At 37.0% G+C, this 144,179-nt stretch overlaps 1 protein-coding gene across 23 annotated transcripts; it reads right to left on the bottom strand.

The window, feature by feature from the left end:
* Positions 1 to 36,313: 36,313 nt before the first annotated feature.
* Positions 36,314 to 132,949, bottom strand: PLCXD2 (phosphatidylinositol specific phospholipase C X domain containing 2). 23 transcript variants are annotated; one of them, XM_074214463.1, is made up of 9 exons: positions 126,617 to 131,935; positions 125,729 to 125,799; positions 116,428 to 116,493; positions 112,025 to 112,093; positions 96,795 to 111,348; positions 84,952 to 85,106; positions 66,560 to 67,020; positions 55,152 to 55,393; positions 40,646 to 49,870 (listed from the first exon to the last, which is right to left on the bottom strand). In XM_074214463.1, the coding sequence occupies exons 6-9, from the start codon at positions 85,046 to 85,048 to the stop codon at positions 49,708 to 49,710; spliced, it is 963 nt and encodes a 320-aa protein (XP_074070564.1). In that variant the 5' UTR covers positions 85,049 to 85,106; positions 96,795 to 111,348; positions 112,025 to 112,093; positions 116,428 to 116,493; positions 125,729 to 125,799; positions 126,617 to 131,935; the 3' UTR covers positions 40,646 to 49,707. The 23 variants fall into 23 exon arrangements, 22 of the variants coding, with proteins under 22 accessions (XP_074070564.1, XP_074070555.1, XP_074070562.1 ...); XM_074214454.1 differs by having other exon boundaries at positions 125,729 to 131,935; XM_074214461.1 differs by lacking the exon at positions 125,729 to 125,799.
* Positions 132,950 to 144,179: the final 11,230 nt, after the last annotated feature.

Genomic DNA, 144,179 nt, shown 5'->3' with positions numbered 1-144,179 from the left:
CTATTGTGCCAGAAGTCTTCATCATTATTTGACTTGAATATTTGTTTTTATTTTTTGTCAAGGCAATAGGGGTTAGGTGACTTGCCCAAAGTCACAGTGCAGTAAGAGCCTTAGGTCATATTTGAACTCAAGTCTTCCTGACTACTGTGCTACCTAGCTGCCCACTCTTCTCCCCCCTTGACTTTAATTTAAAAAATTATTTCTATTTATTTTGTTAAATATTTTCCAATTACATGTAAAATAGTAATCATTTTTGGAAATTTTGAGTTCCAAGTTCTCTTTCTCCCTCCCACCACTCTTTATATCCTTACTCATCCCATAACCCTGGGAAAATCACTGAAAACTTAGATTTAACCTTCATCAAGAATCTCCCCCCCCAAAAATCAGAAAGGAGGCAATGTGAATCAGGTATAGAACAGCTATTTATTTCCCCCCCAAAAAATCATATGCTTAAATTGACAAAAATCTTAAAAGCATGATATAGTAAACTAGAATTCCTGTAATATTCTCCCAGGGGGTAGATACTTAAAACATTAAATATGGGGGCAGCTAGATGGCAAAGTGGATAGAGCACTGGAGTCAGGAGGACCTGAGTTCAAATTCTACCCCAGACATTTAATAATTGCTTAGCTGTGTGACTTTGGGCAAGTCACTTAACCCCATTGCCTTAAATAAAATTTTAAAAAACCCCATTAAATATGAGACATTTAGTGGGGTTGCTGAACAACCTTTTCACCTTTACTTCTACTTTACACTGTCTGAACAAATGCTTCAAAGGCTATATCTTTTGGCATGTCTTGGGCTAGTCATTATCTTTGAGAAGGATGTATTACATAAACTTCTTTTTGCTGCCAGTCATCTCTAGAATTCTTAAGGCTGCCACTAAGAAGAGGTACTTCTATAAGAAGGTTCCCTGTGTTCAGGGAAAGAAGCACAAAGCAAAAGAGGCAGTTAGGTCTTGAATCCAGTCCTGGGCTCACCTAGTGAACATGTATGTGTGCATGAATAGGTAGATGGAATAAAGATTTATTAAACAATGCCAGGCAATAAATACATTACATATGTGAGTTCATTTGACCTTCACAACAACCCTAAGAAGTAGGTGTTATTATTATCATCATCCCCTTTTATAATTGAAGAAACTGAGGTACGTGGGGATTAAGTTATTTGAACAGGGTCAGATAGCTAGTAAATATTTGAAGTGGGAATCAAATTCAGATCTATGCTACCTAATTTCCTCTTTGGCACAACTCCCTTCCCCTGTTGCCATCAAAATTACTGAAAAATTGTATCATCACAAGTCCTTCGGTCTTGAGCACATGTATCCCCAGAAGAATCTAGGGGAAGCTCAGCTCAGCTCCATGCATGCTATTTGGAATGGAACCCTGTAGTCCCATTTCCAAATGTGTTCCATAGGGTATGTTGGATTCAACCTCTGCTATACATGAATATGAACTAGGGAATTAACAGAAATGAAGAGGAAGTTAATTGTCAACTCCTCCATGCAGCTAATGTAAAATTATATCCTATATGGTAATTTATTTTCTGGTGAATCACCTAGACTAGCTTTAAGTAGTTTTCTTTGAGGTTCCCTTAACCAGTCTTAAATTACTGGTGAATTATTCATTCTATCACATGCTTTTATAAGCTATTCTTCAATTTAATAAGCATCTGGATTCATCCTTGAAGACTCAGCCTACAGACTCTTTTTCTTAAATTTCAACTTTCTCTACCACTGCAATACACATGAATGATTCCCTTACCTCTTTGCAGTTTAAATCCCTTTCAGACACAGACTGTTATTGTTTAGTCTTGCTTCATAACTCACATATACCTAGGATAATCCACCCATAAAATCAATGGTCCATAAAACAAGCTCCACTGAATGTAATTGATTTATGTATAGGTCACTCAAATTAAGAAAAAATATGAGGGAATAGAAAAATCTTGGAAAGACCTTTTGTAAAACAAAATAAAGCAAAAGCCAAAGAAAACAAAAAAAGTAGAAAGAAAAATGGAAAGCACATTAGCTATAATTATTTAGGAGAAAAAGTGAATGAAAATGAATGGACAAAATAAAAGAATACTGATGGGAATTTAGGAAAGAAGGAAAAGCTGTTACCATATTTTATGTACTGCTTTTTTTGGGGGAGGGTGTAGGGGACAGGAGGTACTATCCAGACCTGGCTGAAATTTCATTAGTGTAGGTAATTCTTCACCAACATAAATCACTAACTCATCAATAACTGTCTGGGGCATTGAAAGGTCCAATAACTTTTTCATATATACAGTATGGTTTGAGGAAAGACTCAGGTCATCCTTACTCTAATAGTGGCCCTCTATTCATTATACTACCCTACCTTTGCAATGAAATGTATCAATATAAATGTAAATAATGACTAAGGAGATTTATTCATTTAGTTTTTGATTTTTAATAAATGAATCTATTAACAAATGGACAATAGGGTTCTCATTCCTTCTCATTTACATGGAAAAATCATAGTTGGCCATCTCTTTCCCACACATCTTTTTCTCTTCTTCATCTCTCTGTCTTGAGTCTGTCTCTCTTTTTGCTTAACACAGTAGATGCTTAGAAAATGCTTATTGAATTAATTGCTTTTCAGTCATTTCAGTCATGTCCCATTCTTCATGACCACATTTGGAATCTTCTTGGCAGAGATCTCCAGTTCATTTGGGTCACAGAGCTGGTATCACAGATTTGAACTCAGGTCAGACTCCAAACCCAGTGCTTTATCCACTGTACCCCCTAAAAGTCATTAGGAAGTAATTTCAATGTTTCAATAAGATTATCAAAAATTTTTAATAATAAAAAAGAGAAATCTTATAACCCTACTTATTCAATTTTCTTTCCCACTATTCTCCCATTTCTCCCATATGAGTTAACTTCGCATGTAGTCAATATCCCTGTCCTAAAAAAAACTATCCTGTTACATAATCACTATACAATCCAATACACTAGGACAGCATAACTCTCACATCAGATTCATTCTCACCTCCTTGCCTTTACTAATGCTATTCATCTCATCTGGAATGCCAGCCTGTGTCTCTTCTCTTTATTCATGGGCTATCCTTTGAGTTCCCCCTTAAGCCATGACTATTCCATGAAATTTCCCCTAACTATTCCCTCATAGAATTCATGCAGGGCTGATTTGGACACCAAACAGATAAGCAACAAATTAACTTTACTGTATTATATTGTGCTAACCTGTTTTACTTCATTAAACGGTGACATTCTTAAAGGCAGAACCCATTCTTCTAACTCTTCCTAAACTACATGATAGAAGCTCAAAAGTTAATGTCACCCTGACAGCATGGAAATAAAGTTAAGCAGAATAAATCAACATTTGATCATGTCCAACAATTATTCCCCATTTCCTATTTTTAGTTCACTTCCTCTTTAGTCAAAAGAAGAAGGGAAATTTAATCAATAGTACATTGAAATTTCTCTTAGTCTTTATACTGGAATAGAGTTGAGAATTTTAAAGGAAACTTTGAGATTGTTCATCCCAACTCCCTCATTTTATGGATGAAGACTCTAAAGCCCACAGAAGAGAATTAACTTATTCAAAATCACACAGAGAATTAGTGGCAAAATTTGGACCTGTGAATGTGTCTTTGATTCTTTTTGATCCTCTTTCTAGGCTGGTGTACAGCCATTTTAATTAGATAGGACAGGGTAATGATGCCATGAAAGTTATACTTTAGAAGAACAAGAGAGAAAATGCCCTGAGCTGGATGAGATTTTTGAGATTACTTGATATTGGTATGCAAAAAGGAATGGAGAGAGTGTGAAACTGCCTGTCTCGTATATAGGATGTCTGTTTTAGATGGTAAATTCTCAGAGGTCAAAGAGGAGGTTAATGTTACTTTTCTGTATAGTGTTACACACAGTCAATTTGTAAAATGTCTTTTGGTGATGACAACAGCAGTCATGACTTGGGGATTAAGTTTTAATTTCCAGGAAAACTTTTTTTGAGTGACAATTTGGTTTATTTATTTTATATTATTACAATAATCTTGTTGTGAGAGTAAACATAAACCCCCTCCCCCCCAAAAGATAGAGAAACCTCAAGAATAGTGAGAGAGAAAATAAGTAGACTTGTCTGTTCAGATTCTTTTGGCTCTGTCTGTGGGATCAGTTACCTTCTTTATCATAACTCCACCAGAGAAGTTGCTTCAATATTTTTCCCACAGTTACTATTACTAGCTGTATTGCCCTCCACTCTATTCCTCCCTACTCTCATTTATTCTATTCTCTCTCTCCTTTCACTCTGTCCCTGCTCAGAAGTGTGTTGTGTCTGACTGCCCTCTCCTATGATCTTCTCTCTCCTCTATCATCTACTCCCCCTCCCCTCCCCCATTCCTCCTTATCCCATCCATTTCCTCTCATTTTCCTCTAGGGTAACATATATTTCTATACTCTATTTAGTGTGTATGTTATTTCCTTTCTGAGCCATTTCTGATGAGAATGAAGGCTCATTCATTCCCCCTCATCTTTCCCCATTCCACTCCATTTTTTCTTGACTCTTTTATGAGAAATATCTTAGCCCCTTCTTCCTTGCTTTTCTCTTCCTCCTGGTACTTTCCTTTATCACCCTTTATAACATCTTTATATGATATTATATCATTATATTCAACTTCCTCCTGTGCCTTATCTATATATCCTCCTTCTAACAGCTCTTATAAACAAGAAAGTTCATATGAGTTATCAATATCTTCTTCCCATGCAAGAATTCAAACAGTTCAACATTATTAAATTCCTCATAGTTAGTCCTTCTGGTCCACTCTCTCTATGCTTCACCTGAGTCCTGTACTTGGAGATCAAACTTTCTGTTCAGCTGCAGTTGTTTCAATAGGAAAGTTTTCATTGAAGGTACATCTTTTCCCCTGAAAGAGGATGCTCAGTTTGACTGAGTAGTTGATTTTGGTTGTAATTCAAGCTCTTTTGCCTTCCAGAATATCATAATCCAAGCCCTAGGAGCCCTTAATTTGACACTGCCTAATCCTGTGTAATCCTGACTGTAGAGCCATGGTAGTTGAATTGTTTGTTTCTTGCAGCTCTTAGTATTATCTATTTAACTTGGGAATTTTGAAATTTGACTCCAATATTCCTGGGAGATGGTCAGTGAATTCCCGCAATTTCTATTTTAGCCTCTGTTTGTAGGATCTCAGGGCAATTTTGTTGTACTATTTCATGAAAAATGAAGTCTAGGCTCTTTTCCTGGTCATGACTTTCAGGTATCCAAGTGATTTTTAAATTATCTCTCCTGGATCTGTTTTTGAGGTCAGTTTTTTCCCAATGAGATATTTCACATCTTCTATTTTTTGGTTCTTTTGGTATTGTTTTATTGTTTCTTGATTTCTCTCAAAGTCATCAGCTTTCTTTAGTTCCATTCTACATTTGAAGGAGTTATTTTCTTCAGAGAGTTTTTTTTATTTCCTTTTTCAGTTGGTCAGTTCTGCTTTTTTAAAGCATTCTTCTCCTCATTTGCCTTTTGGATTGCTTTTTCCATTTTGCCTATCCTGGTTTTTAATATGTTATCTTCTTCAAATTTTTTGTATTTCTTTCACCAAGGGGCTCACTTGGTTTTCATGATTTATCTGCATTGCTCTCATTTCTCCTCCCAATTTTCCTCTACCTTAATTGTTTTTCAAAGTCATTTTTTGAGTACTTCTATTGCCTGAGCCCATTTTCTATTTCTCCTGGGGGCTTTGGATATAGAAACTTCTACTTTGTTATCTTCTGATTGTGTATTTTGATCCTCCATGGGTCCATTTTCTATGGTCAGATTCTTCTTTTTCTGTTGTTCACTCATTTCCTCAGCCTATGGCTGATTTACCACACTTCTAAGGTTTTGTGGGGGGGGAGGGGATTGGGACACCCCATAGGAATTTTAATTCCTCTAAAGTCTTATGAGAAGCTCTGACTGGTCTCTTGCCTGTTCTCTGGTATGTGGATGACCACAGAGACCCTCCTCTCTGCCCTGGAACTGTGAGGAAGGCCCCTGATCAGCTATGGCAGTATGGGACCCAAGGCTGCAATCTGTATCTGAGTATGGGCAAACAGAAGAGTCCTGCCCCAGGGAGAACAGGGAGACCTCTTCAGTCTCCCCTGACCCCCTCATCCTCTGTTGTTGGGAGCTCTGGAAGTGCTGGGTGGTTCTGCAGTTTCCTGCTACAAGTTCTCAACACAGGGCTGCTCTGAGGCTGATGCTCCACTCCACTCTTACTCTAGTGTGGCAGAGTTCTTTCACAACCCCTTCAAGCTGTCCCTGGTGAACCCTGGGCCAAGAGGTCTGGAAACTACCCCTCTGCCATGGACCCAGGTGTCCCCAGGGACCTAGGCACCCAATGGGCTGTTCCTGGGAGGCTGGAGCTGGTTTTCTACAGCCAGCTGCACTGCACTGTAGCTGTGCTGTGGCTCTTTCCATCCCCCAGTCCTGATGAAACAGACCTTTCCTGCAAAATTTCTAAATTGTCTTGGACTGGGAAATTGTATCACTCAGTGTTTCTGTGGGTTCTGCCTCTCTAAATTTTGGATAGAGATAATTTGATGGTTTTTGGAGTTTTGGGGGAAATGCATTTCTGGGAATTCCTGTTTTCATGCCTCATCTTGGTTCTGTCCCCTGAATTTCCAGAACCACTTTAAAAAAATAGAAAAACTAAATCTGTACCAGGATAATTGAACATGAATGGTCACAGTGGCTATAGGTAAATTCAAAGCCAGTAGTTATAGGAGGAATGATTCCAGTAAGTATAAAAGAGGAGAGAAAGGTTTTGAAAGTAATACAAAAGTCAATATAGTAAGTTAAATATGAAGGAACTAAGGTTAGCACTAGAAATTAGCTTAAACTTTTCTCTCAATTAAATTTTTCTCTCATTAATATTAAGTAGGAAAGAGCAAAAATTGGAGAAGATTTAATTTACAATTTTAAAGGATAAGAAATTGTTCAGGGAGAGTTATATGATTGTTTATGAAAGCAGTTTTCTAGTTAAGCCTATCCCATGGAGTAGGAGGTAGAAACTTGCAAGGAAGTACATGGAAAGCCCACTTCTAGCAGAGTCCTCCAACTTACTTTTCTTTGTTTGCCCTTCTTTCTCTTCTTAGTGTCTCTCTATCCCAATCTGTAACTTTACACTGGTCCTTTGACTCTCTAGGTCCCCACATTGACAACCCCCCCACCTCTGTTCCTAAATCACTGAACCTTTCTTTTCAAATCAAAAAGACTCAGAAATAATTGATTTAATTAATTCATAGTAAGGTGTAAATCAGTACTAGATTTAGTTCATTAAGTTATTTCTGGATATCTGTAAGAATAGAAGTTCAATGACAAGGAATACTCTAATCATAGACTCCTTGCAGTACTTCCCAACCTCCTTTTGAGGAAACAGCTGGTTTAGCAATGCTTACTTCATATTCCTCCCAGCCTGTGTCTCCCCTGCCAATCTTTCTACCTCCACCCCTAGGGTCCTTCTCATGATGCTGGTGCCTCTTTCTCCACTGACAAGTTCCTTCTCAAATTCTCATTGAAGAAATATCCATACCAGCCATGTGCTCCCTTTCAAATCTTTATCAGACTTTGAGTTCTTAAGCTGTTTCTTCACCTTGCCCCACCCTGAATACATTTCCTCTTCTTCCTCTGCCTCCTTTTTTAAAATTATTGTCTTCCTTAGGACAGGGAATGTCTTTCCTTTTGTTTATTTTTGTGTTCATAGGAGTTAGCATGCATTGTAAGCTCACTCACTCATGTATCTATGTATGTATGTATCTCTCTCTATCTGTCTTTGTCTGTCTGTCTATCCATCCATCCATCCATTCATGTACTTGAAATAATCTCACATACCTCCATCAAGCTTCTTTGTCATCAAAGTAAACTTTTCTTGGTTAATTGAGTAGGTTTATTTTACTCAGAAGGGAATATGCTGACTAAATAAATAAACCTGATCTCCCTGGAAACTGGTCTTCTTAATAGGACTTTGATAGGAAGATCATATACCAACCAAAGCTTTAAAATCTCCTACACAAAGTCTATCCAGAGACAATTAGGTGTTAGTGCCTGCAGAGGAAAGATGGACTTTTCATATTCTTTATACTTAAAAAAAAAATTCCTGAGAATATAAAGTAATTCCCATAGCTCATTATTGGTTGGTCCTCTACAGTTGAACATACATGTATTATAAACCTGATGATTTTGATCAATTTCTTTCCCCTAGGATCCTAACATAATACTATTATATCTATTTTGCTTTCTGAATTTCTGAACCTGAAGTTCTCTGTCTCTGTCTCTATCTTTGTCTCTGTCTGTCTCTGTCTCTCTTTCTCTCCTTCTAAGAGGAGAGATAATAGGCAACAGAACATGTACTGTCTTATGTTGTGTCTTCTATTATTGATTTGCATTTATAAAATTTTATCAATATTAGATTATTTAACAAGATTAGATTATTAGTATATATAAGTTATTTCCTCTCCATGCTGTACTTATGACTCTCCTGGACTTTCTTCATAATGCTTCTGAAATCTAAGCTTAATCCATCCCTGAACTTTTACTCTTGGACTTCACTCATTGGAAATATCCCCAGTTCTTGCAGCTCTTCCTGTGATTGGTTGGTTCATCCTAGAACCTTGATTTCATAACTTTGACTTCTTTCTCTCCAGGGTGCACACTTGACCAAATGGCTCCTGAGATCCCTTCTAACTAAATATTTCTCTGATACAGTGAAATGACCTGCTAGTCAGGGACATGTCCTATATCTCCACCTGATCCCTATACCTTAGAGCAGTTGATACAAAGGAATGGCTTAAAGCTCAATAAGCAGCAGGCATGAAAAACTGTGGAAACGATTTGTTTCCAATTTGCTCTTCTTTGAGTTCAAATTACGATGACTATGTAGAGTTGCACAGGTTCCCTGCATGTGGTGACTGCCTAGAAAGAAGCACGTGGATTTGGAAATCTTAGTTTTACACTAGCTGGCACAGCTATAATTCAGCTAACCCCTAATCTTCTGTAAAAATTGAATAGGTTGGCTGCCTTGATAACACACTGTCTCAGAGATAGGCGCTATGGAGCAAAATATTCATCTATTGCCGTCAGTTCTGTAGGTTAATAGTATTCTATCACAAGGAAAAATCTAAGAGGCAGGAGTTTCTGCTACAAAGAATCAAACAGCTAACTGTTCACATACCCCCTGATAAAATCAACTTTGATTTCTGCCACAGTATGTGTTCTTTAGACTTATCAGCTGGGGTCCTGTTGACCAGCTTAATTAGACTGTTCCAGTATAGAGCTAAATATTTCATGAAAAGATTTAACAAAGTTGCTATTGGTGAGTTGAGCCCATTAAATTTAAGAAAAAAGGAAAAAAGAGATTTCTTTTGACATCTTATTTTTTTCCTTCTTCTACAGTGGGTTCTTTGGACTATTCAATGAAAGACCTCATGTAGGCTTCTGTTATTTATTCAGTAGCTTGACCTTAATTCCTTGTAATATTAAACTTGGGTTGGCAGATTTCATTTAAGCATCCCCTTCTTTCCTTTTACCTCCAGTGTAAGAGTAAGAGGGAGGAAAACAAACCCAGGAAATGTGAGAACAATATGTCTCTTTATTGTTTTCTGAAGGGAGATGTTGATGAGTGTTCATAAATCCAAGAGTCAGATTTGCACATGACAAGATTTTGCTTCTAATCAGATCTCAGAGGACTAGAATTCAGCCGAGATTTAATTAACAATTAATACTCTAATCAATAAAATTTTCAATAAAGATTAAATGCCTTTTCTTATCATAGTGCAGTGAAATGAGGGCTATATCTGGAGTCAGACTATATGGGTTTGAATTCTGGTTTTATTTTGCTTCTTACTACCTATCTGTGTAACTTTGAGAATGGGCTTTGTGACCCTGGTGGTCCATTCCATTTTATTCCTATGATCCTATGATTCCTTAACTATCAATATGTATTGTCATATTAATTACAATAAAAACTTTACTGATAATAATTTATCACAAGATCCATTTATTCTCCAACTTTTCCATTTCAGCTTTCACTATTTCTGTGTTTTCACTATCTCCGTGTTAAGCACAGTTGTTAAAGTACAATTATCCCTTCTACATTGTGGTGTTTGGGGTTGTGATGCCCTCCTGAGATCTGGAAAATCCATATAAAAAATTTTGGGTCCTTTTTTACCAGAGAAGTCCTTTTTTTTTTCTTTTTCTCTTATGGGTTGTTTATAATATCTGATTATACAATTTGGATTGATATTATACATTACTATACCTATATTTTATGTATTTCTGAGTTTCTAAACTTTTTTTCTGGCCTTTGCATGTCATCTGCAACAAAACTTTCCCCAGAATTCCCATTTAAATTTTTATTCTGACCCTTGATCTATCAAAACCATGATGGGGAAAGTTGCTTTGTGGCAGGAATAATTGTACCTTTATTTTTTTTTTTAATTTATTTAAGGCATTTGGGGCTAAGTGGCTTGCCCAAGGTCACATAGGTAATTATTAAGTGTCTGGGGTCACATATGAACTCAGGTCCTCCTGACTCCAGAGCCAGTGCTCTATCTACTGCACCACCTAGCTGCCCCATAATAATTGTACCTCTAAATAAACTATGAATGTCTCTAGTGAGGATATTGATGAACAGAGCAACATATCCTGAAAACATGGATTTTTTTCAGAAGTATTTTTAAAAAACCCTATAATGCTAGACTAGAAACTACCATATTTAAAAAGTTGACTTTTAATAAAAATGGAAAATAAAGTTTTGAAAAAGTTTAGTTAATAGGATGCAATTACATTTTCAACATTTGTCAACTTTCATTGGCAAAGAGGATTTGTGGAAACTAATCTAATTTCACATGATAAGGATCCATCTAACTAGGTAGAAGACATAGGATCATAGATTCAAGGGGCCTGAGAGGAGAACTAATCCTATCCTTTTTATTTTATATATGAGGAAATCTAGACTTAGAGATTGAAGGCATTGGATGAGGTCTTTAAGGTTGTAAATTACAAAGCTGAAATTTGAACTTAGTGCTCTTTCCATGACACCAGGCAACACTGTGTGATTTTAAAAGTTTCAGGCATTCTCTAAAGCCCCTATATAATTTCTCCTTCCAGATGACACTGGACCTAACATGTTTTTAGGATGAAGCATTGCTTTCCTGAGAGGGCTTTTCATTTGTTTATTTTGTTTTCCTTTGAATATTCAAATGTTTCTGTTGAGTTGCCTTTTCATTATAGATGCAAGCAGGCAGCACCATGTTGTCAATGGCAACTTATATGTGAGAAGTGGTGTCAAAGATATTATCAAGGACATATAAGCCTGGGAAAGGAGTGCACTTGGGATATATTAGAGAATTAGAGATATCAAATGGACAGTCCAGAGTGATGAAAGGAGAAACAGATAAGTCATTAGCACATAGAGTAAATCTTTAATATTAGCATATTAACTAGAGGGAAACTAGTGGAGATACAGAGAAAAAGGGAACATATGAAACTTTTGTAAGCAACTGTATTAAGATTTTCAAGTTGTAGAGATAGGATATTTAAAGAGATTACAAGGCATTTAATGTCTTTGATCTACATAGACTGACTACAACACCCATTTATGAGAAATTTGATAGTTTCTCATAATTAAGGGCTTCCCTGAGTTGATTTTTACTAGAGGTGAGAGAGGAACAAACTCACATAAGCCTATAGTAAATAGGAGAGGGATCATCTTTAGCTGGGAGCATGACCCAGTCAGTGCTTTCCTTTTAATATGCTTCAAACGTAATCCACTGGTGTATATATATATTGACCCCTGCACATGACTACATGGAGAGGCAGCTTAGTTCAATTATTAAGTCGTAGCTATTTCTCTTTCTATTCACTTCCCCATCCTACCATTATATACTAAGGTTGTGTACTTGCTATCTTCCCCAGTGTTGAGAGGTCATCTCATTGGAAGGGCTAGTCAGTGTCAGCCTTGGCTGTCTATCCAAACAAGCATATTGAGACACCACCAAATTCCTCGAGACCTTAAGCATCTTAAATATATATATATATATATATATATATATATATATATATATATATATATATATATATATACACATTTTTGTAGGGGTATAACTAGATTCCCTAATGTTACATTCAGAGAAATGTGGACAAGAGTCACATAGTATGACATCTGTGTTTTGAGAAAGAATAATCACACCAAGAAAAAAAAGAAATTCACTAAAAGAATCAAAATGTTTTGGTAGAAATTTATTTAGGAAGTCAAGAGTTTTGGATAGTCTTTTTTTTCCCCCTTTCCCTACAGAAGGCAAGAATTTAAAGGATTAGGAAATTGGGGGGGGGGGTGAGAATAGAGAGGACCCTGGTAAAGTCAAATTGACTTAGCAGCACTCAAAAGTCAGGAAGTAATGAAGACTAATGCTAATCTTTACTTTGTCTTCAATGCCTTTCTCTTCCTTCTGTGACCAGAGAATGCACTCCAACATGATGGTGTCAGAGAGTCAAAGTGGCCTGATGATCAGAAGAATTTAGTTCAAATGGCGGTTCTGTCACTTCTTAGACATGTGAATGTGGGCAAGTCACTTGATTCAAAGCCTCAGTTTTGTTTTGTTTTTTTAATCTGAAATGTGGTTTAATGGAAGAGATGCTGGTTCTGGAATCTGATGACCTTTGCTTGAATCACAGCCAGGGGCTATGAATCAGAATCAATAATTATTAAGCACCTACTTTGTTACAGGTAAAATATTAAGTAAAAAGGATATAAAGGGAGGCAAAGACAATTCCAGCCCTCCAGTAGTTTGCAATCTAATAAAAGAAAACAATACAGTTATCCCCACTCCCACCATATCTTGGGGCTAAGGGCCCCACATCCCTGCTACCTGTATTTGCTGGAAAATACTCATAAAATGCTGTGTCATCTGTTGTCCTTCACAGGTTTTCTGTGGCTTCCCCCAAACCCCCCAAATTCCCATTTGATTTCTTATTGGCAATATATGAATTCTTGTTAGGTATGAGAAAGGAATAATTGTATATAGAAAGAAACTGGAGAGTCAGGATCTGGGATTAGGTGGGAGAGATGTTATGAGTACAGGGGGCATGATGAAATATTGCAAATGAGGAGGGGGATGAGGTGAGTTTCAGAGCTGATTTCATCTTGTAAACACTGAGTTTCTGGAGATTATGAAGATCAGGATGGGAAATGATGAAGTGAATTTTCAGAGCATTTGGAGGATTCCAGTGTCAACCCTCTGCTTTCTATAGGAGGTGATGAGGAGGTGAGAGTTTCTGAATTGATTTCATCTTATAGAATGATAAATTTTTGGAGATAAGGAAGTCCAGGAAACAGTTGAGTAGGAAATATTGGTCACAACTATGATCTCTCTGGACCTCAACTTCCTCAACTGTTTAAAAAAAGCAGAGAGAGGGATGACTAAGTGGCCAATTCTTATTTTATGATTGGATGATAGTATTTACACAATCCATCTCACATACTTGGTAAAACTTGACAGTTCTCTAAAAGCATGAACTATAATTATCGTTTATCATCAGTCAGTGTTGTATGTTGCAGATATAATTCATGCAATAGATATTATTCTCTTGCTCTATGGAAGCCACCATATTACATCCTCATAATGATAAATGTGGTGTCGTGGTGGTCAAGGGAGATTCATGATGTCTAAAAGAGAGTCTTGGGTCCAATAATCACTTTCGAAAATCTGATAAACTTTTCCTAAAAGCTTTGGCTTTCTGGAGTATTCAGGCTTTGGAAGTGGAAAAGCAGCCTGGACATTTGCCATTTTCTATTTGGTAGTTTAATTCTTGGCTTATTATGAAAGGCAAAGTGTTACAGGGGATAAAAGTACTGAATTTGGAGTTAGAAAGAACTGGATTCAAATTCCATTCTAGACATCCTTGTCCAGATATCTTGGGAAGTTCACTTAACTTTATAGAGCCTCAGAATTGACTTCTAAAATGAAGAGATTGAACCCAATGGTCTCTCATGTCCCTTCCAACTATAAATCTATTTCCCAACAAGTCAGCAATCAAGAGTAAAAACTCTGTATTCTTGAAAATTTTGACTTTTTAAAATGTGGTCTTTAAGAAAATCTGAGGAAATCCAATGATGGCTAGCCCCCTAGCTAAACATTTTTGTCTAATTTGCTTTTAAGAGTGAAATTTTCATTTGTATAATTGAGTAACCTGCTTGGAAAGCCTTTTTTTTCTTTTCTCAGGCAAGCCAAATATGGAACTAGTAGCTAGAGGTTTTGTTTCTTTTCCTTCTTTAAGAGGACTACATAAGTAGGAAGACTGAGACTTGGAAGGAACCTCAACTATCATCTGGTCCAAATTCCTCATTTTATAGATGAGGAAATTTAGTCCAAGAGAGATCATGTGACTTACCTAAATTTATTCCCAAATTTCTGTTATAAACTTCTCTCCTTAAAGAATTTACATGAATCAAGTCAAACAGTGCTCTGTGCAAAAAATAAAAGTTCAATCATAATTGTAGAAGAGAATTAAGGACTAACCACACCCTAGTTGTTTAAAAAATATCCAGCAAAAAAAAATCTTCAAGTTGTTAGGGAAGCTTCCTATTCTATAGTGCCCTTAACTTATGGGCTCAGTTTCCTGCTTCTGTCTTCCTGATTTTGGAATTCTAAGGATCTATGAGAGTCAGGCAGGCCTTGACTCTTTCCTGACCAGACCTTTCCAACTTCTTCTTGGGATTAGTGCAGGGGACAGCAAAACAGCCTGGTCACTGTCACCACAATGGTCTCCTCTGTCAGCTACCAGAGGACTCTTCTCTCTCTGGGAGATTGCCCAGATTTCCAAAAGAAAATCTGTATATCTTTCAGTTCTGAATTAATCTAAATTAATCAACAAGAGACTTTAAAGGGAATGGAGTCATGGGAGCAGGGGAAACAAATCCCTGTCTTATGCCATTTGATCCCCTTTCCCACTCTGAAGTTTCTAAAAACCCACTTCATTCTGTGCTTCAGTTTCTCATTCTAGTTATACTCGTCCCCTTATACCCATGATGAGATTATGGTACCAGGCAGAGTGACTGGTCACATAGATTTTTGGAGGCATCCTTTCTGAGTCTCAAGTGTTTGTATCTGCATTTAGAAGAGGGAGTGATGGATATAATGTAATATAATGCATATACATACTTATGTATTTAAACTGACAAGATTGAAAGCACAACATACTTTTAACAAATATGCCTAATGAAGAAAAAACAAATTTTCACGTTTTTAAATCCAAAATTATACATCTTTTCTGATCTTGTGTCCATCACCTCCACATCAGGAGGTGGGATAACATTGTTTATCATCAGTTCTCTGAAATCATGGTTAAATTATGAGTCTTAAAACCACTCTTTCTCAAACATCTCCTGTTCTATTTGCCTCCACCATCTCTTTACTTCCATGAATCTTGTTCCCATACTTCTGCCTGTTCTTTACCACCTCTTGGTAATTTTTCTTTCTGTCAACCTTGCCTCTAACTACCCTTTATCTATTTTTCCTCCTCAGTTCCACAAGGGTTCTAGTTCCTGTTATGGTCCCTAGAACCTCAAGGGAAATTGTGATCTGAAGTGTAGTAGATCCTAGTCCCAAGACTCTGAAAAAATAGAATATGAATCTTTTCTATGGGGGCAAAAATCTGATTTGGTTTTTGCTCTGTGCTTTATAAGGGTAATGGAATTGTGAGTTTTCCTGAAAAATGTGTTTATGAAAAATAGAAAAAAAAGCCACCTCACTTTTCTTCAAGATGTCTTACTTTATGTCCAATAGGAAAGGAATTGATGGTGCTCTTTTAAACCCAAGGAGCAGTCACATAAGCAAACACAATGGGAAAGCATATTTGAACAAAGGTGGGGAAAATATGCACCAGAGCAGAGCACATCTTAACCTCAGTAATCTCAAATAACTGGAATCAATGATCACTTTATCACAGTTTAATTTATTAATTCTCTTTTTCATCCCATTTCAAAGGGGACTACCCTTAACTGCACAACATAGAATGGAAAATGCAGACTTCCTGGAATTGCTTAGAGACTTTTGAAATATAGCAATGGTCAGTATTCCCTGAGATTCAACAAGCCATTTCAAAAGCATTTTTTACATACCAAAGGTTGTTATCTTATGCTATTCCTCAGAATGATAAAAATATTCATTCTGTGGCTGCCTGGGAGTAACAGAGCTGCTATTTGGTTACAATTTAGTCAGTGTTTTATAAGAGGAAATTGGGAATGGTGGATAGAGCATAAGATGTATAGTCAGGAGGAGCTGGTTTCAAATCAGAACCCAGATAGCTGTGTGACCCTGGGCAAGTCTTTAAACTTTCTCAGCATTGCTCTACTCATCTATAAAGTTCAGATCATATGAGCAGCTACTTTCACAGCATTGTAGTGAAGTTCAAATGAGACAATGGAAAAGTGCTTTGTAAAACTCAGAGGCTATCTAAATGTGAGTTATTAATAACATTAATATCATTGGCTCTGGAGTTAAAGAATCTGTGTCTGAATCCCCCCTCTGAGTTATATTTATTATCTATCTGACCTTGGGCAAATCACTTAATCTCCTTGTCACAATTTTCTCATCTAACAAAATGAAGCCTTTGTGGTTCTTTAGAACTCCAAAACAAGACAGTTCTATAACCCAGTTATTAATTTAATTATCTACTTACTCTAGAAATCAAATGCATATATTTGGATTCTGGGTAGCTTCACTCTCAGTGTTCAAGAAACAGAAGATTTTCTTATTGGGAAAAAAAGGATGAATGATACAACTTTTCACACTAAAACTCACACTTGTATTACTTTCCAAGCATAGAGAAATATAAGCATTTTTCTTATGAATTAGAGTACCTGACAATGGGATATTTCTGTGCCAATTAAGTCACAGCACGACACTTGGCAAGCCCCCAAGTCCCCATCCCTAGATATCTGTGGTATCAAAGGCTACTCTGTTTGTGATGTTACCTCCCTTCCAGCACAGAAGGCCAGATGGGGGAACTACGGGGATGGAAGGCAACAGCCCCCTGGGTCTTCTGGAAGCCTCCATCTGCCAAACCTGACCACACCCAGAATAGCCCAGCTGATCCCAGGGCAAAGAACTGGGAGCCTCAGGGCTGCTGCTGCTGCTATTGGTCTTGGGTAAGGTTGGCATAGGCAAGGTTGGGTCACTGTCTGATGTCTTCTTTTTGCAGTTAAATTGGAAGGGAGTAAAGGAGTTCAGGGTCCTACCCTACTTCCCTTCTTTAACACTAAAAGAATTAGGAATTGAATCTTTTCCACTATTATGTTTGGTCTGCTTACTGTGGCAACAAATGGAAGGTGACTACATTTAGATTCCAAACCCAAAAAGACAGAATACTATATACTCTAAATGCATGGTATTCTTAATGTCATAGAAATTAGAACTGCATAAGGCTTTTGGGATATGCTCTATTTAAAACAGGACTTTTCCAAGCTGCAAAACACAAAACAAAACAAATACAAAAAATAGAAGCCAATCCATTGGGGAGTGACTGAACAAACTGTGATATAAAAATATAAAGGAATATTATTATGATATGAGAAATGGTGGATAGGAAGACTATATGAGAAGATTTTTATCAACTGATGCAAAATGAAGTAAAGTAGAACCAGAAAGCAGTATGCTTAACAACTATAAGAATATAAATGGAAAGAAAAGCAACAACATGAAATTGAATATTGTTAATTATAATAAAATCTTGTGCCCGAAGTAGATAGGAGAAAATGCCCTTCTCTTCCTTTTTTGTAGAACTGGAGGATGTGGAGTAGGACCATTACTTAGATTTGGTTGTATTGGTTAATTTTGCCAAATACATTTTCCCATCTTTCAGTTTCATTCTTTCTTAGAAGGATGTCTCTTGGGGGGGGGGGGGGGGAAGCAAGATAAGGGGGAAAATTGTAAAACTCAAATAATAGCTTTAATAAAAATTAATTTAAAAAATAAAATAAAATAATACGGGAATTCCAGCAAAAAAAAAAAAGGAGGATGTCTCTCTGGAAAAAAGAGGGGTTTTTTTTTGGAAATAAAGGCATTGTAAAAACAGGAGATATCAGTTAAAAACAAAGATGGGGCACACCATGGAACACCGGAAGGAGCAATGGCTTAGTCAGAGGACTTTTGAGTTTGAACTCCAACATGTTTACTTCTTTTCTGTAGGCCATGTATCAGTTTCCTTAATTGCAGAAAGAGGGGCTTGGACTAGATGACCTTTAAGAGTTTTTCCTGGTTCTAGATTTGTGAAGCCTTGAATAGATTCATTTTTTTTTTTTTGGTTTTTGCAAAACAAACGGAGTTAAAGTGACTTACCCAAAGTCACACAGCTAGATAATTATTAAGTATCTGAGGTTAGTTTTGAACTCAGGTCCTCCTGACTCCAGGACCGGTGCTCTGTTCACTGCACCACCTAGCTGCCCCTAGATCCATTCTTGTTGGCAGGAAAGAGAGGGTTTTAATCAGAGGCAGTAGAAGGGAGGAGGGAAAAATGCTAAATATAGTAAATGTGCTAAATTTACTGCCTGTTCCCCCCTTAACATATACACATACAGACTATGGGAAAGTCAACTCAGTATCAGCAATATTGCTACAAAGACAGAAAAATAGCTCTATTCAAAGGCAAAAAGAGGTCAAAGTATCTCTCTCTAGAAATTAGGTATATCCAGACAATAACATTACTTTTTGAATTTTATTTATTATCAGAATTATAATTCATTTAATTTATTTATAATGACTATTATTTATTTACTATGTTGCATTTATGGTTGTTGTTTTGGTTTTTGTCATTTTAAATCAAATCATCTGCTTCCTCAAGCATTCACAGTTGATTTGGTCCAGGTGATCACTTCCTTTTCTCCTCTATTTCAAAACTACCACATGCTTTAGAAAAATAGTTAATGAGTTGTAAGAGGTCATTGTTAGCAAACGTTGAGGGAATCTGACTTGGCTTCATGGAGAAGTTGTTACCTGAGATGGGCCTTGAAGGAAGATTTCAATAACCCGAGATAAAATGGGAATGAGCTCTCAAAGCTAGGAGTAGGTGCAAGTTTTTGTGTTGTGGGGGGAGAGGGGAGGGGAGGCATGTTGCAGGTCAAAAGTGTTCCTTAGGGGGCAGCTAGGTGGCGAAATAGATTAAGCACCTGTCCTGAAGTCAGGAGTACCTGAGTTCAAATCCGGCCTCAGACACTTAATAATTACCTAGCTGTGTGGCCTTGGGAAAGCCACTTAACCCCATTTACCTTGCAAAAACCTTTAAAAAAAAAAGAAATAAAAACAAAAGCATTCCTTAGATGGGTACTAAGATGTAGGGGCAAAGGGCTGGGCTTGGAATAAGAAGACCTGAGTTCAAATTCAGTCTCAGACATTTTTCTAACGGTGTGAGCCTGGGCAATCACTTAACCTGAGTTTTCCTCAGTTTTCCTCAGACATTTTTCATTTGTGTCTGACTCTTCATGATTCCAGTTGGGGTTTTCTTAATAAAGATACTGAAGTGATTTGTCATTTCTTTCTCCAGTTCATTTTACAGACAAAAACACTGAGGCAAACTGACTTTGACTTGCTCAGAGTCATTTTCTCTTTGCTTGTAATGAAATTGAAATGACCTCTAAGGACAAAAAAGTTGCTATCGAATCTAGGAGTAGAATTCAGTCATCTAGTCAATCATTCTCATTCACATTCATTTCTTCAGGATGAAAGAGGAAAAATAAAGTTAATAAAAGTCCTTAGGGGGAAAAATAGCTCTTTCATTCCATTGCCTCAGGGAAGAGTTCTGAAGAGAGTTGTGAAGAAACCCTACTTCTCTTATCCATCCCCTCCCTTCTTCCTTACAAATAGCCTTTCATAAAATTTACAAGAAGAAACTTGAAAACAGGCATTCATTTCGTAACAACCTGGATGAATAACCATTGTAGCATGGCAGCACAGGAGGTGAACAATCTGTCTGCTCTCAGATTTCAAATGAAACTTGAAGCTTGCTCATATTTTTTCTACAGATACCCCAATGCTTGGCATTCCTATGCATTGCTCTGCATATCTCTGCATATCTATGCTCTGCATAGATATAGAAATACAAGCAGTATTTCATGTTCTGTAACCTTGGGCAAGAGGCATTCACCTCTGGATTCCTCTGTTTATACAAGTATAGTGACCATGACTTCCTGCTTGTTGGTGAATAATACATTAATGACACACAGGTATGGAAATTCTGGGTAGAGCTGTAATTAGGAAAGTTTTCACTTGGGGCAAAAACAGCTTACAGATGTGGGAGGGATAAAGGGTGTATAAGATTTGTTTAAGGTAATATATTTAGTAAATGGGAACACTGAGATTTGAACTCAACTCCCCTGACTCCAAACTCCAGTGTTCTCCTATATGCAATTTGTTTTATTTTTGAGATTGATCACTGGTATTCATTCAGAGTGGTAGGATGACTTGACTGGGATCACCCAAGTAGTAAATAGTAAAGCCAAAATGATAACTATTTTCAATAATTTGAAAGATTGTCACATGGAAGAGTGATGAGATTTCTGCTTATCCCCAGAAACTAGAACTAAGAGTAATGGATCAGTTATATAAAAGGAAAATTGAGCTTGAGGTCAGGAAAAATTTTCCCCCAAATTAGAACTATACTAAAATGAAATGAGCCTTCTTTGAAGTCTTGTCAAAGGTTGAATAACTTCTTGTCAAATGAAATTTAGACTAGATGATTTTTGAGATCTCTAAGTGAGGTTCTGGAGTAACTCCCTCTCTGTGATGTGGCATCAGAAGATAACTTTAATGAAGAAATAAGACAGAAACTTTTTAAGGGGATAAGATTAATGAGTTTGACATAAAGAAATACAGATAGGTGAAGGTGGAGCAGGAAGTACAAGTAACAGAGATGGTGAGACCATGGCTATGACTTCCTAGGACAGAGGAAAGATCAGTCTTTGTCCCCCCCTCAGGGGCTGGGGGGAAGCAGATCTTTGAGAAAGGCACCATGGTAAATAAAACATAAGAGTGTGTGAGGCAGATATATTACAGGATACGATAAAATGATTGTCATCTACACTGCTACTCCTGAAGTATAAACAAATACACACCCTTTCAATATAGCAGTGCCCTAAGGGAAGGTTCTCTTGGTCTATGCTAGTTAAAACTCTGATGTTAGGTGGCACGGTGGATAGAGGACTAGACCTGCAGTCTAGTTCTGATTTCAAATCCTGCTTTAAGCATTTATAAGTTGTATGAAACATGGTCAAGTCACTTAACCTCTATCAATCTCAGTTCTACATCTGTGAAATGGGGATAAGAATAGTACCTACTTCACAGGAATGTTGGCAGGATCAAATGAACTAACACTTGACAAATCTTGAAGTGCTATATAAATATTAGCTATTAGCTGGATATTGTGCTGGTCCATTGCCATTATCCTTTCCCTACACCCACTCCTATTTCTGCTTTCCCTATATTTGTTGTTATTTCCACCAATCTTCCAGTTAACTGGTTTTGTAAATTCAGTCGTTCTCAATTTCTCACTCTCAGTTTCATATCTAATAAATTTCCAAGTCTTTTGGAGTCTAACTCTCAATTTTGACTCTGCCTTGGACACTCTTAATCAGGGCAAAGACTACTCTGCTTTATGTATCATTTTATATTTTTGATTTGTGGATTTTAACACAATATTTGTAATTGGAAGGAAGAGGCAGTGTTATTGATATTATATTTTTCAAGTATTAAAATAATGTCATCATGAGATAAATAGATTTCAGGGGATCTGTGTACCTGAATGGCAAAAAAATTACATATTTCAATGGGTTTCTTTTGTAATTTTAGAGATTTCATCTTATTCTTTAAGAACATGATTCCGAGAAAGGGATCTAAAAGCTTCCCTAGTCTGCGAAAGGATTTTATGACCCAGAAAAATGTGAGATTTATTGCTTTAATACAACAATGTTTTGCTCTATTAAATCAAATGTTTTTTTATAGTTAACATAATACAATTGAATTTTGTGCTCTCTAACTTTTCTTTTTTTTTAAAGGTTTTTGGAAGGCAATGGGGTTAAATGACTTGCCCAAGGCCACACAGTTGGTAATTATTAAGTCTCTGAGGCTGGATTTGAACTCAGGTACTCCTGACTCCAGGGCTGGTGCTCTATCCACTGCGCCACCTAGCTGCTCCTGCTCTCTCTACTTTTCAATAAATTCTCTTTATATTTATTCTATATATTTATATGTGTATTTGTTGTTTTCTCCATTAGAGTATGTTTTTTGAAAGCCATATTATTTAATTTATTGTACTATTGTCTTGACACATAGTGTTGTTCCATTGTTTCACTTGTATCTTATTCTTCATGATCCCAATTGAGATTTTCTTGGCAAGATACTGAAATAGTTTGCTAGTTCCTTCTCTAGCTCCTTTTACAAATGAGGAATCAAGACCAATGGGGTTAAATGACTTGTCCAGGGTCATATAGCCAGTAAATATTTGGAGCTGGATTTGAACTCAGAGTTTCTTGACTTCAAAATGGATATTCTATATATCCTGTATCGCTTAGTTGCCCCAGTCAGGTAGATATAAATGTTAGTACTTTGTAAACATTTGTTTATTGATTATAGTCACCACATATTAAAAGATTGGCTTACTTCAGAGAGGCTTATTAAGTTCTTCATATAATATCAGGTGTGTGAGTGTTTGTAAAAATGTACTTAGTTGTAATTGTTCATGTGTGAAAGTCTCCCTGTTCCATTCTATCTTCATCAAGAATATCTTTAATATATGATTAGACATTTATAAATGATTTGGAGGATACCTTTTATTGGTTACTATTTTTAGGGGAATAATAAAGTCTATTTTTGTCTATTCTAGAGTTTGGTATTAATTCTTTTTTCAAAAAGTTTAATAATCTACCCCACAATTCTTTTAAAATTGCCTTACCTCCACAATAGCTCTCTGCCTGCTCAATTACCTCTGACGACTCATCTGGTCTTTGTTTTTTCTTTAGTTCTATGTTTTTCTTCCACATACATACTGGCAGCTATGATGTCAGAGTTCATATAACTTCATTATCATTGATGAAGAAAAGGATTTTTATTCTTAAAAACTTTTATTCTTAAAAACTTTTAAAATGGCCTAGTTTAGTTGAATCTTTGTAAATTCATTTTCTTTTGCTGTTTAAAATTTTTTTTCATAAGGAACTATTATTCATTACCTTCTACCCTCTCTATCCCTCTTCAGTCTTATTTTACAAATGAGTTTATAAACCATCCTCAGTGTCACCCTTGTCTTCCAAATCTCTTTGATTGACAAGAAGATCAGGGGTTTCCTTTCTGAAATATTTTCTAAGTATTATTTGTTTATTATTATTTTTTTTTTTTTGCTTCTTCACTAGAGTAACTAAAGTGCACTGGTTTAAGTTCCTCAGGAAACATAAGGTAAGATTGGTGTTACCTCAATTGATTGATTGATTATATTTCTTATTTTTATTCTTCTGATTTTGATCTTTGTTCTGCTATGTCTTATTCAAATGAAGGGTAATTCAGAAATGAAACATCAGTTCTCTTTTTCCTATAGGTATGAGGCTTCTGTAAAATCTTACTTCTTATGTGATAGATGATATAAGTTCATTGTTAAAAAAATTGATAAACACTATTTATACATAAATTATATAGCTATATATAAATTACTATTTCCTGTAAAAAGAGAGAGGGTACAGATGATTTCAAAGAGACATGAAAAGACATGTATGAACTAATTCAGAGGGAAGTAAGATGAATCAGAACAGTTAGTACTATAACATAAATATTATGAAAAATGAACAATTTTGAAAGACCTATAAAATCTGACCTACTAAATGATCAATCATAAATACAGAGGAATGGTATCTACCTTATGATAAATAGATGATGAACTAATATGAGGAATGAGAAATTCATTTTTGAACTGATTGTCAATGTTTTTTTGACTGTATTTATGCAGCACAAGATTTCCTTTCTTATTCCCTCTCTCCCTCCCTTTTCTCTCCTTCCATTCTCCTTCCTTCCTTCCTTCCTTCCTTCCTTCCTTCCTTCCTTCCTTCCTTCCTTCCTTCCTTCCTTCCTTCTTTCCTTCTTTCTTTCTTTCTTATTGTTATATTTACTTTAGCTTTTTTATTTTGTGGGGTTGAGTTTTTTGTTTTGCTCTAAATGAGGGAAAGTAATGATAGGAACAGATAATGTTTTTAAAATACATTGTTACTTGAAAAAGCAAAAAGATTTTAAAAAAGGAAAGAAAGAAAGAAAAATAAAGGAAGGAAGGAAGAAAGAAAAAAGTTATTCTGAGGTGTTCATAGACTTCATCAGAGTTCCAAAGTTGTTTGTTACACATTTAAAAACCAGGTTAAGAATTTCTGTCCTTTTAATACACTGTTAGTGGAATTGTGAACTCATCATTGGATTGCATTCTGGAAAGCAATATGGAACTATGCCCGAAGAGCAATAAAGCTGATCATACCCTTTGACCCAGCAAAAACAATACTAGGCCTATTTCCAGAAGAAATCATAAAAAAATGGGAAAAGTTCCTTATGTTCCAAAATATTTGTAGGAGCTCTTTTTGTAGTGGCAAAGAATTAGAAACTGAAAATATCTGAAGAAATTATGGTATATGAATCTTATGGAGGACTATTGTTTTATAAGAAGTCATGAATGGTTAGACTCTAGAGAAGCATGGAAGGAATTACATGAACTGATGTAGAACCAAGAGAACATTAACCACATTAACAACAAACAACTTTGTGAGTTGATCAGCTATGATGGATGTACCTCTTCTCAGCAATTCTGGGCTAGGGCAACCCTGGAGACCTGCTCTGGATAATGTCATCTACATCCAGATGAAAAAAATAACAATGAAGAAACCAAAAAGCCCAGAATTTGAATGAACACTATGTTCACTTTTAAAAAATTTCTCTTATGTTTTTCCTTCCTATCTCATGGTTTTATTTCTTTTCCCTTGGTCCTAATTCCTCATACACAAAATGACTAATATTTAAACATGTTAAACACAAATGTATATGTACAACTTTGATAGTCTGTTCACTACAGAGGGGAGGGGTTGGGAAGGGATGGTGGAATATAATTATGTAATTTATAAATATGCACATGGATGAATGTTGAAAAACTCTCATATATATAATTAGAAAAATAAAACAACAATAAAAAAAGAATCTCTGTCCTAAATGAAATGAGATTCTGACTGTATGAAAGTTTAGAGACAGTATGATGCATTGGATAGAGCATCTTATTTGGATATAGGAAGACCCATGTCAAATCCATCTTAGACATTTACTAGCTTTGTGTCCCTGAGCACGGCAGTTAATCTTTGCTCCAGCCTTCATCTGTAAAATGAGGGAGGTTGGACTTAATGACCTCTACAATCTCTTCCAGCTCTAAATATATGATCCAGGGGATAGAGCTTGTTCACAGGGGTCTAATAGTTCAATGTCCAGCTGTGAATTCAATGGTCCAAAACAGCTGCACTTTTCACTACATTCCTGAGGTTGGCTTGGTTCCAATTTTGGTCAGGACTGAACTGAGATCAGGGTTTTTCTCCACAGAATGGAAGAATGGGCAGAATGAAAGGCACTCCAACTTTAGGCAACTAAATAAATCAGGAATTTCTCTATGTTAAATCAGTTTCCCTTGGCTTCACATTACATGGGGACTATAAGAAGGCCAGAAAAGGTCTAAAATCAGCCATCAGGGATAAAAAAGAATAGATTTGCAGTTCCTATGTCCGCTGCCAACATCACTTGGTCTACTTTGGAGAAAACATATTATCTCATTTGAATTGTACCGGATTGCAGAATGTTGTGATCCTCAAAGCTGAAGCACCCACATCACACATGCCAAGGGCTCTTCTGGGTACCACAATGTAAATACCTATAGAAATGACCAGAAAAGGAAGAGTCAAGCCCAAAGCAATCTTGAAATAGTGGAGGAGGTAAAAATGACACTGAAGATGCAAATATTAAAAATATTAAAAATATTAAAAAAAAATTCCCTGTCTTCAAGGAGCCACATTCTTCTTTTCACACAGTATGACTATATTTTTATCCCAGCTTTTTTATTAATAGTATTTTATTTTTTCCCAATTATATCAAGACACTTTTAACATTTATTTTTACAAGATTTTGAGTTCCAAATTCTTCTCCTTCCCTCTCTTCCCTCCCCTCTTCCTAAACTGGTAGGCAATTTCATATAGGTTTCACATGTGTTTTCATGTAAAGCATTTTTTATATTAGTCATAATTGTGCAAGTAGAAACAAATCAAAAAAGGAAAAAAAAACATGAAAAGGAATAAAGTAAGTGGGAAAAAGTATATTTCAGTCTACATTCAGAGTCAGTTCTTAATCTGGATAGGAATAGCATTTTCCTTCATGAATCCTTTGTACTTGTCAGGTATCATGGTGTTGATGGGAAGAACTATATAATTCAAACCATATTTCCCCGAAAAATAAGAGCTAGCAATGATTTTTCAGGATGTTAGTAATATAAGCCCTAACCCCCAAATAAACCCCAGTTAAGATTATTATCCAGATGGACACATTCAATGTGAAAAATGCAATGCATGACGGATATATTGAACTATAAAATAATAATATTTTAATTAAATATAAATAAATAATATTGTCACTAATACTTAAATCAATTTTACATATGAATAAATGTAGATTGTCATACATGAAGAAGACATCCCCTGAAAAAAATAAGCCCTAATTTGTCTTTTTGTCAAAAATTAATAAAAGACCCAGTCTTATTTTTTGAGAAATGGGGTAGTTGATCATCACACAACATCTTGGTTACTGTGTACAATGTTTTCCTTGTTCTTCTCATTTCACTCTGCATCAGTTTTACGTAAATCTTTCCAGGTATTTCAAAAATATGTTTATTCATTATTTCTTTTTGTACAGTAGTATTCATTACATTCATATACTACAGCTTGTTCAGTCATTCCCCAGTTGATAGGTATCCCCTCAGTTTCCAGTATTTTGCTACCATGAAAAGAGCTGCTACAAATATTTTTGCAAAGTTGATCCTTTCCCCTTTTTTGCGATATCTTTGGGATATAGACCTAGTAGTAGTAGTAGTAGTAGTAGTAGTAGTAGTAGTATTGTTGGATCAAAAGGTTTACAATTTTATAGTTCTTTGGGCATAGTTTAAAATTGCTCTCAAGAATGGGTAGATCAAAAAAAAAAAGAAAGGTTAGAAAGGTTAGATCAGGGGGAAACTAGGTGGTGCTGTGGATAAAGTATGGACCCTGGAGTTAGGAGAAACTAGCTTAAATCTGCCCTCAAACACTTGATTCTTACTACCTGCGTGACCTTGGGCAAGTCACTTAACCCCAATGTTTTGCAAAAAAACAAAATAAAAAGAATAATTGGATCAATTCATGCCATCCACAAGGGGAGCATCAATGTCTCAATTTTCCCACATCCCTTGCAATATTTATCATTTTTCTTTTCTGTTAACTTATTCAATCTGATAGATATGAGGTGGAAACTCAGACTTGTTTTAATAAGCATTTCTCTAATCAAAAGAGATTTAGAGCATTTCTTCATATGCCCATAGATAGTTTTGATTTCTTTATCTGAAAACTACCTGTTCAACTATGAATGTCTCAGCTCTTCTTAGCAACACAATGATTTCAGACAAATACAAAAGACTCATGAAGAAAAATGCTATCCATATCCAGATAAAGAACTGATGGATTCAGAATGTAGATCAAAACATACTTTTTTCAATTTATTCCTTTTTGTGATCCCCCCCATTTTGATCTGTTCCTTCTTTCACAATTAAGATTAATGAGAAAATATGTTCTACATGATAGTACATGTAAAATCTATATCAAATGGCTCAACATTTTAGAAAGAGAGGAGGGGAGGGAGGAAGGGAGAAGAATTTGGAACTCAAAACCTTCACAGTTTATTAACTGGAGAATAGTTTGTATTCTTATAACTTTAACTCAGTTCTCTAGGTTTTTGAGAAATGAGGCCTTTATCAGAGGCACTTGCTATAAAGATTATTTCCCAGTTTTTTGTTTTCCTTCTAGTCTTGATTTCATTTTTTGTGCAAAAGCTTTTAAATTTAATATAATAAAAAATTATCTATTTTACATTTTGTGATGCTCTCTGTCTCTTGTTTGGTTATAAATCTATATTTAACAACTTCTCTTTTAAGAATTTAGATGCTAATAAAACTGATTATACCCTTTGACCCAGCAACACCAATATCAGGCCTATATCCAGAAGAAATCATAGAAAAAATGGGAAAAGTTGCACATGTTCCAAAATATTAATAGCAGCTCTTTTTGTAGTGGCAAAGAATTGGAAATTGAGAGTTTGTCCATCAATAAGAAATTGGCTAAACAAGTTGTGGTATATGAATGTAATGTAGTACTATTGCTCTATAAGAAACCATGAATGGTCAGACTCTAGAGAAGCATGGGAGGAATTGCAGTAACTGATGCTGAGTGAAGGGAGCAGAACCAAGAGAACAATGTACACATTAACAATAATATTATGAGCTGATCAGCCTTGATGGATGCAGCAACTCTCAGCAATTCAGAGAGCAAGGATAACCCTGGGAGAACAGTTATGGACAGTACTATCCATATCCAGAGGTAGAAGATCAAACAAAACAAAAACCCTTCAGAATCTGAATGAACACTACATTCACGTTTTAAAAAACTTCTCTTCTCTTATCTCATGATTTTCTTTCTTTTCCCTTAATTGTAATTCTTCATACAGAAAATGACTGATCTGTAAACATGTTAAACACAAATGTTTTTGTACAATATTCACCAGACTATTTGCCACTTAGGGAAGGGGGGTGGGTGGGAAGGGAGGATGGAAGAAAATTATGTAACTTAAAACATCTATGTGTATGTGTATGAATACTGAAAACTTTCATAACATGTAATTAGAAAAATAAAACAAAACATTAAAAAAGAATTTAGATGCTATAACACTTGGTGCAGATATGTTTAGTATTGTTATTACTTCATTGTTTATGGTACCTTTTAGAAAGATGCTTCCCTCCTTATCTCTTTTAATTACTTTTGCTTGTCTGAGATCAGGATTGCTACCCCTGTCTTTTTCACTTCAGCCAAAGCACAGTACATTCTATCCTAGCCCCTGACCTACATTCTTTGTGTCTCTCTCCTTCAAGTGTGTTTAATGTAAACAACACATTGTATAGTAAGATTCTGGTTTTTGATAAACTCTGCTATCCATTTCCAGTTTATGGGAGAGTTCATTCTATTCACAGTTATGATTATTAATTGTGTATTTCCTTCCATTCTATTTTTCCTCCTGTTTGACTAGAGATAGAATCTATACTGTTAGCAAACTTTTAGATTGGGAAGAGACCTCAGAGGCAATCCAACTCACACCTACCTAAAAAAGAAATTCCTACCACAGCATACCTGAAGGGGAACATATATGATAAAATGATAGACTGAAGTACTGGACAGTACCTTTCTGGAAAGAATTGTCAGAATTAGGAAGCACCACCCTAAACTATGAACCACCTTTATTATTCACATATATTGTGGTCTGTGTATTGAACAATTCCATTAGTCATTGAAGTGTGTGATAGCAGAAAATTCTTAGATCATACATTTAGAGTTAGTAGGGACATTAGCAAATTAAAAAAAATTAATCTTTTTGTGTATGGTTGTATAGGTAGGGACTAACAGGGACTTTAAATACTATGACATTGTTTCTAGATCATAGAATCAGAGTTAGAGCTAGAGCAGATCTTAGAGGTCATCTCATGTACCTCTCATTTTAAAGTAGAGGAAATTCCAATGGCTTAACCAAGATCCCAAAGATACCAGGCAGAAAAATTAGAATTCAAAATCAGATCCTCCTAAATCTGTGTTTCTAAATCCATTTCTCATTCCACTATTGAAAGAACTTGGATCTGGGAAGTAATTAATATAAAGTTGTATAAAGTCAAGTTTTGTCCTTTAAGGCAGAATTTTAACTGTAGGTTTAAAGTTGGGGTTTTTTTTGCACCCAGTTAATAATAACAGGAACTCACCTCTAATACCCCTACCTTCACCTAGGTACCTTTCCCTTCTACTATTTCTGGTACCAAACTCCAGCAAATATTTCGACCCATCTTCCCCAAGTCATATATATATATATATATATACCTCTCCCTCTCTGTCATTTTCCCCTTCTACCTCAAATATTTTAAAGTCTTCAAAATGCCCTTTTCCATAACATTCCAGTGAGTTCCATGGTACAAGGATCATTAACCCAATTTAAGGAATTGAGATTCATCGAGGTTAAATGAGCTGTGTGTGGTCACTAGGCTAAAAAGAACCATAGTCAGAACTCAAACCTGTCTTCTAGCCCTAATATAGTATTAGGGACTAAAACTGTATCCTAAATATATCGAACCCTAAGACTCAGTAATCTCTTCCATGGTATCATTCTGACTCAAGTGAGTTGGGATAACCTCTCTAAACCTTAGTCTGTTGTTTTCTGGAACCCCTGATTAAAAAATTCCAGTGACTCTTATCTCTAGGATAAAATATAAAATTATCTGTTTGGCAGATATAGTTGGTACTTAATACATACTTGCTGAGTGATTTCTTGAACTACTACCATCTTGGGAGTAATTAAAGGATTCTTAAGTCCTATTATTTTCTGATAAGAAACACTGAAGACAACAGAATTAGTCAATCAATCAAAAAACACTATTAAGACCTTCACTTCAAGAAAATCTTTTGAGCAGATGTATAGAGCATAGATTGGAGGGGATGAGATTTGAAGGAGTAAGACTAAACAGTATCTTACAATAGATGGGTCCAGGGATAATGGGACCCTGCACCAGGGTGGCACCTGAGACAAAAAAGAGATGTAATGTATAGGGAGAAATATCATGGAGATAGAAATGACAAGCTTTGAGAACTGATTGGATATGCGTGCTAAATAAGAGTGAAGAGAGTAAAGGATGATACCATAATTGAAACTTGAGAAAGATAGAGGGAAATTTGGAAGAGGGGGAAAGTTTGGGAAGAGAAGATAATGAATTTTCTTTGGATACAATGAGTTTGAAATACCTAATTCAAAATGGACAACTTAGCACATCTTGGCTGATTCACTTTTTTTTAGGTTTTTTTGCAAGGCATTGGACTTAAGTGGCTTGTCCAAGACCACGCAACTAGGTAATTATTAAATGTCTGAGGCCGGATTTGAACTCAGGTATTCCTGACTACAGGGCCAGTGCTCTACCCACTGCACCACCTAGCCACCCCCTGACACACTTTTAAAGCAGTTCTATGGTCATCTTCACTGTTTATTTTGTTACTGTTTTTGTCATTATTTTACTGTGAAATTATGTCATGAAATTATGCCATCCCAATCCCTTTACTAGTCAGTCCAGACTTTACTAGGACATGAGTTTCTCATGTATTGGGTTTGAGTATCTTGTTCCTTGTTATACATAGTAGGGGTAGCATGGGGCTAGAAGACAGGTTTGAGTTCTGACTATGGTTCTTTTTAATCTAGTGACCACACACAGCTCATTTAACCTCGATGAATCTCAAATTCTTAAATTGGTTTAATGATCCTTGAACCATGGAACTCACTGGAATGTTATGGAAAAGGGCATTTTGAAGACTTTAAAATATTTGAGGTAGAAGGGGAAAATGACAGAGATGGAGAGACTGGACATATATATGACTTGGGGAAGATGGGTCAAAATATTTACTGGAGTTTGGTACAAGAAATAGTGGAAGGGAAAGGTACCTAGGTGAAGGTAGGGGTATTAGAGGTGAGTTCCTGTTATTATTAACTGGGTGCAAAAAAAAAAAAAAAAAAACTTTAAACTTACAATTAAAATTATGCCTTAAAGGACAAAATTTGACTTTATACAACTTTATATTAATTACTTCCCAGATCCAAGTTCTTTCAATAGTGGAATGAGAAATGGATTTAGAAACACAGATTTAGGAGGATCTGATTTTGGATCCTGCCTGGTATATTTGGGATCTTGGTTAAGCCATTGAAATTTCCTCTACTTTAAAATGAGAGATACATGAGATGACTCTAAGATCTGCTCTAGCTCTAACTCTGATTCTATGATCTCGATACAATGTCATAATATTTAAATAAAAGGAATCTATCTTCTGCATTTGGCTCATTCAAAGGGTCATAGATTTAGCAGAAGCAGCTGTATGGAACAGTGGATAGAGTGCTAAGCCTGGAGTCAAAAAAGACTCATCTTCATCTTTGGCTTCAGACACTTATTAATTGTGGGATCCTGCAAAACTTATTTAACCTTATTTGTCTCAATTTCCTCATCATTAAAATGAGCTGGAGAAGAAAATCGCAAGGCACTTCATCATTGCTGCCAAGAAAACTTCCAAAGGGGTCATGAAAAGTCAGATACAACTTAACCTGGAGTCGTGAACTTATTTTTAAAATTTAATAATTGTCTTTCTTAATTTAATTTTTTTAAAGTTTTTGCAAGGCAAATGGGGTTAAGTGGCTTGCCCAAGGACACACAACTTGGTAATTATTAAGTGTCTGAGACTGGATTTGAACCCAGGCACTCCTGACTCCAGGGCCAGTGCTTTATCCACTGCACTACCTAGCCACCCTGCTAATAATTGTCTTTCAATATAATTAGCTTCCTTTGTAATCCTACAAATTTTATTTTTTGTATTTAAAATATTATTATGAGAAAAGGTTCATAGGCTTTATCAGACTGCTAAAGGAGTCCACGAAACAGAACAGGTGATATATGCCTCTGTGAGAGGTATCTTAGAATCAGACATCAAGAGCTAGAAGTAAACTCAGGTTTTCTTGTTGAACTTCCTCATTTATAGATGAGTCAACAGGTCCTGGGAGATGAAGTGCCTCGCCCAAGGTTATATGAGGTAATAAACTCAGATGTGGGATTGGAATGATACTTATGCAGGTAATTTTATTAATTTTTCTTTTTAAAATTTTTTTATTAATATATTTAATGTTCAAATGCATTAAGTCAAAAAGAACATCAGTAGTCCTGAATTCCAAATTTTTCCCCCTCTCTCCTTTCTTTCCTCCCTCTTCTAAACAGAATAATCTGATATAGGTTATATGTGTACATATAGCATCATGTTAAACATATTTCTATATTAGCCATGGTGTAAAAGAAGAATCAGAAAAAAAAGGGAAAAACCATGAAAAAAGAAAAAACTACAAATTTTAAAAAGTGAAAATTGTATGCTTTGGTTTGCATTCAGACACTGTAGTTCTTCCTCTTCATGTGTTTGACATTTTCCATTTTGAGGCTTTTGAAATTGTCTTTGATCTGAGAAGAACTAAGTCTGTCATAGTTGATTATCGCACATTGTATGCAGTTAAGTCTAAGGAAAGCACTGTGCTCAGAAGGAAGGTCCACTGTGAGTTGGAATTCCTGTCCCTGAAGGAGTCAAATGAAAAAAAAATGGCTTCATAAATTTTGGGCTACACTATTTACCATGAATGTTTCCTGTCTCAAAAGGGCCATCCTTCCTCATAGAGGTCATGTTTCTCAGTGGGTACACCAGGTCTACCTAGGCTCAGCCCTGTGTTAATGGGGCAGTTTCAGAAGCCTGGGTCCTCTCTCAGATGGAAAGGTTCATCCTCTCTTTATTCAGAGCAGGTACATCCCCAAAGCCTCCTTGGTTAAATGGCTGACCTACCAATAGGATCTGTGAGGCAAAATATTGCTAAACTAAATTGTTCATGCTTTTTGGTTTGGATAAATTTGGGCAAAGAATCCAAATGACCATAGACAGCATTTGTATCTTTTCAGAATCCTCTGTCACTCATAATTTATAATGGACCATTAGTATGGTCACACAGAAACACATACACGCAAACACATCCTTTTTCATTATAACATTTAATCTCTTAATCTCTGCAAAGAGAACTCTCAGATTTAGCCCATTCCTGACAACATTCCTATAAGGTGAGTCAGAGACTCACCAAGGTCTCACAGAAATTAGTATGTCAGAGTAGTACTAACTTCTCATGGCACGTTGCCTCTCTTGTGAAAATATCTGTGTTCTCTTCTGTGGAGAGGATATTTGTGTACCTAGAATAATAGACTAGGATGGGTGGGAGAGAGAAAAAAGGAGATTTTTGTCAATTAAAAAAATAAACATATAATAATAATAATAATAGTAATAGTAATAATAATAGCTAGCATTTATATAATTCTAAAAGATTTTCAAAGGGATTTATAAATTCATCTTATTCCATTCTTTCATCCCTGAGAAGAAGGTGCTATTATTATTCCTCTTTTACAGTTGAGGAAAAGGTTAAATGACTTGTCTAGAGTCATATAGCTAGTTAGTGTCTGAGGTAGGAGCCCAACATAAGTTTTCCAGATTTCCAAGTCCAATATTCTATATTCTTTGCCACCTGTCTGCCTTTAGAAGCTCTTCCATTACCTAATCCAACCACCTCATACTGCAGTTTAGGAATCAAATCAGGATTCAAACCCAGGGCCTATGACACTGAGTTCTCAGACTCCACACCACACTGCCTCTCTCCAAAGGAAAGGTTTTGGGTTTTTTTTATTTTGTTTTCTCTTTATCTAGCATCTTTCTTTAGTAGGGGAAATGTTGACAAATGAAAGTTTTTTTTGTCACATAAAAAAGGTAAGTAATAAGTCATCTATAAATGATTGACTTGCTTTAGCCCATAAGATAAGCTAGGGTAAACAACATTATTTCAGCTCCAATAGTTTGAAAGTTTTTTTATTTCTATTTTTTATGTTCATACTCTAAGTTTGTCAAATGCAAGACAGGGAACACAAATTGCTAGCTGGAAATCCTCTCAGCTTTGATTTAGATTCTCATTCCCCACCTTCCCCCAAACAAATAAACAGAGATGTGTTTTCTTCATTTCATTTGTCTATTGACTGCTTTGGAAGTGGAATGATTCACTTTGCCACCACCTCCTCACCCCCCCACCCCCCAGTCCCCTTTATGTTTGAGCAGGAACCAGGGTACAAAACCAGACTCTGAGGTCAGAGTATACCTGGAGAAAATGAAGCTTTTTAATTTTCTTCCCCCTGGGTAAATTCATGAACCTTCCAGAGAATACAGCCTGATGTCTGCTGCCTGCCCACTTGGGGAGGTAACTTCCTCTGTTCCCCCAGTCGCTCAGGCACATAAAACATTTAGCCTGACTTAATCTATCACGTCCTAATCATAAAGATTGTATAGAATGTTCTGTATTATGATGAACAAGCATGAGTAATAATCAATCATGATTCCAGAGGACTCTTGATGACACATATTTCCTATTATCTCCTATAGGGTGGAATCAGATCTGGCGTGAGATTTATACTTTTTGATCTGAATAATGTGGAAATTTGATATGTATGGCTGTGCATATTTGTTGCAAGAGTTTTGTTTTCTCCTTCCTCCCTCCCTCCCTCCCTTCCTTCATCATCCTTCCTTTTCTTTCTTTCTTTCTCTTTCTTTTCTTTCTTTCTTTCTCTTTCTTTCTTTCTTTCTTTCTTTCTTTCTTTCTTTCTTTCTTTCTTTCTTTCTTTCTTTCTTTCTCCCCTCTCTCCCTCCCTCCTTATCCCTTCCTTCCTTTCTTCCTTCCTTCTTCTTTCTCTCTTCCTTCCTTCCTTCCTTCCTTCCTTCCTTCCTTCCTTCCTTCCTTCCTTCCTCCCTTCCTTCCCTTTCTTTTCTTTCTTTCTTTCTCATTTTTTTCTGTTTCTTTCTCTCTCTTTTTCTTTCTCTATCTCTCTTCTTGTTCTTGAGAGAGTAGGAGGGAGAAGAAAACAAATGGATGTTATTTTAAAAAATAAATTTTAAAAAGATGCTAGGTTTGTAAGTTTTAACTAGCTTTCTCTTCTACTCCAGGTTGGATTTAGCAGTGACTAAACACAGTAGAGTGTACTGTAGGTAGATTCATAGGTGGACATAGGGTTGCTGCTACAAACATAGAACAAGAGGTATAAAGGACTTCAGAGGACCTTGTTTCCTTATGTGTGACATGAATGGTCTGGAATGGAATGCTTCTGAGGTAAGAAAAAGGCAACATAGTGTACTGATTGCCTGTAAATGGGATTGTGTTATAAGAATGTAAGCTCCCTGAATGCAGGGACTGTTTACTTTTTTGGTTTAAATTCTTCACTCCAAGCACAGAACCCGGTATACAGCAGATTTTCAATGAAAGCTAAGTGACTGATGGTGACTTGTAGCAGGATCTCTGAAATGCAGTTGGTTGGATAGAGATTTTATTTATTTATTCAAAAAACATTCATTCCATGGATAATTTGTGCAGAGTACTGTTCTGGTATCTGGAAAAGAAAAATTTTAAAGTAAAACATAGACATTACCTTCAAAAGACACAAACAGAAAACTGTGATTCATGATATTACATAAATTCACCAGATAAAAACAAAATGTGTCTTAATGGAAATGTCCTCCCCCCCCAATTAACAAATATTTATCATTTTTTTTCTCCCTCTCACCTGATGTCCTCATTGCAAGGGGTCATTGTTGTGTTTCTGGACTCACTGGCTTGTAGAATTATGGAGGATAATTCATCCAATATTTCATCTGGTATTTAATTTCCCTCTATAATATCTAGCTGGTAGTTATTTTGTCTATTTTGTCTCTGATAGAGAGCTCCTTGTTCTACAATGGAGTTTCTTCCTTCTTATGTGACACAGTGGCCCTGGAATTAGGAGGACCTAAATTCAAATCTCACCTCAGACATTTACTAGCTGTGTAACCTTGGGCAAGTCACTTAACCCTGATTGCCTAGCATCCAGGACCATCTCCATTCATATCTGGTCACTGAACCCAGATGGCTCTGGAGGAGAAAGTGAGGCTGATGACTTAGCACAGGACACTTCAATCAAATCTAGTTCATGTGCTTGTCTTAGCATCACCTCTCCCAGATGTCATGTCTTTTTTTTGAGAATGAAGGGCAAACAACATCTTATTTCATAGAGTTTTTTCTTTAGTGTGAGCCAGAAGCTGTTTCCCTTTGTTACCCATTGAGGTTAATTCTGCCTCTGGAGCAGAACAATCCACTATCATATATACCTTAAGTATTTTGTTTTTCTTGCCAATTGTCCCTTTAACTGCTCTTTATGTGAAATGGTTATTACTGAATGTAGGATATGTGAGGCCAGGGACCTGGGACATGTTTTTGTCTTCCTTTGTATTCCCAGCACTAAGGACACTATTAACATTTTATTTTAGGTTTTTGCAAGGCAAATGGGGTTAAGTGGCTTGCCCAAGGCCACACAGCTAGGTAATTATTAAGTGTCTGAGATCGGATTTGAACCCAGGTACTCCTGGTTCCAAGGCTGGTGCTTTATCCACTACGCCACCTAGCCACCCCTACTATTAACATTTAATAAGCATTTGTTGACTAACATTTGTTGACTGATCCTTCACCGCATTGTCAGGGAGTGTTTTAATTTGTCAAAGTACAAATTTCAAGCTTTGGTGCTCAGAACAAGACATAATTCTATAACTGGGAGTTTTTCCCCCTCACCTTATTCCTTTTTTTCAGTTCTGTATTTTAATTGTTCTCTTTTTCTTGATGCCCATCTTTTAGGCCCATTTGGATACCCTTAGTTTTTTTGGTAACAAAATTTTATTTTATATAAGCAGGAGAAAAGGAAGCCTCCTAATGACAGCAAGAATTTCAATTTTATACCCAGAATGGAAAAGATCAGGAGGTTCAAGCTATTGTCAATACAAAAAATGAACAATCCATAATCAAACTTTAAGACATATTATTATTCTTGATAAGGTAAGGTAATATGTGGATAGGACAGTTCGAATTCAATTCAATTCTTCAATCATTGCATTAGAGCAACTCATTCTGGCTGGCAGCTGAGGATATAAGGAAGAAAATTATACCATGTGGATTGACACATTATACTAGGGAGATATATAGTATGTAAACTAATGATAATTTGAAGAGAGGGAGGGAACTAACAACTAAATGGAGAAGGAAAGGCTTCCACTGAGGTAATTACTAAGATAACATTTAAAGGAGACAGAATTCTGAGAAGTGTAGGTGGAGAGAAAGTACATTCCAGGTATATGGCCATGGTCCGTGAAAAGACATGGAAGAATAAGATAGAATTCTGAGTTTTAGAAATACACATATGATACTTTGACTGCCCAAATGACATATCAGCCCAACTCTTTTAAACTAAAGTCCCAGTCATACTGTCTGCAATATTGTAGAAAAGAAATAATGTGAAATAAGTCTGGAAATGTAGTTTAAAGTCAGATTGTGAAATGCCAAGCTGAAAAGTGTGCATTTTATCTAAAGGGGAATACATTGAAGGTCAGGGGAGTGGCATGGTCAGACTTAGACTTAAGGATTATTATTTTTGCAGATGTTTAGGGAATAGGTTGCAAAGGAGAGAAAGAAGAAATGGGGATCAATAGAGAGACTAATGAAATAGTTCAAGAAAGAAGTAAAGAGGGCCAGAATTAGGGTGTAAATCATACACATAGAGAAAAGCATATGGATTTGAAAGATTGTGTGGAAGCAGAATGAAGATTGGTAATTGATTGATTATGTCAGTAATGGAGAGTGAAGGGTTGAGAATGACTTAATGTAGTCCTCAGTTGAAACAGTGCCTTTAAAATCTAAGTTCAAATTTTGACTCTGCTAATTATTTCCTAGGTCACCTTGGGCAAGTCACTCAACCTTTCTGGACCTCAAGGTTCCTTCATATAAAATAAGAGATTATGTTAAATATCCTCTAGGACCTTTTTCAAATCAAAATCTATGATTCTATGGCTCTTAGATTGTGAAACTGAGTGACCAAAAGGATGACAAGTGACCTTGACTGAGATAGAGAAGCTAGGAAGAGGGCTAGGTTTAGATGGAATGATAATGTAGTTTTGTTTTATACTGTGGTACACCCATATGTGAACATCCAACTGTTCCTTGGTGATATGGGGCTTTAGTTTAAAAGAGTTGAGCTGATATGTCGTTTGGGCAAAGGCGTAGAGAAGATAATTGAACTCATGTGTGTAAATGAGATCACCAAAAGAGAGAATATAGAGAAAGAAGAGAAACTCCAAGAAAGAACCTTGAGTTTGAAACTACCCTACAGTGGATAGTGGTCCAATAAAAGAGTCTGAGATGTTGGAGAGGTAGGAAGGGAACCTGGAGATAGCAATGTCATGAAAGTGGAGGCAGTAAATCATATCTGGAGACCATAGCTCACAGTGTCAAAAGAAGTAAGGTCAAGAAGGATTAAGATAGAGGGAAAATTCCTAGCAGGCAAGAGAGCATATTCAGTTGAATGATGTATATGAAAGCACATGGCAAAGAACTGAGAAATGAATGGATGATGAGGAATGGTAACAAGTTTAAAATGTTTTTTCTTGTGATGGTTGGGAATAGAAGGAAAACTAAAAGAAATAGCTTAACTGCAGGGTTAATTGATTTTTTTTTAAGAATGGGGTATACTTGGGTATGTTTATAAGTAGCTGGGAAGGACTCAGCAGAAGAGACTGAAGATAAAAGAGAAAGAATGATTAAAGAGGAAAAAAATAAAAAAAAAAGATGAAAGGGGATGGAGTAGACTCCAGGCACAAGCAAAGGAGTGATTGATTGGTGGCAAGGACAAAGGCCCAAGGTCATATCCCAATAGCACTAGAAATGGAAGGCAAGGTCAAATGCAAATAAAACTCTCAATTTTATAAAACATTCCATTGCACATGAACCTCCTTCCTAAGGCTTAACAGTATTTTCTAGACACTTTTGCCCTCCTAAACAAAATGCTGCTCTAGGACAGTAGATGTAAGCTGACACTTGAGACAGCATGATGACACTGAAGAGAAAAAAAAATACCTTAGGTGTGACAAGGTTTTATGCTTTACTATTACTTGCATCCTAGGTGCATCAGTCATCCTTGGCAAAGTCAGCTTCATTGTGGTTTTCAGCTTCTTTCCCTCATCTGTCATTGTCCAATCAATCTCTAAGGAGTATTTGATTCATTCTAAAGTTCAAAATGCTCCCATAGTCTTGGGAAGAAAATAGATAAAAATAAAATAAAAGCATATGTTGATGATCTAGAAGAACTTGGGAGAAAAGTGAATAAAATCTGTCTATCCAGTCATCCTACTCCTCAGGAATCTAGCTATTAGATTCAATTTCTGAGGTAGATAAAAGAATTTTCTCCTCTCTGGACTCTGTAGCAATGGTACTCCCTAAATTCTTGCCATTTGATAAACTGCTCTTCTCCTGAGAAAAGAGTCTAGGGTTGTGTAAATATTGACAAAATGAACTTGAGACAGTGTTAACATCTATTTCATATCTTCCCAGTGAGTAGAGGTAAAAAAAAAAAAGACTTGTCTATAGATTTAAAGCTAGAAGGGACCTTAAAGGTCATCTAGTCAACCTCATTTTACAGAAGAGATCAGCTCCAAGAAAGATTTGGTCAAGGGTATACGTACAGTTAGTGAGTGGAAGAAACAGGATCCAAGGTTGGGTCTATGATTCCAGGTTCTTTTTGCTCTGGTGCTCTGACTCCCAACCAGGCCAAACTTTAAAATAGTCAAATAAATTTAAAGCTGTTTAAAGAGTTTGAAAGAGATCATATTTGATGCCTTCCCACCTCCCCTTTTACCATCTTTTCCTTAACATTTCCTTCACCAATCTTTTGCAGGATTGCTCAGGGTTGTGAAGCCCCAGATGCTTAATGACTCTCTACTGGTCTAGAAAGTGCTTTTACCAGTGCTTTTCCCACAAAAAAATGTGTTCTTGTTCCTCAAAACTCATTATCCCCAACCATGCCCGAACATTTGAAAAATGACACAAGATAGACCAGGGCAGAGGGAGAGGGGTCAGATGGAATCATGGCTTTCATGAAGATTGTGATAATGGTAGTTTAGTAGTTAGACACTGGGGATATTTTGGGTTCCATTCCAGACCTTTGCAATAAATATCTAAATAAAGGGAGTCATATGAACTATTTGGTTTTCCAATGCATATAAAATTATGTTTATACTATATTATAGTCTATTAATTTTGTATTTGTATTTACTTTAATCAATCAAAAATACTTTATTACTTAAAAACGCTAATCATTATCTGAGCCTTCAGTGAGTCCCATTCCTTTTGTTGGTGGAGATTCTTGCCCCACTGTCGATCACTGTTAACTGATCAGAATATGGTTGCTCAAAGTTGGGGTGGCTGAGGCAACTGCTTAAAAGTAACCAACAATATTGCCACACAGATTCATTCTTCCTTTCGCTTGAATAGAGGCCACTGTTGGGTTATTAAATAGCTTAATTTCCAACATCTCAGTGATTAGGGAACCCCAAAGGAGGTGGAGAAACATGGAAACCTCTGGTCCCTCAGGCAATCACACACAACATTTATAGGTTGTTTGCCACCTTATATAATGTAGTCTGTGGAGCCCAAAACAATTACAAGAGTAACATCAAATATCTCTGATGATAGCTCACCATAAAAGATAAAATCATAATGAAAAAGTTTGAAATACTATGAAAATTAACAAAATGTGACACAGAGATTATTGTGAGGCATGCTTTTGGAAAAATGGGTCCAACAGATTTGCTTGCTGCCGGGTTTCCAAAAACCTTTAATTTGTAAAAAAACACAATATCTGTAAAATGCAATGCAAAGTACAATAAGATGAGGTATACCTGTAAAGTGCCAAGAATTTAGTACAGGAAAATGTTTAGAAAAGTATATCGGGGTTAGAACAATGTATGAGGCTCCAAGTCATCAATATTGATGGATCAAGTGGGAGGGTTTGGGAGGGGTGGGAGATGTTATGGATTCACTTCAGTTGTTCTGAAGGATTAAGAAGGAAGACAGAGGTTGCTGGTACCCCCCACTCCAACTCTCCCTATCATAAATACCCCTGGGGCTATGTTGTCAGAAATCTCCAATTTCTCTACTTTGGGGCATAATACTGTTCCTCTTCTCCCAGTAGTAACTCTGATATGGTTTACACTGAGACTTGGAAAGGGCTAGCTACTTATTTCCTTTCCTGCACATGCTAGAGATTCCAGACATACTCATTTGCTCTTAGTGCCAGAAGCCAAGGCGATAAATCTCCAAATTAGCCTAGCACAGTCATCCTATGAATTTTCCTGAGAGTTGATCAATAATGAATTCTGTGTTAAGGTAAGGAAAGATGCACCAACACAGAAGAGCAATGCCAAAATGTGATGTTTATTTTCACAACTGAAAACTTCTGTGGATCATCAAATAAAATATGACATAAAACAAACCAATCAAAAAAAAAAGAAGTTAGGTGATAGACCTTTAAAAATAAAATCGTCACAGTTAAAATGAGGTATTCTGGCTTAACAATGCAGAGTTAAATTATAATTCTTTCAAGAAATGGAAAAAGAACAAACTGAACTAAACAATTGTTTCCGGAAGAAAAACAAACAAAAAAAATGAAACGTAGACAAACAGTATAGTTAAGCCACAAAATACATTTTAACATGAAAGTGCACAGATGTGCAATTTTTTTCCTTAATTATTAGATCAGATATCATTCCTTTTGTTTCATGCACTTTAATGCAATACAATCAATATAGGACAAATTACAACAGCTAATACAGTACACAAGTAATATCACAATTTTAAAGAAATGATCAATGCTTATTTTCACTATTACAGCTTATGTTCTAACTCCTATCTGGTCAGCAAGGTTAACTGAGATGACAATAGGCATACACATTGTACAAATTGTGTATAGACAACATTTTATTCAATGCATTTTAATAACAGGTATAAGGTAATGAGGATGATATTAGCAGCAACCACTGGTAATACAATCTGTCCCTACAAACTATCACATGAACACCATGATGGGAGCATTTATTAATGCTCTTGTAATGTAAACTGTTAAATGTACAAAGCTACCTAAGTGCCATTTGACATCTAAAATTGCTCACTCTTGCATTATCTAGTCTCATAACCCAGTCCCTATTGGTTAATCTGAATATTAACCTTTCTGCTTCTCTCCAGCTCCTCAGGTTCTGGAGTGTGGCCAGGTATTGTGGAGGTGTGGAGACTGAAGGGAATATGAGAGGTGGGGAAGAAGTGCTAAATAGGAATAAGAAGAAAATTGTGCTCATATATAGCTTAGCTTGCGTATGTCCTTCCTTTTGGTTAATACAGATTCTTTGTGACCTCTTGTGACCTAGAGCATTTGGCAGGTAGTGGAAGTTAGATGAGAGTAAAGAGCAGAAAATGGTGTTGTAGGAAAGTGATGAGATAGGACTCTTATAGTGATGGAGCTATATCAAAGGACTGAGGGATTAGGTTCCAGCAGATAAGAACTGCAAAACCTTATCAAAACCAGTTTGGTCTGGAGACAGGCTGAAAGAGTCATATGAACAAATTCTCTTAGAGAGATTGTCAAACAGTAAATACCATAGGATGGGGCCACCCAGGGTCATCTTAAACTTAATTTTGGAGGGTTAAAGGGGAGTAAGTTTTTTACTAGAATAGTATTGTTTTAAGAAAATTGTGGGGGTGTGGTAGGGTGGAGGGTGGTCTACATGGTATTCTTCTGGGTTTGGGCCAGCCCAGAAATGTCACAGGGTCATTGTACAGTGATGCCATTCTCTGAAGGAAACTAGGGAAACCACAAGTTGAAGAGAGAATGGTGGAACTGTAAAAGAATTGTTCAAGTTTATTTAGGGTGTGAGAGACAAGCTAGTTTCTACCTCTACTGTTTTCTCATGCCACTTTAACCCATCCTGAGTTGTCCAATGTACTTGCCCCTCATGTCAAGTACCAGAGAGGAAAGAAAAAGTCTTCAGTAGCTTGTTGGAAAGTAAACTGAATTTTTAAAGGGACAAATATATTTTAAAGAAAGAAACCCATTTCCATATAAGGTATTTCATGTTACCAAGTTTGTATTATTCCAAGTCTGTTTTCCCCTCCTTGTTTCACAGAATGTTCTTCAGCTCCCTGCAGGATTCTGCATCCATTATGGATGCTGATACCTAGGCTGATAGTGCATTGGTGGATTCCCTCCCTCCCTACCTCTTTCTCTGTTTCCCATCTAGCCAAGTGGCTCTAGTCACAGAGAACCTTCTGTTCCTGTCAAAGAAGGCTTGGGAGGGGGCGGCTAGGTGGTGCAGTGGATAAAGCACCAGCCCTGGAGTCAGGAGTACCTGGGTTCAAATCAGGTCTCAGACACTTAATAATTACCTAGTTGTGTGGCCTTGGGCAAGCCACTTAACCCCATTGCCTTGCAAAAAAACCTTAAGAAATAAATAAATAAATAAACAAATAAATAAATAAAAGAAGGATTGGGAGGAGGAGGTAGACAAACAGCTGGGGAAAAGAGAGATCAGCAAGGAAGGGCTACTCTGATAGGGGATCTGAAGGCAAAGTATAAAAATTACTCAGTAGGAATAGGAGCAAACAGGAAAATTGTTTGACCAAAGTCTGGTTAATCACATCTAGAATTGTGGTGTTGGTCAGATGATTAGCCATTGGGTTATCATGGAAGAAATCTCAACAACCCTTTTTACTTCTTATCATATATCTCTACACTTTCTCCCACTCTTATAATGTTTTAAATTTAGGATAATGATGTTTACTATTTTAAAAGCATTTCATCAATGGTTTATCCTCTCAACATCTGACCCTGCATACTTTTACATCTTGGTGCTAGAAGATACCCAAGCCTACACTATGGTTAGTCCTCTCCTGTCATCTGCCATTTCTTTGAAAATGAAATTTGATCTCAGGATTTAAACCTTAACCTGGACTCAAAACACTAGTCACCTTGAGTGGAATGACCAGAGATTTTTTAATGGTAGATTGTCTACCTGAATTTATGTAAATGTCTTTCTTTAAATAACTCGAGAGATGGGGTGGAAGATATTTTCAGTCTGTCATACAAGTAAAACATTTAGACTTGGAGATATTCTCCCAATATTTAAACAATCTTCACCTCCCTCACATATTTAGTCAAATGCATTTCACTCACATCACACTATAAATAGCCAAGTCTTAGTTACTTCCCTGAAACCTATTGTTCATCTGTCTCCCATCTGAGGATCTTTATGTATTCATACTAGCTATTGCAGGGGTGGGGAATGTCTGTCCCCCAGGCTGCTAAATCATTTGGTCTGGTGCTGCCAAGGCAACCACAGGAAGAACTTGAAATTCAATAAATCTAGGAACTTTCAAAGTGTGAATTAATTAAATGTTTGATCAAATAGAGCAGGTTAATTTTTAAGTTGATAATTTTGTTTTGAGAATGATGTTACAATATCCAAATGGTTCTTGGCAGAAAAATGATTCTCCCACCTCTAGTGGCAAAAAGCATACATACTTCATTATAAATTGGGACAATTTATGGGACAAAACCTTGACCTCAAAATGGTCTAGAAGCATTTAATAAATACCTACTAAATGTATGCTAGGGATTTTAAGTTAAGTGCTGAATCCTTCCACAAAGTTGGAAGTACAGTGAAAAAAAGACACAACATTGACACTTGTGGAAGGTCAATACTGGGGGGAGGGGGGAGAATTCACTAGCTTCCCAAACCCTTTTAATTTGGAGGTATATTCATATAGTATTTATCCAAGTTTTCCACTTACTGTGAGAAACTCTCCTAGGGCCAATGGAGGGCTTCAAATGGAGTTGGAATTTCTACCCCTCTTGTTAAATGGGGATTCTTAATGGTACTCCATCCTTCCCCCCAGGGGAATGATTTTAATATCCTTTTGTACAACTCTTTTTAATGGTTGGATGTAAACAAAGCAAACACAAAGACTACATTGACAGCATTTCATTCCAATGCTTCACTAGCCTACATTGACTTTGTTTCAAACATAGAATACTGCATTAATTGCTTGGCCCAGTGGCTCCCCTGAAATAAGTCATTCTCTTATATAAATGTGAGCCCTTTAAATATGAAGATGTGTGTTCAAGCAGATGAAAATTAGGAGGGAGACCTAGGATGCTAAGGAGCCAGGACTATATTGGGATCAGATTCCTTGTGCTTTTCTTGGAGTTTAATGAAAATTCCCAGGTTTTGCCCAGGTGGTCACTGTACCACCAAGCATTTCTATAGCATGGGAATACAATGTAAAGAAGCATTTGCTCAAACAATTCTTTTAGAGTCTGATGCAAAAGGTTTCAAATATTTCCTGCAAAGAGCTTTTGATAGCTGTCTTAATTTAAATGTTAATGGCTAATTCTTTCACCACCCTCTCACCCTAACCTTATCCCTCTTTCTCTCTAATCCTAGGGACATCTTCCTGAACCACTGTGGTACTCCAATAAGATCAAAAGTCCAATCTTGTAAACAATGATAGGCAACCCAGGACAACTACCCTTATCTGCCAATGGGAAGTTAGATTGGACAGCTCAAGGGATATTCAGGTTACATCTCCAAAGAAATGTGGGCCCAGATCTTAGGAAACTGGGTTCCTGTTTGGCTCAGAAGCAAACATTTAGCTGATTGTGGAGTCAACAATATTCAGTTCTGCACAAGCATAAGTACTGTTTTGGTTTTCAAATCCCACACAACTTGGAAAAATAAGTAATATGGTCAGGCCACTTTTCTTATGGCAGACACAGGATAGGTCACTAACCCAAACCAAAGTCCCTTTCCACCCCACCCCCTTTTGCCCTCTTCCCATCCTCTCCCCCTCACTCTGATGCTTAGCAACAGAGGTAAGGAACAGAATGCAAATATCCTTTAACATCTGTGTTAACCTTTTCCTGGGGGCTGAGAGGCAGCCAAAACTGGGTCTGGTGTTTACAGCAGAATTATAAATCACAACCCCTTCCCCTATTCTACTGACTCCAAAACAGAATGTTTCCCAAATGTAAACAAGGATGACAAACCACAGTGGCAATAATGATCTCCAGCACCCTGCCATAAACATGTGGGCAGTTGCCAGTTTCTGTTCTTTGGTAGCAAGCTTGAGAACCTTTCTCTTATTTAGTCAAAACCTGAAGTCCACTTGGTCAACAAGCAGGAAATGATTAAAATGCAACTCAATGACAAGTTTAAAATGAAACAAATTAAAACAGCAAAGGAGAAAAATCTAGTAAACATTTCTGTGATCAATATGGAGCCCTTGGGTGTCACTGGCATTCTATTTGTTAATGTCAGGAGCACCTGTCCCCGTAGCACCGTAGTACTGACACAGTGGAACCTCAAATAAAACAGGGGAGAACAAGTTGTCCTTCCCTAGCCTCCTTGTCATTGTACCATGTTATAAGAGGGTGAATTGGCAGGCTTATGGACCAGTTCCCAGCAGCTTCTCCAACCTAGATGGAAGACCTGGGCCTTAGACTCCTCCTCTTCCTCCTCTTCTTATTTGCTTGCATTTTAAACAGGATTTAGAAAAAGGAGCACCAATGCTCCCCCTCACACCCAGTAACAATTCCTTTTTATTTTGTTACTGTTTTTTTTTCCTTAACAGAATAATTCCAGATCCGACTTCTCCTAAAGAAAGGTTCCAAGATAAGAAAAGAGATTCCTCCAACAGGGTCAGGGTCTATAGACTAAGAATCCAAACTTCACTTTTTTTTTTTCTGAAGAAGTGGCATTTGTAACAAGACTGGAAGGGGGGAAAAACAACTGGAGAATGAAGAGAAATCTTCTTAGCAGCTGGTTGGATATTCCCATTGCTGACAAGAGCAAAATTCCAGCTACCAGCAACAAAGGAACAAAACAGAAAGGTCCAGCAAGATCAATATATATTGGAGGGTGGGAGGGAGGGAGGGAGAGAGAGAGAGAGAGAGAAAGATTGTGTGTGTGTGTGTGTGTGTGTGTGTGTGTGCGTGCGCATGCACGTGTGTGTGTGTGTGTGTGTGTGTGTGTGTGTGTGTGCGCGTGCATATGCCCTTTTCCCTTCCCTCCCCACCAAACCCACATACATTTGGCATCTGGGTTTTTCCTTTCTCTTCCAGGGTTCAGAAGTTGTCATTTCTAAAGTATTCCCTGCTGCTCCAAGGTATTCTGCAACCACTTCCAATAGCAATGCATGCATGCTCCCTGTTCCTGTTTTGTACTGGTAGCATTCACTTTTCAGTCTCGTTCTGGAAAGGCTTCCTCAATAGATGAGATGGGAAGGGGGTGGTTCTCATCATCCATTTCCTCCTCAGCTGTCGCACTGGTGCAGCAAGAATAGTCCTGGAAATCTACCAAGTTCACAAAGTCTTTAGACAGCATAAGAGAAAGGGCAGTTAGAGTAAAGGTCAGTAGCAGACTAAGAATCACACTGAGCTAAATTGAGAAAGGTGGCCCTGCCATCCTAAGGAAAAGAGCAAACCTTTCTGTCCTTGGCAGAAAGGAGTTCTGGAAGATCCATCATGAACACTTCTGATCTAGAAAACACTGTCAATCTAGTGTGCATAAATAAATACATGAATAAAATGAGAAGAGAGCTCTCATAATATAGCACCTCTTGTCAATCAATAAAAGTTTTCTTTTGAGTTCAAAGCCCTTCAACCATTGATGGCTAGTTTAACTCCAAACATAGTGCAGGGGGCTGATCAAACTGAGAAACTAACATGAAATTCTCCCCATACTGGTGGTCTTTTTCTTTTGGATGCCACACAAATCATCCTATATCTCCCCGAGATAGCCTTGTTTCCAAAGTATCAAAGAAGGTCTCCAAACCCAACTGGATCATGCACTTTTCAATCATGATTTTGCCTCATTTTATTATGGCATTGCCACATGGTACATTCTTTTGACATGATGTCACAAAAGACAGACACCAATCCCAGATGTACTCCAGATTTGACTCAGTAGCTGGCTTGAAGACTCTGCTCCAAAGAGTTCTCTGCCAAAATGATTTAGAGTTCAACTGGAAGTCCATTGGGAAATAATTCCAAAACAACAAAAAAAGAGAGATGAGAAAGCATGCATTTATAACCATTCTCAATCTGATTTAAAATTATCTCCCCCTCTTTTTTCTCCTATATTCAACCAAAACAAATGCAAAGGAAGTATCATTTAGTGCTGCAAAATACAGTTATCTAAAACTCTGGACCCTATTTCTCTGAGGAAATCAGTTCACATGTAACCAGATCAAGCAATACAATAGCTAAGTTCTATTGGTTGGCCCTTAGAAGAAGTGGGTTATTCATTATCTAATGCCCTTCCTAACACCACTTCTTTTTCTTACTGAGGGAACCCCAACAGAGTCCTAGGTAGTTATGCTATCTATCACAGGAAAAACAACACTTAGAATAGGATGTTTCTCTGATCAGGGATAACCACCTGAGTTTCAGGTCTCTTACTGGCACAAATACCACATCTTGAAAAGACAGTAGAGAAAGAAATCAGACAATGGACAAAAAATACCCTGATGAGGCCTATAATTCACATTCCTGACCAATGAATACATCCCATGATCCAGTGAAAAGAAACTGACATTAATTATTTAAAGTGGGATTTCCAGTATGACAAAAACATCATTGGAAATTGAAAGTGATGGTATTGTCAGAATTATTTAACAGGACCTGTGAATAAAGAAAAAGGGCCTTTTTTCTTATTCACTTCCAAAAATCTGCCTAGGACTACTATCAATGCCAGGGACACCTGTAAAAACTCTGCCCTGAATCAATAAATTCAATAAAGAGTTAAATCAAAAGGAAATCAGCATTTAGCTAGAGCTCTGTCCCCTTGTAGGAGGAGGTTATTTAACTCAATGACAGTTGTTGCAAAGTCCACCAGGTCAACAAAGTCAGATGTGATTATGTTCACACCCAAGACTCCAGGTTTCTGTGTCTTCACCCAGTTCAGAATCACAGGAAGGTTCCTAAAAATAAAACAAAAGAGAGAGAAAAAATGGAGAAATTAAGGCAAAAAAGTAAAGAAGACTTAAGAATAGTATTTCAGGGGCAACTAGGTGGCACAGTGGATAGAGCACCAGCCCTAGAGTCAGGAGGACCTGAGTTCAAATCTAGCCTCAGGCACTTAATTGCCTAGCTGTGTGACCTTGGGCCAGTTGCTTAATCCCATTACCTTACATAAATAAAATTTTTAGAAAATGAAAAAAAAAAAGAATAGCATTTTAGAAGCTTACTAGCTGAGTGGCCTTGGGCAAGTTACTTAACCCTATTTGCTCAGTTTCCCTTCTGTAAAATGAGCAGGAGAAGGAAATGGTGAACTGCTCCAGTTTTTTTAACTAAGAAAACCTCATAATATCATGAAGATACAATTGTTACAAAGGAAGAAGAACAACACCACCACCACAGAATAGCACCTCGTATCATGCACACCAGTGAACTGACATTCATATTTTACTTTCAGTAGCTTTTATGCTTCAGTGATCTTCTCCAAATAAAAAACAAAATGATTGGAAACCTTCCAGAATTTAACCAAGTAGTTTTACAGTGTGCAGAGGCATGATCCATGTGCCAGGGAATGCCATAACAGATCTTGAGAATATAATGGGCTCATAGTGGAAAATTTATCTATTGGTAATCTAATGGAAAACACATTCCTTTGTTTACTGATGATCCCAGGTCTCCCTTTCAGGTTGTATGTGATATTCAATACTGATTCAGGGCAGTTATTATAATGCTGCGTTCTCAAAAATATGAGACTTACTGAAACAGAAATGTTGCTGAGTTCACAGACTGCATTAAATTCAAGGTTTTGAGATAGGGTAATCTTATAAGTAGGGTAAACCTTGGGAAAAATTTAAAGTGTCAAAATCAGGATATGTCAACACTCTCATCTTATGTAGTTTTACCTTTAATTCTCTCCACCCCACATTGCACTTGGCTTTTTGGGTTGTCTTTAGTATTCATAAACTTCCACTGTTATAGTAGGTTCTGATCTACAAATACGAATCTACATTTAAACCCTCACCTTCCTCTACCATCTTGCCAATCAGAATCTGCTTCTTCTGTGTCCTGTTCCCACAAGACCCCACAATCACTTGCTTCTTTGTGGAAAAAGAAATCTCAAAAATCAATTTATAATTAGCTATTAATTATTTAAATGTGAGAATCTTTCCATGGCAATGGTTCAGGGGGCATTGGAAAGTCAGAAAAACCAGGTTCAAATTTTATCTTTGGTAAAATTCCTGCAAAAATCTGGCAAATCACTTTACCAGGGGCTTCAAAATTTCCTCATCTGCAAAATGAAGAAGTCAGACTGTGTTTTCTCTAAGATCCTTCTCACCTTGAAGCTGAATATCATATCCTATAATATTTTGAAACCTAATGCTTTAGTTCAAATAATTTTCTTTTTTGGGCTAGACTTCTAATTTTGAGGGTAACGTTTAATGCAGAAATTCTGCCTATCAATAATTTGTTAAGTAATTTACTGTCAATTATCCAGGGCAATGAGAGGTAGGGTGACTCATCTAGTTTCAAACAACCAGTATTGATCAGAGGTTCTGTTTGCAGTCTGGTTTTCCTGACTCTGATGTCAGCTATCTATCTACTATATCACATTACCTCTCAGATGAATAAATGACAGAATTTAACGTATCAATGATAGGCTCGTGGGGAATATCAGCCTGTGATTCTCAGGGTCACTAGGGAATCTGGTCCAACACAGTGCTCTAAGTTGGACTTAAGACACTTTCTTTTGGGAGAGTAAAGTACTGACTGAGACCAAGGCCTATCAAATATATTTGTGCATCTCAGAGAACCACAGAATATTTGTGTTAGAAAGATCTATAGGGTCCATAGCAAATTAACAAAAAAGCCTAGACAAGAATTTGGGTCTTCTAACTTCAATTTTTTTTTGCTCTTTTCACTGCATTACAAGCTTGCCTCCAGGATCTGGTTAACTCTGATAGGCTTGAGGAGGCAGTGCTGATGGGAAATGTAAACTCCACTGGTTTGTTTAAAAAAAAAAAAAGGTGAAAATTCACCTACTGAAAAGATACAGCAACATCAGCAGAAATTTTGCAGCTCTGCCCACTTTCTGAACAGTGGCAGACTTTAAAAAAATGAACCACAAGCGCCCCTTTCTGTTCAGCATGAGAAAATGCAAGTAAACCATAGGTTAGTAGCAAAACTCCAGATCCCTGGAGCAAGGATCTGGAGAGGTCAAGCACCAAGAGGAAAGTATTCCATTTCTTTGTGGTTGCCAGAGACAAAGAACTGTTTCAGGTTTCAGGCTGCATAGGTCAACTTTTCTCTGAAGCTTAGTTTACAAAGAAGGAAAGAAAGGTGAAATAAAGAAATATCTCAGACTCTTTCTTGCTGCTTTTCTCTCCCTCCATTTTCCTCCAAATCCCCCAAAATTAGGATAAAGGATCTTGAGGTAAGAGAGTGTAGGATGAATTTTGATAAAAATAAATAATAGACTTCAGTGGTAGTTCAAAGACTATTATTATTAGGGAGATGGAGACTTGCCTATGATCTTGAATATTCCTGAAGAGCCTGTTCTTAAACAGTGCTCTAAGCAGGAATAGAAGGCCTCTCCAGATAGTCACAGTTTCAAGCAAAATCTGGCCTCTTTTTGATTCCAGATTGCAGAAAGAGAGAGACAAGAGGCAGGAAGGAAAATCGTCTGGGGTACAATGTGGAAAAGAGGGTTTCCTTGTTTCTAACACAATAAAAAATGTTAAATATTACTTTTAAAAATTGCACATATTTAATTTTTTTATAAATACCAGAAAATTCATGCCTCCATATCTCACATGCAATTCTTTTGTGCTAAGTTCAAAAGAGGCACTGTGGATAGTGGATAGTCTTGTAATCAGAAAGGTACCAAAAACTTATGGACCAAGTCAGAGATGTTGTGAATTCCATCCTTTGAGGATATGGTAAATCAAGTTCTAACTACCATCAGATACTAGTAGATAAAATACACAAAAGGCAAAATTTTCCAAAGAGTGGGCATGATTTTGCTTGTGCTTAGAGCACAAATCACTCATTCTGCCTTTGCCAATAGCAAGTCTTACCTCCTGGGAGTCTGGTACAAATTACCTTAGGAATTTAGCCAAAGAGTCTGTATTTCTTGTGGTTTTTGCCCAGACCAAAGAGTGTGTGGCCAGTGGCCTTATTTATCTAAAGGCTCTGGAAGTTAACAACTTAATACTGAGTAAACTTTAGAATTTTTCCCCATTGGATTTGGTCAGGAAACCAGTGTCCAGTTTCAGTTTTGTAGCATTATTGTATTCCTTATCTGTTATGAGGGACTATGCTATATCTTTAAGGAGAAGGTTGCTGGAAGGTCAGTGGAGAGCTTCCAGTCTCTTTGCCCAGAGGACAAGTTAGTCTCATACTTTACTTAACTATTTGGAATAAGTTCTTTGCCAGAACTACATATCCTTCCTTAGAGGCCCCTAACTTGTACTCCACTTGGCTTCCTGTTTTGTGTCAGCAATATAATTTCTAAAGTGTAATAGTCCCTGTAGTCAATGGGGGACCTAAGGTGTGCCTTTGGGGCACTTAAGATGAAGCAGTCTCGTCTCTTCTGTGCTTTGGTGTTATGTGGGGATCGGAAAGACTGTACTATTTAAAATGACTCAGACTGAGAATTCAGAGCTGCAAAAGAGACTGTAAGATCATAAAGTGAAACCTCTTTGTCACAGAATCATGGCTATGAGCCTAGTCCTTCTTGTATATCATTCCCCCTTCTACTTCTGAATGCTCCAGTATAGCTAAACTGGACTTTTTTTCCCCCTGTTCCTTCCACATGCCATTCTTTCTCCCAGTTATTTAGTTGATCTACCCCCTGCCTAAAACTTACCCTCTCTTCTACCTCTGGTTCATAGAACTCTTTGTGCCTTCAAGACGCAGTTCAATCCAGAAGCCTTCCTTTTTTACCTCATTTTTTCTCCCTCAAATCACCTGCACTTAGTTAATGACAACAAATTCTCTTCATAGTTATTCGGTGTATACTTAATATATGTCCTTATCTTATTTGTTTAAAAATTTTATCATATTTGTATCTCCAGCACAGTGGTTCAACTCTCATTTTAGAGATGAAGAAACTGAATACTAGGGAATTTAAGTGATTGATTTATGGCACTACAGATAAGAGACAGCCAAGTGGTACAGGGGATGTCAGGAAAACTGAGGTCAAGAAAACTCATTTTCTTAAATTCAAATCCAGCTTCAGATACCTCCTAGCTGTATGACCCTATTTGCCTCAGTTTCCTCTTCTATAAAATGAGTCGGCAATCACTCTTCTATCTTTGCTAAGAAAACCTAAAATTTTGGTCATGAAGAGTCAGATGTGACTGCAAAAAAAATGACTGAACAACAAATTCTCTTCATAATTATATTGAATATACTTATATGAAGCTATATTTTCTCATTTGTGTGTGTGTGCATGTGTGTGTATTTTGTATCTTCAACTCTTTCATTTTGGAGATGAGGAAGTTGAGTCCCCAGGGAGTTTAAGTGATTTATAAATGATGCTAAAGGTAAAGTTATTAGAGTTAAGATGTGAACTCAAGACTCTTCTTTCAAGCATCAAACATATTTTTTTTTTGTTTTTTTGCAAGGCAATGGGGTTAAATGGCTTGCCCAAGGTCACACAGCTAGGTAACTATTAAGTGTCTGAGGCCGGATTTGAACTCAAGTCCTCCTGACTCCAGGGCTGGTGCTCTATCCACTGCGCCACCTGGCTACCCCCAAGTATCTTTCTACTATAATATATTGCTTCTTTCATTTTAGTCATACAACTTTGCATTCCCTATTATCTCCCTCTTGCTGAGGGAGCTATTATTACAGATTGTTCTTAGGCTTTGCTGTCACCATGAAGGAGAGAAAAGAGTTTTTTGTTGTGTCCTTAGTCGATCACAGGGCAAAGGGTCAGGGGTTGGATAGTAACTGGGTCACTCATTAGAAGGGCACAGAACATTTGCTCAAGACTCTAAAAATTTTCCATGCCATGTCAAAGTTTTATTTAGGTTTAGAGGTCCTTTATGTAGGATGATCCTGGCTCAGCTATGAGAGATTTATATTTACAGAGAAGGAATTTATAGAATACTGTGGGTGGCATCCTGTTTTATATAATACAAAACAGTCAAAGTAAATAAGATTGTTGAAAAAGGAGGAAACTTAGACCCGTGGACCAAAAAAAAAACCAGTGGAACCTGTGGAACTAGAGCAAATCCTTACCTGTGCACCAGAGTGTTCTTGAGGCCACCAACCAAGCCTCGGGCAATGGTCTTTACTCTGGGTGTGAGAATAGCTTGGGAAACATGGAAAGCTCCACGGGGAGCTCTTTCTCCAAGAGTTGTTTCTAAGAAGAGGATGAGTTTCCTCACGCATGTTGTGTTGGCCCATGGTGCTGGAATCCTGTGTCCTGGCCATAAGAAGGGGTATTGCATGGACAGGGGAGAATGGTAGAAAATAAGAACCTGAATTATGGAGAAACAGAGAAAAGAGAGAAAGAAAAAATGAAGAGAAATTAGTATGAGAATTGACAACTAGGTGGCACAGTGGATAGAGCATAGATCTAGAGTTATGATCATCCTCAAGTTCAAATCTGAGCTCAGTTCCTGGCTGTGTGAATCTGGACAAGTCACTTTACCACTGCCTGCTTCAGTTTTCTCATCTGTAAAATGGGGATAACAACAGCGCACTCATCTCCCATAGGATTGCTTTGAGAGTAAAATGAAATAAAATAAGTAAAAAAGAAATTTGTCCTTAAACACTATAAAAATGCCAGCTATTATTACATAAGACTGTCTGCAGTTATGAACACTGAAGTCATTACTTTGATTTGACATTGAAGTTGATGGGGAAAGAAAAACACTGGAGAAGGCCCATAGCTAAAAACACATGTACAACTTTTAAAATTATTTTTCATAAAATGAACTGACAATCTAGCAGATTGACTTATTAGCCATGTCTATGGATTTAATTTTAGGGAATGTGTTTATAGGTAAGGGGACAGTCTAGCCAACTGCAAAACATTTCTTTGCTAAAAGAGTTCTTAGAGATCAGAAAGTCTTTAAGAACTTCATTTTTATGTGATGGGAGGGAGAAGAAAAAAATTTCTTAAGCACTCTGTGCAGGCATTAAGGTAAGAGCTTCACAGATATCTCACTTGATCCTCATAATCCTGGGAGCAGATTATTATTATTATATTATTATCTCCATTTTATAGATGAGGGAAGAATCAGGAAGATGGTCAATCACTTGCCCAAGATCACACAGATAATCTGAGAGTGGAATTTGAACTCAGGTCTTTTTGATTCCAAGCCTGGTGCTCCATAGTTGTGGTGGATGAAGCTGCAATGAAATTTCCTCCTTGGAAAGTATTTGGGTTTGGGCCTGGGTTTAGAGGATGGGGAGGGGGGAAGAGGGAAGGAAATCTGCTAAGTGGTGAAATTCTGCTTCTGGCAAGCATATGAATCAGCTTCTGCAACCAGAGAAGTGTGGTTGGTAGCTATGTCCCTTGCCTCTCCTGCAGTCTTTTCCCACAACAGGAGGTTATGTCAGAGGTCTGGTCTCTGAGCAGTGTGAACTACCCTTTCAGAAGACTTAGAAGTGAGACACAACTTCAGTCTGGCTTTTCTTTCTCTTCTCTTCTGACTATAGCTTGAGACTCCCAGAATTGCAGCTCTCCCTTGGAGAAAAAGGGAAAGGGGAAAGTTCTCCTTGCTCTCTTCCCAGGGAAGCAATACCTAAATACTGCTAATTCAGGTGAACTGGATTTCAAAACCCCAACTGCCTTTAAGTTTCTTTCCAAGGGCATTTGCTACTGATGTTCAGCTGTGTCCAATTCTTTCTGGACAGATTTAAGTTTTCTTGGCAAAGATACTAGAGTGGTTTGCTTCTTCCTTATCCAGCTCATTTTACAGATGAGGAAACCAAGGCAAACAGGGTTAAGTGACCTGCCCAAAGTTACATAATTAGTAAGTGTCTGAGGTTAGATTTGAACTTGAGTCTTGCTGACTCTACCCACTACACCATCAAGCTAGTCTGTGGACTTAGGTTACTAAAAACTGATTAAGCTGGTGGTTACCTTGGAAATTTGGGAGTTTCTGAGTTTTTTGAGTTGATGTTGGCTGCCCTATATGAGGTACTTCCTAAGGCAATGTGTTTCAGAGAAGATGACCACTTCCAAAACAATATCTCAAACTGTAATATCCATTTAGCAGTCAAACAAAGTATTTCATGTTTTATTGGTTTAAGCACTCACCTTCCCCAAACATCTAACAAGAGTTGTGAATTTGTGTTGTGAACTTATGAGGCTTTGTGTTTTAAGAATTTATTTTGTGGTGAAGGAAATATATAACTGCTCTTGACTTTTTACATTAAAAGTCTAACTAAAAGTAACTTTTTGAGAGATACTAGAAATGAGGCAAACTTAAGGTTTCTTGGAAGTGATTATTTATTCTCAGAATTCTGCTCAGGACAGCTGTTGTAATGAGAAAGCAGTTGACTTTCTTCTTTGGGTCCTCTGGAGGGAGACAGATCCCTTTGCCCCTTAGCCAATGGGCCCATTGTAACACAATAATTAAAAAAAAAAACACCAAAAAAGCAAAACCTAAGGGCTGGAAAGATTAAATGACTTGCTTAAAATCCCATAGTTTAGTTGCTGGTAGACACACTTAAGTGTTCATGTGCTTAGATCTCTATACATGGATTTGTTCTAGGCTAAAACAATTCAGACTTTTGTCATCATTTTCTTGAAGGATTGCTTTTAATGGAAAAATGGAGGTGGGGGTGGGTGAGGGCAACGAATGAATATGTTCTCAGGAAAAGGGCTTGTCCCTAAAAGCTTAATAAATACCAAGAGTCCCCTTAATATGTTTATAACAGCAGCAGTGCCCTCTCCTGGAAAGAATGCAAATCTGTTTACATGGCTTGCTCTCCCAAATTCCAGCTTGCTTGGCTTGACAGAATAATCTTCCAGGTATGGAAATTGGAATGTTCTGATAGATTTGACCATTTGTCATGAGCCTTAAGTTAATGAATAAGGTGACTGAGTAATGTGTTCTGAATGCTAAGTACAGAAGATCCTTGAAGAGTGGATACTTCATTACACAAGGAGGACAATTAGACTGGAAAGGCTTTTTAAAAATTTTTTTTTGAATAATTGCTAATGACATCTGTGGCAAATATGCATTTTAATTAGTTGAGCCATATGATTATCATCATAAGCGGCAGTCTGCTATAAAGTCTGGGGAGGGGCTTCTTTCTTTACATAGTTAGAAGTATTTGTTCAAGGATTAGATACTTTTTAGATTGATCACTTAAGGAAGAATGATCTATTAAATACAGTACTAAAAAGTATCAAAAGATCATATACACATTGTGTCTTACATAGGATAAGTACTTAATAGAGGTATGATGAATTCATTTAAATAAGAACATGTTATAGATTCTTAATATTTATAAAATGCTTTAAAGTGTGCACAATATTTTCCTCATAACTTTAGAATGAATCTTAGAGAATATCCCCTTTTTAATCTTGATCTGTATGACCTCTGGCAGTTATTTAATTTACCTAGGGCTCAGTTTCCTCATTCATAAAATAGATGGCTCAGTGGTTAGAGCAAGCTGTCAGGAAGACTCATCTTCCTGAGTTCCAATCTGACCTCAGACTTTTACTAGCCGTGTGAACCTAGGTTAGTAGCTTAACTCTTTTTGTTTTAGTTCTTCATCCATAAAATGAGCAGGAGAAGGAAATGGCAAAACCACTCCTGTGTCTTTACCAAGAAAACCTCAAATGGAGTCATAAAAAATCATACAGAACTGAAGTAACTGAACAATAAGGAAAATAAAGGTTGTTATATCCTCTGGGGTTCCTTTTGGTTCTAGAGATCTAATCTTATAAGATGAATAGGATAGTCTAGCTCACTAGATAAAGGTTCTAGGAACCTGACAGGTCTACAGTTATTTCTTCTCTTCTACAATATCAAATTCAAGTAAATTCAATTTAAAATTGGTTTATTAATTATTATGTGACAGATAACTGCACTCATCATGGGACTATAGGCATTTCACACTTGGCTTCCCTCCTGGACTGCATTAGAATCTCATTATCCCTCAAGTTCACACAGCAACCCAGAAAAGTATACTCCTCAGAAAACCCTCCCCCAAGGTCCCTGCCTTCTTCTCGTTGGAAAGAATGGAGGGCTCTTCCCAGCTCCTCCATTAAAAAAGTGAGACCAGAGTAACCATTGAATTCCCAACCAGATGCACTCCTGACTTCATCATGCCTCACTGACTTCATCCTCTTCCTTCCCAACCTCTTCTTTCAGCTTATTGTTACATGATATCTTCCCCTATTAGACTCCTTGAGAGTGGGCACTTCCTTTATATCCCTAGAGTTTAACATAGTGTTTGCACATGGTAAGCCCTTAATAAAAAATGAGTAAACGTGAAAAATTGCTCTAAATCACTAATTAGAAAATTGCAAATTAAAGCACAAGAAGTGAGACACAACTTCAGTCTGGCCTCTCAGACTGGCCAACATGACCAGAAAGGACAATGATCAAGTTGGAAGGGATGTGGGAAATCTGGGACACTAATACATTGTTGATGAAGCTGTGAACTAATCCAATTTTTCTGGAGTGCAATTTGGAATTACCCTAAAGGGCAACAAAACTGTGCATACCCTTTGATCCAGCAATACAACTACTGGGTCTATACTCTGAAGAAATCATGAAAATGGGTAAAAATATCACATGTACAAATATATTCATAGCTGTTTGTGGTGGCAAAGAATTGGAAATTGATTGAATATTCATCAATTGGGGAATGGGTTAATAAACTGTGATATATATGTATGTGATGGAACACTATTGTTCTATTGGAAACCAGGAGGGATGGGAAGGATTTGCATGAACTGATGCTGAGAGAGATGAGCAGAACCAGAAGAACAGTGTACACTCTTAACAGCAACATGGGGGTGATGATCAACCTTAATGAACTTGCTCATTCCATCATTGCAAAAACCAGGCACAATTTTGGGATATCTGTGATGGAGGATACAATCTGTATCCAGAGAAAGAATTGTGGAGTTTGAACAAAGACCAAAGACTATTTTAATAGTCTTTAATTTAAAAAAAAAAAACCCTGTTATCTTATTATGTGATTTTGTCATCTCTCATACTTTATTTTTTTTCCTTAAGGATATGATTTCTCACTCATCACATTCAACTTAGATCAATATATACCATGTAAACAATGCAAATACTAACAGACTGCCTTCTGTGGGGATGCAGGGAGGTAAGTGAGATTAGGGGGGAAAACTGTAAAATCCAAAATAAATAAATAAATAAAATAACAAAAAATGACTGATTGAAAAATAAAAATAAAATTAAAATAATTCTTCCTATCAGGACACTGAGACAATTAGTAGATAGATTCAGAATTGGTTAGATGACCATTCTCAAAGAATAATTGTTAACAGTTCAATAGCAATATGGCAGGTGATTATGAGTGGAAAATCCATGGGATCTGCTTGACCCTGTGCTATTTAACATGTTCTATCAATGACTTGGACAAAGGCATAAGTGGCATGTTCATCATACTAACATACTACATGCAGAGTCGGGTTCCAAAAGGATCTTAGCATGGGAGGGCATTGAACTGAATTTATGAAATCTGATAGGGATAAAAATAAAGTCTTCTACTTGGCCACAAAAATCAACTTGACAAGAACAGAGAATTCTGATGCTTTCATTGGACCTCATCAGGAATATTATTATTACTTCTGAGTTCTGAGGTTTAAGAAATGTGTTAGGAAGTGGGAGAGTTTTCAGAGGATGTCAACTAGATTAGACAAAGGCTATCCTATCACATGAGGATTTGTAGCATATGAAGACTGGTTGAAGAATGTTTAATGTTTAATGAAGGCATGTTTAACCCTGGGGGCAGGGGGTGGGGAAGTGATGAGGCTTTTGTGTCAAAATATTTGAAGGACTGGAATTGTTCCCTTTGGCCTTAAGGGGCAGAAATGGAGTAAGAGGTAGAATCAGGAAAGAGTCCATTTAGGTTTGATGTCAGGATAAAATTCTCAATGATTAGAATAGTCCAGAAGTAAAATGGGTTTTTTTTTTTTGGTCAGGAATTGATCATTCCTCCTTGGTGGTCTTCTTTGCAAGAACTGGATGATCTAACATCAAGTATGTACTGGTGAGTATTCCTTGAAGACCACCAATGCCAGTTTCCAGTTGTCCAATTCTATGTTGCAGTGATCTGGTTCTACAAACCTGCCACCTGTGTGACTTAGGGCAGTTCATCTCTAATTCCTAATTTCTTCATCCATAAAGTAAGGAGATTGGACTAAATAATTTTTTCTTATTATTTTTAATTTTTCCAATTACATATAATTTTCAACATTCATTTTTTGTAAAGATTTTGAGTTCCTCGTTTTTCTCCTTTTCTTCCTTCCTCTCCCCCCTCCCCTTGAAAGTGAGTAATGTGATTTAGACTAAATAAATTTTAGAGTCCTTTCAAGTTTACCACTCTGTGACTATATCCTACCTTCTACCAGAACACCTTTTTTCCACCCGACCCCTAATTCTAGTGATTTCACTCTGTTGATCATTTCCGATTGATGATTATATAGTTAACATATACTATAATTTCCTGTGTATGCATATATATGAATATATACACTCATGGAAACAGCTAAGTACAAACAAGAGATATACTGATATAGATTAGATAGATAGCTAAATAGATATGGGTAATTAGATAAATACTTAATATCCATCTTGTATATACCTGTACCACAGTTTAATAAGGGAGATAACATGTAAAAAATGAAGTACTAACAAGATATAAATATATATATATATATTTATCACTATATATGTCTTTATCTGCTTGTCTATATCTTGCTTCTAATTGTTTGCATGTTGTCACTCGTATTAAACTATGAGCCTCTTGAAAGTATATTCTCAGCACTTAGCAGTGTTTGACACATAGCAGTTGCTTAATAAATGTTTATTGACTTACTAGCTCTTTGCCTGTATACTAATAAAGAAAAACAAAAAACAAAAAAAAGGCTAGCTTGTTCCCATTTCTTTGTCTTTGTTTATCCATGAATTCTTTTTTTTATCTAGAATTTATTTTTAGATCTAACTTAAACACTATTTATTCTAAGAAATTTCTCTGGAAACTTTCCAAAGAAATCAATGGAAGAGAAGTATGAAGGGGAAGAGAGGTCTTTCTGGGGGGAAAAATGGGGCAAGGAACAGAATTTAAATCAATGACACACACTCACACCAAGAAATAATTTTCCTCTTTTTATGAGTAAGCTCATCTTCAACATCTATAAACTGTCCATCTATTGCTTTTGTAATAGTTCTTCAGCTGTTTCTTGTGCCTCGCCAACTAGACTAAAAATTCCCTTGAGGCAAAGACTTAGTTTTCTATTTTAATTCTAACTGTCCCAACTCTAGCCTCCCATGTACAATACTCTCTAAATAACAGGGATTTGCTTGTTGGAAGAATGGAAAATGATGGTATTTGTCCCTTGTCCTTGAAGAAGACCAAGACATTGGGAAGTGATGACATACCAAGCACACGAATTGGATTTGAGTGAGGTGATGCTGTGCTAAGTCCCCAGCCTCACTTTCTCCTTCAGAGCCATCTGGGTCCAGTGGCCAGGACAACTGGAGATGACCCAGAATGGGAGGCAATCAGGATTGAGTGACTTGCCCAAAGTCACACAACTATTTAGTGGCAAGCATCTGAGGCTGGATTCAAACTTCTGTCCTAATTCCAAGGCCACAGTTAAACAGATAGCAATTAAAAAGATAATTGAATGGAGAACACACCTTCCTATCAGACTTGTTGGAAGAATGGAAGATAATTGAATAGGGAATATTCTTTCCTATCAAATTATACAGAGAAATATGTGGTGGCTCTTAGATACAAGGGCCCATTAAGTGAATCTTTTAAAAAAATTTTTGTTGACCAACTAGGGACAATCAACCTCCATTCTATTTTTTGACATCAAAAAGATGTCTTCGGACATCAAAGAGAAGTTATCACTTCTGCTAAAGTGTACTGATTTTTTAATTAAAAAAATTCATGGGGAAGAAACAAGAAAGGAGGGAAAGGTCTTTCAGGGAAAAATGGGGTTGGGACACAATTTAAATTGATGAAATTCACCAACAAATAATTTTTCTTTTTCTATTCCTCTTAGAAGAGAATAGAAATCCAACTTACCATAATCGGCTTTCTTTACAACTGGAGAAGTGTTTCAGTTAAACAGATAACAATTAAAAATATTTACTGCTGTCTGTTTACTAAGTGACTAGATTATTTAAAGCATGAAAACAAACTGCTCAGATCTATTTAGAAATGAATCCCTCTTCTCCTTAAAAGACATATTAACACCTTGTAAACTGCTTATAACAGAAAGTCTATACTCTGAAACTCCTGCAGAGGGCAGACTTTCCCCATTTTCATGCATATTTACAATCCATATTGTGTACTATTCCTGGGCTCTTCATTCTTACGCAGACTCCTATCCCAAATAGAGTGAAATATCCTTCCTAACCTAGAATGCTATTAGTGTAAGGACTATCAAGGTCACCTCTAAGGAACTTTTTAAGTGTGGAAATAAGATTTCCAAGTAACATTCTCAAAGCATCCCTATCCATTAAGACTGTAGGCCCTGAGTCAAGGCTATAACTAAGTTTGAATTTTGTTTCTGATATTTTTCTGTCATGTATCTGACATAATTATTAGTAATATGACTATGGGAAAGTTATTTTGGTTCTCTGAGTCTCAATTTCACACATATATATACATATATATGTATATATATATTATATATATATATTATATATATATAGTAAGGATAATAGCTATAGAATTTATCTCACTGTTATGAGCTTCATTGTTGTTACGGTTGTTCAGTCCTAGCCCTATAAGGTTTTCTTGGCATAGATACTAGAGTGGTTTGCCATTTCCTTTTCCAGAGTAAATTTTAAAGTGTTATAATAAAGTATTATTATCATTAAAGAACATGGCACATAGTTGGGATTTTATGAAATATAGGTTGAATAGAATCAATACTAATCATGTATATATGGGAAATAAATACTTTTAATAAATAAAAGTATTTTAATGGCCCATATAATGATATCTCAATAATATTCTTATTTTTACCTATGGTCACAGTTAGTGAATACTCTTCTTGAAGTTCATATTTTTTACTTTGCATTATTCTTTAAAATTTCCAAGTGTCTTTATATTTTTCACTTTGCTTCTTTTGGTCTTAGTTCCCTATATGTGAAATGAAGCACATACTAGTAATTCACATGTTGTTTTGGAGATCAATAATATATGTAAAGAGTTTTGCAAATATTTAATAAGTTTTTTTTCCAAACTTTGGGGCAGCTAGATAGAACATTGGATAATGTTAAATCAGGAAGACCTGGGTTCACTTAACCCTGTTTGCCTCAGTTTCCTCATCTGTAATTAGAACAGGAGAAGAAAATGACCAACCATTCCAGTACCACTGTCAAGAAAACCCTGAAAGGGGGGCGGCTAGGTGGCGTAGTGGATAAAGCACCAGCCTTGGAGTCAGGAGTACCTGGGTTCAAATCTGGTCTCAGGCACTTAATAATTACCTAGCTGTGTGACCTTGGGCAAGCCACTTAACTCCATTTGCCTTACAAAAAAAAAAACCCTAAAAAAAAAAGAAAGAAAACCCTGAGTCAGATACTACTGAAATGACAATAGCAACAACAACATAAATGTTAGTTTATTTTTATGTTTTCTTTGGACTTCTGCAAAATGACTTTTCTTCTTTGCTCTTTCCTCTCTTTTCTCCCCCTCCCCTCTCCCCCAGCCATCCCAATCATGCCTACATTTTTATCCCTACTAAGGAGTATATAAAGAGTATTTAAAAAAAATAAGTAATGAATGGATGATAGATTCAGCACTTAACAGTTAATACCATAACTAATAGCACCCTGAAAAAAAATTATTTGACTACTAGATGGTGTTGTAATTGAGAACTAATTTCGTACTGATGAATTTGTACAGATGGTGGTGGGCAGTGATGTGATCAACAGTCAGATGCTCAAGTTGGGAGGTAGAAGGAATACTAATGGGGGAAGATGAGAGGGCACCAAAGATGAATTTTAGTTGTAGCTGTTGCTGGCTAAGCTATTCAAATTTATTTGGGATGTCAGATAGGTTTGTAACTCCTATTCTATTCTGGGACTTGTTCACTTTGGTGTCTATCATAATTTATAGTCTAAGGGGATCTCAAAAGCTGCTCTGGGGTGCAAAATCTTAAACATGTCATTTGGACAAACATGTCTGTGTGGCTTTGTTGTTGTTGTTCTGATGTGTTAGTTGTCCAATTCTTCCTGACCCCCATTTGGGAATTTTTTTTTAGCATACATACTGGAGTGGTCTGTCACTTCCTTCTCCAGCTCATTTTACAGATGAGGAAGTTGAGTCGAACATGGTTAACTGACTTGTCCAAAGTCACACAGTTAGTGTCTGAGGCTGGATTTGAATTTAGATCCTCCTTGTGCCATCTAGCTGTCCTATGTATTGCAATGGCCTATATATTGATTTTTTCCCCTTTTGATCACATTATTAGGCTATGTTCCCAATAATAGGAATTATTAGTTCAAAGTGTGACTACTTTTGCAACTTCTATTATGTATTACTTGATTGCTCACCAAAGAAATTCTACTTGTGGTGTCTCCAGCAATGCTTTTTTTTTTAGTTTTTTGCAAGGCAAATGGGGTTAAGTGGCTTGCCCAAGGCCACACAGCTAGGTAATTATTAAGTGTCTGAGACCAGATTTGAACCCAGGTACTCCTGACTCCAAGGTCGGTGCTTTATCCACTATGTCAGCTAGCCGCCCTCCAGCAATGTTTTTTAAAAAATTTATTTATGGCAATGGGGTTAAATGACTTGCCCAAGGTCACACACCTAGACAATTATTAAGTGTCTGAGGTTGGATCTGAACTCAGATCCTCCTGACTCCAGGGCCACCTAGCTGTCCCTGGAATATTCTTAAAAGCTGGTCAACTGATGCAATGTCTGGAAATAGTGAGATAGTATGGAAAAATACTTAATCATTTATTAATATTGTTTAGGTGGCTAAAAAACTATCCAATCCCAAAATTCACCATAGGGTCCTCAGAGAGATTCTAGGGAAGCTATATGGCTATAATAAGGAATGGTTAGAATTCATCGATCCAGTGTTTGTTTGGGGTCTCCTCAGGTCTTGTTTTGGATCCATCCAAAGCTCATGTTTTGAGTTCCCCAAATTATGTCAAAATGCCTATTAATATTCACTTCCAACTGCCCTTCTTGGGACATTACTTACTGCCCACATGAGGCCAAATGTCTAAATGCCTTTGTCTGAATCCTATATCATTCCAGGGATTCAGCAGGGAGCTATCCTTACTTCTGGTCTTCTCTACCAAAAGACCAAATAAATTTCTTTCTAAAATTATTTCAGATTTGGGGGGTTCATTCTTGATACTGACAATAGGAAGCTGATTTTTACTGAAGACCTGGTCCAAGATAAAATACTCTACCTCCTGAAATACCACTCAGGGTCTTCTACCCACCTGGCAGTTTTTCTTCCATAGAGTATTCAGGGTCACATTCTCCACTCTCTCAGATGGGAAGAGCTTGGTTCCAAATGCCTCCTGAATTCGCTGAATCAAGTATTTGTGGTGGGCATCCTCCATAGCATAGAAGTGGTTGAAGTCCAGGAAGACGACTTCTCTGGGGTGCTGTGTGAGGAAAGAGTTGATTTCCATCAGTCCATCCCAGACTTTGATGCCAAACAGACCATGGATGAAGTAGATCTCCGGGTCAGTGTCACCAGGCTTGGATGACACACGCAGGTCAAAGTAGCGAATCCCTGCCTCTAGTTGCTCCCTAAATGTCAGATTCTGTGTCACAGACCATTTCTTCATCAGCTTCTTTACCAAGGAGATCCTGGCAAGACGCTTGATAGCTGGGGTTTGGTCTGGACCCACAGGGGACTTTTCATCTACCCAGTAGCTGAAAGAATCATGGGATCCTAAGGGAAGAAACAATAAAACAGGTATCAAATGCTGGAAGTAGCAAAGATGAACTTAGTCAATGTTTTTCCCACCAGAGGGAAAAAGACATGGCATTATCTAGTATACTAATCTTTTCCTTAGGGGCAGCTAGATGGTGCAGTAGATAGAGTGCTTGGCCAGAAGGCAGGCAGACTCATCTTTGCAGATTCAAAACCTGGACTGAGACACTTACTAGCTGTGTGACTCTGGGTAAGTCACTGCCCTATTGCAAATGGCAAACTACACTAGTATTGCCAAGAAAACCCCAGATGGGGTCACAAAGAACTGGACATGACTGAGCAACAACGACAACAAGTAATCTTTTCTTATCCATCACCTACCTCTAATCAAAGGACATAGAGATGTTCAGAGATCATTTAGTTGAATTTTACAAATTTTCCCCTAATATTGCCCCCCCCATAGAAGGCAGTCTGTTAGTCTTTTACATTTTTTCCATGGTATACATTGATCCAAGTTGAATGTGATGAGTGAAGAGATCATTTAGTTGAATCCTGTCACTTTACAGATGAAGAAACTAAGGTCCAGAGAGATGAAATTCACTTTCACAGTCACACAGGTGATATGAAGCAGATCTAAGAATCAAGGACCTCTGACTTCAAATATGGTGACTTTTTAAATAATGAATGAATGAATCTAAAAGCACTTATTAAATGCTTACTAGGTGCCAAACATTTTGCTAACACTGGGGAGGAAAGGAAGGGAATAATCATTTATGTGACACAATTACATACTGGGTATTGTGTTAATCATTTTTAGAAATATTTTCTTATTTGATCCTCACATCAACCTTGCAAGAGCAGTGGCCATTCTTATCCTCATTTTATAGTTGAGGAAACTAAGGCAAACAAAGGTTAAGTAGCTTGCCCAATATCACACCTGGAAAACATCTAAGGTTGGATTTGAACTTATGTCTTCCTGATTGCAGGTCCAATCCTCTATCCACTGGATCACCAAATGCCTCTGGGAACAGGAAAAGTAGGATGGATATTGCTCTCAAGAAGCTCCTGCTCTTATCGGGTGAAACGACACATAAAAGAAACCACTTCTTCAGGAGCAGATTGGTGTAGCGCCAGTGGCCAAGCCGAGAGATCTGCAAGTTACCTGGGGAGGTAAGTACTATATATCTGCAGAACACAGACGCAGGGCACATTATAAAGCCTAGAGGACCTTTGGAGGCAATGGCAGGGAAGGTGGTAAGGTATGGTTGTCTTCCACCTCATTGGAAGGAATGAAATGGGGGAACTCTTATCTTATCCAATTCACATGAGAGGTCCAACAAACCAGTGAGTTCTGACCAACTAAGAGAGGTGGGGAAGGAAAAGAAAGCCCTTGTTGAGGGCAGGTTTTACAATTGCTCTACTATTCAGTATGGGTTCTGTTGCAAAAGATAGAATTCCAAAAGGAATTGTATTATTAATAATAATAATACTTTGGACATTCCAAGATGGATTAGAAGGGGAATTTGAAGATATAGCATTTTTTTACTCTTTTATTCCTCTCTTTTTAAATTTTTCTTAAGAGCTCTTTGGGCAAGTAATGGAAGGGATATATTGGTAAATGTAGATAACAAAACCCAGAAAATATTAACATATATTTTATGTAATAATATGTATAAATATATATAAATAAAATAAATATTAATGGAAAAATGGAGATATTTTACTTAATTATTCCAGACTTCTTGTTCTATCAGTGAAATTCTTGGAGAGGTATTCAATTCAGTAAAAATAGCTACCATTTGCAAATGACCATGTTAAGTTCTTAGACCACAAAGTTTTGATATCATTTATCATATCAGTTCTCACAAGAAATTTACAATTAAATAGAGAAAATTTGGCCTGTTCACAAAGAGCATGACATAAGGAAGGATGTAATAAATGAAAAGGATGGATCCTAGGAAGGTGACATTAGAAAATGGGGTGTGAGAGAGAGAGAGGTCACCTTCAGGTAGGGGACTAGGATACTTCATGGAAGAGAGATCATCTATTCTGGATCTTGAAAGATGTGAAAAGATATGAACTGGATATGTTCTTCAGCATGGGAGACAAGTAAATTTAAGACAAATTTAGTTGTACACACTGGCTTGACTGTAGAAAATGAAGAATGGCATTATGAGATCATATTGTGCATATGGAAGGTAAATTGTGGAGGGTAATAAATTTATAAAGGTGATAGAGAGTCACTGACTAGAAAATAGATCTCACAAAGTTCTATATAAAAGTTTATATTTCATTAGATAAAGGTGATAGGAAGTCAGTGAAGGTTTTTGGAAAGAGGAATGAAAACATCAGACTTGTGAATTAGGAAGAATTATATGATGGATGGATTAGAGAAAGGAGATATTGGAGATCAAGACATCTTTAAAGAGGGGCAGAGCCAAGATGGCAGCATGAAGGCAGCATTTCCCAGGGAACTCCTTCCCCCAAAAAACTCCCCAAAGCCATCAAATTATGACTCTAGCCAAAATTTAGAGGGGTAGAACTCACAGAAAGACTGAGTGATACATTTTCCCAGTCTGAGATAACTTGGAAGTTCAATGGGAAAGGTGAGTTTTACCAGGACTGGGAGTTGGAAAGAGCCCTAGTCACAGTACAGGCCCAGAACAGCTTGAAGGGATGGTGAGAGAATTTTGCTACACCAGAATGAGTATGGAGTGAGGAGCACTGGCTGCAGAACCTGCAGCTAGAATCAAGAGAAACCAGCCTGCACCTCCAGAGCACAGCCCACAGATGGTAAGGGGGTCAGGGGAGACTGCAGAAATTTCTCTGCTCTCCCTGGGGGCAGGACTTTGCTGTTTGCCTATACTCAGATCCAGGTTACAGTTTGGGCTTCTATACTAAGATAGTAGAGCAGGGACCCTCCTTACTACTCCAGAGCAGAGGGAAGTGCTGTGGTCATCTACATATCAAAGCACAGGCAAGAGAGAATAAGAGCTTGGAGGAATAAAGGTCCCAGTGGGGTGTTCCCCCCCCAAAATCCCCAAAACTTGGAAGTGCTGTATATTAGTCTTGGGCTGAGGAAATGAGTAAACAACAGAAAAAGAAGAATCTGACCATAGAAAATTACTTTAGTCCCATAGAAGATCAAAACACATACTCAGATGACGACAAAATCGAAGCTTCTGTATCCAAAACCTCCAAGAAAAATAGAAAATGGGCTCAAACTATGGATGAGCTCAGAAAAGACTTTAGGGAAGTGGTTGAAAAATTGGGAGGAGAAATGAAAGCAATGCAGAAAAATCATGAAAACCAAATCAGCAGCTTGGTGAAAGAAATAAAAAAAATATTGCAGAAAATAATGTTAAAAAAAACCAGTTTAGGTCAAATGGAAAAAAGCAAAACAAAAGGCAAATGAGAAGAATGCCTTAAAAAGCAGAATTGGCCAGCTGAAAAAGGAGATAAAAAAGCTCTCTGAAGAAATTAACTCCTTCAAATGCAGAATGGAACTAAAGAAAGCCGATGACATTGCAAGAAATCAGGAAGAAATAAACCAAAAAAGAAAAACTAAAATTAGAAGAAAATGTGTTATGTCTCATTAGAAAAACAGCCAACCTTGAAAACAGATCCAGAAGAGAGGATTTAAAAATTACTAGGATACCTGAAAGTCACAACCAGGAAAAGAGCCTAGACTTCATTTTTCAAGAAATAATACAGCAAAATTGACCTGAGATCCTAGAAGCAGAGGGTAAAATAGAAATTGAGGAAATTCACTGATCACCTCCTGAAAGAGAACCCAAAAGAAAAACTTCCAGGAATAGTATAGCCAAATTCCAAAACTCCCAAATCAAAGAGAAAATTCTGAAAGCTGCCAGAAACAAACAATTCAACTACTGAGGCTCTATAGTCAGGAGTACACAGGATCTGGCAGCATCTACATTAAGGGCTCATTCTGGAAGGCAAAAGATGTTGGTTTATAACAGAGAATCAACTACCCAGCCAAACTGAACATCCTCTTTCAGGGGAAAAGATGGACTTTCAATGAAACTGGGGACTTTCAAACTTTCCTATTGAAACAACCAGAGCTGAATAGAAAGTTTGATCTCCAAGTACAGGACTCAGGTGAACCACAGAGGGGGTGGATGAGAAGGACTAACTATGAGGAACTTAATGATATTGAACTGTTTGTATTCCTGCATGGGAAGAAGACATTGATAACTCATGTGAACTTTCTCATTTATAAGAGCTGTTAGAAGGAGCATATATAGACAGGGCACAGGAAGGAGCAGAATATAATGGAATATAGTAAAAAAAAATGGAGTCAATGGGTAATAAAGGAAAGTACTGGGAGGAAGAGAAAGGAGATGAAGAAGAAGTTAAGAAATTTCTTATAAAAGGCAAGAAAAAGCTTTTTCAATGGAGTAGAATGGGGGGAGGCAAGGGAGAAGGGATGAGCCTTCATTATCATCAGAAATGGCTCAGAGAGGAAATAATATACACAATAAAGTATAGAAATCTATCTTACCCTAGAGAAAAATGAGAAGAAAGGGATAGGATAAGGTGGAATGGGGGGAGGGAAGGGGGAAATAAGTGATAGAAGAGAGGGAAGATTGTGGGAGAGGGTACTCAGATACAATATACTTTTGGACAGGGCCAGAATGAAAGGAGAGAGAAAATAGAATAAATGAGAGTGGGGAGGAATAGAGTGGAGGAAAATACAGCTAGTAATAGCAACTGTGGGGAAAATATTGAAGCAACTTCTCTGCTGGACTTATGATAAAGAAAACAACTCATCCCAGAGACAGAGCTATTGGAATCTGAATACAGACTGATGTACATTTTTTTAAGCTCTTTTTTTTTTGCAAGGCAATGGGTTAAGTGGCTTGCCCAAGGCCACACAGCTAGGTAATTATTAAGTGTCTGAGGCCAGATTTGAACTCAGGTACTCCTGACTCCAGGGCAGGTGCTCTATCCACTGTGCCACCTAGCTGTCCCCTGAAGTACATTTTTTTTTCTTTCACTATTCTTGAGGTTTCTTATATTCATGGAGGGGTATGTTTATACTTATAACAAAATTATTGTAATGCTATAAAATAAATAAATCTAGATCCTTCACTGGAAAAAAAATAAATAAAAGCACCATAATAGCCTGTAAAAAAAGACACCTTTAAAAGAACTACTGCAATGGTTCAATCTAAGATGATGGTAGTAAGAGTAAAGAATTATTATGGAGGTAGAACTCTTAGGACTTTGGCCATTGACTAGATATTGTAGCTGTTGTAAGAGTGACCTCTATCAGGCTAGGCTGGCTTTTCCTTAAAAGATTTTGAAAACACTGGTCCAGAATCCCAAGGTTCAAACCATTGTCATATCTTCCCAAAGTCAGCCCATAAAAATTCAAAAATTCTGTCTTTAGACTTGACCAATATTCTAGTGCAGAGATAAGAAATCTATATTTAACTGAATTAATGCTGTATCCTTGATGAATATTCTTTCTATTCTATGATTAAATAAACCTATATTTGTCAAATGCAAGATGATTTATAAATGTCTTATTTATTTCCTTTTTTGAACCAGAACAATTAGATTGGCCTGAGTGACTCCTACAATTTACCACAATGGGAAAGGGAAGAGTTAAAGATGACTGAAATTTCAAATGTAGGTTAACTGCTGGGATGGTGATACCATCAAGAGAAAAAAGAAAAATTGAGGGGAGAGACAAATTTTGGAGGGAAGATCATGAATTATTTTTGGGACATTTAGATGGCAATGTCTAGCAATCAACAGCTAGAAATTTAGGAAAGGACTCAGATAAGAGCTTCAATTCTTAGATATAATTTTGGGACCTATCTGTTTAAAGTTATGGTAGTTGTAGAAGTAAATGAGTCACAAAGTAGGGTAGAGAGACAAGACAAGAGGACTGAGGACAAAACCTTGGGTGCCCTTCAGGAGCAGGAAGAAGATAAATCAGAAAAGAACCTGATGTACAACAGTTGAGGAGGGAGAAAATTAGGGATAGCAATGTTTTATAAGCTAAGAGAAGTGAGCCTTAAGAAGAAAAAAAAAATCAATAACTGAGTTAAATATTGAAGAGAGGTCAAGGAGTATGAGGAATGAGAAAAAAAGTATTGGATTTGTTAATTAAGAGGCATTTGGTGACCTTGGAGAGAGCAATTTGAGGAGAGTGACAGGTATAGAATTCAGACTATAGATGACTACAGAGTTAGCAGATAATGAGGCAATTAATAAAAGAAACAGTCTATTTTTTCTATAAGTTTGATAGTGAAGGGAAGAAGAAGAGATCTAGGACAACAGCTTCGATGAGGGGATGTCTGGGTCAAAGGAAAGTGGTAGTTTTGCTTATCCTTTTTTCCTGTTTTGTTCTTAAGCTAAAGAGTGCTGAGTATATTTGTAGACAGAGGGGAAAGAAACTATAGTCATTATATTGAAGATAGAACAAGATCTCATAAAATTTCTCAGCTGGGCAATAAATAAGCATTTACTAAGTGCCAACTATGTGTGGGCACTATGTTAAGCACTGGAAATTCAAAGAAATGCAAAAAGACCCCAATTCCTGCTCTCAAAGAACTCATTTTAATAGAGAATACAACATGCAAACATAAGATGTATCAACAAATATATGATAATCTAGACATAATTTTAGAAATAAGACACTAAAACTAAAAAAGGTTTGGGAAAGACAATGCAGAAAGCAGGTTTTTAGTTGGGACTTGAAGGAAGCTAAGAGGTATAAATGAGGGGTAAGAGGATGTCAAATAGGAGGTACAGTCTCTGAAAATGCACCAATTGGGAAATGGAGGGTCATGCAAGGAACCACAAAGAAGCCAATGTCTCTGGCTTACAGAGTATATTGAGGGGATTAAAGTATAAAAAAAGACTAGAAAAATAAGAAAGGGTAGGGTTATAACATGCTTTAAAAACCAAACAGAGGATTTCATATTTGATTTTAGAGGTAATAGGGAACACTAGAGAAAGAAGGCTAAGGGGTCAAGGATAGAAGGTGAACATTGGCAAGGAGAAGGCCACCTCCTCTGTAACTGGAAAGGTGAAAGTGAGAAGGGAAGGAGGACATATGAAGATACAGAAGAGGTAAAGGTGAAGAGTTTAATCTACATGATGTCACTGTCCCTATTAAAGTTCCAGGCTGTCAGCTTAGAATTGAAGGACCTGAGAGAAAAGGTTCATAGCAATCAATCTGTGAGAATAAATCAGAAATGAATAAAAGAATTGTCATTTGCCAATAAGGGTTCACCTAAGGTGGAATAGCTCAGCATGGATAAGTGAGTTTTTGCAAAAGTGCTCTGGAGCTTGGAAGTAGAAATACAAATGAGTAAAATGGAATCAATTCAGGCTTAGGGATGGCAGAGAATGAAAAAAATAAAAGCAAGAAGTCAAGTGGTTCAAATTGAACAGTCTTGTTGTTAGCAGACTATTTTTACTAGTTGTAAAGGCAAAGGAATGAAGGTAAAGCAGAGAGAATGGTTCTTAAAAGGGACTTTTATTATGCCATTATGAAGGGTAAGAATAAATTGGAGGGAAGAGAGGAAATAGGAGAAGTGGAAGAATAGAAGACTAAGATCAAAGGGGAATTTCAGATTCCAAGAAATTGAAGGGGTAACAATTTGGGTTAATATTGAAGTCTGAGGTGGCTAAAGCAGGAGAGGGGTCAAGGAAGATGGAGGCTATGGGAGTTAAAGAGGTGATTAAATGTAAGTCCAAGATATTAGAAGGAACCAGAGTACTTCATACATGAATATTAAAGACATTATTGGTGATAATGACATGGGTAGAGAAAAGTCATTTAAGATATCAGTTCAAAGGTGTAATCAGTGAGGAAGATGAAGTTGTTAATATCAACAAAACTTTAGATAAGATAATATAATCAGATGGTAAGAAAGTCGAAGGAAGAGAAGTGCTGACTGACTATAATTATAGAACTGGAATATCGAAGATCTGAAAGTGGTAACTAATCAAGGCACAATAAAATACTTATTGATAACTAAGCATTGGCTATTTAAAAAAAAAAACATGCTCAAAGGAGCATTCCGGCAAGAAATTTCTTTTGCTAATGCAGATCAGTTCTTTCTCTGTAATTTATAGTCTCAGAGTTGCCTGGGCCATTGAGGGGTTAAGTGATTTGCCCAGGACCATGCAGCCTGTCAGTATGTGCTAGAAGCAGAATTCAGACCCAAGTCTTCCTAACTCTAAGGCCATCTTTTGCTTAGTTCTCACAAAGCAAAAAACAAAATGGACACTATCTCTTGCAGGGGGCAACAACAGAATAACGAAGCCTGCTTAATGTTTTGGATGCTGGGAATATGGGACCCTAGAAAGAGAAAACAATTGGTTTTGGGGAATAGTATAGAGGATGGATTGTTTTTAATGCAAAGTTGGGTGTGTTTAAGGAAGAAGGGGAGTTTGGAAACAATAGAGAAGTGTTTCCTGAAGGCATAGCAAAGGAAGATAAAGATTTGGGAAGGATAGACTTATATTACATGGGATCACAATAGAGAAAAAGGTGAATTATATATATAGTATTCTTAATAACAGAGACTAACTAGGGAAGCAGGAGGCTGGGAGTAACTACCCATACTGCAAGGGTAGAAGAAATAGAAAGGAGATGGAGAAACAAATCAACCTCAAAATTCTAATTAAAAACATTGAAGAGAAATATCTGTCACAGATCCCAGGTGAATGGCATACTTAATTGCAGAAGGGAAAGAGGAAAGGTCCAGAGCACAATTATGGCAGGGATGGGGATGGAGGGGGGGGTCACTCCAGAGAAGGGGTTGAGGTTAACAGGATAATGGGAAATTGTTACACTTCCTCACCCAGAGATACATTATTAATACATTAAACTTTCCATGAGCAACTGGGTCTCACTTCTCCTTTGTGGATTTTATTAATAGTACAGCTATACAATACTGGAGGTAATATTCTGTTCAACTCAATTCAACCAGCATTTATTATTGAAGACAGTCCTTCCCTGGGCATCAGGGAACACACACTGGCCCAGCACAGAGAGCAGAGGAAGTCTCCTCTGGTATTTTCTCTTGGAGCTGTGCCCGTACCCCTCCCTGGAGAGAGAACTGTCGATGACCTTCCACACTTTGTCTAAGTGTCTAGTCATGCACTGAAATGTGACACAAGGAGACTCTCGGGACCTGTTTGGAACGCTCAGGGACAGCACGTGATACACTGTGTAAAATGAACAGGATGCAGGAGATGAAGGGTGATGAGCTTAATCATTCACAGAGAAGCACTGGGGGTGGGAAGGAAAACTGCTCTTCTCATCCCTCTCCAGTCCCAGACCAAGGAAGTAATCTCCAGAGGTAAGCTTAAGTAAGGGCTGATCCCTGACTTAAAGGCTGGACAATCCAACCAAGTTTTCAAATATTAAATAGATTGTAAGTGGTTGTGCTTTGTAAGCCTCTGTTGCTTTAAATCAGTCATTATTGATTGGTTAAATTTGTCCTTGGTATAAAAGGGGAAATGCTTAAATTGTCCTGTTTAGCATCTTTAAACATTTTCTAGGGTAAATTGGAGCATAAAATTAGTTCCCCACAGTGTTAGATAATCACCAGCCATGAAATGCACTCACAGAAATGGACAGACAGACAGACATCTAAGCCTAAGAATTTATAATCAATGCAATGTTACTATTAATATCAGTAGTTTCAACAGTTCTCTAATTTTTTTTCCTTTTTTATGAGAATATTGAATCTCTGTCATCCAAGAATACATGAAAGAAATATTTTCTCTGAAATATGAGATGTCAGAAACTTCCCTCCATCTAGGACAAAACCTTCCCTCCAGCCTCAACCCACATTTTCTTCTCATATGCACTCATGTGTTATTTTACTCCAGGAAGGAACCACTTCTTTCTGGCTGGTGGCCTACATGTTTCCAGCTACCCAGTTTTCCTTAAAAGTAGTTCAGGAAACAGTACCCCAAGATGCAAAGTACCTGACCCTGGTGTGATGAAATCAAGTCTTTGTTGTTCAGCTGCTTTTCGGTCATATCTTACTCTTAAAGACCCCTCTTCAAGTCATATCTGACTCTTCAAATTTTCTTGGCAAAGATACTGAAGTGGTTTGCCATTTCTTTCTCCAGTTCATTTTAAAGATAAGAAACTGAGGCAAATAGAGATAAGTGATTTATTCAGGGCCACACAGTATCTGAGTTCAAATCTGAACTCAGAAAGATGAATCTTCTTTATTCTAGGCCACTCACTCTAGCTGTCCAATTAGTCTTACTCCCCTCCAAAATAATCACCCCAATATTCTGTCTTCAAGAGACTTCCAAGTGCTTCTAATATCTTCAGAGATTGAATTTAACACTCTGAATTTTATTTCTCTCATATATTTACTTCACCATAACTCAAGTTTAGCCATCTCTATATGGTACCAAAAAAAGTCCAAACTGTGTGGAAATTGGTATAATGATAAATGGCATTTGTTTGGTTTTTTAAGGATCTGTAAAGCATAACAACATGAATTACTTTTATTTAATTTGCAAAAGTCTAAAAAGCAAGCACTTACAGGTATTATTTATCCACATTTTAAAGATGGGGAAACTGAGGCTCAGGGAGACTAAATGACTTGAACAACAGAGTTCTACTAAGTGTCAGAGGTGGTTTTGGAGCCCTGGTCTTTTCTGATGTCAAGTATGGCATTATGCCACATTGCTTCCAAATAAATTGTAATAGAAACTCTCAGTTTAGCCACTGATTGAGATTATGAATTTTTAAAGGGAAAGTCACTTTATCTTTTTATGTCTCAATTATCTTATCTGAAAAATAATGGGGGTTGAACTAAAGAGGCTAAAATCTCTTCCATGTCTAGGGTTCTAATATTTCCTAAAATATTAAGATTATAATCTGTCTTTCTATATCTGCCTTAAATATTAAGATTATAAACTATATATCTATATCTATATCTATGTCTATATGTAAATGTTAACACAGGACAAAGCTTTTACAGTCATCTCAATTCAGTTTCATTTCAGATTCTTTTCTTGTATTGTGTTTAGTTGAAAGCATGACCCACTCTCACTTTTTCTCAAGTGCAGTAAACATTGATTAAGCATTTATCATATCTAAGCTAGCTGGATACTTTCTGTCTTGGTTTACAGGTATTGGTTAGTTCAGGTTGGACCACATTTATATTATCATTCCAACTCTTATGAAAAGAGATAAAGACTGTTAACAGAATGAGGGGGAGGATCAGGTCCTGTCTGAACAACAGGTTAGTAAAATCACTCCCTGGGAGCTGAGTGGAGACGGTTCCAATTGCTAAGTGGCTGCCTGATTGCTGATTCACACAAATCTCCTTTAATTAATTTTTTCTCCTGGGCACACCATCCTGATCAGGTCACATGTTCTACTAAGCCTTTTCAAGTCTTGCCTATAATTTGCTTTGGCCATCTTAAGACAATTTTCAGGGTCTACTGTGGCTTTTCTACTTGAATCACTCTGGACATCTCAAACTAGATGGCCTGTAGGTATCTCACATTTAACTTGTCTAAAATAGAATTCATATTTATCCCTCAAACCATCCCCCTCTCCTGAACTTTCCTGTTTCTGTTCAAGGTACCACCATCCTCCCAATTACTTAGGTTCTAAATGTAGTCTTCATCTTTGACTCCTCACTCTCATTCACGCCACATATACAATTTGTGCCTTTCTTATCATTTCTACCTTAACAATTTCTCCCATATAAGTTCCCTTCCCTCTCTCACACAACTACCACACTACACTGGTGTAGATCCTCATCACATTCCATTCCCCACCCAGCCCAGTTCACCTTTCTTTTCAGTCATCCTGTCTTAAATCTCCTCCATTTTTTTTTGCAAGGCAAATGGGGTTAAGTGGCTTGCCCAAGGCCACACAGCTAGGCAATTATTAAGTGTCTGAGGCTGTATTTGAACTCAGGTACTCTTGACTCCAAGGCCACTGCACCACCTAGTCACCTGTGAATTTTTAAAAATTTTCAAAAAAAATTTTTATTTTTAAAATGATCTTGCTTGTGTGAACTTCCTTCTAATTCTTTGCTGCTGTAACCTAAGGACTTCTTGTTTAAATATTCCTCTTAAATCATTTCAGAACTTAACTCATAGTCTTCTTTACTTCAACTTCTTCAAACACCTAGTTCTCTAAATTCCTCCCTTTCCTCTGTTGAGAAGATAGAGGTGGGATTTAAATAATTGTTCTCTGGAAACATTGCTTCTTTTATTTAAAGTCTAGCTTCCTTTTAGAAATCTTTTCAGTTGCAATATGAAAGCCATAATGTACATTCCTTTGAATCTTTTTTCACTCTCACAAATTCATGAAAAAATTCTCTGAATTTCACATGAGGTTCATCTTTCTACCTCTTATTTTGTAGACTAGAGTGAAACTCTTCCCCTCCTTCCTTCACAGTGCAGGAAATGTTTTGGATTGTACACTAGATTAGTCTTTGTTTTTCCCCAATACACAGATTTTTCAAGTTACCTCTATATAGAATCAGTCATCTGTAAGTATTGATAAACAGTTATCCTTGCTTACAATTCCCCAACCCTTACAACCTTGCCTTGTCTTAGCTTCTAACTTTAAGAAATCTAAAACTATGAGATTTTTCTATGATACCCATTTCTGTTATTGGCAATTTCTTCACCTTTCCTAACCCTATACCCATTATAAGGATTATGAATCTGGAGGACTTTTTTTCAATCTCCATACACAAACTCATGTAAGAAGCAAACAACATTTTGCTTATTTTTCTCCATCTCCAGCCCTAGCTTTATCTAAATTCTTTATTCCTTTAAGAGTCCTTGTCCCTTTCAGGTCTTTATTTAGTCTGTCAGTACTATCTCAAATAAGCTTTCAAAGTTATAGTATTTTGATTTTAATCTTGAAACTATCTGGCATATGTCAGAAGCCTGACTGTTATATTTAAGTAAAAGTCCTCTCTACCATCCCCCTTTGTGAATGAATGAAAAAAAGACATTTCTTACACATCTATTATATGCTGTGCATAATAATATCTTAGGAATGTCTCTTGTGTTTTGATTGATTAAGTTATAAAGGTTTAAGTATAGGTAAGAGAAGTTAGAAAGCCTTGTTTTCTTTATTATCCCATTTACTAAGTCAATTAAATGAGGTCACTTTAGATGATTAAGGCTTTTGGCATCTGGGCTGGGTTGGCTTGATCTAGAGAACCTGGAATTCAGTAACACTGCCCAATATACAATAAACATTTATTAAATAAGGATAAAACAAGTATTTGAGGAAAGAGAATTTTGAATAGAAAGAAGTTGGTAAGACCTTTGCTTCCTACTTTGTGTGGTATAGAGCTTATCAGATAACAGTGCTACGGGCAAATATGCTTTAGTTTGTCAAGAAGTTTTTTTTTAAGTTTTTTTTGCAAGGCAAACAGGGTTAAGTGACTTGCCCAAGGCCACACAGCTAGGTAATTATTAAGTATCTGAAACCAGATTTGAACCCAGGTACTCCTGACTCCAGGGCTGGTGCTTTGTCTACTACACCACCTAGTCGCCCCCTGTCAAGAAGTTTTTCCAAACTCTTACATGGAACCTTCATCTTCCCTATGCTAAGATTATGGATCTCTTTGAGAAAAATTCAGTGCAAATGATAATTGTATCTTTCAAATATTAAATATGAATTTACTTTACTTTCTCCAGAATTTTCCTGACCTCCTTTGTACAGGGGAAGGGATTAAAGCAGGGGAGAGTGGCAGTATTTTATGATATAATATAACCCAAATGAAAATGTATAGGTTATATTAATAAATTTCAAGCCTCAATGTGGAAATATGTTTTGCATGACTTCACATGTATAATTGAAAAATCAAATTACTTGCTTTCTCAAAATGTGCAAGATGAAGGAAAAAAAGAATTTGGAACTCAAAATTTCAAAAAATGAATGTCAAAATTTTTTTACATGTAATTGGAAAATATTTAATGAAATAAAGATAAATTAAAAAGAAAATAAACAAATTTCAAGTTTCAAAGTAGTTCATGCTCAAATCACTTTGGGAAATATGAATGGCATTTATTGCTTCTGTGGTCTTAGGAGGAAAGGTTAAGAGTGAAGTGGTCACAATTAAAGTTAATGAATGAACTTTATACTTGGGCAGAATTTTCTAGTTAATGAATGGTCATCTATGAGCAGGCAACCAATCAGCACACATCCATCAATCCCTTACTCTGTGAAAGGAAACATTCTAGATGTTCAAGATACAAGATCAAAAATGAAACAGTGACTTTCAAGAGAGTTTAGATTCTATCTGTATAGTATCTAACTTTCTACACAAAGGGGCACTATCCCTACACAAGAGTTATAGTGGATAGTCAGGAAGACTCATTAGCCTGAGTTCAAATCCAGTCTCAGACATTTCCTAGCTGTGTGACCCCGAGGAAGTCATATAATCCTGTTTGCATCAGTTTCCGCATGTATAAAATGAGCTGGAGAAAGCAAGGACAAACCACTGTAGTATCTGTCAAGAAAACCCCAAAAAAGTATCATGAAGAATTGTACAGGACTAAAATGACTGAACAACAACAACAAAAACAATATATACATAAATAGTTATAACATAAATACAAGGTCATTAAGGGAACTAGGCATTCATAAATACAAGATAGTTAGTGGAAGTAGGAGGTGGCATTAGAACTGAGCTTTAAAGAAAACTAAGTATTTTAAGAAGTGGAAGTCAGGAGGAAGGTCATTCCAGGCATGGTAAGTTATCTGTGTAAAGACTTGAAGGTGGGAGACTGAGGATCATGTATGAGGAACAGCAAGAAAGTCAGTTTGGTTGGAACATGGAGTATATGAAGGAGAATAATGTATAAGCTTGGAAAGGTAGCTTCAGCCAGGTTTTGAAAGGTTCTAAATAGGTTCTTGTCCCAGCTCCATCATTTGTGACCTTTGGCACACTACTTTGACTCAAAATTTTTGGAGTCATTCAAGACCTTAGAGAAAATCTAATTCAACTCCCTCTTATAATTAAGGTCAGTGAAGTTCAAGGAGTTCAGTTTTCTGCTCAATGTTACATAACTAGCATGTGGTAGAGCTGAAACTTCTGGGAACCTGAACGTTCATTTCTTAAACTCTAAACAGTGATAATAATATTTGCATAAGTTATCACATAGGATTGTTGTGAAGGTCCAATGAGATAACATTCATAGATGAATTTTATAGCAAAATGTAATAGATATATAAGTTATTCCATTTATTGAACTTGCTTTGTCTTTTAACCTTCCATTTGAAAACACTGTCACTTAATGAAGGATAACCTTCATGTCTTATATTCCAAAGTTAATCCTGTTTCTTTTCTCTTATACAATGCTGAGTTCTGTCTGAATTTCCTAGTGTCAATCAATCAGCTAATTTTATATACCCAGTTCTTAACCAGTGGCTGCTACCCTAAGTCTTTTTTGTCTTTGTTCATTTTTTTAATTAGAGGGAATTTTAATTTATGGAACAAAATAAGCATTTCCACTACATAGTATAATAAAAAGACTATTACACACAATACTATAAATCCATCATATACAACTTACCATTCCTTCTAAATATATAACAAAGTAATCATGTACATTTCTTCTTTTTCATCTTGTATATGACATGTAGGATACAGCATTAAAAAGAATGGCACCAGACTACCTTATAACAAAACTCTTAATTTTGTAAGAAGCAAAGATCAAAAAGAGGAAAGATTTTAGAGAAATAAATTGAGGAAGAAAGAAGGATATAGGCTAGAATCAGCTGAGAACAAAATCAAAAAAGTAGTAGAGGAAATAATGTCAAAAAAGTTGAGGGTGGGGAGAAGGCAATTCAACTTCTTATCTATATCTTTTCCCCGCTTTTATGGGTCCTGGTACTAGAACAGATGATTCTCTTATTACGGAGAATCTGTCAAGGATACTTATATTCACTAATAGTGTTTGTAATAGTCTTTTAGTCAATAAGCATTTATTAAGCACCAACTGCGTAAAGTGCTGAGAATACAAAGAAAAGCAAAAATTCTATGTAGCCCCTGTTCTAAAGGAGCTTTCAATCAAATAGAGGAGATAATATACAAATAACTATATACAAACAAGCTATAAGCAATATATATGTATATATATATATACACACATATATTTATAGGAGATAATCAATAGAGGGGAATATATTAGAATTAAAGGAGATGAAGAAAGATTTCATGTAGAGGAATTTTAGCTGGGACTTGAAGAAAGACATAGAAACCAGGAAGCTGAGGTAAGAAAGAGAATTCTAAATATGGTGACAAGACATTGAAGAGCCTGGAATATGGAGATAAAATGGTTTGTGCAAAGAACTGAAAGGAGGGCAATGTCATTATATGGTTTCAGAAGACTGGGACAACATAGATAATCTTAAACTTTAGGAAGATCATTTTGGCTGCTGATGAAAGGATAGACTAAAGTGAACAGAGACTAGTACAGGGAGATCATTTATTATTGTTGTTGTTGTTCAGCTGTTTTCTGACTCTTCTTGACCCCATTTGGGTTTGTTTTTTTTTTTGGTTTGTTTTTGTTTTGGTAAAGTTCTGGAGTGGTTTGCTATTTCCTGCTCCAGGTCATTTTATAGATGAGGAACTGAAGTAAATAGGGTTAATGACTTGTCCAGGGTCAGGCAGCTAATAAATGTTTGAGGTCAGATTTGAACTTAGAAAGATGGGTCTTCCTGATTCCAGGTCCAGCACTCTATCCTAAGTGGTAAAACAACCAGCAGGTTATTGCAATAGCCTAGACATGAAGTGATGATGACCTGCACTTGGATAGTAGGAATATCAGAGCAGAGAGGAAATATGTGAAAAAAAATGCTATGAAAATAAAATCAGGAAGTTTTGGGGTGAGTGAGGAGGAAGAAGAAGAAAGCAAGGATGGGAGCTTGGGCAAATGGGGAAGATAGTGTTGTTCAACACTAGAGGGGAAGATTTTGGGGAAACAATGATGAATTCATTTTGGACATATTGAGTTTAAGATGTCTATGGGATATCTAGTTCAATTAGAAACTTAATAAAGAAGTTAAAGCTGGATAAGTAATTTGAGAACTATCAGCATAGAGGTGATGACTGAATCCATGGCAGGTGATGAGATCAAGTGAAATAGTTTAGAAGAGAAGAGAGACTGGGACAGGGTTCTGAGGGGGGGATACCCACGATTAGTAGTATGACCTGGATGAAGATCCACCAAAGGAGATTAAGATGAAACTATCATACAGGACAACGAGGAGAGTAGTTTAAGTATCTTGGAGAGATGGGGAATTCTATGCAGCCTTGGACACAAGAGCAATCAATAATGCCAAAGGTTGCAGAGGTCAGAAATGAAGAGTATTGGGAAAAGGTCATTAAATTTGGCAACTAAGAGATCTTTATTGACTTGGAACTGAGTTGTTTCAGTTGAATGACGAAGTCAGAAAGCATCTATTCTACATAGTTTTCTCTAGGAGTTTAACCACAAAGGAGAGAGAGAGAGAAAGAGAGAGAGAGAGAGATGGGATGATAACTAGAGAGTAAGAGGGTAAGAATCAGGTATTGGAGTGTTTTGGCAAGGATAAGGGCCAACTACATTAAGGGAGAGAAGTAAAGGCAGAGTGCCTAGCAGAAAGGTTTTGTATTATGTGAGTCGAAAAGGAGAGAAGAGGAAGCACTATGCAAATAGCTTCATTTTCCCCCATTAGAAATATGAAGTGAGGTCCTTAATTGAGAATGCAGACTTTTTAGATTTTTGTTATGAACTATGAGAGACTTGAGAAGGAATGAAAAGGTTTGAAATAATAACGACAGTGAATGGGTTAGTGAATTAATTAGGAGGTGTTACACAAGGATTGCTTTGCAGAAATAAGGATCCAGATGAGATTACATAATATGAATTTTAGTAGATCTAGCCAGCATAGTGTCATACCTGTCATGGAAGATTCCCATTCATAACTGTCATAAGTGATATAATGAGGAGCGTCCAAATGAAAGAGAAGATGAAATCCTCCATGTCCTTTATTCATGGATAGTATTTTGCTGATAATATTGTCCCCAGAAAAACAAAGTCTGCTCAATAAGATTCTAAAATAAGATTCCAAAAGCATCTGTTTATTAAGTCATGTCAGAAAAACCAAATTAAATAAGAGTTCTTATTATACCCAGAATATCATGTAATCAGCCAGGAAGTTCATAAAAGCAATCTATCAATATACTTGTCTTACACAGATGATAAAATGGGTCCAGAATTGAATAGGAGAAAAGGAAACGGTTGGATTGTATTTTGGAAATCATGGAGCTCTTTCAAGGATTCCCAGACTGCTTCCTCAAACAAAACTCTGTTTTTAATATCAAGTCAATATTTTTTTTTAGGTTTTTGCAAGGCAAACAGGGTTAAGTGGCTTGCCCAAGGCCACACAAGCTAGGTAATCATTAAGTGTCTGAGACCGGATTTGAACCCAGATACTCCTGACTCCAGGGCCGGTGCTTTATCCACTACACCAGCTAGCCGCCCCAATATCAAGTCAATATTATGCTAGATACAGAAATCTGTGAATTATGGAACGCCACAATCTCTAAGTATTAAATTGCAGATTATCCACAGAACAATGGAAAGATGTGTGGAAGGTATAAATATCCTATTGCACATTGCCAAGGAAGAAATGCATATAAGAAGTAGCATGAAATATGTCATTCAGGAAATGTATGATTAGACAAGGAGGTAGACAAGTAATTGAATGGAGAGCTAACAGATGGATGATTATGAATGCTATATGTCTATTCCAGGATGTTAAAAGTATCTAGAAAAGAGCCTCCAGAACATTGGAAAGATCCTCTGTAGAGAATTTAAGGAAGGATATGGTCAAGAATAGTACAGGATGAGAGATAAGTATGGGTTGTCACCTTCACAGATGGAGGGAGTGTACATCAATGATATTTCAAATTCATTGAAACAGACAGAGATAGAAACTGAGGAACAAGGAAATTAAGTGACTTATTTGGCATCATACAGTATTAAATGGGTAAAGCAGAAACTCAAACTTAGTTCTGTTAACAAAAAATCCAGTCCTATTGCCCTTGTCAAGAACTACATTTACCATGTGACTTTCGGTATGTGAGTTTCTGAGTTCTCCCCTCACCATGGCTATTACTGAAGAATGGGAACCACCAGTCCAGTTTCCTTTTCAAATTTAGTTTTAAACTACTCCTATTGCATTCCAACCTAATCAAGAAGTCCCAACATTCCAAAGGCTTTTCTGTCCTGACAGTCCCAGGGTAAGTATCCCAGGGCAAATAAAGAACTATTAAAACTATTCTGTTAAATTAAAATATCATTAGTTTTCCTAAAGGGAAAAAACACTAGGACATTTTCCACTGGAGAATTCTAATTTGAGAATTGTTACCTTATAAGGTGTCCCAAAAGTCTTAGTGCAGTTTTAAGATTTTTAAACTGTACTAACACCTTTGGGATTTACTGTATTTAGATCATTTAAGAGAAAGACAGAGAACTGAAAGAATAACATCAGAAATACCAAAGCACAGAATAAGCAGAAATGTGTGGACAATTTTTTAAAAAGGCTCTGTCAATGACAATATGATAATCCAGAAAGACTTTTTATAGGATCTCTCAAGGCAGATGATATTAATGGAGACAAAGTGGAAGAACTCAAATATAGTTTGCTTTCTATTTCATTCTCCTTAACAAGGAAAAAAAAAGATAAACAAGCAAAAAAAATTGGTTAAGAGAAAACTAAAATGCAGGAGAGATAATAAGATACTGTGAATGCGCACATAAATTTAGATTACTTGGTCTAGATTAATTGTATTCCAGGATGTTAAAATAATTTGAAATTATAATTTCTTTGAAATTACAATGTCTTTGTGGAAGCTCAGAGAGATCCTCAGAAGCTTTTCTTCTGAACTGGAAATAGATGATGTCATGATTTTCTAAAACGTAAATTCTATAAACTCTAAGCTACTAATCTTGATGGGAAGTTAGGTGGTTCAGTGGATAGAGTGCTGAGGTCAGGAAAATCTGAGTTCAAATCTAACTTCAGACACTTAATAACTGTCCCTGAGCAAGTCATTGACCTCTGTATGCCTCAGTTCACTGGAGAAGTAAATGGCAAGCCACACTAGTCTCTTTGCCAAGAAAATGTCATATAGGTTCATGAAGAGTTAGAAGCAACTAAAAAGCAACTAATCTTTAATGTCCATGTACAGAAATGTTCTAAAAGAGGTTGGTCAATGATTGTATGCACTACAGAGGAAATCCAGGGATCATTAGAGAAAACTCATGTTCCTAAATTCAAACCCAGTTTCAGACACTTACTGGCTGTGTGACCTCAGGCAAGTCGCTTAACCCTATTTGCCCCAGTTTCCTCATTTATAAAATGAGCTGGAGAAGGAAATGGCAAACCAGTATCTTTGCCAAGAAAACCCCAAATGGGGTTGTGAAGAATTGGAATCAACTGAAACTACTGAATATCAAGTACTTTTTAAAAGAATACATAATGCTGATTTTCTTTTCTTTAAGTAAAACTATCACCTGCCTTACCACATCCAACCATATTTATGTTTGAAAAACTAGTGTCAGTCATCTGATTTATTCCATAAAGGGATTTCCCAAAGTTTCTGGATAAGGGCAAACCAAGAGGAATATGATTAAAAACTCTGAAGGTAATTCAGGCTTTCCCTGCCACAGATATATCTAGGTTTCAACCCCACTCCATCAAAAAGGTCTATATAGAGAAACACTGTAATCTTGTTAGTTTGGCTTTATATTACTATTAATATCGTATTGTAGGGACTTTATGAACTGAATAAATGTTTTGTGAGCTGGAAACTTTTATTACCAACTTTTATGTTATTTCTATTGAGAAATGCATTCCAGGTTCCAAACAATTTATAAATGGATTTTGGAGCACAAGCTGTTAGTAAATTAGAAACTTCTAATAATTAATGAAATATTCCTAGAGTCAACAAGCTGTCTAGAAAACAAAGATTTTTCAGTCTATTGATTCTTAAAAGATGGGAATAAGGCAGCTTCATTTAATATAGCTGTTCTCAAACTTTTTGGTCTTGGGACTCCTGAATACTCTTAAAAATTACTGAGAAAAAACTTTTGTTTAAGGGAGTTGTATCTATCAATGTTCACTACATTAGAAATAATAATATCTCTGTATTATTATGAAAATGGTTTTGACCTTGAGGATTCCATGAAAGGGTTGCAGGAATCTCCAGATGACCTGGATCACACTTGGAGAATTGCTGGTGTAGTGGAATGAATATGAGACTGAATCATTCTGATTTTTGTTCTGACATTAACTAATCCTCTGCAAGTCAGTATCTTTCTGGCCCTGAGTTTTCTGATTTCATAAGATAAGGAATCTGAACTAGATGACATTAAAGGTTCCTTCCTGTTCTAAACTCTTTGATTCTTGACTTGCGAAAAAAGAGGTGTGAGTATTTTAAATACACAAACCCACAGTATCTGAAATGCAAGGCCAAAAATATAAACAGACAAGTACTGCAAACTATTAAAGATGCAAAAACACAGAAGTGCAAAATTCTTGCTGAGTTCCAAAGTTCATTAAGACAAGTCACAAGCATTCTTAGTTACACAATATTTAGTGGAAGAGGGATAGAAATCAAGTCAGTGAGGTTATGTGTAAAGTGCAGTAGGAGAGAAGGAACCCATTGAGCATGAAACCAGAAAAAGGAGAGGGGAAGGGGGGGAGGAGGCGGGGGAGGACAGAGGCACAGTAAGAGAGAGATGAACAGAAAGAGATAGAGAAAAAGGAGAGAGAGAAAGGGGGGGGAGAGGGAGGAGGAGAGGAGATGAGAAGAAAGAAAAGGAATGAAAAGAACTTAAGTGAATTCTCTTATTAAGAAGAAGGAAAAAGTACAAAGAGGAAAAGAGTATGAGGGATGGAGAAGATGGAAAGAGAAGGAATAAGGAAGAGGAGTAATCAAGAAAGCACTCATGAATACTTATCTTTTCAGAGGAGGAAAAAAAGTACAAGAAAAAAGAAAAGCAGCAGTAGACTTAATAAAGCGGAGAATCAATGGGGAAAAAAAGACAAGTATCTTCTCATGTGCTAAAGAAAAGGAGAAAAAAGAGGGAGCACCGAAGTATAAATAGAACTGCAAAAATATATACTCCAAAAGGAAAATGGTAGTTCCTAAAAATCTCAATGCAGGAATAGAGATTCATTCTTCCTAAGCTAATCCTTAGTAATTCTGAAAAGAATGGTCCTTAGTTTTTTTTCATTAAAATATAATTTTTGTCATAAAATAGTGAGTTCTTTATCTGCAAATTACAAATTCTTTAAGTACTTTGTGGACTAAAAATCCAGAAGCTTCTGGTTTCTTAGAATGTACGCAATGAATTTCAAATAAAATTTTCTTTAACCTAAAGATATGAAATTATACTCAAACCTCAAACAAATCATCTTGTTAAAGATATTTGAAGTTATATACACAGACATGTAAGCCTTAGACAAATCAAAGACCAAATGATAAAAAAAAAATCAAATGCAGGTGAAGCTAAAATGAATTATACTTGTTTTAGCCCAACACTGGTTAATTTTTTAATGGTCCAAGAGATTAATTTTGGATATGAATAAGAACTATATATATCAGAAAAGTTAAGGTAGTTGGGGGAGTTTACAATAGTAGAACTAGATTAGAAGTTCTTAATTTTTTTTGTGATATGAAACCTTTCGGCAGTCTGGTAAAGTTTATGTAATATTTTAAAATACATATGTCAATTAGAAAAAATAATATTAAGAATAATATTAAGAACCCTTGCTAATTCACGCCTGGGACAATTTGTTCTCAGTCCCCCCCCCCCCCCAAAATGGGGGAATTGGATTAGATCTCAAATGTCTCTTCCAAGTCTCTCAGAAGTCTATGATCCTGGGGCAGCTATGTGGTACAATTAATAGAACTCTGACCCTGGTGTCAGAACCTGACCCAGGACAAGTCACTTAACCCCAATTCTCTCTAAAAAATTCTAGGATCCTTTATACACATTAGATCATTTCCTTTCATATGATGATTTGAGTTCATCTGTACTCTGAGTACATTTTCTTTCTTAACAGAAAAATACAAAGATAATAGCCTTTGATATATAATAAAGTTTCTTATTTCTGGTCCGCTGGTCTTCTGGCTGGAGATCTGATCTCTGAAGTCTCTGAACTGATGCATTCTTTTCCTTTGTCATTCCAAGAAAGATTTTATTTATTTTGAGTTTCACAATTTTTCCCCTAATCTTGCTTCCCTCCCCTCACCCCCACAGAAGGCAGTCTGTTAGTCTGTACATTGTTTCCATGGTATACACTGATCTAAGTTTAATGTGATGAGAGAGAAATCATATCCTTAGGGAAGAAAAATAAAGGATAAGAGATAGCAAAATTACATAAAAAGTTAAGTTTTTTTCTAAGTTAAAGGTAATAGTCTTTTGGTCCACAATCCTTTCCCTGAATTCTATATCACAGAAAGCCCAAAACTGTCCCTGATTCTTACACTGATGGAATGAGCAAGTTCATCAAGGTTGTTCATCACCCCCATATTGCTGTTAGGAATACAATGTTTTTCTGGTTCTGCGCATCTCGCTCAGCACCTGAACTGATGCATTCTTAATTCTAACCTGAGATACCTATCATGATCCTTCAAGTCTTTGTCCTCTCTCTTAACTCTGGCTTTCTATTTTCAAGATTTTACCAGCTTTGGTCTGACTTGGGCACTGGCTATTTCTGCGTTTATTTTGATCCAGACTTACATGCTCTTCTAGTTTCAACTCAGTCTCACTGTTCAATTATTTTCAGTCATATCTGACTCTTCATGACTCCATTTGTTGGTTTGTTTTTTTTTAACAAAGATACTGGAGTGGTTTGCCATTTCCTTCTCCAGTTCATTAAAAGGTGAATAAACTGAGACAAAGAGGATTAAGTGACTTTACATAGGGTCAAACAGCTAGTAAGTATCTGAAATCAGATTTGAACTTAGGAAGATGAATCTTCCTGACTTCAGGCCTGGCACTCTTACCTTCTGCACCACTTAGCTCCCCACCTTAAGCTCCTTATCCCTCTCTATATCATACTTGTGATCACAGCCTGACACTGAAACAGTGGGTATGACTATTTATTAAATGACTATTGCACTGGATTAAGGTTGATGGAGAGGCATGGAGAAGGCTCTTCTCTTATGGAGATCTATTTCTTTTGCAACTAACCAAAAGGAAGGGCCTTTATGAAATTATTTCATGCAGCCTCAGATTTTACATCTGTACATTATTGTCAAATAAAAATTGCAAGACTGGATGTTAAGGTTGTTCAATGAAGAACAAAGTAATAAATGAAGTTATGGCTTGGAAAAGGTAATGAATTCCACAAATGGCAGAAGGGTTTTAAAAATACTCTCCAATTTAGCAGAAGGACATGAGGGGATTGTTGTTCTAACCTATCACTATGAATGAGAGTCTTACAGAAAGCTGGCATGAGACCAACAATCATGAAAAATGTGGACATAAAATACTATACGCTTTCACTACTGTGTTTCAGAAACAAACTCACTACTCTTTACAACAATCATAAATGACCTTTATTATTAGCAAGCTATAAATAATAAATGGATCTGGCTCTAACTCTTTTTAAGGTATTGTTGCAAGAAAAGACTGGCAAGCCATTGGAGAAAGAATCCAAGAGTTAGGAAACCTGATATAATTTTATTCATTCTAGTAATTTAGGAAAACACAGAAAGAATAAAGCAAATATAACTTGAATTAGGGGCAGCTAGGTGGCATAATGGATAAAGCACTGTCCTTGGAGTCAGGGATACCTGGGTTCAAATCCGGTCTCAGACACTTAATAATTACCTAGCTGTGTGGCCTTGGGCAAGCCACTTAACCCCATTTGCCTTGCAAAAACCTAAAAAAAAAATAACTTGAATTATCTGCATCCTCGTCAGAATTTCAGATTTGCACATGTAGATGGATAATCTGAGTTACTAGGATTTTAAACTTCATGTCCCTCATAAATTACAAAGTAATACATTATAAATGCCTCCTCATAATATCAATCAACCAATCAGCAAAATTTTATTAAGTGCTTACTATCTGATAAGCTTTGTACAAAATGATAAGCTCAGAGGTGGCTCTGAAAATTAGTTAAGGACACAAAACCTGAAGAATCATTGAAAAATAGGCTTGGACTTGTGACAATTAAATAAATTCACTTATTAGTTTTAAATATCAGTTAACAGGCACTGTGCTCAATTCTGTGGGGGGGGGGGGGGGGACCAGAACAAAACAGTCATTGTTTTCAACAAGCTTTCATTCAACTAGGGGAATAAAAGATTTATGCAAATAAGTGTTAAGTAAAGTAATTTGATGATAGAGTGAACACTATATTTAGAGAAATGTCCATGGAGGACTGGCATCTGCTCTGGGCCTTGAAGAGTGTTAAAGTTATTGAGAGGTTTAGACGTGGAATGTTGTGGATGGAAAATCAACAGAATTAGATAGTTGCTTGAATTAAGGGACCTTCGGTCCTCATTTGCAAGAGGAAGAGTCAAGGACCATCCTGGTCTTTCTTCCTCTCTCTAAGTTGCATTCCTGACACTGGTTGACTTTTTCTTTCTTTTTTTAAAAGTCAAACCGTTTATGATATATGAAGATGCTATCATATAAGTAATTTTTAGTTATTATTAGTAATGGTATAGTCTTAAAATGTTATCATTCCTAAGATAGATTTTTTGTCCATTTTAAAATTTTTTTGGTTTATTTATTTTATATTATTACAATAACCTTGTTGTGAGAGTAAAAGTAAACCTCCTTCCCTCCAAAAAAAAGATAGAGAAACGTCAATAATAGTGAGAGAGAAAAAAAAAGTGTACTTCAGTTTGTGCTCACATTCCAACGACTCTGTCTCTGGGATTTATTGTCTTCTTTATCATAAGTCCAACAGAGAAGTTGTTTCAATATTTTTCCCACAGCTGCTATTACTAGTTGTATTTCCCTCCACTTTCATCTATTCCATTCTCTCTCCTTTCATCCTATCCCTGTTCAGAAGTACCCTCTCCCTCGTTCTTCCCTCTCTTCTATCACATATTCCTTACTTCCCTCTCTCCCATTCCTCCTTATCCCGTCCCTTTCCTCTCATTTTTCTCTAGGGCAAGATAGATTTCTATGCCCTATTAATTGTGTATGTTATTTCCTCTCTGAGTCATTTCTGATGAGAATGAAGGCTCACTCATTCCCCCTTGACTTCCCCCATTACACTCCATTGCAAAAAGCTTTTTTTGTCTCTTATGTGACATATTAGCCCCTTCTTCCTCTTCTTTCTCTTCCTCCCATTGACTCCATCTTTTTATATATTATACCATTTTATTCAGCTCCTTCCTGCACCTTGTTTACATATGCTCTTTTTAAATGCTCTTATAAATGAGAAAGTTCATATGTGTTATCAGTATCTTCTTCCCATGCAGGATACAAATGGTTCAACATCATTAACTTCCTCATAACTAGTCCTTCTGGTCCACCCCTTCTATAGTTCATCTGAGTCCTGCGCTTGGAGATCAAACTTTCTGTTCAGTTCAGGTTGTTTCAATAGAAAAGTTTGAAAGTCCCTTGTTTCATTGAAAGTCCATCTTTTCCCCTGAAAGAGGATGTTCAGTTTGGCTGGGTAGTTGTTTCTCTGTTGTAAACCAAGATCTTTTGTCTTCTAGAATGTCATATTCCAAGCCCCACGAACCTTTAATGTAGACACTGCCAGATCCTGTGCAATCCTGACTATAGAGCCAAAGTAATTGAATTGTTTGTTTCTGGCAGCTTTTAGTATTTTCTCTTTACCTTGGGAGTTTGGGAATTTGGCTATAATATTCCTGGAAGTTTTTCTTTTGGGATCTCTTTCAGGAGGTGATCACTGAATCCTCTCAATTTCTATTTCACCCTCTGCTTCTAGGATCTCAGTGCAATTTTGCTGTATTATTTCTTGAAAAATAAAGTCTAGGCTCTTTCCTTGGTCATGACTTTTAGGTATACCAATAATTTTTAAATTCTCTCTTCTGGATCTGTTTTTGAGGTCGGTTGTTTTTTCTAATGAGACATATCACATTTTCTGCTAAATTTAGTTTTTCTTTTTGGTTTATTTCTTCCTGATTTCTTGCAAAGTCATCAGCTTCCTTTAGTTCCATTCTGCATTTGAAAGAGTTATTTTCTTCAGAGAGCTTTTTTATCTCCTTTTCCAGCTGATCAATTCTGCTTTTTAAAGGCATTCTTCTCATTTTCCTTTTGAGTTGCTTTTTCTATTTGGCCAAAACTAATTGTTAACATATTATTTTCTTCAGTATATTTTTTGTATTTCTTTCACCAAGCTGTTGACTTCGTTTTCATGATTTATCTGCATCACTCTCATTTCTCCTCCCAATTTTTCCTCTACTTCCCTGAATTGCTTTTCAAAGTCTTTTTTTTTTGCAAGGCAAATGGGGTTAAGTGGCTTGCCCAAGGTCACATAGCTTGGTAATTATTAAATGTCTGAGACCGGATTTGAACTCCAAGGCTGGTGCTTTATCCACAGCGCCACCTAGGCGCCCCTCAAAAGTCTTTTTTGAGCTTATCCATAGCCTGAGCCCATTTTCTATTTCTCTTGGAGGTTTTGGATATAGAAACTTCAACTTTGTCAGCTTCTTGAATATATATTTTGGTCCTCCATGGGACCAAAGTAATTTTCTATGCCCAGTCTTCTTTTTCTGTTGTTTGCCCATGTCCTCAGCCTATGACTTATTTACCTGCACTTCCAAGGCTTTAGGGACTTTGGGGGACAATCCACAGGAACCTTAATTCCTCCAAGGTCTTATGAGAGGCCCTGGCTGTTCTTTAGTTTGTGCTCTGGAATGTGGGTGACCACAGTCCTTCCCCTCTGCCCTGGAGCTGTGAGGAGGGTCCCTGCTCAGCTATGGTGGTATGGGAGCCCAAACTGCAACCTGGATCTGAGTGTGGGCAAACAGTGAGTTCTGCCCCAGAGAGAGCAGAGAACCTTTGCAGTCTTCCCTGAGCTCCTTACCTGTGGGCTGAGAGCTCTGAAATTGCAGGATGGCTCTTCTGGTTCCCGCTGCAGATTCTCACTGCAGGGCTACTCTGAAGCTGGTGCGGCAGTTTTATCACCACCCCTTCCAGTGGTCCTGTTGATTCCTGGGCCAAGAGGTCTGGAAACTGCCCTCTCTGCCACGGATCCAGGTGCTGGGCTGTGCTGTGCTGCACTGAGCTGAGCTGCAGCTAGGGCTCTTTCCAACCCCCGGTCCCGGTGAAAAAGACCTTTCCTATGGAACTGCTTAGTTGTCTTGAACTGGAAAATTGTATCATTTAGTCTTTCTGTGGGTTTTACCCTCTCTTAATTTTGGCTAGAGTCATAATTTGATGGCTTTTGGAGTTTTTTGGGGAATGAATTTCAGGGAATTCCTGCCTTCATGTCATCTTGGGCCCACCCCCCCCATCGACTTTTTCTACAATGCTCTAGAAACCTCTTCACCCTAGAAATTCACTCCTGCTCTGGGTTTCAAAAGCTAGAAGTACTCTTCTATGTTTCTGCCTCTCCTTCTGATTGACTTGATTCTTCCAGAACCTTCAGCTTTTAAAAAAATGTTAATTTTTTTTTCTAATTTCACATAAAGATAGCTTTCAACATTCATTTTTAAAAGAATTTGTTCAAGGCAATAGGGTTAAGAGTGATGTGCCCAAGGTCACACACCTAGGCAATTATAAAGTGTCTGAGGCTGGACTGAACTGAGGTCCTTTTGACTCCAGGACCAGTGCTCTACTCACTGCCCTATTTGGTTGCCCTCTGCAACATTCATTTTTTTGTAAGATTTTGAGTTCCATATTTTTCTACCTCCCTCCCTTCCCTCCCCCCACGACAATACTCTGATACTGATTATACCCATATGATAAGGCCAAACATTTTCACATTAGTCTTAAGAATCAGAACGGAAAGGGGGGGACCATGAGAATAAAAACACATAATTGAATTTTAAAAAGTAAAAATTGTATGTTTTGGTCTTCTTTCAAATTTCATAGTTTTTTCTCTGGTCGTGGATAACATTTTCCATCATAACTCTTTTAGAATTGTTTTTGATTATTGCACTGCTGAGGGGAGCTAAATCTATCATAGTTGATCTTCATAAAATGTTGCTGCTATTGTATATGATGTTTCCAGGTTTTCTACAACCTTCATTTTAAGGAGGATGCCCAGAAAAGGCACCTCTTCATTCCTCTCCAAGCTGCATACCTGACTCTCCCAGATTTCCACTACAACATCCTCTTCCATGGAATATTTTCATCTACTCTCTGCCTCTGGTTTTCTTTTCCAAGTTCCTTTTAATTGATGTCTTTCCCCATTAGAATATTAAAAGGGTAGACTTTGATTTTCTTTCCACTTGCATTTATATTCCTAATGTTTAACTGAGTATATAGTATATAATAAGTGGAGTCAACAATTCTAGGTTCAAATCCTTCTTCTTATCCATTAGAGAGACAGCTAGGTGAATCAGTGGAATCTAGAGGAACTTAATTCAAATTCAGTCTCAGGGACATATTAGCCATGTGACAATTGCTTTCAGCCTAAGTTTCCTTATCTAAAATGAAGCTAATGATAATATTTACATTACAAGGTTGCTGAGGATTAAATGAGGTAATATATGTAAAGCATTTTGTAAATCTGAAAGTTTTGCTATTATCATTATTACTAGCAGCAAAATAATGATCAAGCTTACCTTTTTTGATAGTATGGGGAAATCTGTGGAGCCCTTCTCAATATGTTTTCAAATACATTAAATAAAACAGCAAATTACAAAGAAAAAAATGCTTGTTGACTTGACATGAGTGGATTTAAAGTTATGAAGCTGCATGACTTAGAAGAGGCTGAGGTCCTACACAGAAATAAGGAAGACTTCCTTTATTATTTTTTTGCAGATAAATTTTGACACAGCAAATATGAGTATACTCACAACTCGCCAGCAAAGTATATTCTTCCACAAAACATTTAAACAAAAGGGAAGGCATTCAAGTTAAGACTTGACCAGGGTCACACAGATAGTCAGAGGCTGAATTTAGACCCAAGTCCTCCTGAACTCCAGGGTCAGCAGTGTTTTATCCACTGTACTACTTAGCTACTCCTAAAATAGTTTGTTAAAAGAACATCTATCTGCCTTTAACTTTGATAAGAACTGATTTATATGGCATTTCTAAAAGTTCTGCAAAGTACATTGATTGCTTTTAATTATTTGTTCTTATTTATATATTTAATTATTATCCCCATGTTACAAATGAAAAAGCTGAAGGCCATAGACAAGGGACTTGCTCACAATCACTCACTTAATAATTAATCAAGAGCTCAGATATGGACCTAGATCTTGTACATCCTGAGTTTATTTCTCTAGATGTATTCTGCCACAAATGTTTTGGTAACTTAGTATCAGTATTTTCCTACCTATTTGACCTGAAGTGTATTGCCATTTAATGTTGTCTTGATTTGTATTGTTGTATTCAATGGCATATCATTCTTTCAGCTTTGCTTCTTTTGAGTTCTATCACTTTATATAAGTTTTCCCATATTTCTTATTTGACATTCTTTATGGCTTAGGAATATTCTATAACCATCATATACCACAATTTTTTTCAACTATTTCCCAGTTGCTAATTATAAGAGTTTCTAAATTATTGCTATTACAAATAATTCTACTATGGATATTTTGAGATCTTTTCTGACTGGCAATAATCCCTCCTCCACCCCCACCCAAGGTATGAGGTCACTAAATGGAAAAGTATGAAGAAGTGTGTATTCCATATTGCCTTCTAAAATAATGTGACAAATGCTCAGCTTCACCAGCAATGATTTAGCAGGCTTTGTTTTCTATAGTCCATACAATGCTGATTTTTCCCATTTTCCCCCAACTTTTTTCACCTTTGCTAATTTGATGGGGGATAAAGTGATATATCAGAGTAGCTTCATTTGCATTTTAACTGATCATAGTGAATTAGGGTGCCAGGGGACACCAAGAGGAGATGACCAGCTGGCAGTAAGATACTGTGGATTTCAGAAAATAAATTAGAGCAGTATTCATAAATTTGGGAATAATCTGCAGGGAAAAGATTTTTGAACTAATGGAAGTAGATCAAATCATCATGATGAAGAGTATCAAAAGGAAAGAGGACCTAAAATCTAGACTTGAGGAGTCTCTACTCTAAGGTGGAAGGTGAATGATGATAAAGAAAAATGGCCTTGGGCAAGCCACTTAACCCCATTGCCTTGCAAAAAAACAAAAACAAAAACAAAACAAAACTAAAAAAAAAATGAAGAGGAGTGGTCATGCAAATAAAAGAGAGATCAGTCACAGGAAACCTTGGAAGGATGGAATGTTCAGGAAGGAGGGGTAAATTGACAGTACCAAAAGCTGCAGAGAAGTCAAGGATGAGGACCAAGGAATGACTTATGGATTTAGCTGTTAAGAGACTATTGGTGATCTTGGAGGAAAGAAATTTTAGGAGGGGGTGAAACAGCAAGTTCAAGGAGCTGATGTGAGAAAATGATGAGAAAGTGGAATCAGGGATGAAGATTATTATTTCAAGGCTTTGAAACTGGAAGGGAAAAGAAATATGACAGAAGCCTGAAGGAATTTTTTTAAGGAAGTAATGAACAGGTATTTTCTTTACAAATCATTTGATCCTAACAACAATCTTGAGGGGAAAGTGCAATGATAATCTCATTTTTCACAATTGAGGAATGTGTGGCAAGCAAGTTAAATGATTTGCCTAGGATTATCTGTTGAAAGAATATCCTGATTCAGACCTTGCTCTGGTCAATGAGACAAACTCAGGAAATAACTCGAAGGTAGATTATTAGCACACCAAGCAATAGGCGTGCTACTGGCCCAATTTCAAACCCACCTAAAATTTTTATAGAAATAAATAAACCATTTCAATATGGGGGGGGGGGAATGCCAATTGGCACACATATCATTAGGAGATAAATTTTGAGATAGCTCAGCTTTTTCCATCTCTAAGAGTATTTCTGGACATTTTTTTTTTTCAATTGTTCAGTGTGGCGGTAGTGGTTAAAAAAAGTGGAGAGAAAATAAATACTTGTAAAAAAAGTCAAGCACAGATCTAAAATAAAAAAAATGGAGTAGTTGGCCTTGGGCGTGGAGTAGGCCCACAGGGACAATTGTTTTTCCCTTGGAGATTGATATTTAAAAAGGACATCTTCTTCAGGTTGACTGCATACTTAGCTCAAATTTAAGCAAGGTTTGTCACCTAGGCTGACATTGTACATGCTTACACAGCTTATTGCTAGGCAGCAAGTGCTTGAGGTCAAATTTGAACTCAGGACTTCCTGATTTGAGGGCCAGAGTTCCATCCAAATGTGCCACCTATCTGTCTCTAGTGGTAAATTTAAGGAAGGGGTAGATATAAGTATGTATATTTGGAGTGGGGGGAAGGAAATAGTAGTGAGAGAAAAATTGAAAATGAAATAGAAAGGGAATACTAAGAAAAGCTCCCAGATTAAACATTAGGTGATGGTATCAAGGGCAAAAGCAAAAGAGTTGGCTTGAATTCAGTTCAAAGACACATAAATCACGATTCGATCTAAATTTGCCAAACACTTTCTGACAGAGAAGTGGCAGATTTAAAATAGAGAATGAGACATATTTTGAGACATGAAAATTTTTTATTCTTGACTAAATATTCATTATTTTTTCTTTTTTTCCAATTCTTTAAAGGGAAGTGGTAAGAGATGGAGAGAAAATGAATTATTTGAAAAAAAAAAGTCAAGCACTGAGATCTAAAAAAAAAAAAAGTTGAGTAGTTGACCCTGAGCATGGAGAAGGAACACAGGGACCATTTTTCCCCCCTTGAGGACTGAAATAAAAGAGGATAGATAAGGTGAATGAATATGAAGAGGAGTTGTGAGGTAGATAAAGGAACTCAAGAAATATGGACTCTATAACCTCAGTAAAGCAGGAATGAATGGCATCTACTAAGAGAGGAGAAAGGACAGGATGGTTGTAGTGGATATAGGAGAGGAGAGAAGTATGTAACAACTGCTGAATGAAGTAGGAGAGTGTGTTAAAGAAGGAAGAATGAAAGGATTTCTGGAGGCAGGAAAAGGTCATTAAAGATTAAAATGTACCAGTCCTCCCTGCCTCCCACCAGGCATTTGTTCAGTTTAGGTGACAAAGGGCATCCAAAATTCACAAATCCTAATCCCTGTCCACCAGACTCTTAATGCTATAAACAGTCTATCGCCCCTTGGTAGGTATTCAAAAGCATTCTGTATAAATTCCTTCAGCTCTTTAAGATGTCTTTTTCTTCATCTGTCCTTTTCTTAATTCTTAACTCACAGAAGGAGAGTCTTAGCTCTTTTCCCAGGCTAATCTCTTTATCTGTCTTCTTGATTGCTCTTTCTTCTTGCTTCCATTTAACATGCTTTGGCTTTTTTATCACCCCCCTTCTCTTTTATTCATGTTAATCTTTTCCTTTATACTGGTCTCATACCTGTCTATAAACTGTTCAAGTCTCTACAATTCTAAAAATACTCAACCCTTGACTTTTTTTTAAACCTCATCTCAAATTTGTATCCTAGTTCCTCTTTTTTAAAATAAATCTCTTAAATGAGTCATTACCCAAACATTTACTCTTCAGTAAATTTCAATCTAATTTCCATCTATTTTATTCCATTCTATTGAAATTCTTTACAAAAGGTCACCAATAGACTTGTTAGGGAGAAATCCAATAGTTTTCCACAGTGATCTTTCCTGACCTCTCTGAAACAGTTGGCACTTTTAAGTAGTCCTTCCACTATACCACCTCTAAGGTTCTACCTATGATCATCTTCTCTTTAGCTACTTTTCCCCTTGATATTGGTAAAGATGAATTAGATGTATGCTAGAATCAACTCAAAATAGACCCAGAAGGAGAATTATTAAATTTTCAGATTGAATATTTGCATCTTGGAAATTGGTAAATATTACAAATCAGGCCTTGATTTGCTGTTTTGTTGCTTGTCTAGACTTAATAATATAGATTAAAGTAAAAAAAAAGTAGTATGTATTTTCCCCCCAGACAGACAGTTGTTAAATATTTACCAGCATATATTTGGATGGGGCAAGAGTGACTGTCTGGTATTTCTAATGTTTTAATTATATGGGATATTCACAAACCTCCATTTCTATCTCTAGTACTGAGGTTCAGACAAGTTATCTCCCATTGATCAGTTCATCAAAATCAACTTATCCAAAACCAAGCATCCTTCCCTTTAAACCTAATACTTCTGAATACATGGGTATACCATAATTCATGTTTCAAATACTGATATTATTTTTTACTTTTTCCTTTTTTCTACATCTCACATCTAACTATGGGTAAATAATGTTTATGTTTACAATAAAATTTTCATTTGTACCTTCCTTCCTATTCTCTCTTTTACTCTTCTAGTCAAAGGCCTTATTAGTGTCTGGTTGAACTGTTGTTATAACTTTCTTTTTTTTGTTTTTGTTTTGCAAGGCAATGGGGTTAAGTGATTGACCAAGGTCACATAGCTACACAATTATTAAATATCTGAGGTCAAATTTGAACTCAGGTCCTCCTGCCTCCAGGGTTGGTGCCACCTAGTTGCCCATATTGTTACAATTTTCAAATCTTTCCACTTCTAAAAACTGGGACACACTGCACTGCTGGTGGAGCTGTGAACGGATCCAACCATTCTGGAGAGCAATTTGGTACTATGTCCAAAGGGCAGCCAAATTCTGCATATCCTTTTTCTGTATCCCAAAGAATTCACAAAAAAGGGGAAAGAACCACATGTACAAGATATTCATAGTAGCTCTTTTTGGGGTAGAAAAAAATTGGAAATTGAGGGGATGCTCATCAATTGGAAAATGACTGAATAAGTTGTAGTATATGAATGAAATAGCATATATTATTGATTTCAGAAAAAAACCTGACAACACTTACATAAACTGACACTGAGCTAATTGAGTAGACACTGTATGTTTTAATACCAACATGATCAGCTATGATAGAATTAACTCTTTTCAGCAATATAGTAATTAAAGAATTCTAAGACCTGTGACAGAAAAATTACTATCCACATGCAGAGAAGAATCATGGAATTTAAAGGCAGATCAAAATATACTATTTTCAGGGTTTTTAAAAATATTTTTTGCTTTTTTCCTTCTCATGGGTTTTCTCTTTTTGTTCTTATTCTTTTACAGCATGACTGATATGGAAATAATGTGTGACACAATTGTACATGTACAACCTACATCAGATTATTTGATATCCTAAAATGGGGGGGGGAGGGAAAGGCAGGAAAGGGAAAGAAAACTTTACAAAAAAAATGTTGAAAATTATCTTTACACATAATTGGAAAAATAAGTAAGTTTTAAAAAAAACTTCCTGCTTCCATTCTTTCTCTTCTCCAATCTATCCTCTATACCAGTGGCATCAAATACAAACAGAAACAGATACCAATGGGCTATATTGACATAGAAAATACTGTATTGCATTTTTATTTATTTTGCTAAACATTTCCCAATTACATTTTAATCTGCTTCTGCTCTACTAGCTATAAGTTTGACATCTCTGTTCTTTTTCTTATGCACAGTTCCGATCTTATAACTCTCTTGCTTAGGAGTTGCCTATCATCTATCAAGGAAGATTTAACCCTTTGTCTGCCATCAAAGCCTCACAATTTGATACATCCCTTCATTTGTAACTTCATCTTCTGTTACGTTCTTCCATGAACTCTACATGTCAGTAAAATTAGACATCTTTCTGCCTTGAAAATGTATTATGCTATTGTGAAGCTTTGTCTTTGCTCATACTGTTCCCTATGAGTGAATCACTGTCCTTCCCCTTCTTTGCCCTTTGAATTTTTACTCATCTTCTTAAGCTCAGCTCAAATGTTCTTCCTCCAAGTGGCTTGGAAGAATGCCATAGACTTCCTTCTTTCTTCCATCCCCTCTCTCCCTCACTCTCTTTCTTCCCTTTCTTTTTCTCCCCCCCCCCCTCACTTCTCTAAAGCAACAGGTGACACTGGGACTAGAATTAAGAAGGTCTGGATTCAAATCCAGCCTCAGACACTTAACTAGTTTTGTGACCCCAGGCAAGTATCTTCACCTGTTTGCTACAGTGTTCTCATTTGTAAAATGAGAATAATAATAACAACTATCTTCTCTCAGGACTGTTGTGAGGATCAAATGAGATAATAAATTGTACAGTGCCTAATACAATGTGTGACACATTGCAAACACTATAGAAATGCTATTTATCATTATTATTATTAAAAATACCATATTATCCTTGTTTATAACTACCTGTTTGTGGTATCTCTCTCTCCTAAATTATCTACAAATATTAAGATAAGAAGTGTTGTCTTTTCTAAACTTTTTTTCTCTATCCAACTGTAATATAGTACCTATAACAGGCATCCTTTACACATCTTCACAATCTGGAAAATCTATATAAAATTTTTTGTCCCTCCCTTCATACCAATTTTTTTTTCTTTTCTCAGGTGTTTAGAGTCTCTTGCTGCTAAATTTGAGTTAAGTATTTGATCACAGGCTCTTTGTCATCTATTGGCCTTTACATCTGTTGGTCTTCTGCAGCTTCAGCAAAACTTCCCCCAAATTCCCATTTTATTTCTTATGCTGACCTTTGACATATCAAAATCACAATGGGGATGTGTAAGAGATGCTGTAGCATTATGCTTTAAAATTTTTTTCCTCCACCCTCCCAGAAATCATGCAAGGAAGAGCTGTTATTATCCCCATTTCTGTGAGGCAATTGAGGTAAACAGAGGTTAAGTGGCTTGTCTAGGCTCACACAAATAGAAAGTATCTGAGGTCAGATTTGAATTTAGATCTTCCTGACTCCAGGCCCAGAGTTATTTATACTTGGCCATCTAGCTGTCTCACACTTAATAGGGGCTTGATGAATCTTAAATGGCTTTGATAGTCTTTGCAGTGACCTTTAGTATTTAATTCAGAAAATAGGAAATTACTGAAAACTAGAAGCAAAGGATAAAAATGATCAGCATTTATTCCTTTTTCTCTTAATTTTGCATTGCCAAAAGCTATCATTGTATTTTCCTTAAAGGCTGTTTATTTCTGAGGACTAAAAATTGCTGACCTAGTATTAGTGTTTTATTAGTTTTAATGTTTGATCTCTAAACTAAGGCTTTGGAGAGAAATAATCATTAAATAATTGTTAATATCTAGGAGACACATGATTTATCTCTTTCTGTAAACTAATTCTCTACCAGGCCAAGCCAGCATCTGAAAAACACTGCTGATACTGAGATTGGATTAAATTTCTCCCCAGTTGTAAACCTCACTCAGGTGGGGGAAGCCCATTATGTTTTACTCTGACAGATCTCAGAAAATATGTATAGGCAGTAGATAAGTCTCCTTGAGCAAGACTGAGTGATCAATCATATAGCCCAGATCCTCATTAAAACAGTCCACCTCTTATTATATTATATTATTATTTTTTTCATGATATTGTTAACCAATTAGAGTGGACTATAACCCTCAGGAACACTCACTCTTACATATAAGGATTGAGTGAGTTCCATCAGGGGTCATTGACATTTGATAGTGTCACTGACTCCTTTCATTAATTATATGCTAGCATAATTAATAAAATGATTAAATACCCCAAATTATGTCTCTCAAATTTTTTAAATATCACACTTTCAAGGACAGATTAAACATATTAGATTTCAATTCAATAGATTCAATTAAATGGAATTCAACACATTTTTATATGAATTAGTATTTTTATAAGTTTAGATTCAGTATAGTTTGATTTTCTCCTTTTATCTTTCTGTGGAGAATTGTTTTGCTTCGTTTTGTAATATGAACACCATAGGACCAGGGAGGTAATAAGCTATTAGCACTATTGTTAACAAAGCATTTGGGCTAGTCCTATTTGAGCTTTCCCCTTATAAGACTAATACATTTTCTGAGAATCACATGATCATTCAGAAACTCAAAAATGCTTGAATTCTTCAGCTTCTTGTTAAATAACAACAATAATAAACCTTTGGGTGCCCTTTTAAAGCCTATGGCTCTGCTTCTTAATCATTAACCTCCAGATTATCACTGCAGCCTCTTGCACTAGGGATATTATTATTATCCTCTCTAATTATATTTTCCAGGTTCAAAGTCCTTGTGTACCTAGATAATAGGAAATAATTAGTGCATGACTCTATTCCTCAATCTCTTGAGCTTCATGTGGAATCCTTGAAGGATATGGGTGTGTATTTATACACATATATATAATACATGTATACATAAATATATGTGCATTTATGTATCCATATATGTGCATATTATATATACATTTAGTACATAGTATGTAATTAACTACTTTATTTATGAGCTCTACAAATGTTTTTAAAAATTCCTAACTGATATTAAAATGTACGATATATGTTATATAAGATATGAAATATATGATATTAAAATACATGAGGGAGTTCTGGTCACCCTTAACTGTCAACAGAGACATTCACAGCATCAAATTAATTTTATTTTTAAAAGCAAAAGATAGTTTCTTTCCAATGATACCAATTTGTTAGGTTGGCTAATAAAGGATAAATGATGTCATCCATCATTGCAAAGATATACAATATATCTCTTCAAAATTTAATATATTTAATATAAGCCTAAAGGTTACAAGAATCTGCCTCAAAGTTTAAAAAAAAAATTTCCAGAATTGATGTATGGGATCTTTTGTTTTGCCTATGTCTTTAAGGAGACTACTGGAGAAATCTCATTTTCATTCATTTATACCATGAATACAGATGAAACACGTAATATATAAAAAGCATTGTGCTAAGTGTTATGGAAAATTCAAAAAGGTGAAGCAGCATATTATAGTAGAAAGATTGCTGCAGTAGATGTTCAGAGACTAAGTTAAAATCCTGCCTTTGCTACTTATTAACTATGGGATTCTAAGCAAGGCATTACACTCAGAGCTTCAGCTTCCTTATCTTTAAAAACAGATTAGGGGCAGCTAGGTGGTGTAGTGGATAAAGCACAGGCCTTGGAGTCAGGAGTACCTGGGCTCAAATCTAGTCTCAGACACTTAATAATTACCTAGCTGTGTGGCCTTGGGCAAGCCACTTAACTTCATTTGCCTTGCAAAAACTAAAACAAACAACAACCAAAAAAAACCCCCAACAGATTAGGTGATCTCAATGGTCACTTTCAGATAAGATAGGGCTGCTAAAGTAAAAAAATAGAAAGTTGTCAATGTAAATAGAATATTAGAAGAGCATAAGATTAATCCAAATAAGGTGACATATGGTTCACAGTGGTCTTTCCTATAAGAAATTATAGGATTCAAAGCCAAATGATATCTAGGAAATCATCTAGTCTAACCTTTTCATTTTACAAATGGGGAAAAAAGAAGCTCAGAGAAGTAAGTGCCCCAAGGCAGTAAGCAGTCTTATTCTTACTAGTTATTACTTATACTACACTCTCTGACTCCAAATGCAGAGCTCTCTTACTAGCTATCAGAAGGAAAGTCAGCTTCTTTTGTTCACTCTCATCAACCATTATCACTAAATGGAGATCTTAGAGGAGCCTTCATGTGGAGGTAGAGTTTTAAAGACAACCAGGAATCCACTATTGTGTTCAACAAACTAGAAATACAAAGACAAAAGCTAAATAGTCTCTTCCCTGAAAGAGATACAATCTGATACAAAATAGATAAACCCTATTCACACACACAAAAGTGAACACAAAGTAAGGCAAAGTAAAGAAAGCATTTTTAACACAAATAGTTAATACCTGGAGGGGTCAGAATAGATTTCCTATAAGAACTGGCAAATAAGCTACACTTTGAAGGCAGTACATATAGGTGAAGGGAGAAGTCAGACAAGTAGGATGCAGGAAAATTTATGAGAACATACAAAAGAAGGAGATGAAAAAGTCTTATATGGGGATTTGCTAAATTAGGCCAGGTTAGTACTCAACTAGGTGATATGGTGGATAAGAGTATCAGGCCTGGAGTCAGAAAGACTCATATTCCTGAGTTCAAATCTGACCTTGCAGAATTACTGGCTGTGTGACCCTGGGCAAGGCAATTAACCCTGTTTGTCTCAGATCCTTCATACGTAAAATGAGTTGGAGAAGGAAATGGCAAATCATTCCAGTCTCTTTGCCAAGAAAACTCCAAATGAGGTCATGATGCGTCAGATATGACTGAAAAAATTACTAAATAGCAACAACAGGCCATTTTAACTAGAACAGAAAATGTTAAAATGACAGATGTACATAGAAGCTAGATTAGAAGGGACTTTCAATGCTAGGATTTTCTGTTTTATCCTATGGAAAATGGAGATTTTTGATATGAATAGATGGTGGCTTAGTCAAATCTGTGTTTTAGGACCATTATTTTGGTAGTTGTATAGAGGATGTACTATCCAGATGATAGACTGAAAGAGGGAAGATAAATTAGAAAGCATTTGAAATGGTTAAAAGAAAGAAGAATAAACTGGGGTACAGGATATCTGAGTGAGGAGAAGGGAATAGATATGAGGTGTTGCAGACTTCATTGACAAGGCTTGAAAACCGATTGGGTACAAGGGTTGAAGGAAAGGAAAACATTAAGAATGATTCCATGGCTTTAAAAGTGGATGATTAGAAAGAGGGTGATGCTATCAAGGGAAATGGAGAAGTTTGGAAAAGAAAGGATAACTAAAAGAACAAACATGAGATCCATTTTGGACAAGTAAACTCTGAGATGCCTATATACGTACGCGCGCGCGTGTGTGTGTGTGTGTGTGTGTGTGTGTGTGTTAGAATAACTCAGTAACTTTCAGGAAATTATGGTAGGATATATGGATTTGGGAGTCATTTTCTTTTTTTGTTTTGTTTTGTTTTGTTTAGGTTTTTGCAAGGCAAATGGGGTTAAGTGGCTTGGCCAAGGCCACACAGCTAGGTAATTATTAAGTGTCTGAGACTGGATTTGAACCCAGGTACTCCTGACTCCAGAGCCAGTGCTTTATCCACTGCACCACTTAGCCGCCCCATTGTATTAGTCTTATTAAACTTTTCCCTCCTCTTCTTTTTTAAATTACAAGAGATGGTTTGATGGGAAGGATAGGAGGAAATATATTTGGAATGAAAATTACAAAAAGAATTTTTTAAAAAAAGAATTAGAATTAAGAAAAAAATCCCACTATGCCAAGTGCTTTTTCCAAGTTGTTTTTTGGGGAGATTAATTATATTAAATTAGAATGTAGAATTTTATAATGAATGGAGGATGGCATCTCTATATTCACTCTGCTCCATTAGGATATTTTAGTAAACATGATAACTTCTTTATTTCAGTCATGAATGTCTTTTTATTCTTATTTGTTAATAGAAGAGTAAGCCTGGTGCTCCTTAGAAAATATGGAAAGAAAACTCTAGAAAGCAATTGTCTAAATGGCTCAAAATGATGGAACTTGAGGGGAATTACACAATAAACACAGTGGGAAAAGTGAATTAAAATTTACACTCAGAGAAAGACTAGTATTTTGACAAGCTAGATTATACTTGTTAAAAGCCTTATGCTAATATTTCTAAACATAAGTATAAATGTATATTCCTATTTTGAAGTCATACTAGGTAATTATTATATGAATCCATTTTGACTTTGAGCCAATAAAAAGTTTGCTAGCTGTCTCATCTCAGAAAAATAGGCATTGTTCAGCTAGAATAGATCAGCACCCAACTCTGCTATCTGGAGTGAATGAATTTGCTGAAAAGTCTCTTCAGATCTAGGTCAATATTCTAAAACAAAGCTTATTTTCATCACTGCAAACCCAATCAGTGGCATCTAAGACACTGTGGCAATCTCTGTGTCTACAAATATATTCTAATAGTGCAGTAGGGTAGGAAAGGATTAGCTCATTCATGCCATGGTTTTCTGATCTTTATAAGTCTCTTTGGTTTCTCTTTTAAGTTGTGGTTTAACTCAACCACTTTTCTTTTTGTATCCTAGTATCTCCTCGTGATTTGAAAATAACAATTGTTATCATATAATTCCCTGGTGGGTATTACAAAGATCCCTGAAATCCATAAAGCTTTGGCAAAAACATTATAATACCAGTTGCTACAAAGGAGGGCTGAGTGCGTTGGTAGGTAGAGATGTAATTTTTTTAAGCAAAGAGCATCAACAAAATATTTTAAAATACATAGATAAAAATAAAAGAAGTCAGAAAGGGAACCAAACTAGCAATTTTGTTACTTTCTTGATATATTTAATACAATCATAATTTATCTATATTTTTTCTATATTGAAATATTTGAGTTTTCTCAATAGAAAGAACCAAAAAAAAAAGACTTTTTATATTGAGTTATTTGAATTTTAGGATAGTTAGGTAGCAAAGTGGATAGAGTGCCAGGGCTGGAGAGTCAGGACAACTAATTTTCTGCCCTCCAACATTTATTGTGTTTTCTTGGGCAGGTCACTTACCCCTATTTGCTTCAGTTTCCTCCTCTGTAATATGAGCTGGAAAAAGAAATGACAAACCAAGAAAACCCAAATGGGATCACAAAGAATAGGACGTGACTGAAAAGACCACTGAAATTTGGGTTTTAACTATTGCTAAGTTCAGAATTAAAAAAAAAATTCAAAAGAAGATTGTAGGATCACATGGGGACACTTTACTGAGACTCAGAAATTAAGTAAAATTACACATCTTTGGGACAGAGTCAGACTTCTGCGGACAAATTCAGCACTGTATTTTACACTCTATCCCATGTTAAAAAATCATGCTCTTCACAAAATAAGAACAGACCTCAGAAAAAATAGGCAAGAGATCCATGCAAATTTGTATGATCCTGCTGTTGCTGATCATAACTAATGCAATTCAATAACTACATTAAATTCTTGTCATGCGAAAGGGATACACTTTCAATTAGAAATTTAAAGGACATGGAGAAGCACTGGCATTGCATTTCAGGTGTTCACCTTCATTAACTCCAATGCTAAAATTCTATCAAGTATGGAGCAAGTCATCGATGAAGTAATAAGGTAATGAAAAATTTCTGTGGGCTGACTGGTTTGTGCATAGCAATCCCCAAGGCTAGCTGTGTGGGAATGCCTTGTAGTTAATCCACATTACTGGAATTCTGTCAAAAATTTACTATAAGTGTAGTACCTGAGGATAGGCTAATTATCTTCTGTATCTGTACTAATTTCTGTTTCCCAAAGATCCTTGGAATTATCTCCCAGTTTCTCAGAAAAATGACCCCAAGTTTGAACAAACTCCTGGAGCTTGTCCAATGAATGTCCTATCTTTGCTCAGCCATTGCTTCCACCCTGGTTCTGTGCACATACCTCCTCTCTGATAAACAGTTCTCATATGCAGGATCCCTGTCAGTGAAGATGAATGTGTAAGAAAATACAGATAAGAAAAAGAGGATGTGACAAAACTGAACAGTACCTGTTATAAAATGTTAATTTGAAAACTGTAAATGGTATATTGCCTGGAGTCTACTATATACTGTCTATGCATGTGAGAATCATAATTAAATGACAGGACTGTAAACTTGCTTGTGTCTTTCTAGTTAATACTCCAAATTGGTTGCAATCCTTGGGAAACTCCAGTTTGAATGTACTATTGCTCTAGGCCACAGCATTGCTCATTTAGAAAGCCCAGAGTCTCTATTAGATGTCTTGAAGATAAACAAACTATATTTGACAATGATCCCACATGGCTTCAGGATCTGGGTCGTCAGCATTGAGACTTCTTATTCAAACGATTAACATCTTAAAAATCTTGTTGTTGATCCAAAGGGACAAACTCATCAGATCTAATTTCTCTTGTCTTGTGGGGTGGGGAGAATGCTATTAATAACCCTTAATCACAAACTGCCAGCGTCACTCATAGGACCACATGACTGCTCATTTTTAATCAGTTACCTATTAAGTTTTTAATTATTCATAATATAGCAATACATTCCTGCAATGCTAAATTAGAAGACTAAATCCTTGTCTCTCAAAATTCTTTTCTGTTGACCAAAAGAATAGTCAAAGATCCTATCTTCCCACAGGTCCATTTCCCATTTTCCATTAAGGTCATCCATCCCTTGGTATTTTGACAGAAATGGATCTATGTTTGTCCAGACATATGGCTGCTATTTTATTTTTAGATATTTCCTACCCTGAAAACTCACCTTTATAAACTTCTAGTAATCTTCACTGTCATGATATTCTTCCCTATATGTCACCTAAGTGCAAGGTAAAAATTAAGCATTTTTTTCCCTATCAAAGGAAAGAAAGGAGAAACAGGTATGATTTTTTTGGGGGGGAAGGGGAATATATTAACCTCTCATGTGAGGGACATTAAGGCCTGGTGTATAGAAAGCTAACTTTGGAGTTAGGAAGACTGAATTCAGGTTTCATCTTTGATATATTAGTGATTTATGATCATAGATATGTCACTTCCTTTCCCAGTATCTCAGTCACTTTAAAAGACTAAATTTTCAGAGATAAGGAGCCTTATCTGTATGGATGACAGGAGTTTCCACAGTGAGAAAGTCCCTACACTAGTGAAATCACTGTTTTTACTCAAAAACATTCTTTTGCATACTTGAAAGGTCACTCAGATTTCTTTTCTCGAGGAAAATAATATAAATTTTTCCTCAGGTGAATTGTGATTTTTGTAAACTTGACTTAAGAAATATAGCAATTCCAGAAAGTATAACAAGGATAGTTTTAAGAAAAGCTTCAGGGTGTGTGTGTGTGTGTAACTTGGACTGGCTCATGAAAAATTCTGAGAAGGGAGATATTGACATGCATTTCAAAAGGAGTGAATTGATTTGTTTTCTTACTAAATCCTGCATCTATAGAAAGGGAAGGAAGTAAGGAAGCAAGGAAGGAATCTAAAGTGGAAGGAGGGAAGTAAGATTTCCTAATCATCTATTATGTGTTTACTCACCTAAATGAGCAGAGCAGGAGAGAGCACAGAATGCAGGTTTACTCTTTGGCTCCTTCAAGGTCACCTAGGCTGAGAGTAATGTCCTTTTAATTAATTCTCTTTTAGGGGGAGCAGTGGATAGAGCAATGGAGTCAGGAGGACCTAAGATCAAATCCAACCTCAGATTCTTATTATCTGTGTGATCTTGCAAAAGTCACTTAATCTCCATCTGCCTCAGTTCCCTTATCTGTAAAATAGTATAAAGTAGCTAAGTGGCAGTGGATAAAGTGCTGACCTTGGAGTCAGGAAGATATGAATTCAAATCCATCCTCATACCCTTATTAGCTGTGTGACCTTGGTAAGTCACTTAAAACTATTTCTTATCTGGAGAATGAAATGGTACCTTTTTCAAGAAAATGCCAATGGGGCAGCCAGGTGGCACAGGGGAGAAAGGATCGACACTGGAATCAGGAGGACCTGAGTTCAAATTCGACCTCAGACTCTTAATAATTATCTAGCTGTGACCCTGGATAAGTCACTTAACCCCACTCCCTTGCCAAAAAAAAAAGAGAGAGAAAAGAAAATGCCCAAAAAGGGTTATAGACAGCCAGATACAACTCAAAAATTACTGAACCACATCATCAACAATGTTCCAGAAACCATACTAAATGCTTTGCAAATCTGATCCTCAAAACATTCCTGGGAAGTAGGTAATATTATTATTATTCTCATGTCCAGATGAGGAAACTGAGCCAGAAAAACATTAAATGACTTTCTTAGGGTCACAAAATTAGCAAAAGTCTGAGATAACATTTGAACTCAGTTCTTCCATACTCCAAGGTATATGCACTGCACCATTTGGCTAAGACAAATGGAACTGTAAGATTGGTGATTGCAGAGATGCTCTAGCAGTGTGGATGTGATAGGACTGCTGGGGAAGTTGTGTAACAGGAACCTGACAAACATTATTCCTTTTCCCCAGTGGCCACACAAAAGAGAAGTACTAACAAACTGCCCATTTGGGTATCAGAGCATGAAACCCTTCTGCCCAATCTTTAGTTTTCACTGCACTGATGATAAATTGCTACCTGCCCCTTCTCACTTCAATTGAATGTTCTATTAACTATCTCCTTTTTAACATTTTAATTCTTTCTTTTTGATTCATCAAAATTATTTTTAGCAAACTAGACTTGACTTTGGAATTTTGGGGGGAAATTCTGGAGTTACTCTGGTATGAACATAATAGACATTTAGAGCTGTTCGGCCACTACTAGCACCTAATGAGTTTTAAACCAATACTATGTCATAAATGGAAGAGGCAAAGACAGAAGTGTGTTACAATTGAACTGCCATCATTCTCCCAGTTGTTATTGATCAGTCATTTCAGATGTGTCCAGCTCTTTGTGACCTTGTTTGTGGTTTTTGGCAAAGACACTGGAGTGGTTTGCCATTTCCTTCTCTAGCTCATTTTACAGATGAGGAAACCGAGGCAAATAGGGTTAAGTGACTTGCCTGGGGTCATACAGATAGAAAGTGTTAAGGTCTTCTTTGAACTCAGGCTAGTACTTTGTGTTCACTGTATCTCCTAGCTGTGAGAATGAAAAAGGAAGGAAGCAAGGAGAGGGTTTGCTTTGCATGGTGCTTCCTAAGTTCCTCTATTCCTTGGCCATATCCACTACAGGTGAGGCACTAAAGTCTTACAATCCACTGATCACATTTATGCTTAATCATACATGAATACACTCCTCATACTATATTGAGAATTTTATATTACATTGAGTACAAATATATACTGGAGGGATTGTATGAAAATTTTTCTAGGGAGGAGAAAAAGCAATCTGAGAAATGTTCTACTAGGCAAAACACTTTGAAGCTATATGAACATGAGATCTCAATAAAGATAATCAAGGAGGGGGTGGAGATGAGCTCTGACTTAAGAGTCGGATATTTTATGGATTTTTTTTGTGGATATTTTTCCTACAATTTCTTAGATCTTGGGTCGGGGAACAGAATTGGAATGTAATAAGAGTATGTTAGTTTGCAACCCACTAAGCACATTTATGCTTAATTATATATGAAATACATTACTCAAAATATATTGAAAATTTTTCCTTACACTGAGTATGATTATATACTATAGGGATTGTATGAAAATTTTTCAAGGAGAAAGAGCAATCTGAGAAATAATGTACTAGGTGAAACACTTTGAAGCTATATGAACATGAGATCTCTTGACAAAGATAATCAAAGTAGGGGGTGGAGATGAGCACTGACTTAAGAGTCTACTTTTGACATCTGGTTTGTGGTATTATATGACATTATTTGGTTGAGTCCAAGATGCAGTATATTACAAATCTCTTATAGTAGGTTTGTGGATGATTTTCTCCAATTTCTTAGATCTTGGGTCATAGGTATAGAATGTAATCAGGGTATTTAGTAACTGTTTAACAACTAGTGCTCTGGGGCAAGGGGAAATGCATGTATAAACATTTAAGTTTGATTTGAATTATTAACACTTTTTCCATAATTTCCATAATTTTAAACAATCAACAAAATCATAACTCTAGTTCTGATTTGTCAGTTTTACCATCTAATACAATACTCATTTTAAAGATGAATTAACCTACTCTTGAAATACAAAGTAACTTATCCAAGGTTAGAGCAACAGGATTACAGTCCAAAGTGGAGAAATGAATTGCCTGACACCAAACAGAGAGTAAGTGGCAAAGCCAAGATTTGAACCCAGAGTTTCTGATTGCAGAATCAATGAACTTTTTAAATAAGTCTCTCTTTTTTTTTTATCACAGCTTAGTTCTAATTTCTTGGGGAAGAAAATATTCTTTCTTATAAATACTTAAAAATAAAAAGTAACAAAAGTAATGAACTAAGAGTTTATTTCTATATCCAACTCAACAGTCTGACACTGTGGTGTTTATTTTGCCTGTAAGATTCTAAATGAACTTCACAGGAATACAAAGTCAAGGCAAGAGGGATAAGAACTATCCTCTCCCATATCTGTTCAGATGTTTGGGTTATTTTTTGTTTGTTTGATTTTAATGCATCTTAGAAATGCTGTTTAATTTTCTTTCAGGATTGCCTCCACAGAAGCTTGTCCAATGCTATGCAGTCAGGGATCTTCCTATTATTGGAGAACTTTTTTTCTTGCAGTTACAAAACACTAATGTCCTTGTTCTTGACCTGGGGACAGACAATTCGGAGTATTGACTTCAACTAATTTGAACTAGAAGTTGGAGAACCACATATTTACTAGTTGATTATCAGGATTCCTTTTCTGGCTTATGCTAACAAAAAAGCATCTGAAGTGAGGAGAGGGATAAAAGAGAAAGAGCACTGAGGATACCAGAGAATACTAAATGAGCCAGGAGGGCATTGTGGTATAGGGGATATGGAGTACTGAGCCAGGAACCCCTGGATTTAAACCCAGCCCAACACTTAACTGAGCTGTGTGACCCTGGCTAAAGGGTTTAATCTCTCTCAAGGTAGAAAACACAAGATTAGGTTGTTGTAATGGATGCCTTGAGAAAAGGGATTTCTCATAACTATCACTATCTCTCTCTCTCTCTCTCTCTCTTTCTCTCTCCCCCTCTCCCTCTGTTTTCCCTAGAAGGCAGAACACCTAAAGTAGATATGTGCCTTAGAAATGGAGTAAGTTGTTAGGAAAGCTCCACCTCTATTCCACCACTCCCAAGGGAGGCAAAGTGAGTTTCCTTAGCAGGACATTTAGTTTCCCAGCTACAGATAACTAATTTTTGGTCTTAGTTTGCTCACCCATCACTGCCTAAGTGTGTAAACTACTGTCAGTCTATATATAAATTTTCATAACACACATAAACAAATCAAAATCTATTCACTTCTGTGTGATGGAACTGGAGGGTTTGTATTCTAAACTTCACTATTGTGAGTACAGAATGCTTTGCCTCCTCTCCCTCCAACCCTGTTTTGAACTCATCAAATCTCTTCAAAGAATAATCCTCAAGCTGTAGTCCTTAGAACTGATAGAATACTGGAAGAAATGTTGGGGGTGGGGAGGGAGAATGAATGCTTTACAAGCATTTGTTCTATACTTAAAAGGAGATAAATGCCCTTGTTCTCTCTTGAAAGTAATAACAGCTTAATAGAGTGACTCTACCACTTTAGCTATATCAATGTTGCAGGTCTCTAAGTCAAAACTCTTTCCTTATGTTGTCATCCTGAGGTTTTCTAATAGAGTTCCAGTTGGCACCTGGTTCCTTGGGGATCCTTCAGTAAATGTCTAAAGAAATTCCCATAGGTGTTGTACCTTCCCAAATGGGCAAACACTCACCTGCCCAATTATACATGAAAATATTCAAACCATGTTAGTAATAGTTTTCCTCAATCTAAATTAGGTTCATTATTGACAGATACTTTTCATATATACCCACCTATTTATTAAACTGGGTAAAAATAATCTCTCCTCTGCAGGCTTGGTTTGAGGTTTTAATTAGCATCTGCAAAAAAAGTAGGAAGTTTTTTAAGAAGAGCAAAAATAGACCCACTTAAGGCATTTCACAAATGCCAACATTAGGACTTCTGATCTCTGAGACTTGAAGATGGCCTTTCATAACTGAGTATAAAAGTCAGGTCTAGTTACATGTTGAAAATACTCAGTACATCTGGAAAAGCCAAAGTTCTAGTCACTCCTAAGGGAATAAAAATATGAGATTTATCTAAATATTAAAAATAATAACAATACTGTGCCTTGCTGTAGAAGATACAATACTGGACCCAGAATCAAGAAGACCTGAATTCCAATATGATCTCAGACACTTTCTAGCTGTGACATTTATGAAATATGCACTTAACTCAATACTAATATCTCATTACCTCATTCATGGGCAAGGACTAGAATTATCCAACGCTCTCTCTCAAACAAGAGCAAGCTCTTGCAGTCATGCTCCATATGAACCAGCCAAGGTACAGAATTACATAACTTGTGATGGCTCTGAAAAGATAGGGTATTGCATCAAAAACCACTGCCTAAAGGGATGTGAGATTCTAAACTGTGCCAGATGTTGGAGGCAACCACAAGAAAGAAGCGATTTCAAGAATTGGCAGGATGGGGTGAGCATACTAAATCTTTAAAAGAGGCAGTGAAAAGGAAGGTGGATTATGTTAGTCAGATCCTTTGTACTGGTATAGGTCTGTGATATTTTCCCAGGTGACTGGTAGGTAGAAGTAAGTCTGGAAATTTGTCCCTGTACAAGTCTTGGGTATTCGGAGTTTGTTATGTCCTTAAAGCCATTATTGCCCTGGTTTTCTAGCTAGCAGGGATTCTTAACTTTTTTTGGTGCTGTGGATCCCCAATGAAACCTATGAACTTCTCTGGATAGTTTTTTTCAATGCATAAAATAAAATCTGTAAGATTACAAAAAGGAATCAAATATATTGAAATTCAGTTATCAACAGATTTTAAAATACAAATTTATGGACCCTTTATTAGTACTTTATATTTGACCATGAAGGTTTCTTGTTGCCAGCAAAACATGGCCTAAAACTAATCTCCATGGAGCATCCATGGTCTTTTACTGATGCAATGACAGAAAGGTCAGTCAGACTTACTTACAGGTTGGAGCTGTTTCTATGGCTAGGTGGACAATAATATATCTAAGATATAGGTACGCTTGGAAGATTCTTCCTTTATAACTGGTTTTATACCTTTGTTTGATCACACCCATCCAATCAGTGTCATTGGTGACATGACTATCATGGATAACCATTTCCCCCCCCCAAGTATGATAGGAACATAGATGAACAGTAGGAAAACACCAGAGGCCATCTTGTCAAACTTCATTTATAGACAAGGACTGCCTTATGGCAGTCCAAGGTCAAGGAGGTCATATCAGAGGTAGAGTTTGAACTGAGATCAAAGTGAATGTTTTCTTCTTTTGAACTATACAGGTGCAATTGATGGTCACTTACTCCTATTCCCAAAGCCTGTTCTTCCCCCTTTCATCCTTTACTGGGCTAAAAATAGATGTTAATATCTAATCTTAGGATGACCATTAAATCACATTCAATCCCAGATTTCTTCCAGAAGCTAGATAAGAAATTCAAAGAACATCAAATCTTTGTCTAATGCTTAGGAAAACACCAAGAGGTGGACCTGTATGACATGGTACCACCCAGGATCCTTGTGGCGTGTGCTTTGCTAGCTCTTTTTTAGACAGTAAGTACCTAGGTGGCATCACGGATAGAATAATGAACTTGCAGTCAGGTAGATCAAAGTTTGAAACTACCTCATTTACATTTACTTGTGGTGTGACCATGAAAGTCACTTAACATCTTTCTGACTTTGTTTCCTCATTTTTAAGATGGGCATAATAATAGCACCCATTTTACAGGATTGTTGTGAGAATTAAATAACATTTGTAAAGTTTTCTGCAAAACTTAACAATGCTGTTACAAACATGAGCTATTATTCTTATTAGGTCTTTATTGCATTCTGCAAGTTAATTAGTTCATTCTAAGAGGTCAGTCATGCCAAGGTAACCATGAGGGCCTCAACTGGTAAGGCAGCCTGAATGTTCTGTGACCTGGTTTCATTCCACACAACACCCTCACTTTCCTAATCCTCAGGTGCTGAGAGGATTCTTCCCTTATCTCTGGCTGTGGCTTTCCTTATGGCTTTGACAATTCAATTCTCTCAATCTTAAGTGTGAGCCTTTGCCAAGTCAGGTGTCAAATTGGGACTTTTACCTAAAAACTGTTTTCATAGCTCAAAAGACAGAACATTACCTGATCAATGGACTGAAGGAAAGAAGTTTGGATTTGCTTTTAGAAAATCTCAAGTCTTTCTCCCCTGTGATCCCTCTGGCACCCAGATATATATATATATACAGGATTCTTTCCCCAAGGAAACAAGTAATATAGAGGAAACTCCTATTTGAGTGACAGGGAAAAAAAATTCTATCTATCTCTGGGTGCTATAGGGATCATGGGGAGAAGGATACAGATAAGATTGGACTTGGAGTGAGAAAGATCTAAATTTGAATTCTAACTCAGATGCAGCTACATGACCCAGAACAAATCTCTCATTCTGTTCCCTATCTGTAAAATGGGAATACTAGTACCTACCCCTCACTGGAATGTTTTAAGGGTCAAAAATATATTTAAAATGTTCTGTAAACCTTAAAGAACCCTATAATACAAGGCATAATTATGATGCACTTCATTCACATGGAAAGTCAGTATTCTGTAATTGTGTAGTCCATGGTGGATACATTCAACAACCCAACACAAAGAAAAACATGAAATTTAAATTATTCTTCCCTTAAAAATTGAGACTCCAATTCCTATCAATGATAATCCAATTCAATATGCAAGTGAATATATAAAAATGTAGATTTGAATTCCAAAGAATTATGAAATATCTCTAACTAGAATTCTTTGAAAACCTAAATTTCTATTGCAATGTAATTTTAAATGAGGTGTTGGTGCCTTTTATTTTTAGATTAGGTGCAATTCTAAACATTACATTCTCACCTGATTCCAAATATTTTTCATAATAGTTAACTCACCATTCCTCAGTCCCACCAAGAGACTATTACCATATATTATCATCTATGTCAATCTGCTCGGTCTGCATTCCTCTTATTGTATGATGCAGTCACAGCATTGTCAAACATGGGATTCAAACCCATACCTCCAGGGGAGGCTGCAACCTGAAGCAGCACCTTAGAGCCCTTGACCCTCCTGACTGTAGGGTGAGGTAGGTGGCCCAGTGGATAGTGGCCTTGGATTGGGAGGACGGGGTTTGAATCCATCCTCAGATGACACTTATGAGCTGTGTGACCTCAGGCAAATCACTTAACCCTGACTGCCTCACCTTCAGGGCCATCTCCAGTCATCCTGATTCATGTATGGCCACTGACCCAGATGGCTGGAGGAAAAAGTAAGGTTGGGTGACTTAGCACAGTATCCCCTCACTCTAATCCAATTCATGTGCTTGTCTTGGTGTCACTTCCTTCAGGTTGTGGTCTTCTTCGAAAATGAAGGACAAACATTCTTTATTTTATTTGATTCATGTTTTCTTGCAGTCTAATAGTTGGCAATTCTTTTTTTTCTATTCCATTATAACTTGCACCAAAACCATAATATGAAAAGTGATAGATAATTCAAGTGATGATCGTAATGACTTTTATCAAATTATCCTTTCAAAATTTCGGTGACCCTGGCTTATAACTGTGCAGGGAAAAGTTCTTCATATAGATTATCATATACAGATATAGCTACCAGATTCAAGAAACACTTTCACAATTCCTTTTGTGCTTAAAATTTATTGTCCAATTCTGACTAGATAGAAATGTTATTGAAAGCTTTAAAAGATATAGTTTTATTAAGTTTAATTGCCAACTTCAAAGAATTTGGGATTGTAATTTCACAATTTCATATTTTTGAAACTTTTCTTATGTAATTTGTCAACTCTACCCTTTGTTCTTCCCTGTACTCCCTCCATTGCTAGTCAGAATCTTGATAATATTTTTCCCTCACCCTGTTTTACACTTGGCAGCTTGTTAGAGAAACAGCACTTTTCAGCACAAATTAAGTCCTAACACGATTGGGGATGTACATTTAAGCAGAAGGTTCATATACATATTTGTCTGCTTACTTAGACATGTGGTTAATGTTTAACAACAAAAACTAAAAGCGAAAACTTTAAAAATATTCTTTTCAAAGCTTTCCATGCTTTTCTAAGTCATTGAGGTCAGACTGGGCAAGAAAAAAAGGTGAAAAAAAGAAATTTACATAACAATTTTGCTGTATATTTGAAATGAAAAACAGGTTGTCCATAATAGATTTGCAGTTTTATGTGCAGTTGTCTTTTTATTATACTATGTTATAGAAATGCTTGTTTTATTCCATAAATGAAAAATGAAATAAATTTCAAAAATACTCTTTGCCTGTGGGGCAGCAGTAAGGCTGTCAGACATTATATAAGCTCAGACAAAGTCTAGCTTCCTGGATTCATGTCAAGTCTTCTATCTTTCCCTAGTCTCTCTGCACAGCACACACTGTGAGGTAAAGGAAAAAATTATGTATGTCTTATCTCCCTTCTCCAGCATTGAAGCTAAAAGCTTGTCTGCTTATTTCTTTTTGGAACCATTTGAGCTTCTAATTCTACTCATTCCTCTTCCTTTGATAATTCAGTTAATGTGTTGAAACTGTCCACCCACCCTACTGACCTTGAGGGAGGTGGCATGGTACCCTAGAAAGTGTGTTATACTTAGACTCACAGACCATCCTTCCTCTGGCACTGACTATGTGTGCAACCTCAGGCAACATCATTCAACCTCTAAGCATTTATTAAATATTTACTGTATAGCAGGAAATGTGCTGAATGACAGAGATAAAAAAGGTGAAAAATAGTCCCTACCTTTGGAGAGCTCACAGTCTAATGGTGTAACATGGGAGCAAGGAGAATAAACAGGAAACAACAGAAGGAAGATCCTGGAATTCAGAAGGACTGAGAAAGACTTCTTGTAGAAAGTGGGATTTTACTTGGGACTTGAAGGAATTCTGGGAAATCAGGAGGTGGAGATGAGGAAGGACAGTATTCCAGGCATGGAAGATATCCAAGGAAAATGTTTGCTAAAACCATCAGCAACATTTTATTTTATGGGCATAAGCTAGAAGCTTTCTCAATAAGACCAAGGGTGAAACAAAGATGCCTGTTATCAGCACTATTATTCAATATTTTACTAGAATTGATAGTTTTAGCAAGAAGAGAAGAAAAAGAAAATGAAGGAATTAGACTAGGTAAGGATAAAACAAAACTATTACTCTTGATGATGGTTGTATACTTATAGAATCAACCAAAAATCTACTTGAAATATTTAACAACTTTAGTAAAGCTGCAGGATATAAAATAAACTCACATAAATCATTAGCATTTTAATAAATTACCAACAAAATCCAAGAGAAATTCCATTTAAAATAATTGTAGACAATATAAAATATTCAGGAGTCTGCCTGCCAAGGCAAACCTAGGAACTATGTGAACACAATTACAAATCACTTTTCACACAAATAAAGTTGAATCTAAATAATTGGAAAAATATCAGTCACTCATGGGTAAACCAAGCTAATATACCAAAAGTGATAGTTCTACCTAATTTGCTTATTTATTCAATCCATACCAAATCAAACTACCAAAAAGGTATTTTATAGAAATCAAAGCAAAATTCATTATGAAGAACAAAAGGTTAAAAATATCAAGGAAATTAATGAAAAAACAACAACAAAAGAAGGTGACCATATTTAAAACCATAGTCTAAAGTAGCAATCATGAAAATATTTGGTACTGGATAAGAAATAGGATGCTGGATCAGTGAAATAGATTAGATACAAATGAAATAGTAGTAAATGACCTTGCAATCCATTGTCTGATAAACCCAAAGATCTTATTATTTGACAAAAAATGCTGGAAAAATTGGAAAATAGTATGGCAAAAACTAGGCATAGGTCAACATCTCACACCTTACACTGAGATAAGGTCAAAATCGGTAAGGGACTTAGGCATAAAAGGTGATAGGTACCATAAGCAAAGAGAAAAAGAATAATTTACCCATTAGATCTTTGGAGAAGGGAAGAATTTATGATCAAATAAGAGATGGAGAACATTATAAAATGCAAAATGAATAATTCTGATGGCAATAAATTAAAAAAGGTTTTGCACAAAAATACATATTGATAAAGTGTCAAACGATATCAACAACCAGTTTTCAGATGAAGAAATTAAAGTTATTTATAGTCATATGAAAACTAAATCACTATTGATTAGAGAAGTATAAACTAAAACAACTTTGAACTATCACCAAAAAGGGATAATGATAAATGCTGGAGAAGATGTGAGAAAATTAAAACACTATTGTTGATGGAGTTGTGAGTTGATCCAACCTTTCTGGAAAGCAATTTAGAACTATGCCCAAAAGGCTATAAAATCAAGCATACTTGTCATATTATCTAGACAGATATATGTGAGGAATTTACTGAAATATGAGGGTGACATGGTCAGACATGATTTTCAGGAAAATCACTTTGGCAGTTTTGAGGTTCCTGACAGCTCCTATGATTTTTAGAGCTCTCTTTAGATATTTCTATGTCAACCACTATTTCTGGAATTCAGTGTATAAATATGACAAGTCAATAATAGTCATGATATTTTATCAGTTTTTAGCATTACTCAGTAATCTGTTTTTTTTTAAAAAGCATTTATGTTCTAAAGGAAGACTTAGAGAATTATTATTGTGGTCAGTTTTAAGCCTATACAGTGATTCAGTATAAAGCCAAATTAGAACCAATACTTTCTACTTCAAATGGTTCAGAAATCTCCCAGTTGAACCTCCAAGTATCACCTCTAATGCAGTGTTTTGAATCTGTAATTTATGAGACCTAGATTTGAATCCTGCTTTTCTCACTGACTAATTGTGTGAGCCTGAGAAAATCTCTCTGGGCTTCACTGACTATACAATCTCTAAGGTCCCTTCCAACTCTGCATCTAAATAGGATTCAGTTAGGGCTGCATTCCGATAGATCTCCGTGCCTTCTTCTTCCCCCATTTTTATTTTGTGTCTGTGCCATACAAGTTAGAAATGAAGGTGGAAGGACAAAGGAAAGAGAGAGGATATAATTGTGGAAAGAATAGCAGAATGGTTGTCAGAGAAGCTGGTTTATGGTTTTATTTCCTTCACTAACTTTACTTTGTGAGCTTGGATAAATAACCTTTGTTATTATTCCCGAGCCTCCATTTCTTTATCTGCAAATGAAGTTGTAAAGATCAAATGAAATCATATGTATAAAGGTTTTGAAAATTGTAAAGGGCTATGTCAGTATAAACTGTTGATTTTGTTGCTGTGGTTGGTGCTCCTGCTGCTGTTGTTTTAATTCTCTTGGTGATAACTGTTTCGTAAGGAAAGGCAAAGACATCAGAAAGATCAGTAGGAACAGGCTCATCTCTTGCCAAAGGTTAAAAGAAAATACTGTGGGAATGAAAAGACTTCATGGAATGGCCTGGAAGGAAGGAAATTAAAGGAAAAGGAAATTTTTAATGGGATGGTTTAGATTACTAGCAAGGCCAGTGGATGAGGCAAGGGGAATATCAAATAAGAACTGGCTAAGACAGAGGCCTGAAATGGGAAGATGAGAAGCTCAAATTTTAGATGAGAAGGAAGGAGCCAAATTTGAAAAGGGATTAGTGTTAAAAAGAAAGTGGTACTACTACTAAGTACTACTACTACTAAGTCCTGGTTTCTCCTAAGAAGTCTATTTCTGTCTCTTATATGTGTCTAGTAAACACCAGCTTATTTTGATAATGTGATACTTGGTGACTCGATGTCCTCATCTGAACAATGGCTGGTATGACAAGTAACACGGTGATGGAGATGCTGTGATGCATAAGGAACATCCTTCGGCTTGACTAAAACTTGTAGTTGTATACAGTGAGTGAAGAGAGAAGAAAGAAACAATATATTTACTGAGAATACCTCTTTGGGCAACTAGATGGCACAATGGACAGAGTACTTGGCATGGAGATAGGAAGATATCTTCCTGAGTTCAAATCTGGTCTAAGACATTTAGCTTTGTAAGTCTGCACAAGTCACTTAAACCCCATTTGCCTCAACTTCCTCATCTGTAAAATGAGTTGAAGAAGGAAATGGCCAACCATTCTAGTATCTCTGTCAAGAAAATCCCAAATGGAGTCATGAAGAGCTGGACATACCTGAAACAACTGAAAAACAACGTAGCTCTTTTTATAATGGACAGAGATGACTACAAGGCAAATTAATTGTAGACAGAATTAAAAAATCATATAGGGCACCTTAAAGATCATAGTACATACAAGAATATGACTTCTATAATTATGTGTATGTCTATACAGTTAAGTACAACGGATAAGGTGGTTTAGATTTGACTGCTAAATGGTACAATAGAACATGAGACTTAGAGGTGGAATATCTGAATTCAAATGCTCCCCAGATACATATTATCCCTGAGCAAGTCATTTAATTCCTGCATGCTTTGGTTTCTTCATCTGGAAAATAATAGCACCTATCTTCCAGAATTATTGTGGGGGTCAAAAGAAGTAATAGGCATGGAGTTCTTTGAAAACCTAAAAAAACTATATAAATGCTAGCTATTATAATTATTATAAAGCATGTAGTCCATACCTTTCATTTCACGGGTGAGGAAACTGGTACAGAGATATTAAATGACTTTCCCATGGTCATCCAAGTGACACAAAGTGGCAAAGTCAGTATTAAAGCCTCAGATTACCCTAACCCATTGCATCATACTTCCTCTTACAAAATTTCTTATTTGCAAGAGTAAATTAAGAAACTGCTCATAGACAAGAGAATGGTCCTCTTGTACTGGCTTGTAAAAGTCCATTGTTAAATGTATAGCACGGGAACAATGTAAAGGCTATCAGACTAGACTGCCTTCTGTGGGGGGTGGGGGGAGGGAAGCAAGATTGGGGGGAAAGTTGTAAAATTAAAAAAACAATAAAAAAAGAAAAAAAGTTCATTGTTAAACTTTTAGTGTGAGAATTTATGCCTTAGAAATAAGCAAAAAGCTATACATTGAGGCTTGCTTTATTGTTTCATTGATTGTTTAGATAATGCAGATTAAATTTATAATTATACCATGTGTATATACCCCCCCCCCCAATTCTAATCAAAAACTTACTGTTAAACATTTACTAAGCACATCTCTGGTCTGATTCATCCTTCCATCCTTTTTCCTACTCCACTGAGAGACTGGGATAAAAAATTTAAAATGTAGATGTATATATAGGTTAGATCTGGTAGAGACCCTAGAGCTCATCTACTTCATGTTAAGTTCATAAGTTGGAAGTCATCCTTGACTCTTCACTCTTCTTCGCACCTCATATCCAATCATAGCATCATAGATTTAGAGTAGAAAGAGACTTCAGAAATCATCAAGTCAAATTCTTTCATTTTGGAGATGAGAAGATCAAAGAAGACTTAACCCAAGTCACTTGGGTAGAAAGTAGCAGAACTAGGATTTAAACCTGACTTCTCTGATTATAAATCAATAGATTTTTCTACTGTGTTATATTTTTATTACCACGTCACCACCAGCACCTTACTTCAATAAAAGCTCTTGCAATTTTTCTGTACTTTCTGGTATACTCTGAGAAATGAAAAATCCAGAGACAGAACTTAGGTAATTAATAATGAATTTATTAATCACACTAACTAATAATCAATAAATTGATAGTGGTTTCTCTCATCAACCAAAGATAAAAGACATGAAAACCTGAAAGCTTTAAAATAATGCTTGAAAAGGAACTCCTTTGACAATTGAAAATCCACCCTGATTGGTGGACATTTAATGAAGAGGTGAGCTAGGAGTTTTCATCTGTTCCCATAAAGAACTTGACTTGATCAAGAGATTCAATTACCTCCAGTAATCTGGATATCGGAATCTCTCTCTACCTAGACCACCTTTGTTTTTTTGGGAGATGGATCCCTCTAAATCCTAATGGAGATATACCAGGACAGGGCTCCTTTTCCTCAGGGCAAGAACTTGCCTCAACTCAATTCTACTTACACTCTGAATAGAAGTAAGGTCTACTAGTTGGGTAGGGTCTGGTCCAATACATGTAAGACCATGTTTCCTGAGGATTGGGGTAATCTCAATCAGTCATGTCCTTCCGAAGTTGATCTTTCATAGAAACTGGACCTCAATGAAGAAAGAGAGGGGAACAGCCTGGATATCAACTGAATAACTGGTCAATAATATAATAGTAAAATAACTTTTTTTCAGCACATAATCCTCATTCAGTTTAGGTCCTTGACACCTCTTGCCTGGGATACTAGTTAAGCCTCCTGGTTAGTTCTTCTCTTTTCATTCTCTTTCCTTTCCAATCCATAGTCCAAACAGTTGACAAAATAACTTTCCAAAAACATTACTTCCCTGCTTAAAAATTGTCAGTAGTCCACTCTTGCCTCTAGAATAAAAGACATATTCCCCAGGTTGGTACTTAAAGAACCTATTGTAATCTTCCTCAAATTCATCTTTTTAAACTAATTTCACATTGCTCCTTTTCATCATCATCATCACAGATTTTATACTTTGGGGTTTTCAAAACACCATATATTTTGGAGGCAATTGAGAGTAAGTGACTTAATCAGGGTCACACAGGAATTCATGAGGTCACATTTGAACTCAGGTCTACCTGATTCCAAAGTCAGTGTTCTAAACACTGTGCCATTTGACCGTCCCCAAACACTCTGTGAAGTAGAGGCTAACATCATTCAAATTTGCAGATGAGTGACTTTCTCTGCTATCTTGGGAAGGATTCAAACCCAGTTCATTCTGACTCCAAGTTGAGTGATCTACTGCCTATACTATAATGTCTCTTTTGTACACTCTATGATCTGGTCAAATTGGTCTTTCTTGCTGTTCCTGAGCTCAGAATACTTGGTCTTTCTCACTTTGAACAGATTCACTTCCCATTACTGACATGCACTCCCTCTTCACTGATTTCTCTTAGAATTCTTAACTTCTTTAGAGACTCAGTTAAGATATTCCCTCCAAAGAATCTTTTCAACTCCTACTAGCTGCTAGTATACACCACTTTTTTTTTTTTTTTTTTTTTTTTAGTTTTTGCAAGGCAAATGGGGTTAAGTGACTTCCCCAAGGCCAAACAGGTAGGTAATTATTAAGTGTCTGAGACGGGATTTTAACTCAGGTACTCTGGAATCCAGAGCTGATGCTCTATCCACTGCACTACCTAGCCGCCCCAGTATACACCACTTCTCCTCAAATTATCTTGCACTGACTTACATGAATATGGTATATCTCACCAGTAGAATGTTAGAATATAAGTTACTTGATTTTTTATTTTTTTATTTTGTTTTTTGGCATCAATACCGTTTACCACATTGGGAAAGGAAACGGCACATTTTTCCAGTATTTTTTCCAAGAAATCTCAATTGGGGTCACAAAGAATTAGATACGACTGAAAAAAAAAGGCTGAACAATACACTATAGATAATTTTTTTTCTTGCTTTAAATTATTGATTCAAAATGAGGAAACAGAATCTGGGTGAAGGGAAATTCATTCTCATGTTAATTGGAGGCAGAGTCAGCAATGACTTGATCTAGTTTATTGCCCATTATACGCTAGATTTTATCTTCTAATGAGAGAGAAAAACACAGGTTTAGGAAATTAACAGAGAGAGAGAGAGAGAGAGAGAGAGAGACAGAGAGACAGAGAGAAATAATAAGGAACACACTAACTTTTTAAGAAAAAAAAACATTCATACACCCAAAGGGCAACAACAATGTGCAGACCCTTTGATCCAGCAATACCACTACTGGATCTACACCCTAATGAGATTATGAAAAAGGGTAAAAACATCACTTTTACAAAAATATTCATAGCAGCCCTGTTTGTGGTAGCAAAGAATTGGAAATTAATTGAATGTCTATCAATTGGGGAATAGCTTAATAAACTGCGGTGTATGTATGTGATGGAACACTATTGTTCTATTACAGGACTTGCATGAACTGATGCTGAGTGAGATTAACAGAAGAACAGTGCACATCCTAACAGCAACATGAGAGTGATGATCAACCTTAATGGACTTGCTCATTCCATCAGTGCAACAATCAGGCACAATTTTAGGGAATCTGGGATAGAGAATACCATCTGTATCTAGAGAAGGAACTGTGGAGTTTGAACAAAGACCAAAGACTATTACCTTCAACTTATAAAAAAGTTATCTTACTATGTAATTTTGCTATCTCTTATACATTATTTTTCTTTCTGAAGGATATGATTTCTCTCTCATCACATTCAACTGAGATCAATGCATACCATGGAAACAAACAGAATCCCTTCTGTATGGAGTGGGGGGGGGGGAGGAAGCAAGATTAAGCGGAAAGATTGTAAAATTCAAAACCAATAAAATCTTTAATAAAAAAAGAAAAAGATACAGTATTGAAAGGGTAGATGAAAAACAGTGTATATATCACATGAAAAATGCCCTTTCATAAACCCATGGGACAAGAAAAGATGTCACACTTATCTCTATTGATATCTAAAAGAATGTCTAGAAGTTTTAAAACTATTTTTGTGTTTTAATTTATAAAAATCTAATCTTTGTTACCTCTGATACTTTTAGACTTATGGCATTGCATTGTGATTCTGAACTGCTGGATGGTATCAAAGAGATGCTTTAGTTAAGCATTTTCTAGGCCTAACAGTGACATAAATCATTAACAGGTGTTCTCAACAGTTGTAAAAGTGACATAAAATGACAAGGCTCTGTTAAGAGGATATGTGCACAAGTGTTCACACATATAGCACGGTCTTAAGTAGATACAGCAGGTGTAGCCAAGTCTCAAGTTAGATATCGACCATTTCAACGTAACTGTTAGTCTGAACCCCTTGAATCCTCCTCCCTTCCTTCCCTCTGCCTGCCACATCTGATCCCTCTCTGTAGATGCCAGTACAATTCTGAATGACAGATTAGCATGGAAAAACATGAGATGTAATCACTGAGTTTAAAATTACAGACTAATTTTGCCCCAACTCTATTAAGAGGCACATTCTCCCCAGGATCTCTCTCTTGCTGTCTCATCCATTTCTCTTCTCCTTATTTCTTTCATCCCCCTTTAGTCCTCCCTCTCATCCTTCTCCCCTTTTTTCAACTCTTCCAGCCCTCACAGAAACAAAATTTAACTCCCTCAGAAAATATAATTTATGAAATTAAGCTTCATGTGGAGATCTTTCTCACTGCCTCCATGCTACCTCCCCGGGATAGTGTTATCTCTTAAGATTCCTTTACTCAGGGGGTGGCTAGGTGGTATGGTGGATAGAGCACTGGCCCTGGAAGTCAGGAGTACCTGGGTTCAAATCCAGCCTCAAACATTTAATAATTACCTAGCTATGTGGCCTCGGACAAGCCACTTAACCCCACTGCCTTGCAACCCCCCCCCCCAAAACCAAACCAAAAAAAAAACCTAAAAAAAGATTCCTTTACTCAAAAATCTTCTGTTTTTCAATAAATAGCTACTAGACTGGAATTTCACAAAGAATTATTAGAATAGGGCCATTAGTGCCTAATCCTTATCTAGGGGGTGTTGTATTTTGGGGGTACTTTGTAGGAATAAAAAGGAAATAATGAGCTCTCGTAGTTTCTTGCCTTTATGGAATGAATGATCAACTCAAATCTCTTTTATTGGTTCATCTTTAGAAAAAAATAATCTTTCAGGACAATGGCAACTTATGACCATGGAGATTCTGTGATGAACAAGATCTTAATAGTGGGGATGTTCTTCACCTGACCTAACAGAATTTCCTTGTTTCCACAAAACAAGATGGGAAAATTCCCATGTTGTCAAGGACTTTAGGCAGAATTACCAGGGGCAGTAAGTTACCTTCCCTTCTCTCCTAGAAAAGGGCAAAAATGAAATTATCCTGAAAGATTCTGAGCAAACACTTGATTGCCTTCTAATGCAGCTTGACTAGATTGTTTTGACTACTGAGCTTCAGGGCCATATCAACAGTTTGATGCTGATCTCAGGTCAGACCAAAGACAGGAAGAAAGAACAACCTGTTTACATACCCTGAATGGCAGAGCTATGCAGGCCCTGCCTAAGATTCCTTTCTAAATGACAATCATATGCCACCCATACCAAACTGTGTAGCAACTCCACTATAATAAAGCTTTCTGGGCTAATGACTAATGCTGGATGTGACAGAGATAATCTTGTGTTGACTCTGTAAGTTGTAATTAAACATAATAACAATTGTAATAGTAACCAACATTCACACGAAGCACTTTAAGGTCCAAAAAGCACTGCCAATACATTATAAAAGTAATACATATATATACATACATACATATATAATACTTTAAGGTTAAAGTACTTTACATATTTTATTTGCTTCTCCCATCAATCTCCTGAGGTTGATGCTATTGTTAGACCCATTTTACAAATGAGGAAACTGAGGCTGAAAGCTGCTTGCACAAGATCCCATAGCTATTCAATCATTTGAAGTAGGATTTAAATTTGAATCTTCCTGTTTCTGAAATTCAGAGTTCTGTATTCTGGAACTCTGTGAGTTATTACCAGGCTACTATGTTGATTAGGAATCTGAGGTTTAGATATGTAAAGCCCATAATTACACAGCTAATGGGTGTTTTAAGCAAGGATCAAACCTAGATTTCCCTTAAATCAAAGTTCCCCACTCTCTTCAGTCCAACATTTAAAAAAATGCTAAATATGACGACCAGACATTTTCCAAGTGGCCAGAGCCAATAGCTTGTCAGTCACATACGCATAGAACCACCAAAAAAAGCCCCAAAAGTGCCAAACCAGGCAACACCACATTGCTCCTCTCATCTGAGCAGGAGGGGTTGGGGTCTTTCTGTGAAATGAGTCATGTGACCAGGGTACTAGGTGAAAGAATGACACTCCTCACCTCTGAACAAAGGATAGTCTAAAGCAGCTGTTTCTATTTCTTTTTAAATCAAAGAATCATGGAGACCATGTCCCCCAATCTTAGAAACTGTGTTCAGTGGAAGGGCATCATAAAAATCTGCCCAGCTTTATGCTGTGAAGTCCATCCCATTCTAAATAGCCCCACTTTAGTCCCTCACTGATTTGGAGGTAAAAAGAAAAGGAGGTGCCTTTTATTAACACTTTTTTTTTAGTTTTTGCAAGGCAATGGGGTTAAGTGGCTTGTCCAAGGTCACACAGCTAGGTAATCATTGAGATTCTTGAGAACTCAGGCGCTCCTGACGCCGGGGCCGGGGCTCATGCCCTGCACCACCTGCCGCCCCTCATCACCACTCCTGAGGAGGCTGAAGTCGCCCTCAGCACAGTGGCGGCTCTCGGAGGAATCTAAGGCACCAACGTGCCACGCTGGGTGCCCGGCTGCGGCCCAGCCCTGCCCCCTCTCCCTCCCCGCCCGTCCCCACAGAGGCGCGCTGGCTCGGCCCGCTCCGCGTCTGCTTATGTGGGCTTGTCCAGGGGCGCGCGGGAGTGCGCCCCTCCCCGCCCGCCTGGGTCCGGTCCCCGGGAGCCGCTCGCTGGCCGCCCTCTGCCCTTTACAGAGCCAAGCAGGACCCCCTGCCCGCTCCCGCCGGGGATCGCCCAGTCTCCGCGCCCAGTCCGACCAGCGGGGCGAGCCGCGGCCCCGCCGGCCCACCTGCGCCCCGTGCGGCCCACCTGCGCCCCGCCGGCCCACCTGCGCCCCGTGCGCCCCCCGCCCACCTGCGGCCCACCTGCGCCCCCGCCGGCCCACCTGCGCCCCCGCCCCCACCTGCGGCCCCGCCGGCCCACCTGCGCCCCGTGCCCCCGCCGGCCCACCTGCGCCCCCGCCGGCCCACCTGCGCCCCGCCGGCCCACCTGCGCCCCGCCGGCCCACCTGCGGCCCCGCCGGCCCACCTGCGGCCCCGCCGGCCCACCTGCGCCCCGTGCGGCCCCGCCGGCCCACCTGCGCCCCGCCGGCCCACCTGCGCCCCCGCCGGCCCACCCGCGCCCCGCCGGCCCACCTGCGGCCCCTGATCGCTTCCCCAAGGAGCCGATCCCGCCTTGGGTCTGGCTTTCAAAGAGCAGCCTGAGTTGGCTGAGTTTACAGGCTCGAGACTGCTGCGGGGCGGTCCAAGCGCGGTGCCGCCCCGTCTCCCGGCCCGGGCCCCGCTCGGGCCGCGGAAGGGAGCCCCCGTTCTGGGTCGGCCCGCCCCGGGGCGCAGCCGGAGTACCTGGGATGGCCAGATGGCAGAGGGGGAGCGCGCTGAGGCGCGCGGGCAGCGAGCCCATCCAGTCGGCGTTGCAGGCCTCCGGGCTCCGGGCGCCCGCCGCGTGCGGGGAGCACATGGCCCCCAGGCGGAGCTTCTTCCCGGCCCTCCGCAGAGCCTGCATCCCCGCGGCCCCGGGCTGCGGGGTCATGCGGCCCCGCTCCCGCCGCGCGCCCTCTCCTCTAGCGCCGGGCGCGCTCGGCCCCGGCCGGGGCAAACTCGTCCTGGGCGCGCAGGCGGCGGGGAGGCCCGCGCCGAGCCCGGCCCGGCCGGCCCTTCAGCCGCAGGCGCGCGCGGGGCGGGAGCGCGGGCGGCCGGGCATAGTGCGGAGCCCCGCAGCTGGGCCCCGCAGTCCCGCCGCCCCCGGCGCCGCCCCGCCCCCTCGGCCCGAGCCCGCGGCCGGCCGGCCGCCCATTGGTCCGCGCCGCGGGGAGCTGCCATTGGCTGGCGGCCCGGCTTCGCCCGCTCGGCCCCGCCCTCGCTCCCGCCCCTCGCTCCCCTCGGGTCCCGCTGGGTCGCGGGGGCCAACCCGGGGCGTTTCCTCGCGGTCCCGCAAAGCCCAGGGCCGGGGGGGGGGGGGGTGCCGGGTGTGAGGGAGGGGCTGCTTTCTCCTCAGAGCCATCTGAACCCAGGGGCCACGCATGGGTCAGCACAACCGGCGATGCCCCTGCATGCCAGGCAGTCAGGCTGAAGTGACTTGCCCAAGGCCATGCCGCTAGGCAGTGTCAGGGGCTGGATTCGAACTCCTGTCCTCCCGATGCCAAGGCCGGTGCTCTATCCGCTGGGCACAGACAGGGAAATGCTAATCCTTTACCTGGGTGTCAAGGGTTGCCTGTTTCAGACATCGCGGCTGGGTGGCGCGGTGGAAAGAAATGGGAAGCTCAAGGGGTCTGCTTTTCGTGACAGTATCTGTGTGACCTTGGACTTGGTGTCCTCATCTATGAAGTGAAGCAGACTTATAAGGACTGAGGAGCCTCACAGCAAGAATAAGGGATTAGTTTACTGTGCGTTCACTTTAAAATAAGATAATAGAATTTAGAGCTAGAATGGAATTGGGAGATAAACTAGTCCAATCCCCTCATTTTACAGATGTGGGAAATGAGGGCCAGAGAGGTCAAATGACTTCTCCAAAGTCACATAAGATGAGTGGCCCCTGCTACTGACCTTTGACATAGATGACAGCTCTCCTTGGAATGTCACAAACCACCCAGCCTTCCCAGCCACAAAAGTTAGGTTTTCTTATTCATTCATAGAAAGATCTCTTCTCATCAAGAATAATAAAAGCATGGTGCTTCTATAGAAAGGTGACTTAAATGCATTTGCTCATCAGTAAGTCTCAAAAGAATAGAGATGACCACCCTGATGGTGCCATTCATACCTCTCCACCAAGCCTCCTAGGATTAGTAAGATGGAACTTTTCAGTGACTCAGGGAGCCCCAGTTGGATGGAAGGAGGTGACACCACCAGTTGACTCTTCAGAACAAAACAAATGAAGTATAGACATACACACATAATTAGCACTCAACCTACCCCATCACCAATGTAATCCTGGCTGCTAGGTAACAATTCCCCTCCTTTAATGTATTTTTTGATACATTTTGCTCTTTGGTGACTTGTCTCCTTCTTTTCTCCTTCAGATCTGATCTTGTTCACTTATTTTAAACAGTTTGTTTTACCTGTCTCATAAGGGGAAAAGAACACTGCCTCGGATCAAATGACCAATTGTGTTCAAACCCTGATTCTCTTATGACAAGGTGATCTCCAAAGCTCCTCACAACTATCAGTTCCTGATCAGAAGGCTTGGCACAGAGTATTTAATTTCAAAGTAGTCAATATACAAAGGTCAGGTAAGGAAACTGAATTCTAAAGGACATTTATCCTTGTGAAAACAGAGGTTTCCTATTTCAGTAAGAGGGCAGTCCTCTTTGGAAAGCTATCCTTGGATTGTTGTTCTTAAGTATACCTACTTTGATATTTGAATGGAAAAAAACTTTTGTTTTTCTTCCTACAAGGCACTGGTGTGTTGATAAATTATTAATATCTGTCTCCTTGTCATACTCTCACATTTACTCTGCATTGTTAACATTTTCTCTATCACTTTTTACATTTAGACAATAAACCAGGATAATAAATCAAGCCCTGATTTGTAGAATTTGCTTATTTCTGAAGTGTAAATATTCACATGGAAAATTTAACCATCAACCCTCATAACCCTGTATGAGTTGTATGAGTTGACTCCAGTATTTGCCCTCAGGGGAAAAAACACTCAAACAGGAAAATTCTTACAGGACTGGCTTTTGAAATATATCCTTTCTTGATTTCCCATGAATTAAAATTTTTCCATATTTTCTTCCAACATATCTTCTAGTGCATGAAAGTATCTTATGTTGCAGGGTGAATTCTGTTGTTAACTATTCACTTCTCTGTCTCTTTTTAATTCCCTCTTGTTTTCTCCACTTTCTGGGAAAGTCTTTGAAGAACAGAATATATCGGCTCAAACTTATTTATAAACAAATTGAAGCCTGCAGACTGAAGCAGTTAGAAGACCTCTGTAGAGGAAATGTGTTCTTTTATTCCCATTTCCATTCCCTTTCTTAGATTTATAAGAGGAAAAAAAATGAGGACACCAGTGTTTCCATTCTTACCTCAACAAAGACACTATCAGAGAGCAGACTGAATTTAAATTCTCTTCTCAATCATTCAGGGAATGACTATCCTGTTGTCATGGGTTATGGTTAGCTACAGAGGAGAGGCTTATTTTCTTTTCTATTTAAAAAAAGCCCATAAAACATTATAATTAGTTAGGGTCTGAGAAATCATTCTAGTCCAATCTCTTCATTTTATAGGGGAGGAAAATGAAAAACAGATGATTTTAGCAACTTGGCCATACTCAGATACCTCAGTTGGTCAGCTCAGTGTAGCAAACAGTATTATATTGCAGTTAGGGATGATCAAGTATTGCATCTCATATTGCATCTCAGATGCTACCTTTATAACCTTAACCACTCTCATTTGTAAAGTGAAAATAATAAAAGTATCTCTCTCAGATAATTATTGTATCAAAGTGGATAACCTTATGTAAAACTTTTTAAATGTTGGTTGTCATTGTTATAAGTGAGATAAAAACTTGGAAATCAGGTTTTCCAGCTCCCAATTGGGAGCCAATGCTACACTGTTGCCATATGGCAGCTTATTAGGAGAATATCCACTTGAATGTGACTTTATCTGGTGGTTGTCGATTTATTGATTGTTGGACAAAGATTACTCATGAAGAGGACCAACTGTTAGAATTTGTTTATAGATTAGAACTGCTTACTTCTTAACACCTACTGCCCCCCTTTTTTTACAACTGTAGGTACAGAAAGGGGTATATAATTGAGGGTTGTTTTGAACTTGTCAACAGTTTTAATCAAATAGTAATAGAGAAGTTTGAAATTATATGTGAAAGTAGAATTTGAGATTTATCTCTGTATCTTACACATCCATGTTAAAACTTACAGCATTGTGTATGTTTGATACTACAGACAATCCAAATCCCTTTGCAATTATTATAATATCTATCTTATAGTCTACTCATTTATCTTATCCCCTTCATTCTTCTCTAGGCCTTGCTTGTGACTTGCCAGTCTTTGCTCTATCTCAGTTGTATCAAAGTGGATCTTTTACCCTCAAATTTCTCTGAGAATCTGAGGTTATTGCATCCTGATACATCCTTTTGTCAAGCTGGTCCTCTTCTCTCATTGGTGCCTTCCTTCTGTGGGCCTTCACATTCGGTTCCATGCTTCAATTCCTCATAGCTCTATTTCTGACTTGCCCAGTTTTGACAGTGTGCCCCTATGATGGTAGTTTCCCCTGTCATTGACTTTTCAGCTCCCTTTTGTTTTCCTCAGAGGGTAGAAACTTTGTATGTGTGTGTGTGTGTGTGTGTGTGTGTGTGTGTGTGTGTGTGTGTGTGTGTAGTTTTGTTCCCAATACTTCCTTGTTCCTCCTCCCAAGAGAATCTAAATATTTTTTTTATAACAGGGATAGTCTTTTTTTTTTTAGGTTTTTTTTTTGCAGGGCAAATGGGGTTAAGTGGCTTGCCCAAGGCCACACAGCTAGGTAATTATTAAGTGTCTGAGACCGGATTTGAACCTAGGTACTCCTGACTCCAGGGCCAGTGCTTTATCCACTGCGCCACCTAGCCTCCCGGATAGTCTTCTTTAACTTTCAATCTCCCCCTTCCCAGTCCTAATTAGCAAACTGTAGGCACTTAATGAATACATGTTTGTTAAAATGGACAATTCTATGGAAATAAGAGGTAAAATAGAAGAGAAACATTTAGTTTTGTGAGTTGGACTGAGTTCATTTTTCCTCCAGAGAAACCCTTGTCTGATGACCTTCTGAGGAAATTCTGTCAAGGACAATTGCTCTATCTCACAAAACATCCTTTTGGATTGTCAGAAACAGATGTTAGCCTGAAAGAAGCATTGGTCTGACCTGGTATGTTATCATGATCTCAAATTATGTTCATATGAATTGAATTACAGAATCTGCCCTTTTTGAATATTACTGAACAGAGAGAAAAATTCTGGTATGTTGGGAATGAAAATGAAAATTTACTTTAGCTTCTGGACCGTGTGTCTGGATCAGCAGCTGGAATGCCCCTCTAGATCACAGCTTAGTTCCTTTCATCTAAAAACATGGAGGTTCCCTGCCAGCCTAGATGATATACTTAAAACTAAAGTATTGGAAGACTATCATATAACTGCACAAACTTCAGTGGGAAATTATGGCTTAATTTTCAAGCACAAAAATAATGTTTTAAGTCAATAGATTTTTAAAAATAATGTATGTTGCATATAGTCTGGAAACAAGGACAAAGTAATAGGAAGGTTGACATTTTATTTTTTACTTTGGCTTATGATGCCTTTTGTAATGTCAACACATTTCTAACTATTTCTTGTCCTGTAACCAGTGACATATTGCTTGTATGCAAAGAAAGAAAAAAAAGCTAATTCAACAAAGACAACCAACATAACAATCATATTTGAGAGTATATGTAATATTCCACATGCATAATCTCTCATTTCTACAATGAAAGGAGAGGTTCATTTTCTCAATTCTTTTCTAGAGTCAAAGCTGATCATTGTTATTCCATATTGTCCAGTTTCAAGTCAGTTTCACTTTATAGTTCTTTTTGTTTATGAATATTTATGGATATTGTTTTTCCTAGTTCAGTTTACTCTGCATCAGTTCTCATAACACTTCATATGACTCTTTGAATTCTTCATATTTATGCTCTTATGGCTCAGTTATATTCCATACATTTATGCATCACAATTTATTTAACCATTCCCCAAACTATGAGTACCTCCTTGGTTTCCAGTTTGTTGCTATCACAAAATGTATTATGTCAATATTTTGGTATAGGAGGGACCTTTCCTTCTGTCTCTGATCTTTGTGGGTTAAATATACCCTGTAATGCAGAAGTAGAGAATCTTTTTTTCTGCTAAGGGTCATTTGGATATTTATAACATCATTCTCAGGCTATATTTGGTCAGGCATTTAATCAATTCAGTCCCTAAAAAGTTACTAGATTTATTGAATTTTGAGTCCCATCTGCAACTGCCTTGGAAACATCAGATCAAGCTGCTTGCTGATTGGATGTTCCCCACCCCTGTTGTAATGGGATCTGTAGGCTAAAGGGCATAGACATTTTAATTAGCATAATTCAAAACTTTTTTTTTTCAGAATGATTGGACCAATTCTCAACCTGCCAACAGTGTATAGGAGTAGACCAATCCAACATTGCCCATTAACACTTGATATGGTATGGAATGCCATTTTAAAGTAAGGCCTAGATGCTAATCAGTGTTTTCAATTTTATACCTGCAGATCCTGCTTTAAAAGAAGTTACTATACTAGTTGATCACTGACTTTCTGTAAAGTGGGATTAATGATACTAAATCACTTCATCAGAGGAAACATTCTAGAGAGTCTAAAATTTAGAAATTCATTAAAAGTTATTTAATCTACAAAATTATTAAGGAACCACATAAGGTAGATTTCTTAAATGACTGTTTGAGGAAAGTATATTAGAATCATATTAGAGACCAAGATCATAGGGAATACTTTTAATGAGTGTAAATTAAGATCCCATGGAACCACAGAGATGGCTAAGCAAGAAGTTACACTTTCTCACATTTGTTTATAGGAGCAAGGACTTATAGATGTAAACCTAGAAGAGAACTTAGAGGTCATTTTATAAAGACAGAAAGACTCAAGAAGATTAAGTGACCTTAGATAGTAACAATGAGCACAAAGTGAATGAAATTACATTTTTTTTCTTTATCGATAGTTTTTATGTTAATCTCAGATTTTTCACTGGTTATTCACAAAATGAAGATTCAAATGCTCTAGAATAGGAAAACAATTTATACAATGACTACAACGTCATAAAGAAAAACAAATCAGAAAGATATAAGACCAATGGAATGACCAACCACAATTTACAGGACCATTGATGAAGCATGACAGAGAAATGGCAGACTAGAAAAACATCATGAGATATAGACTTTCAGACATGGCCTATGTGTGAATTTGTTTTATGTAATACATGCATACACACATTCATACACACACACACTATATATATATATATATATATATATATATATATATATATATATATATATATATATATATTTGAGGACTTTCTTTTACTAGGATACTAGGAAGAAGAGTTTGCGGCAAGAAGAGAGTGTGTTAAAACCCTCCATGAACTGCTTTAAACAAAAGAAACCCCAGGTCCAAAAAGGTGGACCTGGTATGAACCAGTCCCAAAGTTTACATAGATTATAAATGCTTTTTTATTGCCTTGAGAAGGAAAAGTTTGCAAGCTGGGACAGTATTTTTTTCTGACACGTTTATAGCCTAGTTGAAAAGAGGGATATTGACACAATTTTTTAACAAAAAAAGGTTAAAAAAATAGGAATTGGGGCAGATTCTAGAAAGAAAAATGAGGAATTCTAGATATCAGAGTTGAGGTCCTTTGATACAAAAATCAGAAGGCATTCTTGGTGATAAATATTCCATAGTTCAAAGATTTGATATAGAGGTGTTTTCAAAAATGGAATATTTCAAAATTCCCCAAACTAAAGTTAGGGGAGTATCTGGAGCTAAAGTTGTCTTCAGGGAAAAAAAAAAGCTTAAAACAATGTGTCTATGGTTTCATCACCTATAGACAGGAAAGTCTGAAGATAAGATGTCTCTTGAAGGTTCATAAACCATCAATGACTCAGGGCCTGCTTCAAAGAAAATCTGAGTTTCCAGTTGGGTCTTTCAAGTAGTTTTGGGCCTCATAAGTCCTCTTGATTGACTAGTGATTGTGCTATTCCATCATCTGATTCCATTGTGAAAAAGGAAAACTCTATGTATTTAATTGATTAGTATAAGAATTACAGAGCTCAGGGCAGCTAGGCAGCACAGTGGATAGAGCACCAGCCCTGGAGTCAGGAGTACCTGAGTTCAAATCCAACTTCAGACACTTAATAATTACCTAGCTGTGTGACCTTGGGCAACTCACTTAATCCCATTGCCTTAAATAAATAAAAAAATTTAAAAAGATTACAGCGTTCATATTCATAAGGGGTTAGTGATAGAGGAGGAGAATAAAGAAGGAAAAAAAAGGAGAAAAAAGACAAAATGAAGTGTGTTAATGTTCCAGAGAGAACAGACTGAGGGCAAAGTGAAAACAAAGCTAGGTATGACAGCTTTCAAACTATTTTGGATTTCTTCCAAAATTAAAACAGCAGGAATGACCACAAGCTATATGTATACAAGATTCAAAGTTTCATACATAATTTCTCTTTTTCTTCTTTTTGCATATAAAACTACATATTTCTTATTACTTGTCAAGTTCCAAAAAACAGAAAATTAAAATCCTGGAGAGAAGAGATTCAATTGTTCTGTAGCTTCAGAATGCCAGATGTAAGATGTCATGAGGCCACCTTCTGGTATGATAGGAAACTACATTTGTAGAATAAATTCCATTCAATGACTTGTTTTTGTTGTTCTTTGTGACCCCTTTTGGTGTTTTCTTGGCAAAGATACTGAAGTATTTTACCATTTCCTTCTCCATGTCACTTTCTAAGTGAGGAAACTGAGGCAAAGAGGGTCAAATGACTTGTCCACGGCCATACAGCTAGTAAGTGTCTGAGGACAGATTTGAATACATGAAGGGAAATCTGCCTGACTCTAACTCTGCCGTCCAACTGCCCAATCACATATTTGGGAACTTCCCTCCCTCCTTCCCCCATGCCTCAGATCATCTGAGAAGATTCCCATAGGAGATGGAGAGAATGTCCTTGCCTACCTTTTCAATCTGTTTACTATTCTTTCTTACTTGTTTCAAACACCTTTGAAAATCATACTTATCTCTGAAGTTACTCAATGGAGCAACATGGCAGAGGGGAAAATTCTAGATTTGGAGTCATAGATTCATGTGATTCTAGATTTATATTTATGAGGGAACTTTATTTTTAATGAATTCCCTTAATTTTACAGATGAGAAAACTAAGGTCCAGCAATATAAAGTGACATACTCCAAATCACACAGATAATAAGTAGTAGAGCAGAATTCAAACCCAGGTCCTCTGACTCCAAAGACAACACTTTCCCCTCTGTTCTACTCTACGATCTGCTACTTATATATCTGCTACTTATTTGCTCACTTGAGCAAATCATTTCCTTTTGCTGCTCTTTCCTTATCTGTAAAATGCAATAAACTTAGAGCCAAAAGGGACCTTAGAGGTAGATTACTTATTAGTCCAATCCTCTCATTTTGCAGATGTCAAATGCTTGTTAAGTGGTAGAGTTTGGATTTGAATCCGGGTTTCTGTATTCTAGATCTACCTCACTTTCCATTGTAATACACTGCCTCTAATTGCCTTAAATTGATGATGATGACATTGAACTTGATCATCTCTGAGGCACTTTTCCAGTTCTCAGTCCTATGATTTCTTCAGTTTAAATGAAGCAGAGGAATATTGTTGCTTTCCATTATCAGAAAATGTTACTTATCACCTGATCTTTGGCATTAGTTATGAAGAAACTGATACACACTGCATTTATCTACTTTATAAAGCCAAACACCACAAAGTGATTTAAAAAACCACATTTCCTTTCTCAGAGTTGGAAGGAATCTCAGAAGCAAACCATATACAGATTGCTATGGCCATCAAAGCTTCTACCTGAATTGAAATCTCTTCTAGAATATCCTTGATAAGTGACCATTAAGGCTTTATTTAAAGATCTTTAGTGAACACTTTAGGAAACACTTTTCATTCTCTCCACCTTATTATAGGGCTGCCCTCTGGAGCTAAGTAAAATATGTCTAATCTTTTCCCCACAAAAAATAGTACCTCAAGAGCTTCAGGACAACTCTATGCCACTTCAGCTTTCTCTTCTCCTAAATGAACACCTTTACTACTTTTAGGTGCTTATTGTATGACATAGTTGCAAGATCTTTCATCATAGTTACCCTTCACTGTATATTACCCAATTTGCCAATGTCATTCCCAAAATGTGGTGCACAGAACTGAACATAATGTTCCAAATGTGATATGACCAGGGCAAAATACACACTGGGACTATCACCTCCCCATATATATATATATATATATATATATATATATATATATATATATATATACACACACACACACACACACACACACACACACACACACACACGCCGTGATTCTGTTAACAAAGCCTTAGATCAAATGAACTATTTTTTAAGCTATCAAGTTATGCCTTTGCCTCTTCTAAAAATCTTGATCCACTAAAATTCTTAGATGAACTATTTATTTGCTTATTCCTCTCTATTTTGTGTTTATACAGTAATTGTTTTAAAATCTAGGATTGACATTACTCTCATTTTCTACTAAATTTCATCATACTGATTTTGACTTATCTTTCTAACCTGTTGAATTCCAATTTGTACCTGAATCTTAATTTCAGTAGTTTTTTTAATAGTTATCCTTGCAAGCTTTGTGTTATCCACAAATTTGATAAGCATGCTATCTATTCTCTCATCCAGGTCATTGATAAAAGTGTTAAATAGAACAGAATAATGGATACTCACTCCATTGGGTCCTCCCTGTCAGTGTCATCTGCTTGGGCATAGAGATAACTAGAGATAAGGAGCTTGTTGTTGTTCAGTTGTTTCAATCTTGTCCAATTCTTTTCCATCATACTTGGAGTTTTCTTAGCATTTTCTTTCTCAGCTCATTTTACAGATGAGAAAACTGAGGCAAACAGGATTAAGTGACTTGCCCGGTGTCACAAAGCTAGGAAGTGTCTGAGGCTAGATTTGAATTCTGGTTTTCCTGACTCCAGATGTGGTGTTCTATCCACTGAGCCACTGGCTGCCTTCAATGACAGAGAGAAAGCAAATAATAAATGTTTGACTAAATGAGTGAAAAGAGAAACTCTAATTGTTAACACATTTTAACTTTACATTTTTATATGATAAGGTTTTTAGGGGGAAAAAAAACCACCAGATGTATTTACTAGGGCAATATTTTCTTCCCTTTAAGCATATTCCTTTGGAAATGGTGTTTTACTCCAAACAGTTTTATTGAATTCTGTCCATGATTTCATTTAAAATAGGAAAACAAGTTTTGGTCCAAAGCTTTGGGGTATGTTATCAAATATCAATAATATTCCCCATGAGCTCTGAATTAAAGTGAGAATGAAGGGTTCATATAGGGTTGGGGCTGTTAAATCTTTGGATAATATTCATGAAATTGTGGAAAATACTCTTAAAGCCAGGAGTAATTATACAACTTAGGGCCATGAAATGTATTAGCTAAGATTCTAGCTGTAGGGTTGGAAGATCTGAATTTGAGTCCCTAGGTTGCCACTTCCTAGCAGTATAATTCTGGTAAATCACCTAACTCTTTGGGGCCTTATTTTCCTTAACTATAAAATGAAATGGTAGATTTAGCTGGACTTGAATATTCCTCCTGTGATTTTTTGTGATTATTGTTCCATGTAGTAGCTATATCCATGATTGTTTATTCCAGGGCTGTCCAATCTTACTTTTAAAAGTTTTTATTGAAACAATATCATTATATATTTTGATATGCCATTGTAATGAGAGCTATGGCAGCTTGGCTTCCCTTTACTAAAGCATTTAGTAAACCCACAGGTAGGTGGCATAAAATTGCCCTGCAGGCCACATTTTGGACTGCCCTGGTCTATGCAATAATGAAGTTAATCTTCCTTTTTTATTGATTTAAATCCCATTTTCAATTGACCTTATCCAATAAGAGATTTCTTATAACAAAGTAAAACAATTAAGCAAA

This window comes from Macrotis lagotis, chromosome 1 (assembly GCF_037893015.1).
Source record: "Macrotis lagotis isolate mMagLag1 chromosome 1, bilby.v1.9.chrom.fasta, whole genome shotgun sequence".
NCBI lineage: Eukaryota > Metazoa > Chordata > Mammalia > Peramelemorphia > Peramelidae > Macrotis > Macrotis lagotis.
This window is presented reverse-complemented; position numbering and strand designations above follow the sequence as displayed.

What these genes read in the sequence shown, in the direction of transcription:
- PLCXD2 (XM_074214449.1), bottom strand. Translation starts at nt 132,949, where the DNA reads ATGCAGGCTCTGCGGAGGGCCGGGAAGAAGCTCCGCCTGGGGGCCATG. An exon ending in CTGCCATCTGGCCATCCCAG is followed by an intron (nt 67,021 to 132,789) that starts GTACTCCGGCTG and finishes TTCTTCCCTTAG; the next exon opens with GATCCCATGATTCTTTCAGC. An exon ending in TATGGAAGAAAAACTGCCAG is followed by an intron (nt 55,394 to 66,559) that starts GTGGGTAGAAGA and finishes TCCATAATTCAG; the next exon opens with GTTCTTATTTTCTACCATTC.